General features: G+C 46.9%; 6 protein-coding genes across 9 annotated transcripts; 3 read left to right on the top strand and 3 right to left on the bottom strand.

Moving 5' to 3' along the window:
- Positions 1-7,092: 7,092 nt before the first annotated feature.
- On the bottom strand, positions 7,093-10,899 carry LOC136749148 (pepsin A). The gene is made up of 9 exons (XM_066703137.1): positions 10,777-10,899; positions 10,109-10,259; positions 9,492-9,609; positions 9,258-9,376; positions 8,724-8,923; positions 8,425-8,541; positions 8,121-8,265; positions 7,698-7,796; positions 7,093-7,538 (listed from the first exon to the last, which is right to left on the bottom strand). Exons 1-9 carry the CDS (start codon positions 10,830-10,832, stop codon positions 7,401-7,403), a joined length of 1,143 nt encoding a protein of 380 aa, XP_066559234.1. The 5' UTR covers positions 10,833-10,899; the 3' UTR covers positions 7,093-7,400.
- An 834-nt stretch (positions 10,900-11,733) lies between these two features.
- Positions 11,734-16,005, bottom strand: prok1 (prokineticin 1). The gene is made up of 3 exons (XM_066705679.1): positions 15,760-16,005; positions 14,170-14,295; positions 11,734-12,826 (listed from the first exon to the last, which is right to left on the bottom strand). The coding sequence occupies exons 1-3, from the start codon at positions 15,829-15,831 to the stop codon at positions 12,707-12,709; spliced, it is 318 nt and encodes a 105-aa protein (XP_066561776.1). The 5' UTR covers positions 15,832-16,005; the 3' UTR covers positions 11,734-12,706.
- A 16,049-nt stretch (positions 16,006-32,054) lies between these two features.
- On the top strand, positions 32,055-34,420 carry lamtor5 (late endosomal/lysosomal adaptor, MAPK and MTOR activator 5). The gene is made up of 4 exons (XM_066703136.1): positions 32,055-32,200; positions 32,363-32,424; positions 32,831-32,948; positions 33,878-34,420. The coding sequence occupies exons 1-4, from the start codon at positions 32,166-32,168 to the stop codon at positions 33,936-33,938; spliced, it is 276 nt and encodes a 91-aa protein (XP_066559233.1). The 5' UTR covers positions 32,055-32,165; the 3' UTR covers positions 33,939-34,420.
- A 2,235-nt stretch (positions 34,421-36,655) lies between these two features.
- slc16a4 (solute carrier family 16 member 4) lies at positions 36,656-61,885 on the top strand. Of its 4 annotated transcripts, none has more exons than XR_010816714.1 (11): positions 36,656-37,123; positions 38,404-38,470; positions 41,289-41,412; positions 49,401-49,524; positions 50,085-50,217; positions 50,583-50,726; positions 50,864-51,025; positions 51,451-51,993; positions 57,869-58,080; positions 59,089-59,178; positions 60,847-60,983. XR_010816714.1 is itself a non-coding variant. In XM_066703132.1 (11 exons), the coding sequence occupies exons 3-11, from the start codon at positions 41,390-41,392 to the stop codon at positions 61,053-61,055; spliced, it is 1,644 nt and encodes a 547-aa protein (XP_066559229.1). In that variant the 5' UTR covers positions 36,659-37,123; positions 38,404-38,470; positions 41,289-41,389; the 3' UTR covers positions 61,056-61,885. The 4 variants fall into 4 exon arrangements, 3 of the variants coding, with proteins under 3 accessions (XP_066559229.1, XP_066559230.1, XP_066559232.1); XM_066703132.1 differs by having other exon boundaries at positions 36,659-37,123; positions 59,085-59,178; positions 60,847-61,885; XM_066703133.1 differs by lacking the exon at positions 38,404-38,470 and having other exon boundaries at positions 36,659-37,123; positions 59,085-59,178; positions 60,847-61,885.
- A 12,723-nt stretch (positions 61,886-74,608) lies between these two features.
- On the bottom strand, positions 74,609-77,910 carry rbm15 (RNA binding motif protein 15). The gene has a single exon (XM_066703130.1). The coding sequence runs from the start codon at positions 77,359-77,361 to the stop codon at positions 74,671-74,673; it is 2,691 nt and encodes an 896-aa protein (XP_066559227.1). The 5' UTR covers positions 77,362-77,910; the 3' UTR covers positions 74,609-74,670.
- Positions 77,911-83,179: 5,269 nt separating this feature from the next.
- Positions 83,180-109,651, top strand: kcnc4 (potassium voltage-gated channel, Shaw-related subfamily, member 4). The gene is made up of 3 exons (XM_066703131.1): positions 83,180-85,291; positions 100,894-101,830; positions 102,005-109,651. The coding sequence occupies exons 1-3, from the start codon at positions 84,707-84,709 to the stop codon at positions 102,235-102,237; spliced, it is 1,755 nt and encodes a 584-aa protein (XP_066559228.1). The 5' UTR covers positions 83,180-84,706; the 3' UTR covers positions 102,238-109,651.
- Positions 109,652-111,603: the final 1,952 nt, after the last annotated feature.

The raw sequence follows: 111,603 nt of genomic DNA, 5'->3' as shown, positions 1-111,603 counted from the left end.
TCATGTTCTCACTCCGTTCAAGAAGTGATTCTATAATCTCAGGGCATCTCTCATAAACCACTTGCAAAAGAAGTAAAGTCCATTTTTACTCTAAAGTTTAAAGTATTTCCAATTTATTTTATTCCAACCAAATTCTGCCTAAAATAAACTCATTTTATAGCCGTCTGTTATCTGAAATGTCCTGACTAGTTTGTCCAAAAGTTGGTTACCAGGGAGTTAAGGTCACATGCAGAGTCATGCCCCCTGCACCCTGTTGGCCACTTTTGAGATACGAAAATACTGCACCCCTGGTGGGGAGGGGGGGGGATTGTGAAATGTCAACTTAGAGGGGGTGCTGGCAATTAGACAAAAATGGAGGGGGGAGGGGCGGTTGAGGGCAAATTGTACACTGATGACATTTTAAACGACATATTCAATAGATTACAGTACTTAAAATAACCGGACATCTTCCAAAAATACTGGAGAGGTGGTCAAAGTACATACATTACACGGCCAAAAGTATGTGCAAACATCTCATTCCAAAATCATGGGCATTAATATGCAGTTGGCCCCCCCTTTAATGCAATAACAGCCTCCACTCTTCTGGGAAGGCTTTCCACTAGATGTTGGAACATTGTTGAGGGGATTTCAGCCACAAGAGGATTAGTGAGGTTGGGCACTGATGTTGGGCGATCAGGCCTGGCTTACAGTCAGCTTTTCCATTCATCCCAAAGGTGGGATGGGGTTGAGGTCAGGACTCTGTGCAGGCCAGTCAAGTTCTTCCACACCAATCTTGACAACTATTTCTGTATGGACCTCACTTTGTGCACGGGTTGTCATGCTGAAACAGGAAAGGGCCTTCCCCAAACTGTTGCCACAAATTTTGAAGTGCAAAATCATCTAGAATGTCATTGTAGGCTGTAGCGTTAAGATTTCCCTTCAGTGGGACAAAGGGGCCGAGCCTGAGACCGTTATTCCTCTTCCAATCTTAACAGTTGGTCTATGCATTCGGGCAGGTAGCATTCTCCTGGCATCTGCCAAACCCAGATTCCTCCATTGGACTGCCAGATGGTGAAGTGTGAATCATTAGTCCAGAGATCGCATTTCCACTGCTTCCAGGTCAAATGGTGGCTAGCTTAACACCACCGACAATGCCGTTGCGCATTGGCATTGCGCATGGAGATCTTCGGCTTGTGTGGCTGCTCGGCCATGGAAACCAATTTCATGAAGCTCCTGACAAACAGTTCTTCTGCTGATGTTGCTTCCAGAGGCAGTTTGGCACTCGAAAGTGATTGTTCCAAACAACGAAAGACTATTTCTATGTGCTACGTACTTCAGCACTCAAAAGTCCCGTTCTGTGAGCTTGTGCGACCGCTGAGCTGTTGTTGCTCCTAGATGTTTCCTCTTAACAGTAACAGCACTTACAGCTCACCAAGGCAGCTCTAGCACAGCAGATATTTGATAAACTGACTTGTTGGAAAGGTGGCATCCTATGACGGTGCCACGTCATAGGGGCAGCTGAACATGGCCAGTGGAAACGGGGTATTAGACACTGCAACAGTGTTGCCAGGTCCTCTCCATAAATTCCCCCCAATTTGGTCGTAAAAATCCCACAAATCACGTATTCCTCTGTAACACTGTTTTTGTGCACTATTTGATATTTTTACCTTAATTATTTAATCACGTTATTTCTTTACTTTCAGCGCACTTTTCTTTTATATATTCACATGTAGTTAACTGTGTGAGAGCTAATTACTAGATTGGCTTGGGCTCTGATTGATTGAGACTCCTACACCAGGTGTGCTACCTTTTTAAAAGGAACTTGGTTTGTATACCGGGAGCTGCTGCTGAAACGGCCCCTGCTCTTCTGAAGGTCCTGCCCCGGGTCTGTCCTGTTTGCTGTCGGTCCAGCTGTGGTTGCGGAGGCCGCTGCGCTTCACTGATCCGAGCCGCTGCATCATCTGACCGCACGATCAAGAGAGACTGAGGGAAATTATACGCGCAAATGAGTGTTTATTGTGTTCATTAGCGATCGTGAAATGGGCGGCATTTGTGGGGACTTATTAGCTTTTATTGTTTCTTTGTTTTTATTATTTTATGGTTCATTTTAGAAGATTCACTATCCATAATTCTTAAAGCCGATTCCAGTGCTCTTTAGTGCCCCTGCATGTAGCGGGTCGTGGTGGTACTGCAGCCGAACTCTGTAGGCAGAATTGGCTTTAGAATTGGATCTGAAAATCGGCTAAAAGCCTAGAGTATTAGAGGCGCCTAGAAAAGAGTAAGTGGGTTTGAGTGGTGGCTCAGTCATTCTTATAGTGACTACCTTGATTGATAGGGTGTTTCAGAGCCTAAATGTGTGTCCCCTATATTTATTTTAATGGTTTTAACATTGTAATATTTTAATCCATGGTTTTATTATTCCCTGGTGTTTTATTAAACTTGTATTGTTAAAACTTAAAATTTTAACTTCCATTGTTTTACTGTAACTCCAGTGCCAGATAAAAAAACCCAACCTGAATTAACCTAAACTAAAGGTGGTGCCTTCTGTGGCGTAGTTGTAATCGTGCACCCAGTAGCCCTCGCTACACCTCCCCCAAATGTGATTGCTGGTGATGTGAGGTTGGGGGGGGAGAAATTGATTTGTGACAAACCCCTAAATTCCCCCAAGTTCAAAATAATATCCCCCATACAAATATTGCCCCCAAATTTCCCCCTGGGCTCTTAAAAATCCCCCAAATTTAGTGGAAAATCCCCCGATCTGGCACAGTGCACTGCACTCGTGTAAAACACCAGAACCAGTGACTGCACTGTGAGTCTGTCCATTCAGCGCTCTCAGGCTCTTGGCCATTGACGCTCCGGAGCGCCGTCTCCTCCTCCGCCATGTTTTCACACGAAACAAAACTCGCGCTGCTGCTGCGCCTGCGTCAGACTGCCGCTAACTTTGGTTGATGCGGGTCAGTATTTACCATGTGTTTTTCAAACCAAATTTTTCAAGATGTTTGTAATTAATATTTTGTTTTTGTTGAACAGTTATTTACATAAGAACATAAGAAAGTTTACAAACAAGAGGAGGCCATTCGACCCATCGTGCTCGTTTGGTGTCCATTAATAACTAAGTGATCCTATCCAGTCTATTTTTAAATGTTCCCAAACTTTTAGCTTCTACCACATCGCTGGGGAGTTTGTTCAGATTGTGACGCCTCTCTGTGTGAAGAAGTGTCTCCTGTTTTCCGTTTTGAATGCCTTGAAGCCCAATTTCCATTTGTGTCCCCGGGTGCGTGTGTCCCTGCTGATCTGGAAAAGCTCCTCTGGTTTGATGTGGTCGATGCCTTTCATGATTTTGAAAACTTGGATCAAGTCCCCATGTAGTCTCCTCTGTTCCAGGGTGAAAAGGTTCAGTTCCTCAGTCTCTCAGTAGGACATTCCCTTCAGACCTGGAATAAGTCTGGTTGCTCTCCTCTGAACTGCCTCTAGAGCAGCGATATCTTTCTTGAAGTGTGGAGCCCAGAACTGTCCACAGTATCCAGATGAGCTCTAACTAGTGCATTGTACAGTCTGAACATTACTGCCCTTGTTCTCAATTCTACACTTTTGACAATATACCCTAGCATTGTGTTTGCCTTTTTTATTGCTTCCCCACATTGTTTGGATGGAGAAAGTGAGGAGTCCACATAGACTCCTAGGTCTTTCTCATGCGTTACTTCATCTAGATCTGTACCTCCCATAGTGTAATTATAGTGGACAACTGAATATTATCTAATTCCCTCTGAATAGCCTGTGCTGCCGAGATTGTATCTGCTGAGCCACCAATATTAGTATCATCTGCAAATTTGACAAGTTTGCTAATTATCCCAGAGTCCAGTTCATTGATATATATTAGAAAAATCAAAGGCCCTAGTACTGATCCCTGTGGATCTCCACTAACAACCTCACTCCAGTTAGAAGCGACTCCTCTAATCGACACCCTCTGTTTCCTAGACATCAACCAGTTCATAATCATCTACTTACATTACCCTGAATACCTACAGCTTCCAATCTGAGTATCAGTCTTTGGTGTGGAACCTTATCAAAAGCTTTTTGGAAATCTAAGTATATCATATCATATGCTTTCACATGATCTACAGCTGCAGTTGCATGTTCAAAAAATTCTAATAAATTAGTAAGACATGATCTGCCTCATCTAAACCCATGTTGACTATCTCCAAGAATATGGTTTTCATTAAGATGCTCTTCTGTCTAAGCATTTTTTCCATCATTTTACAGGTGATGCAGGTGAGACTGATTGGTTTGTAATTTCCTGGCTCAGTTTTGTCCCCTTTCTTGTGGATTGGTATGACATTTGCTGTCTTCCAGTCAGTGGGCACATCCCCTGTTCTAAGTGTCATTTGGAATATTTGAGTTAGCGGCCTATAATTAATTTCCCTCATTTCTTTAAGTACTGTTGGAAATATCCCATCTGGCCCAGGTGATTTGTTGGTTTTTAATTCTGCTAGTCCCTTTAGTACCTCCTCCTCATTTATCCTGATCTCTCTTAGGGTTTGACTGGACTGATTGTTAACCTGTGGCATGTCATCTGTTTTTTCTTTTGTAAAAACCTCTGTGAAATACTAATTTAGAACACATCTTGTTCGTTTTCCAAGATACCTGTATTTGTGCCCTTTATCTGTTTCACTTCCTCCTTTATTGACCGCTTGCTGTTGTAATATTGAAAAAAGCTCTTTGCATTGGTTTTAGCTCCAAGAGCTATGTTTCTTTCTATTTCCCTCTTTGCTTTCCTCATCCCTTTCTTAAGATCTCTTTGCAGCTCAGCATATTCTCTGTATTTTGTTTCGTCACCATCCCTTTTGTATGCGCAATACAACATTTTCTTCCTCTTTATATTTTTTTGCATACCTCTATTAAACCATTTTGGCCAATGTTTTTTGGTCCTCAATTTGCTAAGTTTTGGTACAAATTGCTCCTGAGCTTCAAGTAGTATATTCTTAAAATATACCCATCCATTTTCAACTGACTCTGTATCCAATGTGCTCCAGTCTACCTCTTCTAAGTGCCGTCTCATACCTTCAAGGTTTACTTTTCTAAAATTGAACACATATAATAAGTAAAAAAGGAAACGAAAATAATGATCGCATCCTACTTTGCACTGTTTTTTGTGGCTCCAGAGCTGGAGCTGGTTAAAAACAGCCGGAGCCGCAGTGTGGCGCTGCACCGGAGCCGCTCCAGAACTGGAGCTGGGGCTGTTGGAGCCGGCCTGGAGCTGGAGCTGAACCTCTGGAGCCACTCCAGAGCTGGAGCCAGCAAACCCAGAGCACTGCCAACCCTAACCATGCCAGGAAAATGCCCCCCACAGCATAACAGAGCATCCAGACCCCCTTGCTGTAGGGGTTGAGCAGTCAGGCCTGTCCCGTTCTCTTGGTGTCCCACACTCGCCCACTTGTCCAGAATTTGGTGAAGGATGACTCCTCTGACCAGATCACTATTTCCACATCTCTGTAGACCAGTGCCTATAGGTTTTGCACCACTGAACTCTCAGATGTGCATTTGTGTTTGTAATGAGGGGTTTATGCACTGCCATCTTGATCCAAAATCGAGGTCAGCTGGCCCTGCTCAGCATTTGTATACATGCCACAGAGCCACAGAGCCATGCCACAGAGCATGATAGGATGTTAATTGCTTAATTGTATCATCCAATACACCTGCTTTGGGGCATCTACATTCATTATGTTCCTCCACTCATTTATTCAGGCTTTTCCTTTAATTTGTCACCCATCTGTGTGTGTGTGTGTATATATATATATATATATATATAGATATAGATATATATATATATAGATATATACTTTAAATGTGAAACATATTCAGTTATATGTTTTAAAAAAGACAAAAATAGCAAGAAATCCTGTTAAAATAATTAGATTTACTCCCTCAACTAACCCACTCACAGAGAATTTAATAGCAGAATAAATACTGCAGTTGCTATGGTGAAAGAAACTGAGGCACAGCACATCTCTCTGCGCATCAGAAATTATTTATACAATAACTTTGCCTTTTTGTGTAAAGAAGACCCCAAAGTTTTAATACTGTATAATAATAATAATACTGAATAATACTGTTCTGCACATTATTGTTGTATTGGCTGAATAAGTCATGCATTTGAAGAAAATGCGAGACAAACGACCTGCAGATTAAATTAAGAAAATGTCCTGTATGGAAATGTGGGCAGTTATAATAACCAAGGAAAACTCATTGCCGGGATCCAGGTCTCCAGGTTTTCAGTTCAAAACCAATCAATTTCAATAGAGTAGGGATAATTTTCTTAAAAAAAAACCTACGCAGACAGGGATTAACATTTACCTCTGCCTCCTAGGAAGATCACTGCGCTATATTTAGAGAACCGAGTCTTTTGATTCATTAACAGACGGCTGTGTTCTCCAGCTAATCAGGTATCTCATATCTGATCGATCTTGCCAGTGAGTCATCCTGTTTCCTTCAATGAAATGCCTGGTGGTTAATTCTCTCCATAAATTCATAAATCCAATTACAGTAAATTGTGTATATCTCAGCATTTTCATTAAGTTACAGAACTGAATATTTTATAAATGGTTTTGATTATATATATATATATATAATCAAAACCATTTGAATAAACACCATTATTCACTTGCATTGATGTTTACATTCCACTCATTTCTTTTTCAGACCCAGTAATAATAACTGTCTATGGATCAGTCAGTTTGGAAAATGCTCGCAATAAGCACTATAAGACCAATTTTTTTTTTAAAAGAGACATTTAATCTCCTGCCTGCACTGATGTTTGGGGTTTGGTTTTGGAGATGCACAGTTCTCCCGAGAAAGGAAACTGAACGTAAACACTTTCATACACGTTTCTCAGCTGTGGTTAAACAGTCTCCAAAGCCCCTTTTCCAAAAGTGCATGAGGGCTGAGCTCTGATGGAGGCACCTGCAGAGACAGACTCCACACCACTATGCCGGGCATGTTAATTACAAACCTAACCCTGTCATTTTGATTGTTACAGAAACACTGTCTGTACTCTGATTGAGTGAACTGATAAACCCTTCACACAGTCAGAGCAAAGAAAACAAGAATCAGTGGTTTATTTTTACATTTTATTGCAGAAAGGTGATGGGAAGAAAGAGTGGATAGTGGTAAGAAAAAAATTGGGTAATTTTGAGACAATCTGCTCTATTTGAATTGTCAACAAGTTGGCCTTACATTCCAGAGACACTCCTCAAATGGGGTTGGTGGTTGTGGTGTTGTTAAGATTTTTTACACTAGAATCTCTGAAGTGTAAAAAAATGCAGACAGAGGAGGAGCAAGTCCCCCAGCTCTCGGTGATCCCAGAATGGGACAGGATATTGTTGCACTCAGGAGACGCGTTCCCCAGGAAAAGGAAGTCCACTTCAGATGGCCTGGGCCAGCCCCACCATGTTGTTGCCTCTGTCAAAGATGGCAAAGTACTCCCTGATGAAGACATCTCCCAGGATCCAGAGACCACCCAAGTTCATGGACTGGAAGCCACTGGAGCAAGCGCCGTTCAGCTGCAAATCACAAGGAACACAAATTCAGTGAGGAAGCCTTACTAACTGGAAAAGTACAGCATGCTGGGGGAAGCCAAACTTGAGGCCTCCCCGCTGGCATCAGTGAATTGATTGAATCGGTTGACTAAAATTCTAATGCCCCATTGGGAAACACCATACCTGTCTGACGTAGGCGGAGGGAGGCAGAGTGTACTGAATGCCATTGATGGTGAAGACAACCTCAGGCATGTTGCCCATGTTCTGGCAGTTGATGGAGTACTGTGGAAGACATGGAGGGTAAGGGGTCAGAAATGGACCAGCATCATCGTCAGCGTTTATTTCAGGAAGGGTACGATTAGAATAAAGGTAGCATTTGGAAAAAGATAAAACTTCATATTAGAATAAAACTTGTGTATAAAACTCCTAAACCATGTCTTTATATAAAGAAAAAGACAATGTTTCTGGAGAGCTATCATCCTTGCAGAAAGCCATTCCACAACCCTGCAGTGCAGCAGCCCTGTCCAACTACCCCTTCAGTATATCAGTGGGCAATCCACTCCAACAAGCATGAAGTCACAGAGGTGCATTTGGAGGCTGGTGTACCTGGCTGTTGCTGGTCATGGTGGCACCAATCTGTTGCTGGATGATGGTGATGTCGGACTGAGGCCCAGCGATCAGGGAGGTTCCAGAATCTACAATGCCCTGGCAGCCCTGGGCACAGGCCACCACCTGCCCATTGACCATGACACTGCAGAGGGAGAACGAGAACAGGACTCAGTGGGCTTCCAGCAGACCGGCACCAACACCAATTAGAAAGGCCATCAGGATCTTGTGCCACGCGTGAAGTTGTAAATAGATAATCTAGTAAATGGTGTGTAAAAATGTAAACGTCAGAGGATTCACTTACTTCTGAATGGAAATCTGCCAGTAGCCCTGTCTCGTGACTGGGATCCAGTTGATCTGTCCAGTATAGTAAGCAGAATCAAATCCTCCGAAAGTCACAACACTGCCCTGAGCACCACCACTAGATAAAAACAAGATGCAGGCAACAGTCACAAAGATATCAAATGACAAGATGAAACCTGACAAGTTTCTAGCCTTTGAATGTGATCAGATAACCACTCGTCATTTACCCTTGCAAGTGTGACATCACTAAACCTCCCTCACATTGCTACGTTCCTGTTTTCACACACTTCCATGACTCACCGGGTCAAGTAGATGGAGAAGAGGTCCTGTGGCACCAGCCCCTCGTTCATCATATTGTCAAACACAGGGGTGGACTGAGAAGCAGAGATGCTGGGGTAGGCCAGACCCATGATGCCATCGAAGGGGCTGTAGTACAGGAAACTGCCCGGCTCGGTCTCGCTCAGGCCAAACATCTGGTTCGTGTCGATGATGCTTCCAATCTGCGAAGACAAACAGGAGGAGGCTGAAGAGGTGCAGACACTGACACTTTTGTTCTGTCTGTCAGCAGCTATGACGGACAGAACCCATGACACCCACAAAATGGTTCTCAGAAACGATGCACATCAAAGAGGCCCTCAGCCTCCTGCACACATGGGGTGTGGATCCCTAAAAGTAGTTGTGTACAAGCGCCATGCCGTTTAGAGCACAGGGTGAAGATCCTGACTGATACAAGTCCTATAAATACATAGGAGAAGATACTGTCAGGAGATGTTCAAAACACAGACAGCTGGGGCATAATAATGCCTGATCAAATGGAATAGTTTAGTTGCTTACATTGACGGTGTCATAGCCCAGGAAGCCAGTCATGCTGCCGGTGCCATAGGCGATGGACACGGGAGTGTTGAGGGAGCGGAAGGTGGAGGACTGGCCAGGGTTGAATTTCTGATGGTTAGCTAAAAATAAAATAAATACAAGACAAAAGCAGAGGAGGAGTATCAGTCACGGTGCTCTGACGGTTGGCACCATATTCCATAAACGGTGTCGTATGAAGCGGCAGTCAGGACTTACAGCAGGCGTAGCTGTTGCAGTAGATGGAGGGCACCCACAGGTTGGCAGAGCCGGTGTCAGGGAGAACCTTGAAAGACTGTGGGGGGGTTCCGATGGAGATGACAGCAACGTATTCAATCTGCAAAAATAAAATGAGTATGTGACTAAATCAATCATACCGGTCGTGCAATCAAATGGAAATTCAACATGTTTTTGGAAAACTTGCTGCCAGTTACATCCTAGACTTCCTAGAGCTCCCCGACTACAAACTGATTCAAAGTGTTCACTCATTGTGCAAGGATGTGCGCTGATTGTATTTTGTACAGATTGTATTACTGCACTTACGTAATACTTTAAAATTCCGTAAGTAACTGTAAATAAATACATTAATAAATAATTTTAAAAAGTGGGATTGTAAAAAAAAAAAAAAAAAAAAACATGTGTACGTATCTTATCACAGCGGAGTCGACCTCGATGCACATTAAACATGATCCCCGACCCATTCCTGACGCCATCAGTAATGTTAAAATTGTCCATTGCTGCTTTGCTCAGTACAGGTCAAGAGAAACATACGGAACATCTCTGCCTCAGCAGCCCCCCTGCGTGTGTCTGTCTGTCAGTGTGGTGCACACACTTACATCCATGTAGTTGTACATCGGCAGGTTGGAGGCGCTGCTGTACAGGGAGTACTTGGCAGCCGGGTCAGAGGGATACTTCTGCAGGAATTCCTCCAGGAGGCCCTTTTCCATCAGCGCCTGCCTCATGGACTTCCCCTTAATCAGAGGCACCCTGTGGGGCCACAGCAGCAGCTCTTTATCTCCCAGTGCTTTGGGACTCTATATTCTCTAAACCATCACTCTATATATCTACACACACACACAGTCATTTTAAATATAGTATATAAACTACCTGAAATGCTGAGGACTGGGATATAAAAGTTGTCAATTTTCCCTACAATATTTCAGTGCCCTACTCTTCTGTGTATAAGCCTGTTCCTTCCCACCTGTATCTGTGTCTCTGAGTATGTCTGTATGTCTGTGTGTGTGTGTGTGTGTGTCCCACATGTATGATATCTACAGCGGGACTGTGTGTGTGTGTGTGTCTGTGTATATGTGTCTGTCTCTCTGTGTTTGTCTCTGTGTGTCTCTGTGTATGTCCCACATGTCCCCTCTCTGCAGCGAGTCTATGTGTGTGTCTCTGTGTGTCTTTGTGTCTGTGTGTCTCTGTGTATGTCCCACATGTCCCCTCTCTGCAGCGGGTATCCGTGCGGCTCATTTTCCCAGCCGCACTCTTCCTCTGTACTCACTTGGTGATGCACTCGGACAGGGCCACCAGGCCCAGCAACACAACTGCCCACTTCATCCTGTTGTCTGTCAGCCACTCGATTCTCCAACGTCTGCCTCTGGCTGCTGGATCCAACTGTGCTGCCCACCTGCACCCGGCTCCCTTTTATATCCCCCAATGGCCTTCACCTTCTCACCCCTCCGATAGTGATGTTCCACTGAAAACAAAACCGACCGCAGCTTATCTGGGGCATGAATCCAATCAGTCCCGTCCAGCACAGGTTTGGAACGGATCTGAAAGCTCTGCAGGGCCCCGTGCTCCTGGAGGCCATGTGATAAGATGTGTGCGCAGGCAAAGCGAATGCCAGGGTTGATACACAGGACCCTCTGGCCGTTGCTGGGACTTGATTCTGTTGTCGGCACACTGTTTGATGTGTCATGACCGTGGCTGTGCCGGTCTGGATGGTCTGGGGTGAAGAGGCAAATACACTCAATACACCAAGCAGGTGAGCAAGTGTGCTTTTTAATGTATTTATTTTTTTAATATTACAATTTAGTAACAACAGGAACTGGTGCAAGAGGAACCAAACAGAATTGCGGAGATATCGGAGTCCTGTTGTGACGGCAGCAAGAGTGACAAGGTCGGGTCATTAATCGGCTCTGGCAGTGTTTGACAATCCATTAGGGGCTGCATGGCCTATGTGCCATGCAATGCTGTTGCTTGCTTTGAAACAGGGGCTATCAGAAGCAAAACATTGAGAAGGGGAACAAGCAATGACAGAGAGATATCCCTCATTATTTAGATTTTCCTGATATACCAGAACAAAGGTGGGGAGGATTGGAGAACATTTTCCACAGTACAATAACACTTACTGTTTACTTATTACTGAATTGCTGAACCCCAGACTGAAAAAACTGAACTCTATACTTAACCACAACCAGCAGTGAAGTAAAATTGCACAGCAATGTGACGGTGTATTCAGGTCAATATTTATTTGCAAACATCTGTACAGTTAATAACAAAGGTGCTCCCAGGTTTATTCTTTTCTTGTACTCAGTGGTTCTCAGTAAATAAATAAAATAGTAATCTTAGCAATTCTCTTAAGGTACAGATTTATTTTCGAATGCAGACGTTTTGCTTCTTGTCTTCGTAGTGAAGCAGCACGGGCAGCTCCTCTCCACACACACGTTCACCACCTTGGGTTTCAGAGAGCAAGAGAGTTAAAACCATCACACTCTTATCAGTGGCCTGGGACAACACACAGGTACATTTATAGCCAGGCTAATCTGATACCATTGTGTTTCCTGATTGTATTTAATTGAAAAAATGAACTTATTTGCAGCTAGAAAAAACAAAATTGTAAAAGATGAAATATGTAGCACTACATACATGAAATTAACAGTTATTGCAGGGTTGGAGGAAACAAATGATTAATTTATATTGATAATGTGGTACAGGAACACTCATTTAATTTAAACATACCAGTTAAATAAATGAGCTTTCAGGGAATATTGATTGTGTTCAGGAGGGGACTTCACAACACTGGCTTGAGACAGTTTCTCTGTGTCTCTTGCTGTAAATGTGTAAATAAATCCAGTGGAGGTTCGGGTTGCGATAGCATGAATACATCCAACAAATACAGGCAGCTGTTCAAAAAACAGAGGTAAAGCCCTGAAGGACAGGCGCATCAACAATGCGGTGAAACAGAGACCAGGCGATGTCGGCTCTGTGTGTTTCAGTCCTTACTGCATCATCTGAGTGTCTCGATTGTGTCTTGATGAAGATGAAGTGGAAAGAAAAGGAAAAACATTGTTTGCTTTTGTGTTGAGACCTCTCCCACCCCCCTCTCTTCACCACCTTTAATACACAAGCATATTTCCCTCTCATTCTCTTGCTCTCATCTTCTCCTGGTCTCCTCCTCCCTCGTTCTCAGGGTCCCTGCTCCATGCTCATTAATAGTCTATGTTTTTGAAGTCGTCAGTACACCGGTATTTGTTGTCTATCAACCTGCTGCAGACCAGGTGAGGCAGGCAGGGGCACGTGTGGTGTTGCCTTTTTCCAGAGAAAGGCACCTGCAGTGGGACACACAGAGGAGATGTTTATATTATATCAGTAACGATATAACATGGCCAGCAGCACAACCTTGTGGACACACATGAGAACTAACACCCTCTGTTTTAATTATACTTAAAAAGAAACGTAAAGGACCACGAGCCAAAACATGCGCTCCAATTTAGTTGTAATTTTTTTTTTTTTTTTAAAGAGGTTTTACTAATAAAACAGATCAGGATCGCCTGGCTCTAGACAGTTAAGAGATTTTCTACACATATAGTAGGGTGCCAGACAGCTTACCCTCCTGATTCCCTTACAGCCCCGGTGACTGCAAACTGGGTCCATCTCTTCGGTCTTAAGGAGTTTAATCAAAGCCTCCTAATCCGGTCCCTATTGAGGGGGTCGGCCCAAGCCACACCAGGGAAACCCACCAGTGAGTCCTGTACAGTGCCGTCCGTCACCACTACACTAATCTCTAGAGTAGAGAGAGACGGCCGGGGAAGTGATGTATTACCCTGGGGAACTCACACTGCTGGAGGGCGAGATCGATATCTTGTTATCAACAGCTTTCCTGAACCGGCTCCAGAGATCAGTGCTGATACAAGCCTTTTTGTTCACACAGAAATACAGATTTTTCACTTTGACAGCCGCAGCCTGATACGGGACGTGGAGAAAGCAGGATCAACCCTTCTGCTCACCCTGGCCACTTAGCACTTTGAAAGAAATATAACACTGCTGCCCTCACATAAGCCGTCTGTCAGGAAATAAATACTTTAAGCCACTGCCTCAGAAGAGTCTGGTTTTCTGCAGAAATATGGCTTTAATTAATACTCGCTTTTCTTCTATTCAATCTCCAGCACAGTGTGCAACACTGTAGAGCCCATTGTATGTGGTGTCATCCTGTCACACTGCGCCGCCTGTGACCCCCACACCTCTCTGAGCTACAAGAGCCTTTACAGCCACCATTGTGCATTCTTCATTCCTCTCCACATTTCCCCCCCAGCCTAAACACAAATATGAATTCACAACACTAGCCTTTATGAGAGCCAAACTAATAAACAACTGTGATCTCACTGTGCTTCATTTGATATATTATTCTGGTTTATTGGTGCATATTGTCAGCTTTTCCTGTCCGTGTGACTTTTTTATTTTATATTTATGCCCATGTAGGTAATACACTGCAGAGTTTCACGTCTGTCTGGTCGGAAGGTGTCACCCTGGTGCCCTAGGTGCTCTGAATCAAGGCTCTTGGGCAGTGAATCGCTGGCAGCCAATTATGTGTGGACTTGTTGACCACTCTGCCTTGTAAGCCTTAGCTGGTCTACAGAGCACTGTAGAGGTGTGTGTTTTCAGGTAGGCCTACCTTGTGGCTGAACGGGTGGCACTCATCGCCCTCCCTCCCGCGGGGCGTGCACATGCGCAGACCCCGGAGCCACAGGCTGACTGCACAGCACGTTCCCAACCCACACTGGACATCTCTTTCACACGCCTGGGCTCAGAGAGGGAGGGAGCAAGGAAGGGAGAGAAAGAGGGAGAGGGGAAGAGGGAAAGTGATAAGGAGGCAGGTAGGAAGGGAGGTAGAGAAAGAGGGAGGAGGTTAGTGAGAGGGTAAATAAATATTAAAACAAGAAAACAAACAAGGAGGGTCTTACTGCACAGTGATCCTGTGTGTGAGTCTCTGTGTGTCTGTGCATGTGTGAGTGTGCGTGTGTGTGCGTGTGTGTGTTTGTGTGTTATGAATGAGGTCTGATTACATCTAATCAGTTCAAAAGGAGGCAAAGCTAAAAGCAGACCCTTTTGACAATCGTAGAGATAATGGATTACTTTTATCAGACAATATTCTGTAGAGAGAAATACAATGAGTAATTAACTGTACTGACATCCACATCCACAGAAATAAACCCTGCTGGGACTGCAGTCATCTACTCAGCGAGTCCACAGCTCTCGTTTGTGGCGGGACAGAGGTCTGTAGGTTGCCACTGCTGCACAAGTCTAACTGTCTATTGTATGATCCTGATGCAGGGGTTGCAGTGGACCCATAGCGGCACATTGGCGCCACGAGCAGAACTGGCAAAAACGTAGAGAACCTGGGTGGACAATGACCATCGCTGATATGTGTTTCTGCTTCAGATCTGAACTGGTGTCAGGGGTCAACTGTGAACTGGCATCTGACCTAAACCCTTTCCAAATTACAGCTCGCTGTCTCAGGCTGGCCTATCGCACCCCCCGCCCTTCCCCCCGTTACTACCTCCAGTCACCGGGTCACATGGCATGCATTCATCATTAAACAGAAAAATTATATATGTAAAAAAGACCAAAGAAAGTTACAATGTGCATCCTTACTTGGGCTCATGTTTTGAGCTTTCTTATGTTTTATACTGACACTGTAGCTCTCAGCTCACAGTGAGAACTTCCCAGTCAGTTACAGATCCAACACTGGGCACCTCTGTGTCTGAACCACTCACTGTGAGTCTCCGGCAGCTCTCATTCTTGTGCACTGTTTACAAAGTTGTTAAAGTAATTACTAATTAAACACTGCCCTCTACCAGGGAGCACAGTTACACACACAGACAGCCAGGTGAATCCCTGGCACACAGAGCTGTGACCAGTGATGAGCGAGTAGTGTACAATGAAACCATTGACAGGGGGAGTCAACCCACCGGCTGATAACACTCTCTGAAGCTAAACAACAACACTGAGTTTGTAGGGAAAACTGGGAGAGTATCACACCTACTGAAGAAACCAACTAAAGTAAAGAGAGCATAATATGGATACATATAATACACACATACATGCACACACACCAACACACATACATACATATTAAAAGTTCCATCACACAAGTTTGTACATTTCATTCAAGTGCTTCTTCAGAAAAATCAGCTGACAACCCCAAAGCCGGGCATGGATGTCTGAGACAGGTGCACATTATCATCAGTGTAGAGAGACTTACCCCGGTGATCACCGCACATCTGGAGCCGGTCAGCAGAACCAGGAGGACAGAGAGCAACAGAACTTGTCTCATTATTGCAGCAGCAAAGGAGAGGCGCCGGGGATCTCCTGCCGTCTCTGCTGGGATGTTCGGGTCTGATGTGCTGAAGTGGACAGCTCCCTGTTGAGTTTCTCTCTCTCTCTGTGTCTGTCCCTCTCTTTATCTTCCTCTGTCACTCGCTCTCTCTGTTTGTCTCTGCCTCTCTCACACACACACACTCTCTCTCTCTCTGCGCTTCTATGACTTCTGAGAGCAGGGGGGCAAGCAGTCCCTTTATTTAACACCTCCAATCCCCTCCGCCCCCACCCCTCTTGCACACACCCTCCCCACCCCCCTCCCTTCATAAGATCTCGCACCTCATTTAGTGTGCTGTGATGCTCTTTTGATCTTCTCTCAACAGAGACGGAGATCTGGTTCCAGCCAGATGAAGGAAGGTAATTATAGGGAACCCGAACACAGACCCAACCTTTAGCAGACTCTGTGCTGTGCATTGGGACAAACAACATCTCAAGGAAAGTGCTACAAAACTGCATAGACATCACAGCTCTGCCAGACTTCAGTTTTGTAATGCAAGAGCCACATTTTGCACAGATTACATTACTTTATTCATGTTTCAGATGTGTGTTTATAATTAATGCTAACAGCACACTCCTGACAATGTTAAAAGTTAAAGGCACATTTTTGGGGGCTGAGGATAACGTTTTAAAAGTGAAATCACATGCATACATAAATAAATCAACACATAAATAAGGTTGGTATCATAATAATAATAATAATAATAATAACTCAAAATATCACACATGCATTGAGCACCATGGCCCTTAACTTCTATATCTCTCTTCATTTTATTTGCTATTTAAAAGTGCATCACTGGGTATATCAACTGCTTTTAAAGTATCTCTGTGCCTGTATTGGATTATGCGCATGACTCAAGTGCACTTCATTAGGGCCCTGAGAGATATTTGGAGCTGGCAGCAGTGGTGACAGATGTGAGGTATTAAGTTGCCCGTGTGTCTCTCCAGGCTGATGGCTCCTTCACGGCTTGCCATCGATCAGCTGTCGGCTTTATAGCCCCTGTGCTGTATGGGCCAACCCAAGCCTCCTAATTCATTATCTTAATCAGAGCAGCCAGGGGATCAACGCCCTACTCACAGGGATCGGATGGCCTCACTGATACACTGACACTCAGCCCGGACAGACACTGGAACAACGACGATCACGGCGCAGCGTCAGGACTGGAACACGCAGGGTGACCGTGCGCAGGATGGGTTATTAAAGCCAGAGCGGTGCAGGACCCTGGACAGTTCAGTGCAGTTCAGCACCAGTGTGGTGCCGTTAATCAGCCTCACCTGAGGAGGGTGAGGAGGAACGGCTGAGCTGCTCGCTGCCTGTCAGCAGCAGGGTAATAGGAGGCAAGGGGAGTCATTGTACTGTAAACAAGCCTGGTGCACAGACCTGACCTCTGCTCTTATTTATCAGGAACAGGGAAACCTGCAGGCTGCAAAACCATTGACCGCCTCACAACCCCGGACCCACACTTGCTCCAGCTCTGCCTCCCCTACCCTGGACCTGACACCTCCTCATCCTCTGCCTAGTGCACCCTAACCCCCACTACGACCAGCATAGCTCCCGTGACTCGGGGCCAGTTTACTCAGCAATGAGTTTCCAGATTGGCAGAACCCACCCTCCGAACTTCCCCTCTCTAAATAACACACCCTGCTGGGTTACACACATCTCTGCCTCTGTGGCTCTTTGTACTGCCTTGGTGTCGGACACACGCATGAGCTTGGCACAGATTATAATTAATAATAATAACAAGAAGGCCCGCAAACACACTTTTGTATTCTGTGTAGGCGACAGTGGCATCACAGGAGCAATTAACCCCCAGTTGCACTGTGCCACGTCCTTTTATGGATTCTCGTCCTGCTTCCCGATCATGAATCAATGTACTTATATTGTGCGTGTGTGTGTACATGCTGCACTATAAAGGGACAGGCCTCCCTGTGGCTCTACTGCACCTGACAGTCCTGTGTCTGCAGACCAGCACGGCGCTGCCACACATTTGGCAAAGGGGCTGTTGGAAGCAGCTCAGCCAAGATAGGTAGAGCTGCAGTCTTTAACTAACAGCAACAGACAGCATTACGGCTGCATTGGTCAATTGCTCCTCCTTTAACAGGTGCTTGTCAACATATATCAATATTATCTGAAGGCTCTTCTTGTCCCCATGATATTGGTGCCATTCATCACAGCCCCTGAGCCGGGCACTTTCAATTACCATTTTTCTCCCACAGCTTAATGGGATAATTCGCTGGTGGTGTAGTTACCTCGTTAGTGGGGCAACGGGCCAACAGTGGCTTAAAGATGGATCTGTGTTCTGATCGAATTTCTTTCCTTCTCATATATATATTTATCCCCCCCTCCCCTCCTCCCCCAGCTATCGCAGGTACAATTCAACAGCAGGCGTTGAACTACACCACACAGCAGGAATCTAGCCAGGCTGTAATTGTTTGAATTGGCTAACCGATAACAAAATCAATTACATAATTAAGTTAAATGATGAGATGTTTATTATGGTACAAAGATTTGGACATCTTGTTCTTCTGATCTTCTGTCATGTAATGCAGGGCACACCATATAATTTGAATTTAAATGTTTTGGGTGTGTATATGGTGTGCCCTTTGACCCCTTTCAGAAGAACAATTTCAAAATAATGCACCAAAAAAGTTGAATGAGTGCTGCAGTTTAACACCCATACAAAACAAACCTACTACTAATGTGGGGAATTCTAAGCAGCAGGTCCACTTAAGAAGTAAGGGGTCAACCAAGCGGAGGAGGTCCCGATGGCTCGATCACCACCCTGCAGATTAATCGAATGGAGCAGAAGTACCCAGGCTGTCCACCTCTGATGTACATTCAGACATAACTTTTCAAACTACTCTGCACTTGAGCTTTGCAGTGTGGGCCGAAGATATGCAAACAGCACCAGCGGTGAAGAACAAACAGCAGCGATGCGGAAGACGAGGCTCCCTGCCTTCCCTCTGACATTTAAGGCAAGGCGAGATCCCAGAACATTTCTGAGAAAACAAAAACACACACACGCACTGCACAGGACCCACAGGCGCACAGTTTGCAATGCTTTGAGATCCTGAAACAGAGAAGGATCCGAGCGAAGCCGCTGGAAGGGTCAGAACCGGTGTCAGTGACATTTAGTTAACGGGGGTGGAGTACCCTGCCCTGGGGCCGTCTGCACTTGGCGAGCAGAACTGGTGAGCAACGCCCACGCTTCCACATACTCAATTAACATTTAATTAACAAGGTGACACATAGACGGCTGCTTGAGTAAACATTGTATAAATGTGGGATCTGAAATTAAAGTTGACTCTGTTCTCACTTGTGTGCCTGGTTAAGAGCTACTGTTAATTGCATTGGGCCAGTTGGTAAATGGCTAAAATTTATATTATGTACTACAGGATGTTCTGAGACAAGATTTCCCCACCACCCCCTCCACTAGTAATGGGTCGTGTCAGAGGTCACATTTGGAAGAGTTGTTGCTTAAAGGATACCGTGGCCATGAGTATCTGCTGCCAACATGAATGTAACTTGAAAGCGATGGTTTACTGTATATCTACAAAGAAACAAACATAGCTAGGAGAGTAACACAATGGTTAAAACACAAGAGCAAAGTTCTACCTGGGGTCCCTACTTCAATGCCACAGAACACCTGTAGGATAAGCCAGAATGGACACTTGCACACCCGACACCGGTAGGCTCACCAAGGAGCTGGATTTTGTTTTCACCCCTACACTATAAGATACACTGATACCTTTTTTACCCTATCCTCTGTTGGTTGCATCTGTTGCCCTAGACTCTGCGTATTCAAAGAACCCAGCACTGGGGTAGTACCCCACCATGTTACAATACAAATGCATTTCTTCCAGGGCGTCTGACTGGCAGTCCTGCGATCATCTATACAAACATCATCAAAATATACAGCAATAAAACCACAGCACAGAATTATGTATTTTCTTAAGCCCAGTTGCATCACGTTCCCTGTGACAACATCAAATCTCAAAACCCAGTTATTCAAATGGAGTCGTTCAGGGCTCCACAACAGCAGAGCGTATGATGGGAAATGCAATAGATGTGGTCGTTTCCTTCACCGATTTAAAAGTACACCACCAGGTCTAAACTGTTTTTAAAGCAGCTCTTTGCCCCTTTCAGATTGATGGCCACGAGTCAAAAGGAGTTTATGCTCTCTCTTTCCTGTTTCATTTGTTTCTGGATGCATAAAAAGCCTCCCTAGCAAAATTGTAATGGGCATCTTCTGCAAACCTCCGTCATCGTTGATGGATCCTTTAAAGCTACTTCAGAAGGGCAGCTGTAAATTAAGCATCCAAAGCATCAGCTGCTACCTGGCTCCCCCATTTCAGGGCAGTATTAATGCAGGAACAATATTCCAGGGTAAGGGGTCAAAGAGCACACAGGTAATGGAAATGGACTGCAAGGAAAGGAAACACAAATGGGATTTTGGAATTATGTGATGACATTTACAGTATACCTCCTGTTGCCTGTCCTAACTACCCCAGTACTCAGACACCCAGCATTTCAGCTCTTCACCGCATACACAACTGACCCACATACTTTGTCCGAGCAAATGAGTTTCACAGAGCGATGTGTAGTGCAGCATGGGAGAGCTCAGCTATTGTATACGCAACACTTCATTCAAAAGTTTTTTTTATTAAATCTTTTTTTCCATTTTTTAAACTTAATTTAGAAAATCGCTTCACGTCTGCCAGTCCAGTCAGACACTTTCTCGCCGCGTCCGGTTGTGTCACGGAGGGGAGAAGTGCGTCAATGGGCGGCATGATTTAAGAGCTGTGTTCAGGTGGGGGGAGAGTGTTAGTCAGCAATGGCTGTACGGTTGCCCAGAAGATGATGTATAATACCGATTGCCTGGTCACATCATTATTCCTCACTTTTTTGGCTGCATCAGCAAAAGGGAGAGTTTGGCTCCTCGTCGGCCTCACACGGCAAATCACTCAGCATTTAAAACACAGGTCTTCTTTGGTTCAGTTGCACAACGGGTCCATGTGACAGAAACAGACTGAAAGTGACAAGCTCTGTCTACCCACTTTTACTGATCACTGCAGCATGAACAAACATGCATTATTATAATTATTTATTTATTTTAAATGCAACTATGATGGCAATTGTTTTGTCACCCAGGCATTTCTTCACTGGTTAAGGGGGTGGAAACATTGGGGGTAAAGCTAACATTACAACATATAGCGTGGTCACTCTCTGTAATACTGTCCAGCTTCTCAGGACGTCTGACTGTGAATCCACTGGACACTTCAGATCAAACCTGCAGAAGAGTAGGGAGATGCGGAACCAGCGATGCTTGTGCTTGTGAACTGACTAAAATATGTTTCCCGACAGGTCCTTTTTATTTTCTGCCCACTCTCTGCCTGTACAGGGAATGATATCCAAAGGGAAATTTTGTGATATATTTGCAGTCAACACCGTCCACGATCTCCATCACTCCTTGGTGCAGTGGCCACTTCTTAATCATAAATCTGCTCCTCTGGATAAAATATTAACAGATAAATTTTGCCTGGACCCCTGGCTAATCTACCAGAAATTAATGGTTTCTATTTCATTTCCTTCACATTCAACACCACTTGTCTCTTTTTTAACTACTGTATTTTTCCTGCCCCCTGACAGATCTGGCTGCGGGTCACGATGACTGGTTTTAATATCCATTTTTAGACTTCCAGACTGGTGCCTTATAAAGAGGATTTAGTAGTTCATGGTGTGACTGTATAAACCATTCTCTCCTCCTCTCCCCTCACAAACAGAGGGAGGGCAGGCTATTTTTATATCCCAAGAACCATTAGCAGTAGTAATAGATTTGTTTGTTTATTTATTTCTTAGCAGGCACACTTATCAACATCCTGATGTAATGCATGAATGTAATCTTTCAATATAAATTCAACAATTTTTTACAATTTCAACTTCCAATCTCTGAAATTGTCTCTTTGATGATCATCATTTGATGTACCAAAGAAAGTCTTTGGGGGCTCCGAGGCAGTGAGGGGGCTCTGGGTACATTCCCTGCCAATTGATTAATTAATTAATTAAATGGTCACTCACTGTTCATACGTATAACTCGTCAGTTGGCAAAGATGTGAGACCAGATCGAGATTCTGCCACCGAAGCTCTCCCAACAAAAGCTCACTGCCACACACTTCAGCACTGATGTGATTGACACAGCAGCTAATGCCGATTATCATCTCCCACCTAGGAAATGATCAGCTCCCAGACAGAGCCTTGAGATTACTGTGTCTGCATTGTTCCTGTGAAAGGGCGGCCAAGCGACGTCTGACGATAAAGTTCCCAGGATCTAATGCACCTCCTCAGGTTGATAAGCCAGCTTAGCTCTGGCAACAATCACTGTTATATTTCCTCTGCTATGGGTGAACAGCGTCAGGAGCTCGAAAACCCGAGTCTGATCTTAATATCTTCATCGCCGTGGGGGGGGTGGATAACTGTGTTATCTCAGGCCAAGCAGGGCACCGGGACACCGCAAAAGTAGAGCATGAGGGCCCGATGCTGAAGCACCAGTTGGCCCATCAGAGGATAAACAACTGTAATCCTTTGTTCTTTACGCTTTCACTCAAATGAATAGAGTAGATGCAGTGGTACAGTACAGAGCATCCTCTCTGATCTCCTCATCTCTGTGCTGCTGCTGCCATCGTGGAGGAATGGCCTGGGATGGGATCTGGGCTGCTGGCGTTGTAACTCACCCAGGCTTGACCAGGCCTTGGAGTCCATATATGGACCAAATGCATGTGTTAGAAAAGAGCTTATGAAATGGGGTGCAATTCAATAATAACAAACAATTGTAAGTTTATGTTATACAGGGCCGTTCATGTAAAGAAAATCCCAAAGCGCTTCACCAGTAAGAGGACTCTAATAGTGAATGCACTCCTACAGCTCTGTGCAGAAGGCCAGGCGTCCGAAATCCTTGTATTGGTATTCAGGGAAGGCAAATGAGAAAAGGCTGACAGAGACAGTCGAGTAGAGGAGGATCCGGCTCTGACTGCAGCTTATTAAAGCTATACATCAACAGCAGGGGGAAGGAAACACACTTGGTAAGGGCCCTCATAAATAATAATCCCGCGACAGACAATTGCAAGCCAGGAAAGTGTTGCAGCAGACTTGTCTTCCAGGTCGTTTGACTCTGGATACTTGGCTCCCGCTGTCTTGATAGGTGACATTTTACTTGTATTTTCCATTACCTTTTTTCTAAGCAGGTTGCAGGGCCGTGCAATATTGTGCAAGCCTGGGTCAGACCACCAGACTCCACGGAGAGCAGTTTCTTTGATTGGTGGATCCTGATGTTCATCATTGTAATTGGCAAGACAATCTATTCCTACCACTTGCCCAAAGCTAGCCATTAGACCATCTTCAGGAGGATGAAAACACATTCTTGTGTTCCTTCACAATGACGCCACAGAGCAGACAGTGGAGTTCCCTGGGGGCCCTGCACTTGTGACCCTAAACTAGTCCTACAGCGGGGGGGGTGTGTCAGTGTGTCCTGCGGCCAAACAAAAGCAACAGCATTATCACTGGCAGTCAGAAAGCATCTGTCACACACAGCGTCCGCAGATGGCCGATAAGGGCGCTCATCCTTTTGAGAGAGTCACATGCACTGTATCAGATAGACCCCGCACCACCCCACCGCCCGAGCCTAAAAAAAGACGTGTTCTTTTCAAAGCGTTGTACAGAGAATACAGCGAGAGATGCCACGCTGAGTACTCATGTCTGGGCTGGTATCTCTGGACTGGGAACTCAGATCCTTCATAGTCAGGCAACACAAAATATGTTGCATGTGTTTATTTTAAAATATAGTGATATAACAGTGATATGATACCCAGGATTAGACATTAAAGATATATAGGTACATACACCAATCTGTGTGTGTGTGTGGGGGGGGGGGTGGGGGGTGTCAGGCCCAGGGTAGGTGAGGCAGAGCTGGAGCAAGTGTGGGTCCGGGGTTGTGAGGCGGTCAATGGTTTTGCAGTCCGCAGGTTTCCCTGTTCCTGATAAATAAGAGCAGAGGTCAGGTCTGTGCACCAGGCTTGTTTACAGTACAATGACTCCCCCTGCCTCCTATTACCCTGCTGCTGACAGGCAGCGAGCAGCTCAGCCGGTCCTCCTCACCCTCCTCAGGTGAGGCTGATTAACGGCACCACACTGGTGCTGAACTGCACTGAACTGTCCAGTGTCCTGCAACGCTCTGTCCCAGAGGGGCAGGGCCACATGGCTGTGACAGAGGAGTGTGGGAATCTACCCAGGTGTGACACCACAGGGGGCATTCGGAGGGGATAGCGGAGTGTCTTATGCAACAAAAGTGCAATCTTTGTTTGTATTATAATGTATGACATGCCAAATTGTCATTTCAAGATATCTCTAAATACAATTTAAGATATCGTAAATTGAATTGCAGATCTCCATTTCAAGATATCTTGAATTGACTTCCTGTTCATTGGGGTTAAGTTGAGATATATCATTTAAAGCTCCTGTGTCATCCTCACTCACCCATTCCCCTGTTCGCCACCAGAGGTCGTCATCTCCCAAGTTTTAAACCATTCTCTCCATTCCATATGCATCAATCACTCCAGTTACATTCCACAGACAGAGGCGTTGCAAGGGGGTAGGCATCCTAGGCAAATGCCTGGGACCCCCCCTCTCACGGGAGAAAACTCCGCCCCCCCCCCCACCGGCTGCTTCACCATCAGGATTTATTTTGCCTGGGGCCCCCACATACCCTAGAATCACCTCTGTCCACCTCTCTCCAACACTATTGGCTCCGCACATCACATTCCTGTCCTCTGCTTCACCCAGGTCTTTATTTAAACCCCTGCATCTCCACAAATCAATGCTCAGTATTGTTCTTCCTTGCGTAGTCAATTCTAAGTATTCCAGATATCTTTTCATGCTCCTTGTTCTTGACTCTTGCCTGTTTCCTCGACCACCGCCTCTCGGATTCTCCATAAGGACTTGTTTGCTCAATCGCCTGAATCACCGCCTGCGCTTTGACTACTCTCTTCGGATCCTGTTTGCCTGCCCTAGACCCTCGTCTGTTTCGACACTTCTCCTTCTCTCTGCACCTGGGTTCTCCAGTAAGGTGCACCGGTCACCCGTGACAGAAAACTGAGCCTTAACATGGACCCAGCAGAGAGCTCCCGCCTGGATTTGGCTATGGCTGCTCAAGAGGCTCGATTGACCGAGCATGACGCCAGGCTATAACAGATTGCGGACACTTTGAATCTCCTGTTGCTGAGTCTGGCACCGAGTACCTCTACTACAGCCTCACCTGTAGACACGGCAGTCTCACCCTCGGTATCTGCTGTTCCAGCGCCCACGTCAGCAACCACGACCACCCCACGAGAGATCCCCTCGCAGTCCCAGAGCGATATGACGGTGACCCGGAAAGCTGTGAGGGCTTTCTGTTACAGTGTTCGCTGTATTTCGCCAACCAAACCGCTGATTTCCCAGATGACGAGGCGCGGATTGCGTTTATGATCACTCTGTTGACTGGGAAGGCTCTGCGATGGGCATCAGCCGTGTGGTCGCAGAGGGGAGCCATCACACGGTCTATGAGGGTGTTCCAGTTTGTTGGCACACCGAAACTATCTCCCTTCTCGTCATTGATTCCCCTGGCACGGACATTGTTCTCGGATCACCATGGCTGGACTTCCACAACCCCGTCATTTCCTGGAGAACTGGGGACATAGTGTCCTGGGATCCTCACTGCATCAACTGATGTCTCTCTCTCTCTCCTGCCATGCCACCCACATTGAGACTCCAAAGTCATCTACACCATTGGTAATTCCTACTGAATATGCGGACCTGGCAGCTGTCCACCTCCCCGGCTGCTGTGAGTTTCTTCTTTGTCTCGAAGAAGGATGGGGGCCTCCGACCTTGCATTGATTGCCGGGGTCTCAATGACATCACGGTCAAGTATACATATCCTCTGCCCTTGGTCCCTGTGGCTTTGGAACAGGTTCGGGGGCTCGCTACTTTACAAAGCTGGATCTCCGCAGCGCTTATAATCTTATCCGGATACGTAAAGGAGACGAGTGGAAAACAGGCTTCATCACCCAGTCTGGACATTATGAGTACCTGGTAATGCCCTTCGGTTTGGCCAATGCTCCATCAGTGTTCCAGGCCTTCATCAATGAGGTTTTGAGGGATTTCTTGCAGCGCTTCGTCATAGTGTACATTGATGACATTTTAATCTTCTGTCCCACTCTGACAGATCACATATCACATGTACGCCAGGTCTTAACCTGTCTGAAGCAGAACGGACTATTTGTAAAGGGAGAGAAATGTGAATTTCATAAACAAAGCATTAAGTTTCTGGGTTATATCATCGATTCGCAGGGGGTCCACATGGATCAAGACAAGGTTAGTGCCGTGACAAAGTGGGAACAGCCCCACATAGTTAAGGGACTCCAACGTTTCCTTGGTTTTGCAAACTTTTATTGGCGATTCATTCGCAATTTCAGCACCGTTGCTTCGCCCCTCACTTCCCTCCTGAAAAGGGCAAAGGGCTCATTGACTTGGACCCCGTCGGCAACCCACGCTTTCCAATAATTGAAAGTCTTGTTTTCTACAGCTCCCATCTTGCAGCACCTGGATCCAATGATTCCATTTGTAGTGGAAGTAGATGCCTCTGAATACGGAGTAGGGGCTATCCTATCCCAAAGGCACGGTAAGCCAGCTAAACTTTACCCGTGTGCTTTCTTTTCCTGAAAATTATCAGGCGCGGAGAGAAACTACGATATAGGTAATCGCGAACTCTTGGCCATGGAACTGGCCCTGGAGGAGTGGAGACACTGGCTAGAAGGGGAACATCATCCGTTCTTGGTGCTGACGGATCATTGTAACCTGGAGTATCTACGTTCAGCCAAACGACTCAACCACAGACAAGCCAGGTGGGCTTTGTTTTTTACCCGGTTTGATTTCACTCTCTCCTACAGACCAGGGTCCAAGAATGTGAAATTAGATGCACTGTCCAGGCAGTTCGACTCCATGACTACATTCTCAGTGACTGCACCCATCCTGCCTCAGTCCTACATCATGGCACCTATTCAGTGGGACATCATGGCACAAATTGCCCAAGCCTTTGAGTCGGATCCCGCTCCATCTCAATGTCCAGCCTCTCGAACCTTCGTTCCGGCCTCCCTGTCCTCGCGCCTCTTGCATTGGATACATGCTTCGCCGGCAGCCGGACATCCAGGTATTCAGCGTATGCTAGCACTCACCAAAAAGACATTCTGGTGGCCCACGATGCACAGGGATGTATCAAGGTTTGTCAACGCCTGTGTATTCTGTGCTCAATCCAAGGCTTCACGACAGCTTCCTGTGGGTCTCTTGGAGCCTCTCCCCATAACCCAGCGGCCCTGGTCACACATAGCGATCGACTTCTTGACAGATCTCCCCAACTCTCAGGGTTATACATCCATCTTGGTGGCCGTTGATCGTTTTTTCCAAGGCGTGTAAATTAGTGCCCTTGAAGGGGCTCCCGACTGCTTTGGCTACAGCTGACATACTCTTTCACCATGTCTTTCGCGTGTATGGTCTGCCCGAAGACATTGTCTCGGACCGGGGTCCTCAATTCACCTCTCGGGTATGGATGGCATTTTGTAAAGCAATCAATATATCAGTCAGTCTCTCCTCAGGTTATCACCCACAGTCAAATGGACAGACGGAGCACCTCAATCAAGAAATAGGCCGGTTCCTGCGCTCCTACTGTCAAGACAACCAGCAGGACTGGAGCCGGTTTCTGCCCTGGGCGGAATATGCCCAGAACTCTTTAATCAGCTCCTCCACAGGGATGTCACCCTTCCAATGTGTCCTGGGGTATCAACCACCATTGTTTCCGTGGACGGAGGAATCATCAGATGTCCCAGCGGCAGATGACTGGCTTCACCGCAGTGCGGACGTGTGGCAAAGGGCGCACACCCACCTACAAAGAGCGATTTGACGCCAGCGGACTCATGCCAATCGTCACAGGCGCCCGGCCCCACAGTATCGGCTGGGGCAAGAGGTTTGGCTATCTACTAGAGATATTCGCCTTCTACTTTGCAGAATTAATGCCATGGCTTACAGGTTGCAATTGCCCTCTCACTACAGGATCTCACCCACTTTCCACGTCTCGTTATTGAAACTGGTGTGCTCGGACCCAGCGCAGCCATCCTTCCTGCCGGATATGTCCCGCGAGCCGCCGCCGCCGCCGCCGCCGCCGCCGCCCTTGGATCTTGACGGTCCGGAGGAACAGTCCTGGGTTCCGGCACATGATGTCTTGGACCCGTCCCTGATCTCGGACTTCCATCGTGGTCATCCCCACGACCTGTGCCCCGACCTCACGGTAGACCTCCCCGACGCAGGCCACGTCTGTCAGGAGCCGTCCGTGAGGAAGGGGGTACTGTGTCATCCTCACTCACCCATTCCCCCATTTGCCACCAGAGGTCGTCATCTCCAGAGTTTTAAACCATCCTCTCCATTCCATTTGCATCGATCATTCCAGTTACATTCCACAGAACCATGTGCACATGCTAGCTTCTATCTCCAACACTATTGGCCCCGCACCTCACATCCCTGTCCTCTGCTTCACCCAGGTCTCTATTTAAACCCCTGCATCTCCACAAATCAATGCTCAGTTTTGTTCTTCCTTGCGTAGTCAATTCTAAGTATTCCAGATATCTTGTCATGCGCCTTGTTCTTGACTCTTGCCTGTTTCCTCGACCACCGCCTCTCGGATTCTCCATAAGGACTTGTTTGCTCAATCGCCTGAAGCACCGCCTGCCCTTTGACTACTCTCTTGCCTGTCTCTTCGGATCCTGTTTGCCTGCCCTAGACCCTCGTCTGTTTCGACACTTCTCCTTCTCTCTGCGCCTGGGTTCTCCAGTCCGGTGCACCGGTCACCTGTGACAGCTCCAATCTGAGATATCTTGAAAGCTTTAAACCAAATATCTTGAATTCTATTTGAGATATCTCAAATTGACCAGGAAGTCCATTCAAAACATACATCATTTTCACAGGAAGTCAATTAAAGATGTCTCAAATTGAATTTGAGTTATCTTGAAGTTGAGTTGTTTTTGAGATTGAGATATTTCTAAATGACAATTTGGCTTGCAAGACATATGGTCTGTGTGTATGCGTTGGTATGTATTGTATACTTGTATCATATTTTGCTTTGTTTTTACCATAGTACACTGTATTTAACCATGATTTTAGCATGCTTTCACCATGATTTTTCTATGATTTGAAAATGTTTACCTTGATTTAACTTAACCAAGGCAGGACTCGTATCGTTACATTTTCTTTGTATTTTCTGTTTCTACAGAGTTTATAAACAAAGCTTTGTTAAAATAAATAAATAAATAACCTTTGCAAACAGAGAGAAAAGAAGCCATTACAATCTCTGGATATCAGCTTTGAAAATGTAGGATTAATATCTGCAGCCAGTGATTCAAAACTTTCCCCAGGATTTTAGAGAGGAATTAAACAGCCCTTTGGGAAATCAGCTGGAATGAGCTGTCCATAGTGCAAATAAAGCATCCTGCAATCGGCACTTATTCCTGGTATGACCCACACTGTTGACAGCTTCTTGCACTTCTTGCTCATGTTGCATATACACTGCCTTTGAATTACAAATTAAATTATTAACCCCCTCCTCCACCCAATTTCCTTATCCTGCCTTTTTATTATTAAAATTGGATTGATCATGAATATTATTGTCCAGGACGACTTTCAAATTATAAGCGCAATACAAAGTGCCTTCCCCTCCAATCTTTATAATTACAGCATCAAATACAGATGACTCAGCTTCTCTGTTATCTTCACATGTAATCTCATTCACGGGTGGCATTTGAGAAGCAATGCAAAATACATAATTGGTGTTTCAGGAATAGAATTAATCCCCCAGAACACTGACACACACAAACATGCATACACATACACATACACATGTACAGACACACACACATGCATACACACACACAGACACACAGACAGTGTAGTTCAAATAGGAAGCAATTGAAAGAGTTTTGTTATCTCTTAGAGAAACACAAATGTCACCACAATGTAAAATGAGATGGAGAGAGAGACTTTAGATTATAAATAGCAATCAGAGTGCAGTATTGTCTGCACTGCAATGCAGTATGACAGTTCAGACTTGGATGCTAAAGAACAAAATCATGATTATAACAAGGAAAATCTAACATTTAAAAACTTGACAAGGCTAACTTTTCATTTGGGATAGAAATGCAGGCAGAGTGGTCTGAAGGTTACATTTAGGTTGTTTTGAGAGCTTTATTTCAGCCTTGTAACTACATTTTGCATTACAATTAAGTAAAGTGATAAAGTAGGGTTACATTGTGGTTCGTGCTGGGGTCTGGGGCCACCCCAAAGTGATAGATTTCAGATTGTGTCTTACTGAGCACAGTAAAAATAAACCAGTTTTATCTGTCTACCCTTCTCTCTCTCTCTCTCTCTCTCTCTCTCTCACTCTCTCTCTCTCTCTCTCTCTATATATATATATATATATATATATATATATATATATATATATATATATATATATATATATATATAAATTAAACACTGCTTGTGGCCGACCTTACTAAAATAAGCCATGCCTTATCATCAGAGTAAATTGGCGAGGAAGCCCCATGACACCCGAGGGCAGCAGGGGGCTGCAGATTCACTCAGCCCGTGTCTCTGCCTGACCTTTCTGTCATGTGTCTGTCTGTTGTTAAATGTTAAACACTGTGGACGTCAATCGCTCAGCTCCCTGCTCATCTGAGCCCAGCTCTGAGTGATCGCCATCCTCTTTACCCTGCCTCCTGTTACGAAACCCTTTTTTTTATTCTATTTTATTTTATTTTTTATTTTATTTTGGTTCAATTAGGTGTTGGACCTTCCGAGGAAGCCTTAATAAGCTCCACCATTAGTAATCACTGATCGAACTTCAAAAAGCAGAAGCCTCAATCAGACTGAACTTGCTGCATGAACACCCTGCCTGTTTTCTATCTCTTGGGTGCAGGGCAGCAGCACGGTACACGTGACAGCACTCTGCAGTTACAGTGTTTAACTTCATATAATATTCTTGAAGTTTAGGAATATATATTTTCATGGAGTGGGATTATAGTTGCCTCCCATTATTTAATGCATTAAATGTTAGTTAATCTGTATGGAACTGTCAATTATTTACTATAGACTATATGGCACTACAAATTATACAGTCACAGCCACTGAAACTAACATGCTCATTCACTGGGCTTTTATGGACAGGCAGCCTTGCCAGATGAAATACTAGCCCTGTCCTGTGCTGACCACACTGTATGTGCCTGTGAGGCAATTGGTGTGGTGTGCCTCAGACCTCCATCCTCTCTGATCAATGGTCATGACAGTGGGATTGCTCTGCTTTCAATCCACAATCCATACCTCTCCAGCAGGGGGGTTATCAATGACTCCCCCTGGGCTGATTAAACCTAGATCACTCCAGCATGACTAATTCAGGCCTATATATCAGATCTCTGTGAGCAAGGAGACTGTCCAGGAAATAAAGATGCGATCAAAGGCACATGCGTTAACTCAATACATAAGATATTAACCATCAACATCAAAATTACACCACTACTGCTGCTACACACAATAACAACAACAATAATAATAACTGTGACAACCATATATGTATCACTTTTTATCAACCATATTCTGACACTAAAAACCGACATAAAATGAATACCCCAACAGCAAGCACCATGGAACTCCAGTGAACTTCATGTTAAGTAATAATACATTTTAAAATTGCAGATATTTATAAAGTACAACTTAAAAGAGCACCGCCTTTTCTATATTCAAGACAACGTCTATCTGGAGAATTTAAAATATAATGTTATTTTTATTTTTTTTATAATGTTATTTTATATTTTTATAATGTTATTATATATAGTTATTTCATTGGTCTTTATTTTGACAAATGCAGACGACCATTTTCAACATTCATATACAGTCATAATTATTCACCTTATGTTATAACTGTATAAACAAATATGATTTTCATACATGCATACATACACACATAAACACATGAAAATACCAAGGTTCTGTTATACCAAAACGCGTCTGCCGTCTTCTCTAGTTTGTCCCTCGCAGGCCCCGGTATGACGTAACGGACATGAGCACAGCTGTCAGCTGACTAGCAGCTGACCAGGAAGCAGCTCGGACGGGCAGCGCGGCGCTCCACCTCTGCGGTTTGTTTATCGTTTGCTTTTCTTTCCTGCAGTATGGAGGCAGCGCTGGAGCAGCACCTGGATGATACGTGAGTCTTTAACATGATTAAATGAGTAAAACACGCAGCACGAAGGTGAATTTCTGCACTGAAGTACACAGGATCTTTCTCGCAGGAATGGAGGCTAGCTGGCGCTGTGCGTGTTGACATATTTCTTTCTGTATGCATAACCCGTCTCCGTCTTCCCTTCAGGATGAAGAACACGGCCATCGTTGGCGTCCTGTGCACCGACCAGCAGGGCCACAGCCTGGGCTGTAAGTACAACCGCCCGCCCGCCGGCCTCACTCCGGTTCCGAATCCAATTTGAAAACACGAAACACGTGACGTCCCGTACACAATCGCGCTCTTCAGTCTTGCTCTTATGAGCTTCTCGAGTGTTTTTACCCAATTCCCCACCCAAGATCACTGTTATTTCGAAGTGATATTTAAACACTTAGTGCGGGTTTTTAATCCAGTGTCAAATCCCCAGATTGTAACAATGAGTAACAAAGGAGAAGCACCGAGTGCCAGGGACAGACTGAGCCTGGCAGGAGGGTGGGGCATGAGGAGAAACACCTTCTCCCTCTCCTGCCCTTTCTGTCTCTCTCCCTTTCTCACTCCTTTTTTCCGCCTCGCACCTCTCACTTTCCCCCCACTCTCTCTCTCTCTCTCTCTCGCCAGGCCGAGGCTCTCTGTCGGACGAGCACGGGGGGGTGGTGTCCGTCCTGGCCAACCAGGCCTCCAAGCTGACCACTGACTGCACCGACAGCCCCACAGTGTGCCTGGAGTCCGACAGCGGGTGAGAGTGGGGCTGCCAGCGCTATGCAGCTCTTCCACAGTCTGTGCTTCTGTTTGGCCGCGTTGGCGATGATCCGCTCTGCACTGCCGCTCTGAGTGCCACTGAGGCTCGGCTCCTCAGACATGGTGCCACCGATAACGTCACGCCTTAGAAATGTCACCTCGAGCAATCTGAGCACAAACTGCTGATAACGACAACTTACACAGTGAGAGACACCCGTCACGTGACGTATTGACTTATTATAGGTCACATGCGTCCGCATTGGACATACAGATACATTTACAGTGAAAAGAAACCATATATTTCCATTACATATAACCATGAACCCCCTTCTCGCCACAGAAAATGATCTGGTCTGTGAGTGACCTGTATTAGCCGATCTGTCTTGTTTTCATGCTGGTTAAATGTAACAAAAGTTTTTACCTCAAACAAAAGGACATCATGTTACAGTGTCCTGAAATGCCATTGGTAACTGAAGACGCTTTCAATCCTGATAATGCTGTGCAGAGGATGACAGTCATACACTTTTATATACGCTTTTATAGGCATGTGTGTTTGGAAATGCTGCCCTGTGATTGGCTGGTTTCTCGTGTGATGTATAATTGTTTGCAACTACTTGCAACAAAAACCCGAACAAAAAGACTAAAACCAAATAGCATCCAGTTCCTACAAACCTCCATTTGTGCATGTTTAAATCCGGTTTGTTGTTTTAAGTATTGTAAATTGTGAATGTGATCGAGAGGCTCATGCTGATGTAGTCGCCTCCTCTTTGCTGCCCCCTGTGGGACTCAAACAGATTCATCTCACTGCACTGGAAACCGTGCCACACAAGCATGCAGCATCCATGTAGGAAGATCAAAGGTTGACGTCGCGGGTATATTTAAATAACTGAAGGCATGCTGCAGATCTGAGCTCTGTTCTCTCTACAGGAACATCTTGATCAGGAAACACGGAAGCATCACTCTGGCCGTGCACAAGATGGCTTCCTGACTCCTGTCACAGAGAAAGAACACGCTCTGGGACATTTTAGTTTATTTCCCGTGGGGCAGGGCCTGGACACTCACCCGACGACACCTCAGCAGCAATCAGGGCTGAACACGCGTCCGGCCACCCTGCAGTCACGTGTGTGTGTGCGTGTGCGTGTGTGTCTGCGTGTGTGTGTGTGTGTGTGTGTTCCCCAGCAGCCATGTTGGGATGTTTGTGCCGGACTTTGCTTGCCCGCAGCTGGATCTTGAAATAGGAAACTGTGTTTGACTTCCTGACGCTGTCCCTCCTCCGGGTCTGTGCGGCTGTTGTCGTGGTGTCGTGACGGCCCTCTGTCCTCTGTTTGGATGAAATTAAACACTGCGTTCCTCGTTCAGATGTACTTTAACCCTGTTAGCTAATGATTGTCCCGTGTAAAACTGGAGTAAACCATGTTTCAGAAACAAATATTTAATAAAATGAAAAATGTCCTACGTGAAAGCTTTCAAGGTTATTGTTGCTGTGACTTAATTTGAACGAGGGTGTGAAGAGGCTGGAGTTCACTATCCTGGGGATCCTCTCCCTGGAGCACGCTATGCTTTTACACTTTTCTATTAAACTCTACATTGTATTGTTCTCAAATTGAAATAAACAATACAAAAATAACACGGAGACCCTTTCTGGGGGCGGATTCTTCCCTTCTGTGTAAATGTACAGACTCTTTATGTGGGTTAACTCTGATATAAATCCATTAGTTGACGACCTGTTCACTGTTTTGCACAACCCGTGTCTGCCCAGCAGGGGGTGCTGAGGTCGTATAGCAGCAGCGCACTGTGCACTTCAGAAAGCCGGTTTTGTTCAGCAGGGGTTGCCAACTATCGTGATAGTCCTGGAGTCTCTGGCAATTACAGATTCAACTCCCGTAACACATCTAGGGAAAAACAAGGAGCATATTTACTCTCTTTTGAGCTTCTTGGCAGCTCCATACCCCAGTCTTTTTAAATGCTTTTTGTCCACACACTGGATGAGGTGCAAATAAAAGTTGCTTTAGCAGAGAAAACATCTTGTACCTCTGTATCTTCTGCTACAACTAGTGTGTGTATGTTGGGGCGGGGGGGATCTAGCTGGCTATGGCCTGGGGTTTGAACAGATGTTTGGCCTTGAAATGGGGCAGAAAATGTAGAACAAGGTTGTGTAGCGCATAGTCAAACAGATCGGGACCAAGGACTCTGAATATTTAGGTGTCAGGCTGATTCATTGCCAGATCGGTCTCTGAAAGAAATGTATTGATCAGCAGCTATTTTGAACTAATCCATATCAGTCGATTGGGTTGAAACAGTGCCTGTGCGAGCCTGCCTTTCATTGTGGGGCTTGAGAAGTGTGTAACGGACAGAGACGCTCAGTTCCCAAAACAATGACTGTGCCTTGCCTTGCCATGTTCAGGAGATCAGGTAAACATGGGTGAATTGATAACAACCCGTCCTGTTGTTTAAGTCATCCACAAGGTCACATAAGGTTGAGTTTTACTAACTGGGCATGACTAAGTAATCATAATTACTAATTATGTATGCTGTTGATTATAAAGTAATCAATATAACCTGTTGCATATTAACCAGCATTTGATGGATATTATTTGACCTACCAATTTTCTTGTCCTCTCTTGAAGTGTCTATCAATGACCGCACCTGTTTCTCCAGATTATTTTATTACCGAATAAACATTTGATTGATTCATCGTTGTCCTGTGGATTCCTTACAGTATTGAGTTGAATGTCACAGAAAAAAATGTATTAAAATCTCCAAGCTAAGTCTGTGTCAAAGCCGTAACTGGAAACTTTCAGAACAATTATCCCAACGGCATTCCTACCAAAGCCCTTTATTGCTGGTTGTTTAAGGACAGTGAATCTATATCCATTCACAATTGCGTCTGTACATCTGCGATATTGTGTTTGGCTGTTTGCTTTGGTTTTCTTTTTCTTTTCTGTGGCGGCGGCTACAGTTGTTACCGAATGAACTCGTCCGATGTGGCGGCCGTTCAAACCCCCAGACAGCGGTAAGATGAGAGTTCACCGTCTCTCTCTCTCTTCTCTGTCCTGTATGCATTAGTAGCGTCTCCCCCATTGCCCCGGCCGCTTATGATTCAAACGCAGCGCGCAGACCCACCGCCACTTAGGCGAGGCGCACTGGACACTGACAAGTTGTTCAAGTGGTTTAAACAGGTTTCTTTATGCATTTTTAAAACTTCTGGATCATCTTTAACTCGAAATGCGATTAAATACCCGACCTATTTTGTGTCAATGATCCATTTAGTTTCTCTTTAGAGCTCTATAAAAGTTCTCTAGTCGCTTTCCTATTTGCAATACTCCAAATAAAGCTGATACAAGTAGGTATTTTTTGCATATATTTTATATTTCTAATAATACATCACTGTGCATGCACTCTCTGATCTTAACGTAAAAATGATAGTGTCACCTTAAGTAAAACATGAAAAGGAATTATTTTAGGGTATAGTACACAATTAATCCATGCAATTAATCAATCCAGGAAACCAAATAAAAACACAGACATCAAATAGCTCAACACGCACACAGAACCAGTCCAATCCTGTTTGAAGCTTCACCGGCTGCGCTGCCGAGCCGAGCCGAGCCGAGCCGAGCCGAGCCGGGCCGGGTCTGCGGGGCGGTGCGGGGCGGTGCGGTCCGGGGCGGTGCGGGGCGGTGCGGGGCGGGCGTGCGGGACTCCCTCCAGCCGGCACTGCAAAGTTTGGACATCACGTGTCCGCCCGAGCAAGGCGCCCCTGGGCTTTTCTCGCCCCTGATTATTATTCCTGAATGGTGCTGCAGCAGACCGGCCGTCGGCGGCCCGCTCCCTGCCCGAGAGACGGCGTGCATCTCCGCGGCTTTCTGTCTGTCCGTCGTCATTTCTCAAATCCAGCCTCGGAGACGTATTCGCGATGACTGCGGGGGTACCGGTGCGCTGCCGGGGCTGCTGTCCGGACTCCTGACGGGACTCCTGACGGGCGGGAGGAGCACGTTGATTATATATGAGACTCTGTGGAAGAGGACATCACAGTCCGGGGACAGTTGGCTGAACGTCGGTCCTTCTATTCTACCCCCCATTCATTCATTCATTCGTTTGTTTAAATTAAGCTGGACGAAGATATATGTACGACTGAAGTGATATTGGAAGCGATTTCTGTTTTCCCAGAGAATGGTGAGTTAATGTTAATGTTAATAATAGTAATATATTTGAATAGAAAAAAAATAACAATAATGTCATTGGCTACTTTTTTGTGTGTCAAATGTTTAATTGCTTGTTTTTGTCAGTTCTTGTATCCGGGTAAGCTTGTTACTGAAAAGACACCTGGTTGACCCTTAGCCCACGCCGGGGACAGGTTGATAATATGGGCTAATGATGAGCGGAATGTGAGGTGGCAGTGTGCTAACGTTCATGAATGAAACTGTGTTAAATATATTGTCCAAATGGCTGCCATTTGTCTTGAACGTTAAAGCTTCTTACTGAGGAATTTGCAGAACAAACCCTGAAAGTGCGACGCTAATCTCCATTCACGGAGCTCTTACACAGTTTATGGACAGGTCTCTCCGAGGAGCCCCGAAGCTCTCCGAGTGGCCCTGGCGACCCCCTCCACGGGTTTAGGGTTTTTTTCAGGCGACTTCAGGTGAAGCCAAGATCCTGACTGCGTCTCAACTGACTTTTTTTTTAATCTGCACGTTCCTAGACATGAAATGTAGACTACCGTGAAACGGCAAGATCTAACTTTAAACCGGCCTATAAATAAATAAAAAAGACATGCCTGCGCCAAAGAAAAGGAAAAGTGAGTGCGTCGGGGCTTTTTAGGTTCATCTAAAGTTACTGTGCCTCCGACGTGGGACGATTCATCAGCACACAACCAAGAACTCCCTGTAGGCTTTCAATGAACATAACCATGCGTGGCATTTCTCTGTGCAGCTTCTCCCACTCGGGACAGGCTAGTTTTACTTAACCCCCCCCCCCCACACACACACACACTCTCACACACACACACAACCACACACACACAACCACACACACACACACACACACAACCACACACACAACCACACACACACACACACACACACACTCACACACACATTCTCACACTCACACACACACACACACATTCTCACACTCACACACACACACACTCACACACACACACACAACCACACACACACACACACACACACTCACACACACATTCTCACACTCACACACACACACACACATTCTCACACTCACACACACACACACACTCACACACACACTCACACACACACAACCACACACACACACACACAACCACACACACACACACACACACAACCACACACTCACACTCACACACACACACACACTCACACACACACACACATTCTCACACTCACACACACACACACGTTTCTTGTCGCGGTGCATCTAACACAGGTCTTGTGTTTGTGTGTTTTGTGCAGCACACTTGTGCAGGGCCGCTATGCCGTTGGCGACGCACACACTCCTGCCTGTTCACACCCGCTCCTGGTGAGTAGCTCTGTTACTACTGGGTGTCGTTCCCCTTCACACACCGTTATATATTTGTTTCATTAAAAAAAAAAACTCAAATTAGCAGGTAAAGTTATATTAGACAGTTAAGCAATACTTGTTTCAACAGTGTATATAAACACAGTTGTTGGTTTGTGTGTTTGTTTGGTTATTGTGTGTAAATGCTACTAAACAAACCCAGCTAGGCAAGGTCTCCTACCTCATAATTGCATGTTTAAGCACATGGCACCTGGATTACTGTGGGGGTAAGGTCTTCCTTTAGGCAAAGTTTCAGGATGAGATGTGCAGAGATGTCTGATGTGACCTTTCACACCCGGTTATGCAAGTCCATTCCCTCTTCTGGGAAAGAAAACGCATACATAAAAAATCAATGGGGATATTGGGATTGTTCCGTCTGTCCACCGTGATGCAACTGGTGTGCAAATGCAGAGGTGTGGACAGCTGGTCACAGTCAGACAGCAGGAGGACACTTTCACTGGTACTGGTAACACTAAAATGAAATTATTAATAATAATAATAATAATAATAATAATAATAATAATAATAATAATATTATTATTATTGTTATTTATTTCTTATCAGACACCCTTATCCAGGGCGACTTACACATTATCAGAGCAATACAAAGTGCAATAATACAGTACAGTTCAGGCATAATACATTTTACAAATTTACACAAGTGAATACGAGATACAGTAAGCACTATATAAGGTCTTGCATCCTAGACTGTAAAAGCTGATAAGTGCAGACAAGATGTGAAGTCAAAGTTAAGAGTTATGGGAGAGGGAGCGTAGGGAAATCAAAATAAACAATGCAAGTGCTATTAATGCTATTAATATATATATATATATATATATATATATATATTGTTATTAAGGCAAGAGTATGATAAAACATTGTATAAGTGCAATCTAACAGGATAATGAAAGACTACATTACAAGTACTGTCTAAAAAGTTGAGTAATCGCGGAAGGAGGTCAGGGACTCTGCTGTCTTGACTTCAGTGGGAAGGTTGTTCCACCACTTATGGGCCAGGGATGAGAAGGAGCGGCTCTGGAGGAAGGAGAGCGGAGAGGAGTGTGTGTGAGAATCGGGGCAGAGAGAATAGCAGACGAGTCACAGAGTTCTGGATGAGCTGGAGCGGCGGGTAGTAGTTGCAGGCAGTCCGTCCAGGCGGGAGAGGACCAGGGACTGGACGAGCAGCTGAGTCATGTAGTCGGTGAGGAAGGGACGGATCCGGCGTATGTTACTCAGGAAGAATCTACAGGTGCGCGTCAGCGTGGTGATGTTCTGGGTGTAGGAGAGCGCAGGATCGAGGGTGACTCCTAGATTTTTAGCGGAAGAAGAAGGAGAGAGTGTGGTGGATTCCAAGGGGGTTGAGATGGAGAGGTCAGCAGAAGGTGAGGAAGAGGGGGGGGAAGAGGAGATCAGATTTGGAGAGGTTGAGCTTGAGGTGGTGCGAGTGCATCCAGGCGGAGATAGCAGACAAACAGGAAGAGATGTGAGAGGGGATGAGAGGGTCAGAGAAGGGGAAAGGCAGGAAGATCTGGGCATCATCTGTATAAAAATGGTAACCATAGGATGTGATGAGGGGGCCCAGGGAGCGAGTGTAACATGAAATAATATGAAGTCAGCCACGGCAGAGTCGGGTCACTGGAGCACTGTTTCGCTTTCTCCTTTGTCAGGGTGGATTGAAGATGCAGCAATACTGCTGGAGTTCAGTATCGGGGGGGGCTTCTTTCTTTGGGAGGTATTTAGTGTATTGGACCCGTGTCTTCCCTGTATAAACCAACCCCTTCATGGTCAGCACGATGAGTGGCAAATCCACTGTAATCTTGATTGATTAACACAGGAACAGAGTCCTGATATCTCAAGCTCTCCCTCCGAACGCCGAAGACGTTATCGTAACTAATGATCCTGACGATATCGATCCGAGGACAGTCACCGCCGGCCCTGAATGCGTCCAGCCGGCCACACACTGACCGACTGTCCTGGGGGTTTAAAGTGACACCAGTGTGCACAGCTCGACTTAGTCCACGTGTTATCTCAGCAAAGTGCCTCTTCGCGCAGATGTTGAAGTAAACAGCCCAGAAAGAATGAATAACAATGCAAATTGTGTGTTCTCGGACTTTACAGGGCAGGGTGTTTGTGTTGCCTGCGGCTCTCGGTCCTGGAGAGCATTGTAAAGCGGATAAATTAATCCATCGTGTTAGTCAGAACCTCCCTCTGCCTTGAGCAAAGTCTATTGCACCTTCAAAACAAGCTCCCTCCCAGAGAGAGAGGACAGTGGGGTGGAAAAACGGTTCCAAACCTGTAGGGAACGCAACTTTGGCCTTGTCTGAACTTGTACCGATCTGATTTACAGTAATTATTTCCAATTAGAATGAAAACAATACACCTGAAATCATGCCAAATGCCTTTTTATTTGGTATTTTTTATCGCTGTGTGCAGATCTCCTCCCTGGGATTCAGTTCTAATAGTGCTGTCCTGGTTGTGCCAGAAAACCAGCAAACGGACAAATAAAAGCACACACAAACACAAACACAGTGAACAGGTGCCTGTGACAGAGAATAATGTGTGAGCTCAAGTGAAGATGGCCTGTAGACCCTGCATCCTCTAGCATGACAGAAACACTGGACACGAAGTCACACATGGTTTCACCTGGGGGCGAGTTTAAATTAGTTACGTATCCACGGGCAAATTGTGTCCTTTCTGCTGCGCACCACGAATGCAACGCTAACAGTCACTTATTATGAAGTCGGTGTTTTTTTGTTTTTTTTTTGTGGTTGTCTTTCAGGCTACAGAATACAGACCACCTCACTTCCAGCTCACAGACCACCAGGAATGAGAACATAGCAGCCTGGTTCTGATCCGCGATTCGAGACCCACAGTCCCACTATGCTCCTCAAAGAGCACAACAGGTAGGCCTTGACTTTTTTTACCATTTACGCAGGAATTCCAGTTGTGATTCGTTGTTGTAGTCGTTGTTCACATGAGATGCCATCTTGCAGAGGCCATGACGAAGTGCTGATTGCGTTGTTTTTGTGTGTGAATGTTGAGACCCTATTTATAACCTCAGAGAAGGGTTTGTTTGTATTTTAGTGTAGATTTTAGTTTTGTTTGTCTAGGAGTGACTCGGTGAGAGGCAATGAGAAATCAGCCAACACCGCCAAAAGTAACTTATTGAATCAAGAGAATGTGAAGGGGGTTGTAATTGAGGGGAAAAAGCAACCACTCAGAACCCTGTCTTGATGGACTTTTCCGCACTTTGGTGAAAGTCTATTTGCCGGGTTCGATTCAAGCTGAGAGCAGCAACCCGGCTCGGAGCCCCTGGATTAGCGGGCCCATTCAGTCCTGGACTTGGCTGCCAGGTCCTGTCCTCTTTGATTGAGGCCAGCTTTAACACAATAAACCATGTCGGTGTTTGCAGCTCATTACATTTCTTCCTGGTTCAGATTGTATACGGCACGGGCAGGGGACCACAGGTGTAACCCCCCCTGAAAATAAAGAGTAATAAAGCTTTCACAGGAGGGTGGTCTTTGTGAGCTTAATCGGAAATGTATGGAAAATTTCTGTCAGCACTTTTCTTTATGTTACAGTACAGCTGGGAACTTATTTAATGAGCCAGCGCCGGGCGTTGGTTCCTGCCTCTTGTTCCCTCCTCGTGAGGGAAAGAGTTGAGTAGAGGGGTCTAGTGAGGAGGGAATGCAGTTGGACGTGTGACGGCGGTTGTACATCAGGCTCGGCTCCCTTTCTCTCGAAACAAGAGCAGATAAAAGACACAGACCCGTCCACCTGGGCAGTGTGGCCTCTGCATGTTGTGTGCTCAGGAATGCGCAGGTCTCGGCTTCGGGGCCCCCGGACAGCCGGCCGCCGCACGTATACACACGGCATTCTGTGCCCTGATTGCGTCCTGGGGAATCTGCGTGCTCAGTGTGTTGTTAATCAGGCCAGCATGGTTGAATATTAACATCCCCTCCAGCGCTGAACTCCCCCCCACCCCCGCTGCCCAGTCCCGGTGCCTGAAAAGATCTAGGTACGCACTGCTCTCCCTCTGTAGGATCCACATGTTCTCCCCGGCCCAGCAGTCTTGTGTCCTCAGCAGCTGCCGGCTGTTTGCAAGGCTCGATTCTGCTTTCAATTAAGACTCCCCCCCGGCGAGGATGTTTTAAATACAAGTTTTCCTTTGGAGCTATTGCTGAGATTTAAATCGCCAATAGCACTGTGGAGTGGATTGTACTGTGTCTGTGTGTGTGGTTGGGGGGGATCAATGATAATATCACAGATGGAATAACTGTATCTCCTTGTGCTTTACAGACATTCATGGCTGGCCTTGTACGTGGGAAAAAAAACGAAAAAGTTTGCTGTGGTATTCTGTGGTAAATTGTTGTAAAGTGTAGTGAATCTGTGGGAAAAGCAAAGCAAGTGTGTGGTGTTTCGGTGCTGAACTCTCCTGCTTATTTCCAAGGTCATTTTTCATACAGGTCGTTTGAAGTAATGAAAAATGCATCGAGAGAGAGAGAGCGCAGCGGGATTCTGGGTACAGCTCAGGCTGCGCCGTTAACGTGGGCAAGCTGTGTGAGGCTTTGCTCCAACGCATGAGCTGCTCAAATTGAGGAACTGATCTGGAAGGGGTGAATTGAAATTTTCCGTGAACCCTGTAACTCATAAATCTGTAACAGCAGGCAAGAGCCCCCCAGCCTCGAAGAGAGTCTTTGAAAAGTGCTGTCCTGTGAAAGTCCGCTATTGGTTTGACCCACTTTGAAAAATGACATAATTTGTTTTACTTTTAGGCAGTTTTATGCATCAACAACTTTATTGCAATTTGCTTGTGTATAAAAATACTGTACATACCATCAAAAGGGCTTTAATATTTTATTGTAATCACGTAAGCTGAGACTTTATAAAAAGAAAACGAAGAAAGATTTGACATGGCAGAGCGGCAGAGACACAACTAGAGCATCTGTAAAATAAGTGATATAGTACCTCTGGAATTTGTTGCCAACAAAAAATACCCTGAATAACCCAAGTCTGGTGATATTTGAGTGAGAATGTGGGAAGTGGGCAGGGGTGGGTGTGGCACTGAAATTGGATAATATAGATGTCTCTCTGAAACAAGAAGAACAGTCCAAACCATGGCTGTAGCCCGGTCGCCCCTCCCCCCAGGGCCGGGTTGCGCCTCCCCCCTCTCGGCACACTCCTGGCTTGCCGGAGCAAAGTGGTGGCGCTGACCAGGACTGGGGCATACAGAGCTCTGATTCATTCCCCATTAATCCACTCAATCACTCGGCCTAATTAGCGCAAGGGACCTAAGGATGGCTGTCTGAGTCACAGGGGATCAGCAGTGGGCCCTGACACACAGCAGACTTCTCACTTCCTTGTAGCATCTCACCAAGCACAGCTTATTCCCTGACGTGTACAAGACTAAAATGATATACAATAAAAAGACTAGGGGAAACAAAGTGTCAGCTTTTGTTTCATGTTGCATAGGAGATCTGCAGTGGGAATTGGGTCTGTCTGCACAGAGGGCAATGTGCCTGTTGGGTTCAGTCAGTGTAACCTTTGAAAGCTGTTTTCATCAGATCTCGGTGTGGAGTTTGAATTGAATGTGAAACTCCGTGCGTTGGGCACAAGTCTGTTGGTTTTTCCTCATTTCAGGATTAAGGGTGTCAGAGTTCGAAGCCTCCTATCAAAGAACAACATGGCTGCATGCATTTTAAAAATGCAATCCCTATCTGCTTATGCTGCTATCTGCCCAGTCCTGTGAAAATACAGAACAAAAGGTTGTAGTCTAGTATGTATTATTTCAGGGAGGGTATCTACCCGGTTGTAAGATTCTGAGTCTGGGTGACAGGTAGAGCAAAACACAAATGCAAACCCTAAAATGTGATTGAAATGGCTTGCCAGCTGCCATCGAACTCCAAATGTCGTGTATCTAACAAAGCACCTGTCATCAAACCTGGTGAAAATAGACATTTGAAATAGAAAAATAAAAATAGAAAATGCTTCTTGGACGGGTTTAACCTCACGAATCACGCAATCACGTGGATTTGAAAGAAGGTTGTGTTAAAATGAACCAGGATTTGTTATTTTCCTTATAACATATTCACAACTCTACAGAGATCAGCTGCTATACACCATTACGTATATTAATTATAATGGCAGCACAGCAGTGTGAAGCTTTGAGTCTCATGAGTAACGCAGGTGTCCCAGGACAGGGCAGTTTACAGGCGGTTTGAGAAGGTGGATGTGTAGAGCTGGGCCCCTGCACCTGACAGTCGGTTTTAACTTGCGTTCCTAATTCTAACCCCGGTAGTTTTTTTGACTGACTTCAGGTCATGAGTCAATCTCCCCAGCAATGCCAGCTTACTCTGAGCCTCACGAGACTGTTTAAGTGGCTACGGGCAGGATAAATCTCTGAAATCTGGCTCTCAATGGCCCGGGAGCCCCGTGACACGTCTGTGAGGCCCCCGCCTGCTCTGGCTCTCTCCGCCGGGCTCCCGCTGTGCACGTGGCCTACTGTCCCGCTGTGCTTCCCCTCAGCTCCTCGCAGCCTCGTTGTACTGTACTTTACTCTGCAGCAGTACAGTTCCCTCCCATGTGTGGCTGTACTGTAGTTTTTAGACCACAGAATGTAAGTTATTTATTTGTGTAGCTATAAGCAGGTGCCATTAATGAGTATAACACATTGGTTGCTATCAGCTTAGTAAATGTGTGTGTGTGTGTGTGTGTGTGTATGTATGTATGTATATATATATATATATATATATATATATATATATATATATATATATATATATATATATATATTATATATAAACATACATATACATTGGAACGTTAGTGGTTATAAAGGGTTCTCAATGCAATCATTCAGAGCAGTTTAAGACAGACATCAATTGGCTTTGAAAAACTCAAATGAGTCAACCAGGAAGTGTATTTTCTGTCTAAAAACACATTGGTTTACTGCTCTCTCTCTTATTTTTTCAGTGGAAAGTATAGATATTTAATCTGTGTGCATTTTGACTGGACTGCGTTTGCTTTGAAGCATACATTGAAAGAAATATGCCTTTTTTGTGTGTGCATATGGCTGGAATGCTATACGTTATATTCTAGGGGACAGCGCACCGAGGCCCCTAGCAGCTAAGATCTCTTGGAATGCTGTTCACCAGTCTGTTAACTGTTCAGCAGCTGGCGGAGAAGGGACTGCAAGTGCAGTTATTAGCTTCACAGCCCAACAGTCAGACCTCTCAGGATCTCAGGTGATTTTCCTACACATAGTGCACTGTTGCGTACCAAGAAGCAGGGACTAAGGTAACTAAGTTCATATCAATTACAAGCTAAACAAAATAAATAAAAAGTTACTTCATCACCCTTTAAGTTGGCACATTGACCGCGGTTCCAGTCCCTGTCATGCAAGTGCCCGTATTAAAACATTAAAAACATGACTCCACAATCCTGCTAGGATTCACACGCTGTTCTAGGACAACGGACACGCCACCCTGGGGGCTGGCTGCTCTGACCGGCTGGCCGCACTTAATCCTTCCCATGACAGGTGGGACGACGTGTGCTCATGACACGGGATGCAGCCCAGTGACCCTGCAGACGCGTCTCGGTCTCAGGGAAAGACCCACAGGTGGTGGAGAAGAGCAGCCCCTAGGTGGCTGGTGTGGATTCAGTCCCTTTGGACCCCTGGTTATTCCTGTACCTGACCCCCCCACCATGGCTGTGTGTACGGGCTAGTGAACAGTCAGGGCAGCAGAGCAGGGGGTCACAGCTTCTTTTGAGGTGGTGTGGCTGGATTGGCAGTGCTCTGGCTCTGATAGTTTAATAATCAGCCCCCTGACTGTTGTGGCTTCAGAAGTGCCAGTGATGGCTCAGGCATTGCTAAAAAGAGAATGATTTCATTATTAAATGTGTGTATGTTTTTGTGTATTTGTGTATTATTGTTTACACTGGCTCTCTGGGGCAATTCTTCAATGGGCGGACACTGACCATTTGTCATCTTTTCATTTTTTGTTCCTTTTTACCATTTTCTTTTCTTTTTATTTTAACTAAAATAGTGACTCTAAACAGACCCACCGCTGTCGACACGGTATTCAAGGGCGGGGCTGTCAGTCTGACTGCAGCCCAGGAATGTGTGCTTTGTTTGATTCTTGACCCACTATCTGGATTTTAATCATATTGTTTTTACTTTACATAAGAGACACTGGCACATTCCTTCAACAGCTATGTCATCTATCTGTGCCTGGTGTGAGTTTTAGTTTTATATTGTAATAATTAACATTGTGATGAATCTGTGCATTGTGGGTCGAGCAAAGCATAATGCCATTTACAAATTCCAATTTACATGAGTGTATAGGAAATATTTCAACAGATACATAAAGTAAGCAGATGACCTGAGGGAAACACTCAGCTGGCGGTGTGTGTTCAAGTCACTCCAAATGCTCAGTTCACAGTCAACCCCCCTGTATTTATGCAGCATTGTATGCCTGGGGAGGGACAGAACTAATCACACCCGCAGGATCACCTTAGCAGTCTTCATGCTTTTTGGGATTGTTGAAACTGGCTGTCCTCGTTTACCTTGCTAGGCCATTGTGCACACATTCCTCCAGGGTTATTTCAGCTTATGAGCTTTCTTTAGTCTGCATCCTTATGTTGTAAGTCGCCCTGGATAAGGGGGTCTACCAAGAAATAAAAATAATAATAATAATAATAATAATAATAATCCTTGTGCGGTTTGTTTTCCTGTTCCAGAGCACAACGGCAATGTCTTTTTGGGACAGGCGAGGGTTAAACGGGCCATTAAGTGTGCTTTACAGGTTACATAATTGAACGCAGTTTGTGAATTAGTCACTCAGAACAGCGTCTGGGACATTTTGAGCTTACTTATTATCTGAAGCCATCACTTATCAAGCCCTGCCCCGGCCCACTGCCCCAAGCACTGGGGGCAGGGCCGAACCTGCAGAACCATGTTTGTGTTCTTCAAATCAACACTTTTCTTTTCACCGCAAGGCTGCAGGAACAGCTATACGTTTTGGAGTTGTATTCGTGATATGCTGTGAAGGATTCAGCCTCAGGGATGTTGGTGGTGGGGGGGGCTAATATTTTAGTCACCATCACCCTGTTTTTGTGTCCCGCCTTTTTCTTACTCGCTAGACAGGAATTTGTTTTGCCCACGAGGGGTTTCATCCATCAAAAAGAAGAAAAGAAAAAGAGAGAATCTCAGATGCGATCTTTTAACACATAGTTATAATTACTGTTAGCATCATTGTGAGTTATGTGGCAGAGGCATTCACCCGAAGTAACTCCTGTTCAAAAAGCGAGACTGTAGTGTAATCTGAATTAGACACCATGTTGAGTGCTGCAGCAAAGACGCACCTAAACACAGCTCAATGCATCCCTCTATGTAATGAAGCCAGACATAAGGAAGATGAAATCGCATACAATGGCTACAATGGCTTTCAAATTACGAGGATGCAACTGATCTTAAGTAACCCCGAGAGAGCAGGTGCATTCCACACGGCCAAGATTCGTCTTCGCGTGAGAAAAGCGTGATATCTGTCTGATTGTATCCCATGAACATGTCAACAAGGATATGTCTGTTTTTCAACCATGGCCAGAACAGGCTTGTTAGCATTTCTGAAGCTTTTTTTAATGAGTGTAAAAGCACATTGGAAAAGAACCAAAATGACAATAACTTGCTCATTGCCGTTGTGCTCTGGAACAGGTAAACAAACCGCACAAAGATTATTATTATTATTATTATTATTATTTTTATTTATTAATTTTTTATTTCTTGGTAGACCCCCTTATCCAGGGCGACTTACAACATAAGGATGCAGACTAAAGAAAGCTCATAAGCTGAAATAACCCTGGAGGAATGTGTGCACAATGGCCTAGCAAGGTAAACGAGGACAGCCAGTTTCAACAATCCCAAAAAGCATGAAGACTGCTAAGGTGATCCTGTGGGTGTGATTAGTTCTGTCCCTCCCCAGGCATATACTGCACGAAATGGTGCATAAATACAGGGGGGGTTGACTGTGAACTGAGCTTTTGGAGTGACTTGAACACAGAGCACCAGCTGAGTGTTTCCCTCAGGTAATCTTCAGCTTACTTCATGTATCTGTTGAAATATTTCTCTCATTTACTCATGTAAATTGGAATTTGTAAATGGCATTATGCTTGGAACTGCACTGTATTATTGCAATTTGTATTGCTCTTATATTTTGTAAGTCACCCTGGATAATGGCGTCTGCTAAATAATAATAATAATAATAATAATAATAATAATAATAATAATACTGCCAGGGCAGTTGAACATTAGATGTGTGTAGCTCTTTGAGTCTCCACCATAATGCATATCTAGCTCGGTGCAAACAGTCTTGAAAACTTTGCTCATGTCACTGTACTGAGCACAGACACAGCCAGGGCGGCCCAGCCTCGAGCATCTGGACAGCTGCCTGAAGACCACATGGGGCTTCGAGTGATAGAGAGAGAGTGTGTGAGTGCATGAGTGAGAGAGAGAGAGAGTGAGAGTGAGAGATTGTGTGTGTGCATGAGTGAGAGAGTGAGAGTGAGTGAGTGAATGAGCAAGCAAGTAATTGAGCAATTATGGCTGTCCTATATAGTGTAACTATTTAAATGGGAAGGGTTAGGGGGTGGTATTGAGTTCCTTTCATTGTCTTGCATCGACTGGCTGTCTCTTTCTTAATTGCTTGACTAGAACTCATTTTGCCTCAAAGGTGTCAGTTAAAGAAACAGAGAGGATCTCAGATGCCACCTTTTAACACACAGTTATAAGTGCTGCTGCTGAGATTATAGTTGCTTGAGCCGTGAGTCCGGCGGTGTGGAGTCTGTGACTCTGAGACTTGGTGGCTGAGTGTGTTGCTGCTGCTTGTGATTCCAGCGAAGGCAAGCCCGCCAAGATGGTCATCTGCGAGAAGAAGGTGGCGAAGAAGGAGGAGACACCTCGGTACGTCGACCCCCCTGATGGCGGCTGGGGCTGGATGATCGTGCTGCACTGCTTTCTGGTGAGTCCCGGGCGGCTAGCTGGTCTGAGCCCCGAGTCTGTGCTGTGCAGCGTGGTGCTGCAGCCGTGGATCACTGCAGAGTCATGTCATGTTCACAGAGATGTTCTACAAAGATTATATTTGGCCATGTGCCGTCTGCATATAGCTCAGTCTGAAACGAATCCCAGTTTCTAGCATGACACTCGCTCTCCGAGACATTCCTCACAGGCCATAAAGTTGCCTCTTTCCTCACCAATTAGCCGGCTCTCCACTCTGTCCAGGAACAGATGTGGTCTGCTCCCCCCGAGAGAGACCGACAGGCATGTGTTTACAGCCCGACTCTGTCTCTCCTTTCGGATGCGGTTCTGTTTCTCTTCTTCCTTCTCCCTGCCAGATAGGAGACTCTCTAGTATATTTAGGGGATCCCGTTAGTTGTTTTTGAGGAGTAAGGACAGTGGGCTTATTATTAAGAGTGCAGAGTACACCAGTCACCAGTAGCACGAGGGAGTGCGGTTTAATGGAAATTATGGCTTTCATACGGGTCCATCTCTCTCTCTCTCTGTCTTTCACCGCCACCGCAGGTCAACATCCTGGTGATGGGCACGCTCAAGACCTTTGGCATCTTCTTCGTGGCATTCCAGGACGCGTTCGGCGGCTCCTCGGAGCAGATCAGCTGGATCGGCTCCATCATGTCCAGTCTGCGGCTCTCGGCTGGTCAGTGCTCTTCCCTGCACTCGAGCCCCACCCCCTTAACACAGCAGTGTTTCTCACCCCCCAACACAGTTTCTCCCACAGCCCTTCCGCAAGGTTGACTGTGGTAAAGTAACAAAGCGTGTTTAGAGATAACGAGACAGTGATGCAGGTCTGCAGGCTGACAAAAGGAACAACCCCCCCCCCAGCTCTGCAGGAGACATTAGTAGATGTTCAGTAACTGTGGACTGAAACACTGGGGATAAAAGTGTGCAGTGCAGACGTTTTGGTCAAGTGCCCACCCAAGTCCGTAGCGCCCAGCACGTGTGCTCCGGGGAGAGGGGTTTAGCAGGAAGACTAACATCGCTCTGCCTCTCTCTCCCCTGCAGGTCCGCTGGCATCCGTGGCCTGTGGCAAGTTGGGCAACCGCGTGACGTCCATTGTTGGGGCAGTGCTGGTCAGCGCTGGCTTCCTCATGAGCATCCTGGCCACCAGCGTGATCTTCCTGTACGTCAGCATGGGCGTGATCGTGGGTGAGTGCGGCCTGCCCCCCCAAAATCCTGGCACTGGACTGTTAAGGGGCCGTGTCTGAGAGCATTTCAGTGTCAGACGTGGAAGGGATCCAGGAACTCACTTGACGCTCCCTCTCTCTCCCTCTCCCTCTCCACAGGGATCGGCTTCGCCCTCCTGTACCAGGCCACCTCCGTTGCCACGGCCACGTATTTCAGAAAGAGGCTGGCGACGGCCTACTCCATCGGCCGCTCTGGGATGGGCCTGACCTTTGCTCTGGCCCCCTTCACACAGCTGCTTCTGGAGAGCTACGGCTGGCAAGGTTGGTTTCGCTGCGCACTGAGGCCTACACTCGAGTCAGTGTGAGCCCCCCCACAGTGTGGTGACTGGCTGCTACGAGTGAGTGCTGGAGATTGTGTGGATTGTGTGGACTCGTAACTGGAAGGTTGTGGGTTCAAATCCCGGGTGGGGCAGTGCTGTTGTACTCTTGAGCAAGGTACTTCATTTAGATTGCTCCAGCTGTATAAGATAAGAGTATAGAAAGAGTGTCTGCTAAATAATGTAATGTAATCTTCTTGATCTGTGGGTTAGTTAGCCCTGGGGAGGGTCAATCTGAGCTCGCATTTGCTTTCCAGTCAATTGGTTTGAGGTCCGTTTTGGGTCAGTATTGATCCAGATTGGAGTCCAAAGCAGGGAGAGGGACTCTCTCAAATATATAGTGATGTATATGGGCTTTCTCTTCCACAGGAGCGCTGCTGATCCTGGGGGGGCTCATGTTGAACCTGGTTGCCTCTGGGATGCTGCTGAGACCCATACATGTTAAGGGCACCGAGCCAGACCCCGCCCTGCAGGATCACACCAACAAACCCCCGGGACCCGAGAAAGCTCCACTGTCCTTCCAGAATGGCCTGAACGGGGGGGGCCCATTGACGAATGGAGGCCCCATCTCCGACCCCCACTCAGGCACCCACCAGGAGACCCCCCTCCAGAATGGTGCATTGCAGAATGGGCACGAGAAGCATAGCCCCGCCACGGGGAAGGGGCCCATCCCCTCCAATGAAGCTCAGTTCTTCCTGAAGCAGAATGGCCAGGCTCCGGCGAGCGAGGATGTGTCCACGGTCTCCAAGCTGCTGGACTTCTCTCTCCTGAAGGACCCTTTCTTCTGCATCTTCACATGGTCACTGGTCTTCAGCCAGCTGGCCTACTTTATCCCCTATTTCCACCTGTCCGCCCGGGCCAGGATCCTCGGCATTGACCCCATGGATGCGTCCTTCATCATCTCGGTCGCCGGTAAGTCCCTCTCTGACCTGGTGGGATTGGTTGTCCCGGTGTTCGTTACACTTCACAGCACAGGGATGACGCTGTTAAAGGGCAACTAGCACGGAATCATGGTTTCATGCATCTTTGCAGTTATACAAGTGTGTAAGGTGTGTGGAGTTTGTCCAGTTCGCTTCTGACACATAAGAAACTTTGAACCGTTTGGAAATTTAAAACTCACCCAATAATGCTGATGTTAAAAGTGTGTGTTATTTCAGTTTCTCGGGACGTGCCGTGTCATAAATTCCCGTCTAGAGGAAAAACTGCAGAAGCTACGGATTTTTCTTCCCTGCGCGACTCGGCTAGTTATTATCAGTCTTACTCCTCGATGGTAATCACAGTTTCCGTAAACAACATCTGTACAGGATCCCCCCAATAAAAGACAGTCCCGTAGCTGCCCCTTTTTCCATAATTGTGGCCAACCAATTCACACAAATGTTTTCCACTGCAACGTCCAAACTGAAATGAAAACACCCAACCAGAATGAAAGCATACAGGGACAATCGACCCGGGTATGGAGGTTCAGAGTTGGTTTATGTGTTGACAGAATCACTCAATAACCAAAACAAATGGCACATCAAATCGCTGACATATGACATCTGGCTGAAAACAAGCGAAGCAGGAGAGCAGCCCCTTTTTTTTACCCGTTTTAAAGCAAACTGACTGGCACCCGACAGACCAATGTAACAGATTTCTCATTAATTGAATAAAAGTCTGAATATGTATATATAATCAAATTTATTCTCAACTTGGTGTATCTTAAATCGTCTTATATCAGAGGCCACTTGTACAGAAGATAGGTCGTCTGGTTGTTTGGATGGAGAAAGTGAGGAGTCCACGTAGACTCCTACATCTTTCTCATGCGTTAGAACTAGATGAAGTAACACACACCTAGGAGTCTACATGGACTCCTCACTCTCCCTATCCAAACAATGTGGGGAAGCAATAAAAAAGGCAAACACAATGCTAGGGTATATTGTCAAAAGTGTAGAATTGAGAACAAGGGCAGTGATGTTCAGACTGTACAATGCACTAGTTAGAGCTCATCTGGATACTGTGTACAGTTCTGGGCTCCACACTTCAAGAAAGATATCGCTGCTCTAGAGGCAGTTCAGAGGAGAGCAACCAGACTTATTCCAGGTCTGAAGGGAATGTCCTACCGAGAGACTGAGGGAACTGAACCTTTTCACCCTGGAACAGAGGAGACTACGTGGGGACTTGATCCAAGTCTTCAAAATCATGAAAGACATCGACCATATCAAACCAGAGGAGCTTTTCCAGATCAGCAGAGACACACGCACCCGGGGACACAAATGGAAATTGGGCTTCAAGGCATTCAAGACAGAAAACAGGAGACACTTCTTCACACAGAGAGGCGTCACAATCTGAACAAACTCCCCAGTGATGTGGCTGAAGAGACAATTTGGGAACATTCAAAAACAGACTGGATAGGATCCTTGATCACTTAGTTATTAATGGACACCAAACGAGCACGATGGGGCGAATGGGCTCCTCTCGTTTGTAAACTTTCTTATGTTCTTATGTCTGATACATATTCCTGCAGCGGTGGTGACTTTGAGCCTGAATTTGATATCCCCGAACGAAGCTACAGAGAGAGAGAGGGGGGGGGGGGGGCAATAATGTGATTGTTCTGTGAAATTATGATAAAGTGTCCAGTTTACTTCAGCTATCAGAAAGATCTGTGCTGACAAGGGGGAAGGTCATTGAAATGGAAGTCCTGGGGTGAGTTGGGATTCACACAGCGTATAGTTATCACTTTATTTTTACATTTGAAATGACATAGAAGAGTGGTTTTTGTTTGCTTTATTAGGCAGTCTGGAGTATAGAAAGGTCAGCCAGTGATTGGTACCTTACCAGGTGGCATTATGTTGCTATCAGCCTCCACACTTTTTGCCCTTCCACGTTGCCCATAGCCTGAGTTTGGCTTGTAACTCGTCCTACACTTTTTTCTGGCACCAGACCAAATATGTGCACGGAATGGAGGCAAAGGTCTAGATGCAAACAGCTCGCACTGTCAGATGATACAGAGATGCCCATGATGACAGTCCGGCCTAGTCAGCAAAATACAGCTGCTGTAGGTCTGTGGAAGTGGACTTAAATAAAGTAGTCCACATGGAAGTGAAACAGGTACGGCTGTCACTCATTTTATACTTATTTTTTCTCCATGCCTGTAAAATACTAACGATGTGACAGACCTGCCATTATCTGACAGAGTCTTGAAACAGGAGGCAGCTCTCAGATGTAATGAGAGGGACTGAAACGGGGGCTGACATTTATTTTCAGTCGGGACATCCCGATTTCTGCCCAGGTAACAGACATCGAATCAAATCATTGTAGAAAACATGCCTGTTCAAAGATTTGGGCACCATTTGGATGTTTGGCAAGTTTTTTATGGATTTGTCAAATGTTTTAAATACTTAGCTTTGGAATGATTTGTTCTATTTAATATTGACCTCCAGATCCGCATGTCAGCAAATATACCTGTGGGGGAAAAACAATCATTAATCACATATGCTGTACAGCTCGTACCTCTAACTCACATACATTTACACACACACAAACACACTCACTGCAGGAGTAATTAGTATTTAAATCCAAGCAGCACAATCTCATCTCACTGCAAAAACATGTGGCAATCAAACCCTGCCTATAAGCCACCTCAGTGGCCTGAATATAATTTATTATAAATTAACATGCCTTGTAAAACGGTTGTTTCAAGAAATGATTTAGCTGCGTTTGACTTTGCTCAGCTTGCACAATTCAGAACTATAGAAGAATTTTGTCTGCCTTTTAAAATCATATATTGGTGCGATCCTGAGACCTCTCTTAGGGACCTGGGCCTTTTAGTAATGTGGTAAAGTTGATGCACTGTAGCACAGGAGACCAGCGTTCGAATTTCACTGTGGCTGGAACTCCCAGGATGTTACATTGGTGTCAGAGTGGGATAACGAGCCTGCATCAGGTCATCTCTGGTGAAGCGATGGAAGAGCAGCAAGAGGGCAATCTGTAATTCCTGGGTGGGGGGGGTGTAGTGATCCTGAGACCTGGCAGAGGGACCAAGTAATGCATTAAGGTTGCTGCACTGTGGTGTGGGGGACTGGGGTTCAAATCTCACCATGGCTGGGACCCCCAGGATGTTACAATATTGTATTATTATTTGCAGGTTTGAATAAAAGGGAGAACATGTTCCAGACCTGTTCTTAGATACTTTACAGCTCACAGTAGTTAGAGGGCAGATGAAAAGTGTAGGAATGTGGATTTTTCAATTTCGTCGTTATTTTTGTGTCAACATCTCAAAGGAAGTGGAGCCCAAACCTGATTCTGTCCTTCATTGCTGCCAGTCCAGGGAGGGGGGTGGAGGTTGGGGTAGGGCCTCTGGCTATCCCACCTTACCCTGGAGTCACTGCCAGACTCAGAGTCCCCTCTCTCACAATGGGCCGCCTGTCTGAGTGAGTAGCAGGGCCTGGTGTTTTTGACAGTGTGGCAACCTGCTTTGCTCACATTCAAAGGCCCAAACTATCAGCTCTCTCCCTCCTGCTCAAAGGAGTCCTTTCAGCCCAGACAGGCAGGCACGCTGGTAGGCAGCTTCCCAAACAGGCCCTCCGTCTCGGGCCATTGCGGGGTCCCCGAGAGTCGCTAGGCAACGGCTTCCGAATGGAGCTGCTCCCTTGGAGACAGGAAGGCTTGTGAATTCTGAGCCTGAAGAGGCTCGGACTCAGAGACTCTTTGTGACAACGACAGAAAGGACTGTATGGTTGTTTTTTTTACGTATAAATAACATTACGCTAATAATAAGTGTGACGCGCTTTCGTGAAGTTGTTAGCAGCATGTGCACATGCAGTTTGTTAGTCTCTTAAAACAGATTGGGAAATGAGGTGGGGGACAAGTACCAGAATGCCCTTCTAAAGCTGTAATGCATGATCCCTCAATCCTCTGTCATCTTGAGAAAAATCCCTCTACATAAATAAATAAATAGATCGATACAGGATGTGTGACATTGCTTTGAGAACTGAGCCAGGGATAAAACAAAGGGAAAAAGGCCAAGCAGAGACTACAGAGAACACCCACTTCGTAACCAGGAGGACTGAGACAGCTGGGATGAGAAACTGCTCCTAGCTGTGATTAAAACACACAAACAAGCTCTGAATTGTTTAGGACTGCAGAGGAAGCACGCCGGGAGACTTTGCCGAGTAGCGGAAAATGCTCGGCAGCTGTGTGTGTTAAGGGAGGGCTTTCTTGGGACATCTCCCCAAGATGCTCCCTCCCCGGATTATGTGTGAGTGTCGGGGAGCTCCTGCTGTCGTGTCTCAGCTGGCTGTGCCTCGCTGTCCGCAGCCTCGCCCTGCATTGGTTTCCAAGCTGGGGAAGGTGTTCTGGCTTTATCTTCTGCCTCGAAGTACAAACAGTGTGGCTTGGCAGTCTGGAGCGCACTCTCTGTCCGTTGTTGTTCAGTGCAGTGAAGGCTGTTCAGAATGGGTCCCTTATGCTGCCAAAAAGGGGGTTCAGGGGCCCCAGGAGTGATGCAATACTCCAGCCACATAAATCCTGCACTGCGTACTCCTGAGGAATATCTGGCTGCATGAATGGACAGAGGGTTCATATCCCCTGTGTAATCAGGGGGCACAAAAGGCCTATGAGGTGCATACAGATATTTTTTTTTCCAAACAAAGTCCTACAACAGCAATAGATTCAACTTGGTGATGCTTTTATTGCCACCACCCCCTCCCCCAGCTGTATCGTGACCCATTCAGAAATTAGAATTAGAAAAAACAAGAATCGCCTGATAGTCAGCAGTACTTTGAACGTTGACTCAGCTTCTCTCTGCAGTCGGCACATAGATTGCTGCCATTGATCTGGGTTGGGGCTTTTTTGTTTTCCGAGGGAGGTTATGCAGCAATCAAGGTATTGATCCGTTGGACGCCGCTGCCGATACCCGGCTCTGACTGTGCCGGCGGCAGCGCACGGCACTCTGATTAGATGAGGTCAACAGCAATCAGCGCAGTGAAGAGACGCATTCAGTGGCGCAGATAGGAGCTTGAGAGAACATTCCTCAGCCACAGGCCGAGCTGCCGGGCCCTCGTGGCACAGCAGTGAGACAGGACCTTGTAGAGGGGGCCAGGGAGTGGACACTCAGCACCTGCTGTCTGCGGCTAATCTCCTCTAGGGATTCCTCTGTCGTGGCACTAGATTTGAAAAATGGCTTTGTTGCTCTTCTTCTTCTCCCTGAATCTGTAATAGTGAGCACTTAACTCAGTGGCCTGTGAATGATGACTAGATTTTAAATGGACCCAGGGTGGGGGGAGGGACATTTTCCACTTCAAGTCGGAGACCAACCACATCTCGATACTCGGCTTCTCAAGTGTGCAGTGTGAAGCCGAGCATGTCTGAGCTCTACCCTGCTCTCGCTGGCACCAGACTCTGCAGCCGGTTTCCCTGATCTCTGCCAGCGCTCAGAGAGGCGGCGAGTCTGCGCACGTGTCTGTGTGTGTATATATCTCTCTCAGCTGGCAGCCTCTCTGTGAGTTTTAGCACAGCAGTGTGTGAAAGGCAGAGCGGTGTGTTCACGCTTTGGAGAAGCCTGCTAGGCTGCTTTAAATCAAGACATAGTCATGCCTTTATTTTTCTTCTGTGCTGCCAGCAAACTGGGTTGAGCAGGCTGTGCTCCTGTTCTATTTTATGTAAAGCTGTCTGACTCTGGAATCCCTCTGTCAATCTGTCTGTCTGCCTTTCTCTCCCTCACTCTGACTCTAGCGTCTGTCTGTCCCTGTCATTCTCTGTCTCTCTCTCTGTCTGACATGGTGTCTCACTCTGTCCGTCTCTCTCACAGGCATCACCGAGACAGTGGCCCAGCTGGTATCGGGCTGGGTGGCTGACAGGAACCTGATCCACAAGTACCACTACCACAAGGCCTACCTGATCCTGTGTGGGGTCGTCAACCTGCTGTCCCCTCTGGCCACCACCTACATCCAGCTCATGATCTATGCCATCTTCTTCGCTATCTTCTGCGGGGGCTACATGGCGCTGCTGCTGCCTGTCTTGGTGGGTACCTCACACAGGCCCCTGCCTGCTCTCAGAGCCAGGAACAGAGAGTCTGAAGGAAATCTGAAAGCCAACCCTTCTGTATCATTGTCCTCTAGTGCACTTCCTTTCTTTCTGGGTCACATGACTTGGTTGTGGGAGATGTACGCAAATCATGCCTTTATTTTATTATTTAATAATAATAATAAAATTTGCAGGACGTACAGATAAGGACTTTTTTGATCTGGGGCAAGAAAACACACTTGTTGAGCACCTGCAAGTTCAGTCACAGTGCGTTTCCCAAGAGCCTGTGCCAGTGGAAACCCGCTGTCGGGTTTGGGAGAGGTAGTGTGTGAGGGTTGTCTGTGGTGGGCCTTCGATATGCCAACGCACAATCCGGGCCAGTGTGAGTGTGAGTGTGTGAGAGGAAGGATGCTGCAACCTTCAGCTCATATCCAGCCATCCTGTAACCCGATCCTGCTTAAAACAAAAGGCAGGGAGTCGCTGAGGACAGGCCTGGGGGGGGCGGGTGCTTTGTAGCTCTGCCTGGACTCAGCAGCTTTCCCAGCGGCCGTCTCCTCCTGTTTATAGAAGACAGAGAAACTCCGTGTCCTGCCGGGGCCTTGATCCTTCCCCACTGAGGAGAGGGGGGGATTGTCCCAAGTCACTCCACTGCTGTGGGGTCCCAGAGAGGCCAGCTCTGAGCTGGAGCTCGTCCCCTCATTGTAAGGTGTAAACTGTTCTACTGTGTTCAGCAGCATTCCTGTGTCTTTGTGCACATGTGTGGATGTACTTTAGCCCATGACGCACACACACCGGCACCACCACGGTTTGGAACAGGAAGGGAAGGTGTTTCTTGGGCCATTTTTTGTGCAACAGCCAATCCCTGCCCGGCTTAAAACTCACGGAATACTCCGGTGGCACAGGACTGAACTGTGCCAGGATTGATGGTGGCTCTCTCTCTCAAGCCCCTGTGTCGCCACGTCTAACCTCCCCATGCGCTCCTGTGCTCTGTGCCCTCCCAGGTAGACCTGGTTGGGGTGGAAAGGCTGAACAACTCGATGGGCTTCTCCATGTTCTTTGTGGGGATCGGCTGCCTCACGGGACCCCCGACTGCAGGTGAGTGGTGCCCCCTCCCTTCAATGATGTGAAAACCCTTGCATGTTGCAGAATAGGTAGTGAAAGGGCCGGGGCTGAGCCAAGCAGGGGGCTTGATTGTGAGTGTGGAGTTTGTGCGCACATACTGCACTAATAAAACACAGGAACCACGAATACAGACGTGGATAGACCTGTTTTTATGAATAACGATCCTACACAGGATGTCTTATATCTGGAAGGTGTTTTGCTGTATTAACATGAATTAAAGCCGTTTTGCTCTGCACAGTTTAGCTGGCCTGGCAAGAACATCTACAACTCGATCCCCAATCCCTGCCATTGTGCAACTTGGTGGGGCAGCCATTTCACATTTCCTGTTCCACCTCCTGAGCTCAAGTGAGGCTCTTGAAATAATCAGAGTGAGATGCACTGTTTATGTAAAGTTGCAGGAAGGTGAAAGTGGGTTCGCAGCGCCAGGGCCCAGGCGCTGATCAGGACCAGATGGCTCGCTCTGAGCGTGGGGCCGGGGTGACAGCGGGCCTCTGTGAGCCGAGACTCACACAGATGCCCTGTGAGAGGCTTTCTCCGAAGAGCTCTGCAGCTTCGGTGAATTCACTGGAACTGGGACAAGCCCTGGCATTCATGTATTTATTCATTTAAACAGAAGGTTGTGACTCGTGTTTCTACCTGAAATATACGGCACACCTGCATGTATTACACATTAGTGACTCATCTAGTGTATATATGTAATAACACGTTACACAGTCCACCCCTAAGGATTCAGACCATAAATACGCAGTTTATTGTTTAATAACAAGGCAGACCTTTTTCATTTGCATCTCAAACTCTAATGATCAATAAATGAATACGTACATAAAACAGTGAAATAAAACTGTTTGCCCTAAAAAATGTATCAATCCATCAATCCAATCCCTCTATCCACCAAGCGACAAGCCCGTAGTCAGAGGATGAGGAGTCTAATCTGGTCCTGTCAGAGATAGCCTGGATTCTGCCCTTATGGGACACAAGCAGAAGACATCCTTCCAACACAGGGCTTTTGAGGAAGAAAGCTAAACAGAGAGAACCCGCCTCGTCCTCCCCGTCCTCCTCTCCCCCTCCAGAGCAGGACAGAATTCCTCCAGGAATAATTTTGAACTCAGTGACTGAGAGGGAGAGAGGGGGGGCAGAGCAGCTGCGGCCCCCCGGCCCCCCGCCCCGTGTCTCGTGTCTCTTTGGCTGGGGTGATTGATGGCCGGCATGATTGACTGTCAGCCTGGCCCGTCTCAGAGTCGAGTGTGCGTGGCCTGGGAGTAGCGCGGGGCTGCGTTTACCAGGCCCTCCGCAGGGGGCTGAGCCAGGGGGCAACAGTAAAGAAATACACTGACACCCCCCCCCCCCCGTCAGGCACGCTGTCAGGGGCTCTGGCTGCACTCTGCACCCCTCTAGTGGAGGGAATGTGTCATACCCGGGCAGAACAGGTATTCAGAATAAGGTAGCAAAATAAAGTATTTTAAAAAGTATATATACTACAAATATATATATCCTTACCTTACATCTACAGCACAGACTAGTTCACAGCACTCAACTACTGCTACTACAGTATTCATTCTAACCATCACTGTAATAAACTATGGCAGCCCCCTCTGGCTGGGCTGCGGCCCTTTCTCACCACCCTCTCTGTGCTCCTCCCAGGCCTGCTGTATGACTACACCCGCACCTACGACTGCTCCTTTTACCTGGCCGGCGTGTGCTACCTGCTGTCCTCCGTGTCCCTCTTCCTGGAGCCACTGGCCCGTCGCTGGACGAAGATGAGGAGGCCGGAGGGACGGACCGGAGAGACGACGGGCCGCCAGATCAACGGCCGTGTCGTGTTGGACAGCGTGCGGAAGGGGGTGGTCTAGGAGCGCTGGCGGGGCGGGACCAGGCTGGGTCGGATGTCCCGTGCGATATCTCCCCTGGGGGTGCTGAACACTGGAAGCCACGCATCGCCGGGGTGTTGTCGTTGACTACCCCAGCCTCCGGCTCGTCTGCCGGGATGGAGGTCAAAGGTCAACCACTGGTTCGATGGACCTTTGAGGTGCATCAGAAACCCAGCCTTTGCACAAACAATACACTAATGCAACTCAGTGAGGCGGGTCTCTGAGAACCGAAAGGAAAGGACACCTCCTCTCTCTCAAGGCAAGAGACTTGTCATAGCCAGCAGAAGAGAGGAACGAAATCCGATTCTGTAATGTTTGAATATGAGCCAAATGAGCACTTTTGTTGCACATGTTATAAACGTTATTATTTTATTTTCCTTCTTTTTAAAACTGACTCTTTCTGATCACTGCAGCTCTCTGCAGTCCTCAAACCACATGGGGGTGGGTCTAGAACCCAGAGCTGCGGGACACAGACCCCCCTGTGGGCCTGAGACGCGCCCGTGTGCAACACTGCTGCACCTCATAATCAAACCCATACCAGGAATGCAGAGCGTCAGAAGAACACGTGTTCCTCTTCCCAATCCCCGCAGTTCGTCCCTCTCATTGTTACAGTCCGCCATGATCTCAGCCTCCAGGCACGGCTCCCCTGCCGTCTTCACAGCCATTCCCCTCAGTCAAGGGCCCAAGAGCTGGGTGCCACCGTGTCCGCTGGCTGTGGGGGGGGCTCAGAGTCACTATTATTCACTTTCATTGCCATGTTTTTACATGAACCAATACAACCACAGCAAATAAATAAATAGTCTTTGAATTTACATATGGAGAGGAAATTGGGGATTTTTTTAAAATATTATATAAATATAAAATATACTTCTTTATATTCAGATCAGGATATTGAAATAAAATGCCCCCCCCGAGGCAGGGGATTTGACAATCATTCAGTTTTCTTCATATTGTCCAATGGTGTTGTCTGATGTGGAGAGGATCGAGGGGGGGATTGGAGGATCTGCCTCAGGCCCAATAAGATTCACAGGTAACTTCATCAGTTTAGGAGCTGCCCGCCCCCCCATAGTGACCTACAGAATGTCACCCTCCGCTCCAGCTGACTGCCCACTCGGTGTGGTGATGTGAAGTGAAGTGAACCTCTGCGCTGTGGTTTATAGTGCGTGTAAGTGTCCCATGCTGAAGTAATTACAGCAGGATGACCACAGCACAGCAGCACAGAGCCCAGTGGTCCCAGTGCGCCCCCTGCTGGCCAATGGGCGGTGTGTTATTGTACAGTCTGCAGTTTGTCATCATGATTTGTGTGCCATTGTTCTGGTCCTTGTGGTATTTCCTGTGGTGATTCGATTAGTTGTTTTGTGTTGTTTCTCAATGCACTGTCAAGGGAAGCTGTACTGTCCTCAACACTGTCAGCATATCAACACTAGAGTACACAAGCGCACACTCACAGATACACACTCTCACACTAACACACATGCACAGACACACTCACACGCGAACACTCTCTCACACACACACTCACACATGCTCAGACACACACACAAACACACAATCATATTTACAGTACCTCACGAGACTGGCCTGAACACTTACACAGCCAGTCAATCAATCAATCAATCAATCAATCAATCAGTGTAGCTCCAAACTGTCAGAGGATTAGGAGCCCTTGCCAGTCGTGTTAGATGTGCCCGAGGACAACAGGCGATGTGGAATCTGACACTCCTCCTGTCAGAGTTTCTTGATGACAACACAGGAGCCTTGTAGGAAAGCGATCGCTCTTCACTTCTGAGGGTGTTTCGCTTTTAGGAGTTTATTTTTCATGGAGACCAGTGACTTGTGAGATCAGTAAAATCCTCGCCCCAGAATCTACTCTACCCTGGTCAGCATCCCACCCAGGTCACCCTGATGGTGCTGCCAGGTAAGTGGTTTCCTCATTATTTATGTTGTCTATAACATTATGGAAGAATGCAGTTTGGGACTCGTCCTGAAGTCCTGCACAGGTCCCCCGTGGCCGTGTTAACGGGACGGGAATCAGCATGGGTGTGTTAATGAGCCATCTGACCCCATCTGTACGTGACCCGAGAGGACATGTTCCTCGCAGGTGCCGGCCTGCTCCTGATGATTGTCCTCGTGTGGGTCCTGCCACCCCCGGAGCGCCCCGTCTCTGTGTTTTTCCACAGGTCTCCTTCAACACGAGCCGCCCTGCTGCCACGGACTTGCCGCCAAGGTTCGGCAGAGATCGACCACAACCGCTTTGGTCTGTTTCCTCTCCCTCCTTCTCTCTGTCCTCCGTTTGTTCCTGAACTGTTTCCTTTGCCTGAAACTTTACAGCCTTGGAAATGGAAAAATATCAGTGGCAATAAAATAATTTACAACTACGTCTGGAGATTATGTACCAAACCCTCTGAATTCCCCCGGGGCTGGCCAACTGGTGAGCAACAGGCCTTCTAGGACTAACTGGGACAGTATGGCTCATTTAGCAAGAGGGAAAATCAGCAGATCTAAGTACCTGTCTCTCCTGTTCTTGCTCAGTGCCTGAACTATGGCACGTCCTACACAGCCCGGGACTAGCTGGTCAATTCCCTGGATGACCTCACCCTTAACCGCGGCTACAGAGACTCCCATTGCAAGGCGCTGCGGTGCTCTGAATACCTGACACACAAACATGGGGTTTCAGGTGACAATGGCAAGTCCTTGACTTCGACCCTGGAGATATATGTCAGATATAGACCATCACCTTTAAAGCTAAACCTGACACTCAGTGAATTAAACTCACAGGATCAGACCTCGGCTGCAACAGGTAACGACAGGACAAAGCAGATTGTGCCACGAAAAACCCTTTATTGACATTTCCAAACGTGTTTAAACAACATAATAACAATTCATAATAACTGTTTCCAGCTTTAATACTCATACATACAGTATCATTTTAAGAGAGAAATAGAAAAAGTAATTCCCTTCAATGTTTAGGACTACTTTTGCAGTCACTTCGCAACAAATGCGCACACGCACACAGCATTAAAAGGTTACTTACCCTCCTCCCCGTCCCTGTCCCTGTCCGTGCAGCACTGTGAGGAAGCAGAAACAGCTGCGTGGAGGCTTAACCGGAGCGCGCAACTCTACAACAACAACAACAAAACAAGAAAGTCTGTCTTAGGCACTGGCCTGAGACCAGAGTCAGAGACGAGAGACTGGGTTCGTTTTCCACCTCCGTGTCCGCGCACTCCATAGGCCTATAAGTGCAGTCCTGGGTGTCGCAAGGTTTTCATCCCACCTGAGCTCTTAATTAGTCAATCGGACTCGCTATCCACTGAACTGCAGCGCTGTGTCCTTCTCCTCGGCTGTGGGGCCTGTTGTATGTGGAGGTTGTGGGTCTGCAAAACAAACACACAAAAAGATAATGGCAGCCCTGTATTCATCACAACAGGAAGACGTGTAAAGGCTTAATACGCACAATCAAAGACATCAGAACATCGTGGACTGAAGCACATCTTGATAAACTGGTACAATTTTAAACCTTTACTGTATTTCCCCCTGGACAGCTCAGCTCTTGAGCAGGTATTTCCACCAACGTCACAGACGATTCACATGCCTTTCAATGAGCCAAGAACAGGAGGTCAATATAAACACACACAACCAGTCTAACAACAAACAAGCTCTTCTCAAAGTCATTTAATTATCCTGCCACTTCAATAAAACATTTATTCATCTTTTAATTTCCCCACCTGATACAAACACCACGTGTGGCTTCATTAATGTCTGAAAAAGGGGCCACGATATTTAAATATATATTTTTTTAATTATTATTATGAAAACAAATGTTTGCTTGTAGAGACACAGGAGTCGGAATTACTGGCCGACCAGCAGCAGCAACCAGTAGACTCGGATTAAAAGCACCACAAATCTGCTGAAAAGAGCCCCATTCTCCCACAGACACAGCGCCAGCGGAGGAGGGTGGGGGGCGCGATTCATCTCGTTCAAGATTGTAGGTCACCCCCCCACCACCACAACCCCCCTACAAGCTACAAGCTGTGCGCTAGGCATCCTGACAACAGCTGAGTACACACACACACACACTCTCTCACAGCGGCTGCGGAGACACAGCTGGTGGGCCCTGATCAAACACTGCAGCTACCAGCGGGGGTCCGAGCGGAGCAGATGGGAAAGGGGCTCGCGACGGCACCACAGCCATGTGGAATACATAAAGAGGTGTGTGTGTGTGGACGAGCGGGAGGGAACACTCATCAACCCAAAGCAGCCTCTAATTACTACACACGTTTTTTTCCACCCAACATTCTCTTGAGCAGCACAGGAGCCCCTCTTTTCATTCACAAGCCTCCCTCCTCCCAGGGAGCTGCCTGTGCTGCAACTGAGTGCTGACTTGGGCAGATCCACGAGGAACTTCATCATAATAATGATAATAATAACAGCAGCAGAATACATTTCAGATTGACATTGAGACTGATAGGACAGTGTCCCCAAGAAGAGACTAACACTAAGTCGATTCTGCAGTACCTCCAGTGCTGGGACACACAGCCCCTGCTGGCAGTGTGTTCACATTGGGGATTCATTTCGCTATTTTGTCACAGCTTAAATTACATTCCAGTTTTGCCCTGGCAACCCAGTCATCAGACAGCAGGCTACAGAATAAATGAACAAATGAGCCGGGGCGGGACCCCAAGGGTTAACGAGCTTACCCCCCCGCACCCGACAGGGACGCCCTTCACAGATAACGACTGGAACAAGAAACTAAAATCAATTCAAAATACATTCAAACACCAAAGCGGCCCACCGGACTCCCACCAACACAGAGATCCAGGGAGACAAGCCCGGGGTCTCAAGGACCCCGCTCAGGGAGGAATCGGGAGGGTGGGGGATTTCCTGAAGCAGGCATGGGAAACGAGTGTAACACCACTGCGAAGCTGCTGCCTAGGGTCTCACTGTGGGGAAACTACAACTAAAAAAATATCTGAAACGCAGCGTCTGTAGACAAGGGTCTGAGCTCTGACTCCCGGCTGGCCGGACTGTTCCTGGACAGCAGGGATCAGAAGCCCATCGGGCCACAGGGCTGCGGCCCGCCAGGTCAGCGTGAACAGACACGGCTCCTGTCCTCATCCGGGCCGGGCTGCCACAGCATCGCAGGGCAGCCTGGGACACGGCGCAGGGGGGACCTGGTCTCTGCTCTCCTGTCCGTCTCCTATCACATGACCGTGTCACCCTCGCTAATCCTGTCTGTCAAGAGCATCACAGAGTATTGTGAACAGTTTAATGAATGGATTTACAGCGAAAACGACACTTTCCAAGAGATGCTGATCCCCCTCCACAGTGACAGCTCCTTGTAACACAGCAGGACGGTGCGTGTCGGCGAGACATGCTGAGGTCAAAGGAATGTGAACCCTCTGGGTCAAAGGTCGCAGGTATGGCTCCCAATCAGGCTGCAGAGCCCGGCCCTCAGCTAAAGCAGTAAAGTAAGCAGCCAAAAACAACAGAAGAAAGCCTCATCGGTGTGGTGGTAGTCTGTTTTCACAGCCTGGTTTTAAAAACACAGGTAGCCACTACTGTTCGACAGCACTGAATAAAACATGCAAAACATAACCCACACAATAGGCAACAATAAACAGCCTGAGAGGGAATCATTTCTGTAAATATGCAAAGCTCTGTGCTGCATTACCGACCTCTCTGGGGGACAGTGAGTGACTTTTCCTCAGACAGCCAATCAAGGTAAAGAAAAAAACTAAACAAGCGTGCAAATGTTATTCCTTCCTGTAGACTCTCATCACTGCGACTGCACTAGAAACCAAGGGGGGGAAGCGAGTCATTCACTAATGTACAGAGGCACACTCTCACCACGGCTTCATGCAGTCACACTGAAATATATATAGCCTACATTAAAAATAAATGCACAATTGTGTTACCAATTCCAAAGTGTGTTTGTTTTTCCTTTTTCTAATATGCTTCTGTATTATACATCTCCTGCACAAGCCTCATAGTCACGACACAGTAGTATTGCTCCTTGACAATGTGCCGAACCCGCTTGTGTAACTGGGTCAGGTTAGCATCCACGTTCCTCTACGGGACCTAAACCTGCCACAGGACGAAGCGGCCACAGGCACGAGCAGATAAGCACTCAGGACAGCCCTTTGCTCAGACTCTTACTAGGAAGCTTTCCATCACAACCACTGTATCTGAGTGACAAATGCCAAAGACTTGCACCACACTGGGTAAAAGACTACAGCAACTTCAACACCCCAACTATGTCCCCAAAACTGTGCACTACCCTGTTCCTCTCTCTCTACAAACAAGACAAGTCTCTCTCTGTGCCAAGCTGGAAATGAGCTCAATTCCCCTGATCGAAGCTGCTGTTCCAGTGATGTCGTCTACTATAATGACTCCAGTGATCTCAGCAGCCAGCTCAAATTGCCAACTCATACAGGTACTGAGCTCCAGAGGATGCATCCGTGATGCCCCCCCCCCCCCGACCCCCCCGACCCCCCCCATCACATAGGAATGCTTACACGTGTCCTGCACAGCATTAACACAGGGGGTCATATGGGCATATATAATAGTGCCAGTGTGAGTTGCTTTGGAGATTTTCTATTTCCTCATTTGTAAAATCTCAGGTTTCTTTCTTTTAGGTTTTGCACCTCACTTTAAGCAGATATTGTTTTTACATTTAGTAACAAGGCTGTGCGTTGTTTTGTTTCCTGAGCTTGCTTCCCCATAATATATAATTTTACATCACAGGTATGGATCCATGTAAAGGCACATACATCCCTCCACCACCGCGGATATCCTACACTCTCATTATCAGTGGGGGGGCGCAATTCCAGTTCTTCCCAAATTCCCGCAGAGCCTATTCTGTCCATGGCACAAAAGAACTGGCGCTGGAGTTTGGAAAGGGTCTGAATGAGGGAACTGGGACTGAAAGAGTGGAATCGACCCCTTTTGTTTTTAAGGTCTACACGTTTTCACTACACTTCTGCAGGCTAACAAACACACACCAGCCTAACGCACAACTCTCTCCACAGGGATAGAGTTGGAAAGGTCATGTGACGTGCTTATACTACACACAGGGAGCTGACACTCGGACATGGGCAGAAATACTTGTCTAGCGTTTACCTTGATACATTTTACTGATACGTAAAAAAGTTTAATAAGTAAAAACAAATTAATATTAAACAGCAATAAGAAAGAAATAAGGTGAGTTAATAAAACCAAGGCCTCTTCTAAGCGGGGCGGGACTCGGGGGTCTCAAGCTTTAGCCCTCCGCACAGCGGCCGGTCATGTGACTGGGCATGTGACACTTTAAAACAATCAGCTCTGCAGCACTGTAATGTGAATACTGCTTATTGGCAGAGATTTAAACTCAATAAAAAGTCTGTATTCAAAAATGTACAGAGTTTACATAATTAACTAATATATATATATATATATATATATATATATATATATTACATCCTGTTCCGTCTGCAAATACTTACCTGGGGCTTGTGTGCCGTCAATCAACTTCACAAACCTAACCCAGCCGGTGAGCACGTTACCTTACACAAGTGTGGTCATCCGCCAGGACGCCCGCATCAGACCCCAGGGGCCCGCACTCAGGTGCTCCGGGGGTGACAATGGCCGTCTGGGGGCTGAGGTGGCGGGCATGACGGTGGCTGTTGTCGTCATTTGTCTTCCAAAGCTGGGCAATTGAGCTTCAGAATTTCACAGAGGGCAGACAAAAGATGCCCCCGAAAGCATCCTCAGTGCCAACCCAGTTACTCGGACAACTAGGACGGAGCGGGCGAGAGGAAAGCGCCCTCTGTGCCGATGCAAACGCAGGTGCTTTGTACTGGCTCTCCTCCTGTGTGGATTCTGCTGGAGTGACACTCTGGTACCCAAGGGCTTCTCGTTGGTTCACAATGTGCACCGAGAACATCAATCACAAAAAAAAGGAAACGGGGGAAAAAAAAAAAAAAAAAAAAAAAACAACAACAACTATGGATCCCTGTACAGGACAAACACAGCGACTAAAGCAATGACTTTGGCTTTAATTCCCTCATGAGAAATACTAGGAAGGAGCTGATGCTGTAATGGGCTCACAATGTGCTGGAGTTGCCCCCCCACCTCCGGGTAGGAGGAGGAGGAAAAACAACATAACTGGGGGGGAAAAACAAAACCCATGTGGACCATGCATTTCCCATCGCCGTCCAGCGTGGCTCGCAGGAAACGTGCTTGGCCCCCGCGCAGGGCCCGGTGGAGCGGCATCGGACAGTGCAATTCCTGCACCTCGGGCCTCCTCTTCCTTCAGGTGCAGGATGAGCAAAACAAAGCAAAATTAAACCATAACAAAAAATAAAAAAAAAATCACAAAAAAAAACAACTTAATAAACGCTCCTCAAAGCGGGAAGTGATGTTATGTGTGAACAGCAGCGTCTCCATGGCAGGAAAGACATCCCCTCGCCGCTGACTCTCGCGGGGCAGGGACTACCGACGCCCACAATAGTGTGCAAGACCGACAGCGGTGTGTGTGTGAGGCTCTGCTTTGGTCATGTCGCTGTGGTTTCTCCTCTCTGGATATCCCCCCCCCCCCCCTCGCTCGGGGGAGGCAAGAGACCCGCGTCAAGGCCAACGCTCGGGTGCCGAGAGGAAACCCGGCACACCCGACACGAGAGGTCGCACAACCAGGTCACAGGCAAACAGGCCGGCACTGCCCCCGTCTCCCCTTCCTCTCGCTTCAGAGGGGATTTTTCTCTCTCCCGTTGTCCGTGCTCTCACAGCAAAGCAGGACACATCCCTCTATAGGAACACAGGGTGGTACAGTGGCAGCAATTACAATGCCCCCCCCCCCACTGGAAGGCAAAGTAGGGGGTGCGGGGTGTGTGGGTCAGGTCGGGGGCCAGGGAGGGGTGTCAGAATTAACCACACGAGACCAGGAACTCTTCGAAAGGGGCAAGACAGGATGGTCAAGCCTGGAACTCATTCAATGAGGTGCGCTTTCCCTTGCTCTCTCTCTCCCTCTCTCTTTTTCTCTCCCCCTCCTGGACTGCAAAGTGTTTTTTTCCTCCTCCTTTCTCCTCTCTCTCTTACGGAAACACGGCAGCAAACGATTCCTTCGCAACACAACAAAGAAAGGGTCAGAGACGTTGTCTTCAACTCAACTTCCAGGCAGAAACAGATTTTTTTTTTTTTTCCTCAAAAGAAACACAATTTATTGATATTGAAACAAAATCAACTCAGCGCTTTTGCACTGCTTTTTTTGTATATGTTAACAGCCACTTCTTAGCTGTGTGTGAAAAGAGGTTTTCCTTATATATATTTTTTTTTCCCCCAGAAATCAGGTGTACACAGCACAAAGCAAAAGTCATTATTTTTCCACTTAAAACACGGGAACTGGCATCACAATAGCAGTTACACAACTTTAAAGCTGCCATTTCAGTGAAAATGCACAAACACTAAACAGAAAGCTTATTTTTCCCCTCCGCCTCGAGAAGACTCGCACACGATGCTGCTCCTGTGGGTTTCCCAGCCACAGAAAGTCCGTTGGCGACGTTGTATGTATCCAGTCCTGCGGTGTTTGCTTGAAGCTGAAGGATGGAGCAGATGATAACTTTTTGTTTTTGGTACAACGATTTTTTTTTTTATCCTAACAGACAAATCTGAAAACAATCCTTGTCACCCCTCCCCCCCACCCCCCACACACAAAAAACGTTGTACAATATTCATTTTAAAAATGGAAATAAAACTAATGAAAAGAAAAGGGCATTGGCACCAACAGTACTCATGTTTTGGAGAACAAGTAAAAACCTGTGACAAACCCACCAGAACCGGTATTGTGAGCAGCGAGGGCCCGTGAGGATCACTGGGCCCCGGCTCAGACACACTCGCACAATTTGCAATTTAAAAGGGACAATTTAGAAAGATGCCCAATTTATCTAGTAGTCCGCGCTGTACATTCACTTCTCTCCTCAATCTCCAAATCAACGCACAGCTGCATCTTAAACAGAATAGGAAACGCACACCCAGACTCTAGTCTAAATTGATTTGTCTAAGGTATGGAAGTCACAGTAGTAACTTGGTTGTATTGTAAAACATACAAACATGTGGAGTAATGATCTACATACACACATACATATATGTATATATAGGCCTACATCAAATAAAAAAACATTACAAATAAAATCGACTCTATTCCTTGTTGGTTTGTTTCTATCTATCGTATCTATCGTCGCTCAGGCCAGTGTTAAAGCCAGGCCTGTGACCTGTACCGAGGGCTGGAGGAGAGGAACCCGGGGGGTTTTGGGGGCTCGTTTGTTTTTCCACCTGAGCAGGTTGCAAAATTCAAACCTGTCTCCCGCTGCAGAGCAGACTAAACTCTGCATTTCACATTAAAGAGCAGGGGGCCGAGAGCCCTCCTTCAGACAGAATCTAACAGGCTAAGATTGAACTATTTATCCTTCTAACCTGACGTACCCAAATACACTACATTAAAAGCAGATTAACAGACACAGGGCTTCGGACGAATTCTGCATCCTGTTGACCATTGTGTCAAAGGGGCATCAAAGTCTACCCTTGTGACACAAACGCAGAAAACGATCGTAACAATGCAACACTTTTTCCTTGGTAATTACACACTGATCTTTCAAAGGAAGGAGATAATTATAAATATATATGATTATCATCATTTGTTTTGTGGAAAACACACAAATTGATGATAAACCATAATTAATCATGATCTGACAACCCTCATTTCTACTGCACCGACCCACTGAGGGACAGTGGTCAAACCACTGTGTACAGTGAACTGCCTTACAGTGTGAACAGAGACAACAAAGCAGACAGTTTCACTGCGTAAGTCTAGACTTACATTTCAGACTATACAGATGCCATGACATCACTCCCGAGCCCCAGGGTGGCAATTATACCACTTCTGTAGGGTTAAGCTGAGAACAGATCTGGTCGCTACCTGCCAAGAAGTGTCTAACAGTAAGAAGTTAAAATGTTACCACTGCCTCCCTCATAGATCACCAATAACTCATTGGCAGCTGGTGGATAGTTTGCCTTTCACCATCTTCCACAACATGACCGTTACAATGACCCACGTTCACAGCATTTCACCCGGCACACAGACACGTCATGAACATAAAAAAAACATACAGCATTTCAAACCCCACATGGTGACACTGGTGCCAAGCCCATACTTAAGACACAGGGTTCAATTGGGAGGATGCAGCAAACGGGACCAGCAGCTCCTAAGACTTTGAAATGGACCGGAGTGCAACGCTAATATCTTTTGATAGTGGTGGAGACTGTGCAAGGTATTGCTAGGCAGTGTATCTTCTGTATATCCCGATCAGTGAGTCAATTCATGAACGAACAATGTTGTGATCTAGTCGTCCTTAACCCCGCACCCCTCCAAGTCACATAAAATGATACGGGAACGAAAAATGGCAGTGAGCGATAAAGCATCGACTGTTTAGATTTCCCATCATCACAACAAATAAGTTGTGGCCTCCTGTATTGGCTGTAGACGCCAGAGACAAGACTCAGGACGTCAATGTATTTGCTGGGACACCTGCTTGTACAACTGGGTGCGTAAGGGAGAGAAACTGTGTTTGAAAGCCAGGACTGGAAAGAAAAGAAATGAAAAAGGTGACCAACTTTCTCTCTCTCTCTCTCTCTCTTTTAACGCTGTTCTTCAATCTAAACTGAATCTTGAATGCAACGCCTGGTAGAATAATGGCAAAAAAACTAACAAAAACTGGGAATATTCTATGTTTAACTAGACATTAACAACAGGCTGCAAAGTCTTCCTGAACAGAACCTAGATCAGATCTTTGCGCCTCTTTATTAAAAAAAAAAAAAGTGTTTCTTATAAGAAAAAAGACATCTAATGAAGTATTGACTAAAACCCTGGTAGGTCTCTTTCTCTGATTAACGAAGCAGAAACATTCACCATTAAACCAGCCAGCAAGGATGTTTTTCTGCAAGAGCCTCTGCGGTTTCTACACAGAGCAGGTTTTCTTGTGTGATTACCAGCAGCACTCTCTCTCCTTATGGTTTTTATTCTTTGCACTTAAACCTATTTTCACCAAAGGGGTACTAGATCAGTAGGATGCCAGCGTGTTTCAGAACTGGCACTCCGCGGTGCCCACAGAGACGTTCACCTCAAAACACCCTCGCTGGCCAGCTGGGGGCTTATGGATTTCATACACCGTAACTGAAACACTGTCATTCTTGAAAACCTCAATGCATTATGGGATAACCAATCAGTGACCAACCATTAACCGTGCTTTTGGTTAAACACAAATGCAGAAATAAAACAAAAATTAAAAAGCAACACCGTAGCTTTGTATCGATTCTGACACGTTTCCCACACAAGTATTTAAAACCAGGTGACTATTTTACCCTGTAAAGAGCTTTCCTGCATCCTGGTCGCTGTGATGACCTTCTCTAGGGAAAAACCTCAAACCCCAATGTTGAATTGTATATTATTAGCTGCATTCAGGGAGTGTCCCTTCCTACCATCACCCCTAGTTCAATATCACTGCAGATGTTGGATCTGAACTGAAACGTATGCACATAGTGTAGCGAATGCACTACAACAGGAAGAATCTTTTCTCTCTGGATATATATAGACATTTGAAGGTTTAAAGGCAATGACAGCTTTGCAATGATCTGAATGACACTCCTTCAAATCATGTAATTCACTTTAGGTTACCAAGTTCCTTTAATTTTATAAAAAATTAAAAGGCAAGGGTTTTTCTTTTCCAAGAGCACTGTTAGGTTGAATACTGTCATTATAAAGCGCTAGATGGTAATAATGTGGAATAACCGCACATTTACAGTTGTAATTAAAAAAACAAAGTTACCTTTTAATCAACAGTCAAGTGCAGAACATGAAGGAGTCCTGAATCACTCAGATCTCAACTACCTAACTCAGCCGTCATCCACAATGTATGTATTTAATGATTTCTGTATCAGTTCAGTCACAATGGAGTTATTTACCCTCAGAGTCGAACAGTCACTTATGTACTTATCTTTCAGAAATTATATTGATCAAATAACATCTGGGACAAAACACTGACCTAAACAAAACAGGGCAACCCTCCTGGTATTACTACTGAAATGCGTTTAGAGATTCCTCTACACCTCGCCCCCGGCCAGAGCACTCGATGTCGTCTGTTTTTCGAGACACAGTTGGCCTGCCCTCACACAGCGACTCAGAAAGACTGGGATTGTAAGGGGAAACACACATACACAGACCGTTTACCATGCATAACACACAATTTTAGCAGTTTTTTTCTTTTTAAACCATTTATAGTGACTTATTTGGACCCCAGAGAACTGCATAACTGGATCGCTAGGTGTTATTACTGTTATCATAATAATTTGATTTAAAAGGAATATGTTTTTCTTTTGGCATAACTTTGATGGTCAAAGCCTCCCAACTCTAGATTGCTGTATCCCATAATGCAGAACAGAGCACATGCAGTGTTGTTGACACAAAGACATCCCCCCCACCCCATCCCATCCCATCCCATCCCATTCCTCCCTCCCCTCTTTCTTTCTCTCTCTCTTTCCTTTCCTTCCTTTGTTGCCTTTCTTTTCCGTGTTACGACGCCCCACGCACAATGATCATCACCAGGTAGTCCTCTTCTGTCCTGGCAAGAGCTTTGGCAGAGGAATCCAAGAACTGCTGAGAGAAATCACAGGGGGGGAAGGCGTGCAGGACTCCCGCGCTGTCCTTGTCTCGGCTGCCCCCCACGGGGAGGCTGATGACGCCGGCCGCCTGCTTCTGCTTCAGGTAAGACACCAGGTTGCGCAGTGGCCTCTGGGTAGACGACGCTTGCTCGGACACCGACGCGCTGCCCTCGGAGGTCCCCGGCACCGCCAGGAGGATGGAGTAGCCGCTGGGTCCCGCCACCTTGATCCGCCGGGTCACCTCGTCCAGCTTGGGCTGGTCCAGCCGCAGGCGCTGAGTGATCTTCAGCTGGGCCACCTTGCCACCCGTGGAGCCGTCAACGAGCAGGCTGGTGGCCACGCCCAGGTCGCCCTCCAGCAGGTGCATGTTGGAGGGGAAGTTGCTGTTCTTCAGCAGCAGCATGCCCTGCCAGGCCAGCGACAGCTTCTGCCCAGCCTCCTGCTTCAGTGCTGCACTGCCCTTGGAGGAGCCGGCGGAGTCAAAGCGTTGCTGTTCCTCCTTCTTGGCTGGGCTCTTACAAGTCTCGCTTATCTTACGTTTGCGCTCTCGCTCCAGGGCCCCCGCGCCGAGGCCGCCTCCTCCACCGCCGCCGACTGCAGCAGCCGCCGCCGCCACGGCCGCAGCCTCTGCCAGGGTGAGGCCCTTCAGCCTCTCAACGCCGCGCAGCTTCTCCCCGGCGGCACGCTCAAGGCTGGCGCGGCGGTCGCGCACCGGGGAGGGTCTGTCGGGGCGCAGGGGCCGCTCAGAGTCACTGTAGCGGCCGCCGTCCCTTCCGCTGCTCCCGCCAGGGCTGCGCTCCAGGGAGGGGCAGTGCCGCCGGCGCGTGCGCTCACTGCTGTCGGGGGAGCGCTCCAGGTGCCGGCTGTCCTCCAGCAGCCGCCGTTTGCGTGTAGCGTCCCGGGTCTGCAGCTCACGCTCCCTCTCGAGCGACCAGGCCTCCCGCGGCCGGCGCTCACGCTCCAGGTGCTCTAGAGGCTCGAAGGCAGCTGGCCGCACCCTGTCCCGGACCGGAGGGGCGACCCACTCGGCGGCTGGGTACAGCTCTCGCTCCCGGAAGTGCAGCGGTGGTGGAGTCCTCTCCCGGACCCTCAGGGACTCCGGGGTGGGGCGGTGCACGAAGGACTCGGCCACGATGTCGTAGTGCGGCAGGGGCAGCGGCTGGAGATAGGGCTGCTGGTAGCGGTGCTCGGTGTCGGCAAAGTCCACGCGCAGCCGCCGGTCTGGGCCACCCAGGGGGAAGCCGCGCATGTGCGTGCAGGCCGCCTGCGCCGCGTCCAGGCTCTCGTACTGGATGTAAGCCCACGAGTCGCCCTTCCTGTAGTCTATAGTCCGAATTGTGCCGAAGCGGTCGAACTCCCTCGCCAGCGCGGCCAGCGGTACCCAGGGCCCCAGACCCCCCACCCACAGGCGCGTGGTGGGTGTGGCCTTGCCGTAGCCAATCTTTATGGGGTTGCGGCAGACCACTTTCCCCGACATGCTGATCTTGGCCCGGTGCGCCATGTCCAGGTTCTCGAACTTCAGGAAGCCGTAGGTGCTGGTCTGGCCTCGCGTGGGCCGCTTGATGTCCACCTCGGTGATGACGCCGAAGCGGTCGAAGGCGCGGCGCAGGTCGCTCTCGGTGACCGTGATGTCCAAGTTGCCCAGAAACAGGGTGCGGTTGGCGCGCTGGTCGTCCTCGGGCGAGATGAGCTCCTCCTCGCGGAAGGCGGCGGCGCGCTCGGCGATGTTGTAGGCCGGCCGCGCCCGGGCCTCGTAGAAGGCGTACTCCCGCTCGCGCTCCAGGTCCCGGGGCAGGGGTGGAGGCGGGGGAGGGGGCAGGCGGCCCAGGGCCAGCTGCTGCAGTCTGTAGTCCCGGTAGCCCAGCCCCGTGGGGGACAGGGGCCGCTGGGCGTGCAGGTGTCGGTGGCCCGGCACGGCCGCGTAGGCGTCCTTCTCGATGGGCGAACGGCTCCTGCGGCGGTTGATGTAAACCGCCTCGATCTTCAGCGGCCGGTCGTACAGCACCAGGCGGCCCCGCGCATGCTTGGCGGCGCGCGCGTCCTCGGGCCGGCGGAAGTTGACGAAGGCCACGCGCTCGTCGCCCGCGCGGCTGATCTTCACGCTCACGTCGCCGAACTTCTTGAACTCGTGGAACAGCCCGTCCTCCACCTCCTCGTCGCTCAGCTGGGAGCCCAGCTCGCTGATCTTCAGCGTCTTGTACTCGCTCTCGGCGGGGGCCAGCGGCGGGGCCCGGGGTTCGCCGCCCCGGGAGGTGCTGCGGGCGGCGGCGGCGGCGGCGGCGGCATCCAGCGCCAGGCTGCCGTGGTTCTTGCTGCTGGAGCCGGCGGCGGCGGCGGCGGCGGCGGCGGTGGCGTAGCTGTGGTTGCCCCCCGCGCGGCTGGAAACGTGGCCATCGAAGTCCCGGCTGTCCCGCTTCTCGGCCAGCAGGCTCCTCCGCGCCGAGCCGCCGTCGCTCTTGGCCGAGCTGTTGCCGTTGTTGCTGCCCCCGGACACGGACAGGGCCCCGATCTTTTTGCTGGCCGGGTGGCTCCCTCCCCGGTCTCGGATATCGTCCAGGGCCCGGGAGCGCTTCTTCACGGGCGACCGCTCTTTGCCTTTCATGTCTAATCCACACTGGGAAAACAACAAACCCGAAAACACAGCCCGGTAGTCGCTCTCGCCCGGTTCTGGCCCCTCGATCGCGTCGCTCTTTTATAAATCTCGGCAAAGATGTGCAATTATTTTGCGCTCACCATCCCCGCAGCAAAAAACAACACATACGCCATCTTGGAACTGCACACAAGAGTGCCCGCCCCCGCCCTGTCACTGGTCAAACGCGGGCCGGAAGGAGAATCCTATTGGCTGATCGAGCTGTCACTTGATCCGGGTTTTGTGGCTCCGAGAGGTTGAGCCGGGGGTTGAGCGCTGGGACATGGTCGCCATTACGGCTCTAACAGCAGGGGCAGCGTGTGAGACGGCCCTGTGCTATGCAAGACTCGTAATGGCGACACCCGGGTTTCAGTTTCACAACTTTGGAGCTGCTCGCCGAAGGGCCAGGTAGGTCAGTCGTGTCTGTGGTAAGGTGTGCGTCCTGTACAAAGCCCTGCAGCACTGAGGTTTGCACAGTGATGGGTATTGCATTGGTAATAAATGCAATTCCGCGTTACCAGTTTGTAAGAAATACCCACAAGCATTGACACTGACGTCAGGACTGCTACTCTCAATAGGGGCGTTGCCAGACAAGAGGTTTTTATATATATATTATATATTTCCATTTCAGTCTGCAGCTGAGATTCACTCGTGTTTGCGTGCACGGCTGTAAACATAGTTATTTTTAATGAGCAGTCGTACTGGACAAGTCCTGGTGGTGGATTTATTCCAGGCACAGTGATGCATTACGCACTCATTCAAATTGGGGTTAGTTTGCAAACCATAGAAGTGATATATATTAAACCAATTAACTATAACAGTACATTATTCAACAGCACCACAGTTGATATAATTCTCCATAGTTTAATGCAAATATGTATTTCATCTATGGTGAGTGTATACTAGGTATTAATTTAAGGACAGCAGTTTTATTCTGCTTTAAAAATAAATCTTGTTTCTATATAGTAATAAAAACAGCAATGTAGATTAATATATTAATAGTAGTAGTAGCAGTACATGTTTTTTCTTTCAGTCCCAGGTCTGAAATGTTTATAGGCGATTCCATGTAATCGCCAAATGTCTGATTGGCAGGTGGGCTCATTTGTTTTCCTACGCAATCAAGTTGGATCCATCGCGTTTTAAGTGCGGAATAGAGGGGCGCGTCATCGCTACTTCTTAAGCTAAATTTGTTACACATCAGAAATATTTTCTTTTTTGGCCACTGTTATTCAGGAGATAATCCGTGAACCTCGGCTTGAAATGACGTGGGGCAATAGAGGACTCCAGTCTGGATGCAAAATGTTTTGGAGCCATCTGTTGTCAATAGACTTGTTCAAGACACTGCAATCAAACCAGAATTGGACTGTCCTTCAGGCATGTCCGTTTGGAAACGCTGTCAGATTCCACTCCTTTTCAGCGCAGGATATATAAACAAGCATTTGCCACGAATCTGAAAACTGAGTGCAAAATTAAAGCAAAGCCCGTCCCTAATAAAAATACGAATATAGCAGCTGTGTCAATTTGATGCTGCGATGAAGGAATGCAAGTGCTGCGGGTGGCCAGCAGGGGTCACATGTGAGCTGCAGTACTCCCTCGGATGTGTATTAGTCCTGATGCTCATTAGCAGCTTGCATTGATTATTATGCTGGCTTCCAACAGATCTCTACAATGTCGAAATAAATAGACGAACAACCTTGGATAGATGCTTAATCGGTACCGCCCACGATGCTGATATTAACGAAAATGAACAGACGGGGCGGGGTACATTGGTATCTGGAGTGTGTGTTGGGGTTCATAATTAATTAAAATATTTGAATTGTTGTAACGGTCTATTTGCACCCTGAAACGTGCTGCAGTGAGACACCTGGTGCGGGAGGCGCTAATGAGCTATTGCACTAATCAAGAATCAATTATCTTAATTAGCTTCCGTATTGTGTTGCTGGCAATGCCCTAACGCTGGTGACAGTTCATTGTGTGTGTGTGTGTGTGACACTGTGCGTGTCTGTTATTGTGTGTGTGTGTGTGTGTGTGTGACACTGTGCGTCTGTCATGTGTGTGTCTGTTATTGTGTGTGTGTGTGTGTGACACTGCGTCTCTGTCGTGTGTGTGTGTGTGTGACACTGTGCGTCTGTCATGTGTGTGTCTGTTATTGTGTGTGTGTGTGTGTGACACTGCGTCTCTGTCGTGTGTGTGTGTGTGTGTGACACTGTGCGTCTGTCATGTGTGTGTCTGTTATTGTGAGTGTGGTGGGGGGGGTAGGTTCGCAAGTTTGTGAATGATGCAGAACGTGATCACGTGATGTCCCTGCATTCCTTTGTGAAAATGGTTTAAATATTACCAGTGCTACTTCTGCCCTGCAGTTTTGTGAATTTTGACAACCAGCTCGCACACACTCTTATACTGTATGTATGTGAACTATTATGATTGTGCCTCTAGTGCCAGTATGTGTGTGTGTGTGTGTGTATATATATATATATATACACTAATGATTCATTTTTGTGTCACTGTTATCAGATAGAGAGAATGTAAACTATCCATGTTGTAATTGTGTTTGTTTCAGGTATAAAGCATATGTAAGAGATGCTTTTAGTGCATCTGGTGAACCTCTGTTCTTTAAACAAATAAAAATAGAAACACGTGTGTGGTGGTCTATTTTTTTTGTCAATGTTAAACGTGAGGAATTTAACCCCATGCCCAAAATCCTGCTCAAGTCGCATGACGATCAAGTATGACATTATCTTGGTGCTGATGGGGCGCTTCTCCTCTCTGCCCTGATGGAGGAGCTGACTTTATGAAGGCAGGCCAGTGGCAGTTAGATAGGAGCTGCAATATTCACTTAGTAAATAATAACTGATGTTACTGTCAGTCCCGTGGAGAAATCCGGCCAACTCTTTCACCACAGCGAGATGAAGAAATGCGTTTTGTTTCCTGATTGAACGTGCATAACAGCCATGACTTCTCAACCCCAGTACCCTGGAACTTTGGTCCTGGAGAGCCACGGCCTTGTGTTGAGGTGGTGTTTGTTTGTGTGTGTTTCTTCATTCAGAAATAAATCTAAATGAGCTGATTGTTGACTTAATGACTCACACATGACCTTGATCAACCGATTGAAGATTATTTTTTTCTGGATTGTGTTCCGTCTGAGCTCTTTACATAATTGAACAATGATATTTATTTGGATCGCGTTACACCAGCCTCTGGCCCCCACAAACGCACAGGTTAAGTGACATACAGTGTATATAGGAGGCCACCAGCCCTCGAAGCTCTGAGTGTCATCAACCAAGCCATAGAGAGACAGACTGAGTCAGCGCGGTGGACGGCTGTGGGCTGCTCTGCTTCTCAATCACGCCAAATTAAACTGTACAGTGCTTTCTTTTACACACCCATGAGCACTTAAACCATCGAGAGCTGCTTTCAATGAGCAAGAGTCCGGCTGCCATTAGTGTGGCACCCCTTTGATCCGCGAGCTGTGATTGATGTGGAATCAAAGCCAGCAGCGGCTCATGGTGTGGGTCAGATGTTCTTCACACAGGGGTCATGGAAACACAAGCGCCATTGATACATGCTCAGATATATCATGAGAACTTGGACAAGTGCATTGCATGTAGCCATGTATAATTCATCCAATACTTGGAATGTGTCATCGTCATGGGTGGAGAAGATGAATACCACAGAAGGACCCTCATCGATAGCATTTGATCTCCCCGATGCCCCGCAAGAGCCCGTGACTCATTCACCAGCGTGCGTTTCTGAAACACTAATACTCTTCAGCTGCCACGCCGGGGAGGGTGGCTCTCGGCGCAGGCAGTCCAGGGCTGCCCACCCCTCTCTCGGCCTCTTCCCACTCTACGGTACCCATAAGCAGCAGTCAGGTGTCATTGGGAGACAATTGAACAGACCTGCCTCCCACTCTCCATCTCCATCATTTGTGTACTATATATACATTTTTATATAAAAGTGTACATATATGCACAGTAATAATAATAATAATAATAATGCTACTGCGTTCTGGCTACTCCTGAAGCCATGTGTACCATAGGAAAAGTAGTGCACCATGGTTAAAATATTGTAAGTTGTACTTGCCACGTTATATTGTAAAATTCCTTATAACACAATACAGTGTATCACAGTGTATTATTATTATTTATTACTTGGCAGACGCCCTTCACCAGGCGAAATACAGGATACAACAGCAATACAAAAGTGCAATAATACAATACAAAATTACAAATCAAACATAATACAGTAATGCGCATTGTAGTACAATACAGAGTATTAGACAGTACCGAAAGGGCGAAGATGAGAAGGTATTGCACGGTAATAGGCTAAACAGTACATAATGATTTCTAGGCTGAGAATAATGTGCATCCCGACATACAAAATAATACATATGCAATCATATCCCAGGTCTGAAGGGAACGTCCTACTGAGAGACTGAGGAACTGAACTTTTTCACCCTGGAACAGAGGAGACTACGTGGGGACTTGATCCAAGTCTTCAAAATCATGAAAGGCATTGACCACATCAAACCAGAGGAGCTTTTCCAGATCAGCAGGGACACACGCACCCGGGGACACAAATGGAAATTGGGCTTCAAGGCATTCAAGACAGAAAACAGGAGACACTTCTTCACACAGAGGCATCACAATCTGAACAAACTCCCCAGCGATGTGGCTGGAGAGACAATTTGGGAACATTCAAAAACAGACTGGATAGGATCCTTGATCACTCAGTTATGAATGGACACCAAACGAGCACGATGGGGCGAATGGCCTCCTCTCGATTGTAAACTTTCTTATGTTCTTATATATTGTGCAAAAAATGCTGACACAGTCCCATTTTCAAAGAGGGAAAAATAAATATTTAAGTAATGGTTATATTATTATTATTCGATTTCTTAGCAGACGCCCTTATCCAGGGTGACTTACAAATGTTACAACATAACACATTATTTTTACCCATTTATACAGCTGGGCATTTTACTGGAGCACTCTAGGTAAAGTACCTTTCTCGAGGGTACAACAGCATTGTCCCCCACCTGGGGATTAAACCCACAACCCTCCACTCCAGCGTCCAAAGCCCTAACACCTACTCCACAATAACAACGGTAATACATCACGTATTTATTAATTGTATGGATTCCTGCAAATGTGATAAAATTGAACAGCCGCCTATTTTTGATTTTATTTCTTAAGCCCCTCCGCCCCCTCACCTATGTTGTATATAGAGATCTAGACCTGTTGCTTAGGGATGGCAACACCAGCGTCCCAGTGGGTAGGCAGAGCTCCTGCGGGCAGACATCAACTAGTGGCTTCTGCCTCTCTGTGTGTCTACTGACAAACAGAACCGGGCTGTAAACAGCACTATACCTCCAGACAGAGAGAGACACCGCCTGTAAAACATTTCACACAGACGGGACTCCTCTGCTCTCTGCAAACCGCCAATTGCGACGGTCTGTACTGTAAGCAACGCAGCTCTGATTTAAACATTGCACACCAAACATTAGGACAACTAAGCGGCAGTCCACCGCAGATGCGCTCAGGCTGGAGGTGGTTGGTGGCGAATTGAACCTGGGAGCGTTGCGCACTGTGCATCGGCTCCATTCACCGGGCTGTGCAAACTGGAGGCGCAGTGGCGAGGGAGGGAGATGGGGAGACATCCAGAGTAGAGAGAGAGAGCGAGAGAGGGGAGGAGTGTGTGAGGGAGAGAGAGATTCAGTGCAGCACTAAGGAAGGTGTTATTTTGGGGAGGAAATAAAAAAGCAGGAAGGCGAGGGAGCTAATAAAAACAAGCAAACATTAACGAGGCACACAGTTGAGCATAGCTGTGCCCATAGCCTATAGGAGAAGAGTGAAGTGTGACCTACAGGAGAGAGAGAGTAGGAGGGGGAACGCTTCCTCAGTTCAGAACAACTATAAGACAAGGTCTTGCCTTGCAAACCGAAACGGGGAAACAGGAGTTAATTGGTTGGTGCTTTTGCACAAAATATCCCTTCGGAGCGCGTCATGTGTTCCTGGGAGGGGGAGATAGTTGGGGAGAAGCAACAGATCTTCCACTGAAAAACAATCTTGCGCCAATCTTTCCGTCTGTCTGTCTGTGTCACAGCTGTATTTTCCCAAAGATTAATTCTTAAGAGCTGCTCTTCTTGCAATACAACACCACCCGGATCCGTGAGCTACAGGTTACTCCTCCAGGATTTGACAGCAAGCAAATCTTCATCTGGGCAAATACAAAATAAAAAGAGAGCAGTGGCGTTGCCTTCTCGACCAACACGGATTGCATGACGGAGGGAGCCGAGACGCGCACGTAATCGACGGGGATTTGGAAGCGAGAACAAAATAATGATCTAAATAAACAACTGAACAAGAAATAAAATCATCACATTTTACGTAGAAGGTCTCTGAATGCCTACGTGTCGGGATCAGAGTCTGCACCGTTTGAGATCTGTATACATATTTGTGCATGCCATCTGTAAGTATATTTAGAGATTATATATATGTATATGTTTTGTACTGTAAAGATCTCGGAAACAGAAACACTGTGGATTGCAAAGTATTCGTGCACAAGGGGCGTCTATTGCGCGGAGCAGAAGTAACTTGAATCTCTGATACAGTTGGAGCGCGAATAAGGGATCTATTTGTACCATTCGGCCAAACCGAGTAAACACTGAATACCTTTGGATATTTCTATTTACTATTCCTTCAAAAACGGACGGCTTTATCTTGCAATTTCAACATCAAAACACATTGCATACGCATGTGACAGCGCTTGGCTGCTGGAGCACGTTGCGGTTCAGATGCCTGTTGCTGTCCAGCTTTCCCCATCACCCAAACTACAGCGGCTGTGTTTTTAAATCGGCCGACAGCAAGTCACCTGCTGCTGCCCGGGCTGGTTGGAGCCGTGGTTTTCATTTGAGGAAGGAAGCCTAAAGCCTCTAATCTCTTTTCTTCCACATTAGCAACATTGCAATTCTGACATCTTATTTTTGTATATAAAGTACATAGATATATTGAATTGAATTAATAATAATAATAATAATAATAATAATAATAATAATATCATCTCTTCTGCTCTGCCACCCTCCTCAGGATTAATAATCCACGTGGATTCTTTGGATTATAACCTGACCTTTTGCCACGGACTTGTTTTATTTGTTTCCAACTTTGCAGAAACTGAGGTCTGGTCATAAGTTTTAGATGCTTCAAAACGAGAGGCGAGAAAAAGAGCGAGAGTAAGAAAAGTGCGCAGAGGGCCATTCGACCAGACGCAGCAGAGCGGAACGGGCGTTTGTCAACGGGCAGCCGTTCCATCCAAATCTATGATCAGTTCGGTGTGCGTTTCATCCTACCGTGGGCGCAAGTCTGGCAACAAACCCCCGTCCAAAACATGCCTGAAGGAGGACACGGGCCGCGGCGAGGACTCGGACAAGATCGTGCTGAACGTGGGCGGCACGCGGCACGAGACCTATAGGAGCACGCTGCGCACGCTCCCCGCCACGCGCCTGGCCTGGCTGGCGGAGGAGGAGCCGCGCGCGCGGGCCGAGCTGTTCTTCGACCGGCACCCGGGCATCTTCGCCTACGTGCTCAACTACTACCGCACCGGCAAGCTGCACTGCCCGGCCGACGTGTGCGGCCCGCTGTTCGAGGAGGAGCTGGCCTTCTGGGGCATCGACGAGACGGACGTGGAGCCCTGCTGCTGGATGACCTACCGCCAGCACCGCGACGCCGAGGAGGCGCTGGACATCTTCGAGGCGCCCGACCCGGCCGACGACGACGACGACCGGGAGCTGCCCCGGCGCCTGGGCACCGACGACTGCCCGGACCGCTCTCGGGGCTGCTGGGAGGTGTGGCAGCCCAAGGTGTGGGCTCTGTTCGAAGACCCGTACTCGTCCGTCGCGGCGCGGGTAGGTCTGTCTCTCCGTCGTGCGGGGTCAGGTGTGGCAGCTGCTGCCGGTGGGCTTCCTGGAAACAGACCCACTGGACATGATCATCATTAGTAGTAGTTGTAGTCATGACTCACTGCAATGCATACATCAATTCATTACATTACAGCGACTACTATTAAGGAACAAAAGTCGTCTGCTTTGCTAAGCCTAGGGAAGCGGGAGTTATGTTTACCCGTTTCATGTGCAAATATCTCAGCCGTTTTCATATTTACAGCACACAGGCTGTCTCCGTATTGACGCAGCGAGCCCCATCGCTTTGTGCGCTCTTACAGGATGAATGAACAGCTCTGTTCCTGGCGGTGGAAACTTAATCGAGTTTATACACTGAACAGGCATCTGCTAACCCAGGACCAGCTTTTGAATGAATTATGCTCTTCATTGACAACTGCGGGGTTGGGTTTCATGACCGGCTCATCCGTAACAGGAGAAATGTCATTCTTGTGCACAATGCATTTCAGCTTATTGATGTTTGTGCACCTGCGTGTGCGACGGGCAATAGCAATTAGCATCAGTTTGTAGTGTCCGACAAATTGGGAACAATCATAATGACAATCGGGAAATTCCCTGGCGAGTGTTTAGGACTCAGAATAATGACTGTGTCCTCAGTGCTATGCTGGGAAAGGCACACGTTCAAATTAAAAAGGCAGGGCCTAGGATTTCGATCTAACAACGGGAGAGAAATGCAAATAAAGAGTGAAACTCCCGTCTGCCGGCCTGTAATTGGCAGGTTTGTGTACCTGTACCTGGAATCTCTCTGTAAATCATCAGGGATTGCACCAGACCTGCCTCCTCTCAAGCAGCACACAAATGCAATTAAAGAGGCAAGCTGTTCCATCACACGCAGGCTTAGGGGGATGGGAAAGTGATCTGAGCACTGGGAACTGTGGGCATTTACCCACAGCTGCAGAAAGTGATTTTTATTTGGCCAATAGAGTTCCATAGCACCGAGATGCAGAGAGAGAGAGCGAGAGAGAGCAACAGGGAGTGGGGCAGTGAGGTTGTGTGTGTGTGCAACTGTGGCGTTATCTCAGTGACTCGGGCAGGTCATGAGTGGGTGTGAAGGGCAAGGAGCGGCCACGGTGTGTGTGGGAGGTGGGATGGGTAAGGTTTGTGCACTAAGAGGTAGTAAATGGCCATATCATGGTTTTGGTCCCCCCCATGTACCATCCCTCAGCATAGGGAGCTGTGGGGCTCGTAGTCAAATGTGGAATCAGTCGGTATTTAAGAAACAAGTAGATGATTCGGTCAGAATAACACTTGGAGTTGCCGCAGCGCGCACGCTACTTGGGAGGCTGGTTCATAACACGGGGTTTTGCAGAGGAGACCTGTAATTTACAAGGCAAGGTTAAGTGGCGCTCTCAGCTACAGCGCTTTAATAAAATTAGAGGCTTGTGCCTAACCTGTATTCACGGATGTGTGGAAGTTAAGACATATTTCAACACAACGCCACGAGCCCCGTCTGGAGGTGCTTCATGGGAAACAGTCACATTTTAAGATAGAAGTAAAACAAAACAAACCGAAAGGATTTCATGCAGATATTCTGTTTGATATCACTCTTGTTTCTTTGAGAGGATTCTTGCAGCTGTGTCCTTTGGTGTAAAAGCTCTTAGGCTGCTTTTCATCATTCCCAGCTCTTGTTGAATAGCATCATAAGGCATGTTTAACGTTTAAGGCATGTTAATTACTACCTTCATGTTTTTGCTGCCCCTCACAGTGGCTGAGCAAATATCATTCGGTCTTGCGCAGCTCCCCGTGTCTCATGTTGTGCTTGCTGTCCGTGCAGCTTGACCTCGTGGTTCATATCTGAAGCACAGGGGGAAGCTGAGCAGAGGAGAGGCTTGTGTTTGAAGACGGATGATTCGTCATCTCGTGTCACCGGCACATGCGGCAGAGGGAGCTTCACAGCCTCCTTCTGTTGTGCCACACAAGCGCTGTGAAGAGAAGTGCTGCGCAGCCCACACAAACAAGACCCCGGCTGGCTGCTCAGCTGCGTCTCTGTTTTTGCTCACACATGGTACAGAGATAAAACAACCACAGAGGCCCTTCATTTCATCACATCGTGGTTGTGCTTTTGTCCCATTTCTTTCTGGTTGTGTGTGTTTACCTCTGCTTTAGTATTCTACCATGCTAATTCTCTGCAATGTTGTGCAGTCGCCCCTGGATGCTGCTGACGACCTTTTGCGGAAGTAAGCAAGCATCTCGCCGTGCTTTTACAGGGCACTTAGCGGGCGTCTGTGAAAGCATGGTGTTCATCAGCACATGATGCTCCCGCTGTAATGGACCCGAGAGGGCGTTTTGCTGACTTGCTGATGGATTCTTCCCGATCTCAGACGGCTGCTCAAGCATGTCGTCTTCCTGACAGACTTCTCCTGTCGCTGGTGCAGAAATGTCTTACTCTGCTCCTCGATGTGCGTGACACCGAGAGCACGAACATCCCTGGAGGATGCATTGTGTTTTCCCAGCTATCCTCTGCTCTGAGGGGACTCAGCCGTTGCAGGAGGGAGGGCTGTTATCAGACTGCCAATGCACAGGTTTTTGTTTGTCTTGTCCCCCCCGCCCCCCACTGGGGATGGCTCGTGGAGCTGCCCTTTCAACACGCGGGCTTCAGCCTGAAACCAATTCTTCATCCTCCAGCCGACAGAGCAAATACATCACAGTGCACATCGTGTTCCCAACGCAATTATTTTCTGGGCGTCTTAAAATAGTTTGTGCAACAAAGTCTGGAAGCGACTGGTCCATCTTGCCCATATCTATAACTGTTTCCTCTCCCACTGTAGGCCACTGAACGTGTGTTTCTACTGGTCAACTCAAAATAAGATGCAATTTTACAAGAGACTGAGAATTCTACAAGGTTTATCATTTTCTTTTGCCGGCTTGCATTTTATATGCAGACAAAGTGCTGCACTTGTTCCAAACTCCGCCTAGGAAAGGATCATGCATTTCAACAACATCCGTATCAACACTTTACAGGCAGTTTGGGACAGTAAACAAGTTTAATAAATAATGTTGTGTAAGCCGTCTTCAAAGCCCGGTGACTGATGTCTGATGAACATTTTATGACATGATTTTTGAACTGTTCTTCTGTTGGTTATGAACTCTTATACATTGATCGGAAGTGTCCATCAAACTGAACTGTTTTTCAGGAGGGTTGGGCAGATTTAAATGTTAATCCTGTTAATCCTGTTAATCCTTTTAATCCAGAGTCCTGTGAAAGGTGCAAGATCTGTTTCAGTAGGTCGAGAGACAATTGATAATGTTGAAGGGCCTGTCAGATAAGGCAGTTTGAGTCATTAATTAAGGAATTGTTTAAAATCTCTGCACATACTTATGAATTTAAAGTCTACAATTAATCAATCAATGCAATTAATCACCGCCATTTAATTATCAAAGGGAGACAATTACAGTGGCAACAGTTCTTTGGCACCAATATGTAAAACATTGTTTTGAGCAGTGTGCTTTCTGGCAAGAAGCAAGAGCAAAGAAGGAGGAAATAAAAGGATAGATTTTTTTTTTCTGGTTCAATCTGAAAAAACAAACAAACAAAACAACATATAGATCCAGGCACGCTTGAGCAGAACTCGCAGAAATCCCTGTCTTCTGCCAGATTTGGATTGTGTACTTCGGAGAGCTTTTAGCCCCAGACTGGCTTAGTGGTGATGCTGTTCAAAACGTGTCTTTTTAAATTTTAAATCGCATAAATTCTCCAGCAAAAAACAAAATGTTGCAAAATTGGACGAGGGATTTGAAAACAAGCGTGGAGTCTGCGACGTATGCACTTTGTGTAGTGTGTGCAGTCATCAGAGAGAAGGGCTGTGACAGCTATCCTAGGGCTGAACACCATACTATGGGTTTGATCATTTGGGTTTACCTCCAAGAGAAAGTATTGGAATGGATGAATGCGATAGAATGGCTTAAGGGGAAATTAACAGTTCAATAAAATGACCAATATCATCTTGAAACGCACTAATAACAATAATGAAATCAACCTTGTTCGATTGCCCTTTTAAACGGTGTTTAAAAGTCCAGCTATGTGTTTTCAGTTGGATTGTTTTCATTTCCCTGAGGAGGGGGGATAAGGTTGTTTACTTCAATGTGGGCTCCGGTCCAGACCTAATCAATCGCACACACCCCAGGCTGTGACTGTATCTTAAATGTTGACAGCCCCGACCCCTGCATCCGAACAAATACATGTGACCTGACCTTCACACTGGTTCTTTCCTGTTCTGCACCAGAGCACACAGTCCCTTTCCGGGGGGGCGGTCGTGTCCAACGAGGGGACGGCCCTGTGTGAGGCCGAGAGCACAGCGCCCCCCCTGACCCGCTGTGGTGTAGAGTCACTGAAAGTGGGAAGACCGACAACAAGGACCAGGGACCCAAAGCCACTTTTTGGCCTTTGGCGGCCGGAAGAGACAGCGAGAGAGAGTCATCTCTGCAGGGCATCCCAGAGGTGTTCTGTGTGAAATGGGCCATTTGTGCAGCCCTGTTCTCAGTGTCAGCTCTGCATCCTCGCGTCCCCGTTTTGACACCTGTACGACCCCTCACTATAAACAACTGTGCCCTGCCCTCGTAAACATGCCCATATTGCCCTTTAAACAATAATAATAACATAACTTGTTCAAACCAACAGCAGCAGGAAGAGGCTCGTGCTGTTGCTTTTGGCTGACATGAAGCCGTGGCTGCTTCTGTTTTTGCGGTGAAAGCATTCTTGAAATTCTTGGCATCCGAGTCCTGCACATATTCTGCACACATCTGAACTCTAATAGCGCTGATCGCAATATAGAAACGATACGCAGCTCTGTGGTAACTGCACTACATCAGGAGGCATCCTGCAGGAGTGCAGGAGTTGCAGGGGAACGGGAGTTGTGCTCAGTGGAAGACCCTCAGTTAATCGCGGATGTAAAGCATGTTTATTTATTGGGGTGCTCTGCCAATGGCCACAGCAAGACAGTGCGAGCTCTGTGTTTACTCCGATCTCCAAATACTGTGAGACGCCGATCCTCACCGAGTCTGGCTGCGTTCGCATTTTGTAAGGGGGGCGGAAAAGCGGCCATTCAGGGGTAGTGTGTCAGGGAGCGGCTGACAGATGTGAGCCCTCGGCTCCCGAGCAGCAGCTGGGCCAGCTCAGCACAATGCAGGCAGCACTGTGGCCCATTCTCCAGGGCCTCCCTAGCACCCATGTGAGATCCCTGATAGGATATCGGGTATTAAATACACCCTCTGCTAAGTAAAGTTTTAAATGTCTTCCTCTTCTTAGTGCTGCTTTCCTCTGCAGTCTCTGCGGTGCTTGAAAACTGTCTTCCGGACATATATTTGTGGGAGAGAGAGAAAATGGATCATGAATTAATTATAACCTGTAATTGGTGGGAGACTCAATGCAGATTCAACTGCCCTCCTAACAGAATGTAAATTAAGTCCTTATTTATAGTCCAGTTATTAACTGATATGTTTTTTTTGTTTTTTTTGCCATAATCGGGTTGCATAAAAACTAAATTGAACTGACATTATTGTAGGCCTACGATTAAAACTTCAATTAAAAACTACTTTCTGCTGTTCTTTTTCATGTCTGATACATTATTAGATTTCAGGAAGCCTAACCGAAAGGGTTTTAATCATCTATTGTTGTTTTTAGTTTTTTTAATCTGTCCAGTGCAGAATGCCATTGTGTCCAGATGCAGTCGATTTTCTAGTAACCGTTAAGGTCTGTGGTCTGCTAAGGGAAATGGAAACACACTGTTACATTTGATATCTCTACAGAGGAACCACAATTAGTCAAGCGTTTTATCATTTTGCTCTCGTAGTTGCAGAGAGAGACGCAGCTCTCACAGGCCCTCTCTGACACGAGTCTCCAACAAGGCAGATCAGTCTGCGATTTGTGTTGAGCACCGGTTTACCCATGCAGCGGGTGTGTGTTAAATTTGTTGGATGACTCATCCTTCAGTGTCTGGGCGGTTGAAGCATTTCTTCTGTCTTCCCACTGTGATGTGTGTCCTGTCCGTTGTCTTCTTTTGCTGAAGACGCAGCTGGAGCAAATGTCTGACCCGGTGCAATAAATAGCAGTGATGAATGTGGTGTAAAGCAATCACACTGTTGTCTTTTCTGTTTTCCCCAACACAGAAAGAGTGCCCTGATTGGGTGAAACCTGTTTATTTCCCTATACAAAAGTAATTTAATCTCCGGCTACCAGATGTGTGCAACCATTGATTTATATAGTTATTGTTCTGTTGTTTGCCATGGTACCATCTCTCCCCCCTGTTTGCGTGTGTGTGTGTGTGTGTGTGTCTTCACATTGTCTCTGTTCTTTAGCAGTGGAGGATTTACAGCAGCATTAATACATCAATAAACACAGAAAGAGTCACAGGAGCCGATGTCTCTCTCAGAGAAGACTGCCCTTTGGTTTTGCTGTGAGGCTGTTTTGTGGCATTAGGACAGATGTTAGATAATGCCGTGTAGCGCCACTCCCAGCGTCTCTGGTTTATCAGGCGGCTCAGTGCGTGTCTGTGGATCCAGTGGACTAACACTGCTGCCATTAGCTGAACTCAAGCCCAGCCCTGCAGTCAGAGGGAATGGGATACGAGAAGTCAAAGCAATTTCATGTATTACCCTTCAGAGTCACGGCCATCAGCTGGTAACGGCTGCCATAGTGTCACCTTGTTTGCCATCCCTGCACCACCCATGTTATAGACACACACTTGCATTTAGGGCTCGTCTTGTGAAGGCATGAGGAAGATCACTTTTATTATCTTCAACATGTGTCTCCATTATCACATTGTTTAAGGAAAAAAGCCAGACAGGAAGCAGGATGAGGTTAAATGTAATGAAAACAAAAGTGGCCTTGTACCTGACATGGGGTGGCGAGGGGTGTTTGGTACCTCCAGGGAAACTGCTCTTGGCGGGAGAGTGCCAGTGCCTGCTGTTCACTGACGTCACAAGTTAAAAGACATGACGCACTCGGCCGCCACATGACACAATCAAAACCTTGTCACGCGGCGCAGGGGGAGTATCCACCCTGAGCACTCCCATTGGTCCAGAGCTCAGCCAACCAGGATCTGCGTCCCTCACAGTTCTGCAATCTCCCCACACTCCCTGGTTTCGTGCAACTGCGTCGGCACATACATACTGGTGTCAGTGAGCAAGTAAATCATGGATCTCTTATTCATAAAAACCTAATTTAAACCCCCTCTCACATTTAATTTCCAGTAAGGGCTGACTGTTGCCCCAGCTGTATCTTGGCCAGTTCTGTTTTGAATTTCATTGTGGTTAGCAATTAATTAGTCTGCCAAGTGCTTTCAGTATTTTATGTCTTATATTGCTTTCCAAGGTTTTGCAACAAGCTAATTCTGTAGACGTTAATGATATTACACATGCAGATTAAGTGCTCTGTAACGACTCTGTATTTTAATGATAGCAATTTAAAAACTAGGCTATTCCTTGCACTGAACACTCCAGCTTTACGGTCATTACGAATGTATTTATATGTTTTCAAACTTTATTTTTCCCCTCCCCCTATCTTTGTGTTTTAGCCGAAGCCCTCTGAAGTCGGCAGGTTTTGGCACAGTGCTCTGTGACACTGAGTAATGAAACTTGCTGAGTGTCGCTGGAGACTTCCCTTCCTCAGTGTCTGAGTATTCACTCTCCGACAAGGAAGAGCTGTTAAGGTTCAGGTCATATTGCAACAGAGAAAACCATATGATGAACAATAATTGTTATAATAACTAAACAATACATGGCACACAAGTTTGAAGTGTTTCATTACGTATCAGTGACAGATCCCTAACTGTCTCTTTCATTGCAGCGAGAATTAGATTATGGTAGGTGTTGTTATATCATCTGCCCATGGTATATAAAACAAAGTAATACAGAGGTTTAGTTCACTCACTTTATTGCAGAGTATTTAGAAATGTTGTTAAACTCCTCTTTCTTACCCGATTGTTCCAGCCCAGCTCTTGTGGCAAGCCTACAGTCCGGACACTTAGCCATATACCACAGGTGCTAACTGGAGTGAGGTTGTTAGTGGAGTTCCACAGGGATCAGTACTAGGGCCTGAGCTTTTCCAGATCAGCAGGGACACACGCACCCGGGGACACAAATGGAAATTGGACTTCAAGGCATTCGAGACAGAAAACAGGAGACACTTCTTCACACAGAGAGGCGTCACAATCTGAACAAACTCCCCAGCGATGTGGCTGAAGAGACAATTTGGGAACATTCAAAAACAGACTGGATAGGATCCTTGATCAATCAGTTATTAATGAACACCAAATGAGCACGATGGGGTGAATGGCTTCCTCTCGTTTGTAAACTATGTTCTTATGTTCTTATAAAACTGTTTCTGAAGCTGTCATTTATTTGTCAGCTATAGCCACGTCATCATGCACACACACACATACACACACACACACACATACACACACACACACACAGACACACAGACACACAGACACACACACACACACACACACAGATACACACACAGACACAGACACAGACACAGATACACAGACACACACACACACACACACACAGACACACACACACACACACACAGACACACACACACACACACACCACGCATCTCTTCAGTAGGATTATCCAGACAAAGTAAGGATGAATAGAAAGAGATCCCAGATTCTCTGCTTTGTTCTGCGAGATTGCCATTATTGACAATCCTGCGTATTTTAATGCCTTTTCCAGCACTTAATCACAGAGGACTTGATTGGTGTGACTCAATGTGTCACATGTTTATACAGAAACACACAGGATAGTTTCTCCGTCTCTCCGATGGCTTGTTGGCTGTTTGTCTACTTTGCTGTAATGATAAAGCACATCTTATTGAATTTAGCAAGGTCAAGAGCTGACTCCATAATTGCCCAATTATTTCAGCTCCTTTTTTACATTCATCAGGAAGCTGTTTGTGTATTTCGGGGGCCATGTCTGTAGGGGGACGTGGCCAGGAGTAAGAGGGTAGGATAATACCTAGAGTATGTTTCTTGTTTCTCGTTTCTTTGCTTATGAGGACAATTTTGCTCGTCTCTCCAGAGGTAATTTGCACGACAATCTCGACTGATTTGAAGTTCAAGCGATGCTGCCTCCGTTTCCTTCAGCGGTTAATTATAAAACAATCATAATCACACCTGGCTGATTAGCTGAGAGGGGAGTAGGAGGGGTGCCTGGGGCGGGGAGGGTTGAGAAGGCTCTCGCGCTGTAGATGATGGCTTAGTGTTGTGTTAAACAGGTGTTCCTTCTCCACAGCTCACCGGCACACAACTGCTTATATTTAACAAGGGCGTGTAATATTTTCCAGCAGCCACACTCCTGCTGCCACACAATTAGCCGTTGACAGGTGCATGTTTTGCAGGTAAGGGCTGCTGCTGATATTGCTCTGCAGTTGCCCCCGGGAAGGGGCGTGGTATAACCGTGGTAAACAGGTCTGCTGTGGCCCAGTGCGGCCCGGTGAATTATTAATGTCCTCTGCCAGGGCTCTGTGAACGCGGGGAGGGTCCTCGTCTTCTCACAGGCTGGGAATCTTTTCCCCAGTCAGCCTGCAAGTTCTCTCTCCCTCTGTCTGTCTCTCTCTCTCACACTCTTGCATGCACACACACATATATACATCTACAGATAAATACATACACACACGGTGCTGCAGGTCCCACGGTGCTAGTGAATATCCTGGCAACACAAACACAAAAACTGTACAAGCTCAGAGTCCAGGAAGGGAGATCCCAGTGCCACACAGGTTGGGAACCTGCAGGATATCTTGTGGTCGAGTCCCCAGGCACAGGGAGCTGTTGGGGGAATGTGCTTGGGCCCCCCAGAGCCCCTGTCATTCTGGGTGGGCAGCCAGGGGAATGTGCTTGGGCTCTTTGCAGTGGGAGCCCCTGTCATTCTGCGTCACAGGCCGACAGAAGGAAAACGACCAGAGATTTAAAGCCAGGCTTCAGTTTTAAGGGCCCACGCGGCAGTCTGTGTTTATGTATGTGTTTAACTCGCCCCCCAGTTTCCATAGATGCGTCTGACAAATGACTTATTATTATTACTAAGAACGCAGCGAATTTGGTGTGAGAGATCCTGTGGTCTACGTCGCTGCTCTCGACCTTTCTAGTGGCAGCAGAATCCTTTGCACACCCAGACGTGCTGCCGTGAGATCCCTGTCTGCGCCTCGGACATGATGGGGTTAATGCCCCCACCTGGGCCCTGTCCCGTACACGTGTCATTCCCTCGGGCTCAGGAGAGAGACTGTGCAGATCTCCTCTCTGCAGAGACTCGCCGTAAACCAGTCTCCACTTACATAAAACAAAAGGGATAATGTGTGTGTGTGTGGGTGGGATTGGGGGTGTGTGTGTTATCCCCTCATCATCAGGTATTATGAAGCTAAACTGTTCAATTTGCTTGGCTGCACAATCCGTTTGCAATCAGGTGCCTTCAGTGGAATTCCTTTGCCTTCAGATATAAATAAATAACATGTAATCTTGTTTTATATGGCAGGGAGAGAGGAGGATTGTCATTATTTCGGTAACTGCGGTGATGCACACTGCCAAAGCAATTGAGTTAAACTCTTCAGATTCCCCAGGTGTTTTATTTTATTTTTTTCCCTGGCTGTCTGACTCAGTCTACCCCAGCTGACGGAAGAAGTTCAGCACAATGGGCAAAGCTTGGAAAACAATATTGGAAAAACTAAAAAATGCATAATATCCAGAAATCCTATTCTTAGTTCTAACCTTCCCCCTTTGAACCCTCGTTATGTGTCAAGGGGAGATTGTATTAAAGTTAATTGGAAATATGAGAAAATATATATCTGTCTATGTATTTCTCTTTATCACATTACACTACTATATGAAAAGATATAAGCATAATTCTTATAGTAATGTATACATATCTCAATATTTTGTGTTGCATCTTCGGTTCTGACACAATTTGTACACCAAAGATTCCCAGTTCACACTTGTATTTATTAATTATGAATAAAACTTTATAAATAACACAGTTCCCATAGAATCAGAGAGGGAGGAGCTAAAGTTAAACTGATGCAACCGCATTTTTTCAAAATCAGTTCTTTTTATTTTATTTGTTTAGAGGAACCAATCTTAGAAACCTAGGAATGCATGATTGACTGTGAGGGACTGACTCAACGAATAAATAACCCGAAACAAATGATCAAAAATAGATACAGTTTGCTGACTGTTCGTTAACACTACGCCCCTAATTGGCTGTCATTGATTATAAATTGGCCTTTATTTAAAATGACAATCCAGAGACAGACCATTCACTTCACAGCAGTGAAATTTCCAGTACTATTCACATCTCTGTGTGTTTTTCTAGGTTTTATGACTGTATGAAGGTTCTGGTTGAAGTGTAACATTTAACTTCACTCCTGCCCCCACTGTGAGGTAACCCAATGGCCGCTGGTCTTTTTTTAGGCCACTCCGCATGGTCCCTACAGGTATTTCACCTGAAACTCAACCACATCTTCTGTGGTCTCATCCTGGGGATAGAAGCCATTATCAGAAGTGCAACACATGGAAATTGTTTCTGAATCCCCCCCCAGGACCTCCCAGCGAAGTCACACATTTTGAGCCAGAGCTCCCTGTCACTCTCAGTGTTTATCGGCAGGAACAGACATCTTAGGCCTCCAATAAAGGCACTTGAAAGACATCTTCCTGTTTTTTTTTAGTTGCATTGTCTGCTCCTGTTGTCTTCTGTTCCTTCTCCTCCTTCTCCACGAAAAACATGTGGTCCTTAATTGGTTAATTGAACCAAGGAATGCTTGATTAAACCGCCCGACACTCAGTGGCACAGTTGTGCTGAGAGGGGAGCACAAACACCAAGCCTATCTGGAGCCTGAAACTGGAGCCAATGAATCGGCTGTGTTCTGTATTTATTTAGTCGAAAAGCATCAACAAGACTGGATTTAATTAGAAGATTTCTCGTTAGGCGAGTTGTTCCTGTCATTTGCAGTTGTCGTTGCATCTTGTTCGTTTCTTGTTGCACATCCTGCCAGGCAGCTGTGAGCACCGCTCTGTTCTGCTCAGATGCCTGGTTGCTTAATTTCTGCTCTCCAGTCGACACGTAATTATTTTCTGCACGGGCGTCACACAGCCGGCAGAGGTGATATAATGTGGCTCGGCACATCGGCATTGAAACACAGGAGGACTGATGGGGGTGGGGAGGTCGGAGACACAGCGCCGCGCTGCGCTGCTCTGCTGTCTCGGGTGGAGGAGCTGTTTTTGCTGGAACAGTTGCTCGGGTGTCAAATGCAGAGGGAACGACAGGGAAGCAGTCAAAAGGTCTAGGAGAAGAAATGCAATAAATAAAGGAAACAATCACAGAAAATATGATATATATATATATATATATATATATATATATATATATATATATATACAGTATATTAAATAATGATGTACTGTTTATATTTTTGTTGTGTTTCTTTAAGGTTGCTTTAGGAAGGTGAGATCCTGAGGAACCAGACTGGCTATAGCGGAGGACAGGAGATACTGAGTTAGTGGAGGCGATGCCAGAAGTGTATTTACATTTCTCACAGTAATAGTTTATTTTATCCACTTCTCTCCGAGCACCATCGACTTTTTGTCCCCCTCCTTTTCACAAAGCTAATGTTTTAACAGTCACGCAGTATCATTATAATGTTTTCTTTAATAAAATGATGTGCATTTGTTTTCTGTTGCCTTGGGCAGTAAATTGAAAAACACTCATGATAGTTTAAATTAGTGCAGCCTCACAATTGAACTGCAAGAGGCTTCAGACATTTTAAACGTGGTGTAGCCGAGGTCTGTGCTAATCTGGGCAACACTCAGGAGTACTTGTGTATTTCATGGGTGAAAGACACACAAAAGCAACAATGAATTATTCAGCAGGTCTGCAGACAGTTTATATCCGTTGCTGTTGCAGGGTGTCATGAACGGAGCAGTTTGTGCCGCTGCTCTGGTGGTGTTTTCAAATTAATTTCTGTCTGGCACAGGAACAGCGCTGTGGTTCGTTTTGAAAGCTGTCTTCTGACCCGTGTTCTTTCTGGAGTGCGATTCCCAAACTAAATCGGCCCAAACCGAGGTCAGTAGTTTGAACCCTGTGTCTAGAATGTGCTGGACATATATGGCAATGTGCACCAAAGAGCGCGCACGGACACACAGCTCGAGGCAGTGAGGCACTGGGCCCCAGTTCAATGCTTCTCAAGCCTTCGGAGGAAGAGTAAAGGAAATCATTGCTGTTTTTCTGCCTCATTTACTGTTGGCTGCAAGCTGGACTTATCTGACTGGCTGATTAATGGATTGTTAATTTATCCTCGGAGAACAACTTACCATCTCACTCCCGCTCTCTCCTTTTGACAATCTCTCCCTCTTTTTCTCTCCTGTCTCTCTCTCTCCCTCCTTCTGTCTCTCTCTCTCGCTCTCTCTCTCTCTCCCACCCCCCTCTCTCTGTCATTATGTCTCTCTCTCTTTCTCTGCCACCTTCCCAGACTGATCGAATAACTAAATAAATAGATGGATAAATAAATAAAGCAATCAAGCTGTCATGCGACTGTGTGCGACTTTGACAGGGGGATTTGTTCCGACTCGCAGAACTTCTGAAGGCCTCGAGTCTGACAGGAAGAATTAGCCCAGTGTTTCCCTGACCTTTTCAAACCCAAGTCAAACATACCTAATTTAAACTGTGTGGTGACCAACCCGTCCTACCTGCCCACACCCATTGTGAGATTAAAAACAGAATTAACACTGGGTGAGAAACCAGAGCTGTTCCTGTTCTTCAGAGTTGTGTCATTCTGGAACTTATGTATTATTTATTGTATGACTTCATATCATTGTCAATGTTTTACAATAAGTACTTTTTAATTAAAGACTGGTGATTCAATTATGTAATACAGGAGATAATAGAGTACGCTATATTTTTGGCCCTGCTACGTAGTATCATGGTTCAGAATAAAGATTCTAAATATTGTTTAATAATGGCCTCATTATACACTCACCTAAAGGATTATTAGGAACACCTGTTCAATTTCTCATTAATGCAATTATCTAACCAACCAATCACATGGCAGTTGCTTCAATGCATTTAGGGGTGTGGTCCTGGTCAAGACAATCTCCTGAACTCCAAACTGAATGTCTGAATGGGAAAGAAAGGTGATTTAAGCAATTTTGAGCGTGGCATGGTTGTTGGTGCCAGACGGGCCGGTCTGAGTATTTCACAATCTGCTCAGTTACTGGGATTTTCACGCACAACCATTTCTAGGGTTTACAAAGAATGGTGTGAAAAGGGAAAAACATCCAGTATGCGGCAGTCCTGTGGGCGAAAATGCCTTGTTGATGCTAGAGGTCAGAGGAGAATGGACCGACTGATTCAAGCTGATAGAAGAGCAACTTTGACTGAAATAACCACTCGTTACAACCGAGGTATGCAGCAAAGCATTTGTGAAGCCACAACACGTACAACCTTGAGGCGGATGGGCTACAACAGCAGAAGACCCAACCGGGTACCACTCATCTCCACTACAAATAGGAAAAAGAGGCTACAATTTGCACAAGCTCACCAAAATTGGACAGTTGAAGACTGGAAAAATGTTGCCTGGTCTGATGAGTCTCGATTTCTGTTGAGACATTCAGATGGTAGAGTCAGAATTTGGCGTAAACAGAATCAGAACATGGATCCATCATGCCTTGTTACCACTGTGCAGGCTGGTGGTGGTGGTGTAATGGTGTGGGGGATGTTTTCTTGGCACACTTTAGGCCCCTTAGTGCCAATTGGGCATCGTTTAAATGCCACGGCCTACCTGAGCATTGTTTCTGACCATGTCCATCCCTTTATGACCACCATGTACCCATCCTCTGATGGCTACTTCCAGCAGGATAATGCACCATGTCACAAAGGTCGAATCATTTCAAATTGGTTTCTTGAACATGACAATGAGTTCACTGTACTAAACTGGCCCCCACAGTCACCAGATCTCAACCCAATAGAGCATCTTTGGGATGTGGTGGAACGGGAGCTTCGTGCCCTGGATGTGCATCCCACAAATCTCCATCAACTGCAAGATGCTATCCTATCAATATGGGCCAACATTTCTAAAGAATGCTTTCAGCACCTTGTTGAATCAATGCCACGTAGAATTAAGGCAGTTCTGAAGGCGAAAGGGGGTCAAACACAGTATTAGTATGGTGTTCCTAATAATCCTTTAGGTGAGTGTATATCTCATGGTAAAGTTAATATCTGGATGTTTAAAAATCATAATTGAAAAAACGGTATTTGAATGCTACGTTTTGATTAATTTTTTTGGTTGTAATTTAGCAAAGTTTTCCCTTTAAACAAAGAAACAGGTTTAGGCGTTCATGCATACTGAATCAACTGAATTGAGTGTAGGTTCATATGGGGCTAGCATGATATTGTGCTGTGGGCCAGGGTTGAGGTTCAGGCCGTTGTTTGGCGAGAAAACAGGGCAGGAATCTTACGGATGTCATAAATATTCAAAATATCCTTCAGGTTATCCTCCCCCATCCCTCCCAATTGCCCTGCTGTGACTGCCTCCCGCTGACGCTGTCCTCGCCCGTGTCTTGCAGGTCATCGCGTTCGTGTCCCTGTTCTTCATCCTGGTGTCCATCACGACCTTCTGCCTGGAGACGCACGAGGCCTTCAACATTCTGCAGAACCGCACGGAGACGGTGAAGGTGAATAACGTCACCCGCAGCATTCTGGCACAGGAGGTGGTGACCAAGCCGGTGCTGACCCTGGTGGAGGGTGTGTGCGTGGTGTGGTTCACTTTCGAGTTCCTGGTGCGCGTCGTCTGCTGCCCAGACAAGCTGCTGTTCGTCAAGAACCTGCTGAACATCATCGACTTCGTGGCCATCCTGCCTTTCTACCTGGAGGTGGGGCTGAGCGGCCTGTCTTCTAAAGCAGCCCGGGACGTGCTGGGCTTCCTGCGCGTGGTGCGCTTCGTGCGGATCCTCAGGATCTTCAAGCTGACACGACACTTCGTGGGCCTGCGGGTGCTGGGCCACACGCTGCGGGCCAGTGTCAACGAATTTCTTCTGTTGATCATCTTCCTGGCGCTGGGTGTGCTCATCTTTGCCACCATGATCTACTACGCCGAGCGCATCGGGGCGGACGCCAACGACCCCACGGCCAGCGAGCACACCCACTTCAAGAACATCCCCATCAGCTTCTGGTGGGCTGTGGTGACCATGACGACGCTGGGCTATGGGGACATGTACCCCCAGACGTGGTCAGGCATGGTGGTGGGCGCCCTCTGCGCCCTGGCCGGGGTCCTGACCATCGCCATGCCTGTGCCCGTCATCGTCAACAACTTTGGCATGTACTACTCCCTGGCTATGGCCAAGCAGAAGCTCCCCAAGAAGAAGAAGAAGCACAACCCCATCCCCAGCAACCAGATAGACTCTCCCACCCTCGTCAAGTCCGAGTGCAACTCCCCCCGGGGCAGCACCCAGAGTGACACCTGTCCGCTGGCAACGGAGGAGGGCATGGGGAGAAATCGTCTAGGTAAGGCCCGCCAGACCTTATCCACACCTCCCTGGCACATCCCTTTCTCTTAAGAGTGCATGGAGCCCCACACCCTTCACAAACACTCACTCACAAACTCCCACCAACACACACTCACAGATCCCCACGGACTCTCTCACACACAACTGACGCGGCCCTCTTGGTTCCCAACAGACTCGAAGCAGAACGGTGATGCCAGCGTGGTCATGTCGGACGAGGACTGCGCCAGCCTGACCCTGTCGCCCGACAACAAGTGGCCAATGAGACGCTCCAGCACTCGGGAGAAGAACAAGAAGGAGGCCACCTGCTTCCTGCTGACCGCCGGGGAGTTCTCGTGCGCGGCCGACGGCGGCATCCGCACAGGTACGGGCACCTGGGAGAGGAACGGCAAGGAGAACTTCCTGTAGCCCCCCGCGCATCCTTACAAGGGAGGCGTGTCCATTTCAGTCTCCCCACCTGTCATGCGGCCCCCGACCGGTGCTCCACCGTCTCCGCCCTGCTTGTGTGCAAGGGGAAGTTTTTTTTGTCGTTTGTCTCTTTGTGCAGAAGCAGAGATGAAGCCGAGGGACTCCAGGACCCTCTGCTCACACATCCGCTCTCCACGCCGCCACATCCCTCTCTCTTCTTCTTTCTGTTTCCCCTTTCCTCTTCATCTTCTGCTTCATCATCATCGCCGTCTTCCTCGCCAGGAGGTTGTTGCCCCGTGGTCATGCCTCCTCATTTCCAGGCCCACAGGGAAACATGCTGCATTAGTCTTGCAGAGGACAAACTGGGTAATCCGCAGTAATGGACTGTAAGGTATACTTCAAATTGAAATTGATATAGACATGTATAGATCTCTCTGTATAAACAACCCCTGTTTAGGAGCCGTTCAGGTTGTCTGCATCATAATTCCTCCTGCTTCGCTCACATTCATCGCTCATGTAAGATTTGACTATTTTCTTAAGCATTTTTTGTGTTTTTAAATTGCGGTCACTTTATCAGACACTGCATTTTTATTTTTGTATTGATATACTTCTATATTTTTTACATTCCAAGCTACAGGTGTCCTATGGATAACCTTATGGTAAAATGTAGCCAGGCGAGCTTTTGAGCATCACTGATTTGCAGCTATAACCGGACTGTGCTCTCGCAAAAAAACAAACAAACAGCGGACCGATATCCGCCCAAACTCCCAAAGAGGCAGAACTGACCCATTAGCACTCACAGGGTAATAGGATTTTATTTAATCTCTTCTGAACTGACTGCAGCTTCCTTACATCCGACTAGGCGACTCTGTAACATAGGCCTTTTTGCCCAGAGGCTGTTTTGAAGGTTTATGGGAGCCTTGAAGTTTCTGGCGCTCAATTGAAGTATTATTACTGTCTTTGTTTTTCTACTGCTTATTGTTAGGGGAGAGATGATCCTTAGGAATGTTTCTCAAATGGAATAAATGTCTGGATCTGCTGTACTTTGACGTCAGGCATTCAGAGTGGAACCGCGATAGGATTTTGGTCGCTGTCTGTTATGCCTTTGAATACCGATGAAAGTGTTATTTTGGTAAACAAACAAGCAGAGTTGTTGTTTTATTTATTATTTTTAACCAAAGGAATTTAGAAAGGCCAGAATGATCCGTCTGTATTCAAGGGTTACGGGGGCTGGTTTTATTGCTATAGAAGTTAACAACCCATACAACTAATAACCTATAAGGCATCGAAGGAAATATATATTCTCTCTGTCATGGTCTGTGATAAGAACACCATAAAGCGACCACCCACTTTAAACTCTAATGATAAAAAGCAATTGAGGCTGAAGTGTTTTCTACTGTGACGCTTAAAATTTTTTTTTTTTATTATATTTGTTGGGGGGGTAAAAATAATTAAAATAATTAAAATAAAATATAGAGTATAGGTATTCTGATGTCAAAACACAAGGTTTTGAAAAGCTCCGTTTCAGCTCTGCGTTCTGTCCATGAATTTACTCCCGCTTCGGTTCCGGCCCGGTTTACGGAGGGAGTGGATTTCTGAGCCCACCCTCCTCATCCTGATCGGAGCGAGCCGCGTGTCGGGGGGTTGTGTGAGTGCTTGTTGTTTGGGAGCAGGCTTCAGTCAAAACTCATTAGCGAGATAACATTGAGACAAACAAGGCGATAAGAGTATCTCAGTCAGTGCCTCCCCGGGGGGGCGATCCTGCTGTTTTTGAACTGAAGGCCACAGCCTGATTTTATTTCACTCACAGCTAGTGGGGCGTCCATGCCGTTGGCTCATTAGTGTTAAACACACTACAACACACACACACACATCAATAATAATAATTAATAGTCCTATGATGCTTGCCTCTGGTTTGGATATTTCTGCTCTTTTTCCTGCTATCCCTGTGATGGCTCGCCCCCCCCCCACCCCCGGATCCGTAGTGAGGCAGTCAGCACGGACGCATCTACCTCAGCTGTACTGTGTGGCCAGCAGGTGGGTGGATGACAAGGCTATGGGCTTGTGACCATTGATTGGCTCCATTGTGGCTCCACTGCTGCCTTGACGAACCTCCCCGCCCCCGGCGAGGACGGCAGTCTCTCTCCGCCGCACCTGCTCGGCTGAAAGAACCCGGGAACACGCCAAGAGTGTCACAGAAACGTATGCCGTTTTCCCTGCCATCTCCGTGAGGGGCCCGACGCACCTGCCGATAGTAAATGAAAACCCCAGGGCTTGGCAAGGTCCAGTGAAGCAGCAAGAACAGCCTCTGTCAAATTTAAAGCCACCATCAAGTGCAGGGGGGTGGGGGGGAGGTCGAACATTTAGATTGAATCCAGGATTTAGTGCCATTACGTAAATGCACAACAGCCGCTCAACAGCACACGTTGCTCCTCTTTGTGTTCTGTTGTTTGGTTCCTTCACAATGGAAGACACGAAAGCAGCCTGGACTCAACGTGTTAAATATTTCCGAGAAAGAGGGGAAAAAAGAAAATGAAAAAAGGCATGTAATACCATATTGCCCCAGGGGACAGAATGTCCAGCCATGTTTAGTTTTTGGCACGTGGAGTCCGACTAACGGGAAAGAAAGCGACGCAAAGCTCCAGGAATACGTCGGAGCTCCACGCTGGGGGCTGATACAGCTGGGCATGCAGAGGTCATGGAATACATTACTGTTTTTTATTATAATTATCATCTCTATGCATCTCTTTATTCGAATAGCTGCGTGCCCTCGCACCCGATGACTTTTCACAACAACACATTTCACAACTTCTGTTAAAGGGAGAAACACAAATCAAAATAGAAACAGAACAGCTGAATGTCATAAACACAAGATGATGCCAGAGAGAGGAAAATATGCTACATAGAGGCATTCAAATTGACAGGAGCTGTTCATCAGAAATACAAAGTAGTGTGGAGATCAATGTTGCGAATCCATGTGAATCGTCGTCTAACACGGGACGTGTTGCACGCTGCCACGCCTACCTACCTATTTGACCATCGTGTCACAGCCAAAGAAGGCTTTCCCTTTCGTTGTCAAATTCCATACGTTTACAAACCCTCAGCTCTGACTGTGTTCTTCTGCCGCCCACCCGCCCGCCCAGTCCAGGCTCTTGTCTGGCACTGACCGTCAGCCTCTGGGTGGGCTGTGTGCACTCGTGTTGCGCAGGGACGCCGTGCACGGGACAGGGGATCTGATCACAAGGCTGCGGCTGACATTCTGCCCGGCCTCTCGCCTCACAGTTGCCATGGTTCCTGTAATCGCGTAGTGTCGGCCTGTCAGGGACGAGTCTGAAGAAGACGGGAGACGCAGGACTCTGAAGGACACAGAGACGAACCCAGAGTGGCCTGCGGGCAGCTGCCAGGACGCGCAATTATTATTATTATTATCATCATCATCATCATCATCATCATCATCATCATTATTATTATTACATTGGATTAAATAAATAGAATTTTAAGAGACCTATCTGTGAGCCGCTTCTGCACTTCGAGCATCTTCCCCAATAAAATAAAATAAATACATTGATAAATGAAGTACAATATGCTATTTAATGTGACAGCCACAGCTACAACATCTCCATAAGAACCCCTCCACCCATCCCTGAGTGTATCCTTAACTGTAGACCGAAGTAAGTGCTGCAATTATCTGCTAACCGCGCACTAATTACCTTATGATTACTGGGCAATTATGCTGCAAGTTACTCTCACACACAGACACACAACACTGCTCACTCACACACTAACACACACATACAAGAAGAAGGGAAAGATGACCAGGCTGTGCTTTTGTTCCCAAGTGACACTTCTGGTTGCTGACTCTTAATGGGCTCCATTAGCAGCATCCCAGGTTCTCCTCGACTCCCAGGCCTCTGCAGTTTACATCCCCCTCCAGGTCTCGCGTCTGTGCTATGTCTGCAGACGTCAGCCCAATGCTCAGCTGTTCAGAGCTAAAGGCCACTGTGTTGCGTTGTTATTAGGTGCAACCAAAGAGAAAAAGGTCTTGTGTATTGGAGTAAAATTAAGAAAGAAACTGAAACTGAAAAATGACGATACATCGAGCACACCCACAGTGTTGTGACATTGAGAGCTGCAGTCGAGTCGAGGTGAGAGCTGAAAATCACTTGTTTTCAGTCCAGGTGAGCATTCGTTTGGTCAGGAGTCAAGCTTGAAGGAACAGGGCAATCACTTCCATTCAGGGAGAGAAAAACAATATATAATTTCTTTGAATTAAAAATAAACACCCTGGAAATCAATTGCAGTGGTGAGGGCTGTTCTCCAATTCACAACCACACTCATTGATCACTGAAAGCCATGCAGTCTGCCCACCCTGGGGACTTCTGCCATGTCGAGTGCCCGGCTTTGTATCATACTTCTTGTCCGTCTAACGCCTCATTATCGTGGCAGTGTATTCCCAATTGATCCATGTGTGAATTACACTTTGCTGACACCTCAGTGCCCTGTGCATTGGCCCTGAGCTCTGATGTTGATCACCGTTATACGCCCTGAAACCCTCCCTTAGTCTGTAATGCTAATCATTAACCCAGACCCCTGACCCCTCGCCCGGACTGTTCCACAGGTGAGCAACATCAGATCTCGGAGGAAGAGCACGAGATATTCTACGGTTAGAATATCCCTTTTGTGATGTAGAAACTATTTCGTTCACCCTTCTTGTACAGCTTGACCCCCGTCTGTGCTTTGTTGTGTAGCGGTGCAGCGTGGTGCCAAAGTGCTCCAATGCTTAGTGCCGGTGAGCTAGTAATCCTGACGAGAGACAATCTGTTGACAAACACCGACTGACCAATTTATTTGATATGAGTCACGGTCAAAAGCTGCAAAACAGTGACGGTGAAAGGCAGTTTAAAGAGTCCATGAAAACTCATTACACGACTTCGCACGCGTCCCTTTTCTCTTCCTCTGTTTGGTCTCCTCACTTCCAACACACATCGTTTGCCTCGGCCACGAAGATCCTGTCAGTAGGCAGCAGTGTTGCAGCTCTGCCTCTGAAGACCCCATCGAGGGAGGGATCTCAGGGTCTTTCTTGAGCTCTTACTGTCCAACAGCCAGACTTCTTTCATTTAGATTTTTTTCTTTAACCCCTCCTCCTCCACCACCTCTGTTTCAAACGCAGAGAGCTGGAGAGACTCCCTCACTTCTGTCAATAATGCTCGAGCAGATATTTAATGGTGTCTGCAGGCACAATGCATTGTGAGACTGGGTCTGCTCGTGATCCACATTTCCCTGTAGCGGGGCGTCTCCAAACATGGTCCCTTTCCTGCAACAAGGGGACCCTGCCTTCCCTTGTCACGGGACGTTCCTGTACCGCCTGCTTGTGGTGTATATGCTTCTGATGACATCATTATGTACACGTCTGTCTGTTCTCCCATGTCCTGCATGTGTTGCATGATATGACACTGTATAATATGTATTCCTTTACATGCCTTCGATTGTTTTGTTTTGTTCAATAGTTTTTGTCGTTTTGTTTGATTTGTCTAATGCTCTATCCGTTCCATCTGACAATGCGCCAGATGTTTTGTACTGAGTTGCTGTCTTGGTTTCTTTTTCACTTGAGTTTGTTTTGCATTAATGTTTCATTTTTTTATTTTTTATTTTTTTCTGAATATGATTAATTTAAGCATTTTAACGTTTTAGAAATGATTTTAGAATTGGATTTTAAAATTTTTAATCAAAAGTATTACAATTTTGTATGTTTTAATTTGTAATGTAAAATACTTTAAACGATAAAATAGTATAATATGTATCACAACGGGAAAAAAAAAATCACATATTTCTTCAGTGTAATTAATATTTAGGCCACATCTAACTAGGTGTATTATATTGAAGTAACTCTTTTAACATTGTTAACGTTGTTGTTAACATTTTCTCATGAGTTAAAGTTACTCGGCAATAGGTTTTGAAAAGACAGACTGCTGCAGAGACGACGCCATGCATTTATGGTGCAAAGTTGCTGTTTCAGGTGTTTAATGGACAATCTCAACTGGTAATTCATTATATTTCATTTTATTATTAATCTTTTTTTTTTAAGAAAAAACAAAACACAAAAACAATGTGAAGTTGGTATTTCAGTTCAAGACGGCCTCTCATCTGTAACACGTAATTAATGTATCCTAGAATACAATGGGAATATGTGTTTGAATATTACAGTGTAACCTTGTGACTGTAAACTAGACTCGGCTCTCGTCCTCTGTTCTCACAGCCAAGAGGGAATCTGGGTGGCTGAATGGCTTGGTTTGGGTTAAAACACAACAGTATTTTTATTTTTATTTGTGCATCAGCGTCACAGCACACTTGCACCTCTGCGTCAGTCGGACATGCTTCTTCAGATCTCAGACTGTTTTTTTCCATGCAACAGGAAACACAATCGGTCCAAAGCCCCAAGAGATTTCTGATTCTGACATGAGTCCTGCGCTAGTTTTCTGACGTGGCGTAGTGACTTCACCCGAGCCCTTCACTGACTTGCTTTTCATCATTATTTCTATGATATATTTCTTAGCAGGCGCCCTTATCCGGGGAGACTTACAATTGTCACAGTAGGGCACATTATCTGCACATTCAATTACCCATTGATACAGCAGGGTTCCTGATTTGCTTTAACGACACGGCAACTGGACTCACAATCAATACTCGTTTATTCAATCCTCAATCACTCACAATGCGGCCAAGTGCTGAGGATGGGCTGATAGAAGAACGTGTTTCATTTGAAGGCCAGGAGGGCGTAGCGCGGGGCGGGACTGAGTGGAGAACAGACCAGGAAACGGCAGCCACTGGGACTGGGGAGGCCGATTCTGGGGATCATTGAAAAGTGGGACTCCAGGATCTTTAAGCTATTGCAGCTGCCAAACGAGCACAAGGAGTCTAATGGCCTCATCTGGTCTTGAAACCTGCCTGTCTGGTTATGTTCGGAAGTCTGAGGAGGCAACACACGCACACGCACGCACAGTCTCGATTCTGCAAAGCACAGCACACACATCACATCCCAAAAAAATATCTCTTACCTCTTGTTTGTTTTGTAAATGCATCATTATTATTGTTATGCTTTATTTTTGTCTACTTTGTTTTGCTGTTGTGTTTTAAGAAATGAAAGCAGGAGGGCAGCGAGTGCCTCCTCGGCCACTGATGCTGCCGATACGAGACACAGACTGGGGGGGGAGGTGTAGAGAAGCGACTGGGGCTGCCGTTCCCTGTGTCCTTCTCTGTACCGGGACCTGTGTCTGCTGCTACTGCGGTTGGGCTCTTCTGAAGCTGTCACATATCAAGTGTCTAAGGCAATACATCAATATCTTGTATCCTGTAGGCATGTATTTCTATGCATCTCTGCTGGAATACCAATAAAAAAAAAAGTTTTCCAACTTAATGTAACCTGCCGTGCTGTGTTGATTTGATTGTTTGGTTGATTGATTGATTGGTTGATTGATTGAGGTCCTGTCCACCTCCGCCTTGCCCCTGGTTTCTGGGGACCGATGTAGGTTTTCACTTCCCTGCGGCCATTTCTTCCCTGGCAGACGGTTTTGTATCGCTACCAGTCGCCAGGTTAATTGGCAATCATCGGCCTGCATTATTGACGTCAGTTGAGCTGCATGTCCGGCGCTCTGCCACCGTGTGCGGAGTGCGCTGGCTCCTGTAATGGGTGAGACCAGCTGCTGAGGCAAAGACAACAAAGCAGTTTCTATAAGATTGCTCTACCCTGGTCTGCAGACATCGCCTTCATATTACACTTGGATGTGTCTGTAAGTAAGCGATCCGCATCCAGGGCTGATTAAAATAGAGAAAATGTTTTCCAAGTAATGAAGGATGTAACGACTCTAAATCCTGCTGCTGTTCTTCCCTTGCTGTGGCTTTGTGCTCGTTTCTCTTTTAACCCCGAAGTCGTTTGTCGAGCACAGCATGTGCCCAAACCCCCCAAGCAGAGACCTTTTGTGAACACAATCAGGGTAGCATCAGTCGCTTATCAGAGAAGAACCGAGGCTTTCTAAACAGGGGAAGATTGCTCGAGCAATATGGTGTTTGACCGTCCACACGTTTCACAGATTGCATCGGTACCTGATTTCTGTACACATATGTGTGTGTGTTTGTGTGTGTGTGTGTGTGCAGATATTTTACAGTGCAATTATGTACAAGTGGGACACGCTGGCTCTTCTGTGGTGAATAGCTGGGCTGGTCATGGGCTCTGTTTTCGATGGCACTTGCAGTCAACCTTCCCCCTAGCGTTGTCCCACACACACAATGGCTCACCGCTGCTCGTGAGTCGCCCAGCAGCATGGGCACAGTGGTCTGGCTCAGATGGAGAGAAGCGACCGGGACCTGCGGCTCAGTCCGAAGCCTGTGGTACTGGTCGTCACAGAGGCATTACTGCACCTACAGAAATGTAACCCAATCCTTCGATGGAGCAGGAAAGCCATGTTGGATGGTCCCGCTGTCCACTCACACTGGACTGAAGTTAAGGAGGGGAAGTGGATCTACGAGTGTGTGACGCGGAAGCCTGTGTGGGGGTCCTCTTGGTGAACAGAGCCCAAAGACATGCTGCTTCGGTGTTGGGGATTGGATGAGTCACATGGGGGCTGGGGGGGATGATGAAGGACAGGTGACGCCCATCACTGCCGCCCCCAAGCTCTCATCTGAGATGTGGGGGGGTTGTGTCTCATTTTCGCAGGAGATGAAAGCTGGAGTAGCTCTGTGGAGTGATGACATGCCTGAAGGGGAACAGGACCGTGTGCACCGTGTGGGCCCCACACAACAAGCCAGTACCAGCGAGGAAAGAGACACGGTCGCCTGTCTGACACCAGCCTCCATCTAAAGAAGGATTCTCCTCCTGGGGGATACAGTGGGATTTATTATCATTAGGGCAGATCAGCCATAGCTGTTTCAGCCCAGTATAACCACAGGGAGTGGCGCTGAATCGACTGTGGAAGGAAAGACGCCCTTTAGGCCTGCAGGGACACACGTCCGATGAGTCGAAAGGTCGTCCATTACTTTGTTAAATTTATGAGGGAATCTGAGCAAGACGTGTCGAAGATAGCCATGGAAATAAGGCACAAATTATCTTTTATTTGGATTTATTTTCTTTGTGAAAACACCCACGTAGTTCAGAAACCGAAAGCACCCTCTGGCTGGTGCACTAGGGACCCTTCACTCGCTGTGATTAAAGTGATGCACGTTGACAGTCCACACTCAGCTCTCTCTCGCAGGCAGTTTTCCATCGGCCGGGACGCTGAATGCACGTGACTGTGGCCCGTGTTTAATGACACGCTCTGCTTCTGTCCGCAGCGCTTCTCTTAATGGAGTTTGAAACTGAGGTTTGGGAGGATC

The sequence above is a fragment of the Amia ocellicauda genome, chromosome 5, assembly GCF_036373705.1.
Source record: "Amia ocellicauda isolate fAmiCal2 chromosome 5, fAmiCal2.hap1, whole genome shotgun sequence".
Taxonomy (NCBI): domain Eukaryota; kingdom Metazoa; phylum Chordata; class Actinopteri; order Amiiformes; family Amiidae; genus Amia; species Amia ocellicauda.
Note: the sequence above shows the minus strand (reverse complement) of the source record. Positions and strands in the feature narration are given on the sequence as shown.

Bases quoted from the DNA above. Each gene is read 5' to 3' on its own strand.
- LOC136749148 (XM_066703137.1), bottom strand. From the start codon at position 10,832: ATGAAGTGGGCAGTTGTGTTGCTGGGCCTGGTGGCCCTGTCCGAGTGC. The intron at 8,924-9,257 runs GTAAGCAACTAA...TTGTCTTCGCAG, and splicing joins TGGGCTATGACACCGTCAAT to ATTGGAAGCATCATCGACAC. The intron at 8,542-8,723 runs GTGAGTCATGGA...GTTTTTATCTAG, and splicing joins TTCTCCATCTACTTGACCCG to TGGTGGTGCTCAGGGCAGTG.
- slc16a4 (XM_066703133.1), top strand. From the start codon at position 41,390: ATGCTCCTCAAAGAGCACAACAG. The intron at 50,218-50,582 runs GTCAGTGCTCTT...TCTCCCCTGCAG, and splicing joins CAGTCTGCGGCTCTCGGCTG to GTCCGCTGGCATCCGTGGCC. The intron at 50,727-50,863 runs GTGAGTGCGGCC...CCCTCTCCACAG, and splicing joins CAGCATGGGCGTGATCGTGG to GGATCGGCTTCGCCCTCCTG.
- prok1 (XM_066705679.1), bottom strand. From the start codon at position 15,831: ATGAGACAAGTTCTGTTGCTCTCTGTCCTCCTGGTTCTGCTGACCGGC. The intron at 14,296-15,759 runs GTAAGTCTCTCT...CTCTGAGCCCAG, and splicing joins GATGTGCGGTGATCACCGGG to GCGTGTGAAAGAGATGTCCA. The intron at 12,827-14,169 runs GTAGGCCTACCT...GTCCCACTGCAG, and splicing joins GCCACCCGTTCAGCCACAAG to GTGCCTTTCTCTGGAAAAAG.
- kcnc4 (XM_066703131.1), top strand. From the start codon at position 84,707: ATGATCAGTTCGGTGTGCGTTTCATCCTACCGTGGGCGCAAGTCTGGC. The intron at 85,292-100,893 runs GTAGGTCTGTCT...CGTGTCTTGCAG, and splicing joins ACTCGTCCGTCGCGGCGCGG to GTCATCGCGTTCGTGTCCCT. The intron at 101,831-102,004 runs GTAAGGCCCGCC...GGTTCCCAACAG, and splicing joins CATGGGGAGAAATCGTCTAG to ACTCGAAGCAGAACGGTGAT.
- rbm15 (XM_066703130.1), bottom strand. From the start codon at position 77,361: ATGAAAGGCAAAGAGCGGTCGCCCGTGAAGAAGCGCTCCCGGGCCCTG.
- lamtor5 (XM_066703136.1), top strand. From the start codon at position 32,166: ATGGAGGCAGCGCTGGAGCAGCACCTGGATGATAC. The intron at 32,201-32,362 runs GTGAGTCTTTAA...TCTTCCCTTCAG, and splicing joins GAGCAGCACCTGGATGATAC to GATGAAGAACACGGCCATCG. The intron at 32,425-32,830 runs GTAAGTACAACC...CTCTCTCGCCAG, and splicing joins GCAGGGCCACAGCCTGGGCT to GCCGAGGCTCTCTGTCGGAC.